Raw genomic sequence first — 144,179 nt, forward strand, 5'->3', positions numbered from 1 at the left:
GCATTAGGCCTACAAAATGGGTATCGGGTGGAGAGAGATGGTGTGTTACACTCCAAGGTGTTCCCCAGGTTTCCTTGCCATTGCTTCGGTCTTCCGACTCTCGTTCAGTAGTTGTAGAAAACTACACTGCATTAGGCCTACAAAATGGGTATGGGGTGGAGAGAGATGGTGTGTTCCACTCCAAGGTGTTCTCCAGGTTGCCTTTCCTGAGCTTCTATCTTCAGGCTCTCGTTAAATTGTGGTTAAATGGAACAACTGCATTTGGCGTACTAGTTGGTTTGGGGCCTACTAACAGTGTCTGCCGCTCCTTGCTGTTCTCCTGGTTTCCTGTCCTGAAATTCCGTTTTCAGGCGCTCATTAAGTAGTTGTTAATGTTAGACTGCATTTGGCCTACTAGTTGAGTTGGGGCCTACTATTGGTGTCTGCCACTCCTTGCTGTTCTCCTCCACTGAACAAAGCTGTGCCGCCTGTTTACTACGGTTGCCAATTTTGAACTGCATTTCGACTACTTACTGATTTGGGCCTACTCTCTGTGTCAGCCTCTCATTCCAGTTGTCCTCCACTGCAATGCCCCCTGGTTATTCCTGTGTTACCAATTTTGAACTGCATTTAGCCAACTTTATTCTTTGGGCCTATATCTGTGTTTCCTCCTCATCCTGCCCATTGCCCAGCCAGTGATAGATGAGTCTGCTGGTACATTGACCCATAACGCAACATTCCCCGTGCACGCTACACAACAACATTGTGACCCTGCTGAAAGTCAGGTTGCTCTTCCCGCATACCATACCACCTTACACGGGGACAAAGAGGAAGGTGCAGATGAAAGTGCAGGTTCCTTCATCAGGTGGGGGGAGGAATACTAGTTGGCGACGTCACTGGCACAGGGCCTCTCATAGTATGCAAAAGTGTTGCTGCCGGTGGGAGGCGCCCCCGCCATGCAAACACACCGCTGTACTTTGAGGGGCCCTGTGCCAGTGCCAATGCCAACGAGTGGGCCCCCCCTGCTTGCTCAGGTTCACAGCACTTGCAAAGTTGAAATACTTACCTCACCCTGCTCCACTGCCGTGACGTGGTCCAGATTTCCTAGGCCCACTAATTACTTGAACCAGCCCTACCCACCACAACTTTAGCCAAATGACCCCCAATTTCAAATGCCTTCCAATTATTATAAGGTAAATTACGCTTGACAAGCTTCATTAAGAAGAATGGATGGTTTTGACATTAAAATGGGCACTCTAGGTGTTTTCCTGGCCCCCACTCACTGCCGACTATGCTGCCCCATTGACTTGCATTGGGTTTCGTGTTTCGGTCGATCCCGACTTTACATCAAAATCGGCCGATTTCACTCGAGCCGACTTTTGAGATAGTCGGGTTTCGCGAAACCCGGCTCGACTCTAAAAAGGTCAAGGTCGCTCAACTCTACTCGTATGGCGTCAACTCTCTAAAGCTCATCATGATATTATATGTATACAGGAGACACATTTGTTAGAACATGATAATGTTAGAATGTACTCGGGTCTATACCCACATCACTTTTTTGCGAATGGCAAAACCAAAAAAACTGGGGTTGCTATTTTTTTAGTAAAGCGAACTCCTTTCAATTGATTAGTTCTGTAACTGATCCCATGGGTAGATTCCTTATAGTACTATGCTTAATCAATAATACCCCCTATACCATTGCCTCGGTTTATGCCCCAAATTTTGGCCAAATTAAGTTTTTGAATACCTTTTTGCAGACGCTAGGCAATCTCCAACATGGCTATAAACTGGTCGCAGGAGATTTCAACATTCCCGTGTCTAAAAATTTGGACTGCTCATCTTCTTCTTTGTCCAGGGGTGAAGCAGCTCAGCTTATTAACTCCTCAAATCTCCATGATATCTGGAGATATCTCCATTGCAATTAACGTGATTACACATTTTGGTCACCTAGACATGGTTCTTATAGTAGAATTGAATATATCCTGGTAGATGATGTGGCCCTCCCCCATTGCATCTCTGCGGATATAGGTAACATAACCTCATCTGACCACGCACCAGTATCTATTTCCCTGAGTGACCCGTTAGCAATTAGGCTTCCCTCACAATGGCGCCTCACTGATCCCCTCCTAACTGACCAATCGAATTCTCAACTAATAGAAGACTCCCTAAAGGTGTTTTTCTCTATCAATGATTCTGTGGAGGTACGCGATGACTCTCTCTGGTTTGCTCACAAGGCAGTAGTTCGAGGCCTCTTTATTAAAATGGCTGCGTCAGCTAAGCGGAAATACAATATGAACCTCCAATCTGCCTTTGGTATGGTAGCCCGACTCGAGGCCCAACATAAATTACTCCCCTCACCACAATTATTTTCTGACCTCTCTGCAGCACGCCTTCACCTTCGCCAGTTGCTCCTCCGCAAAGCAGAGAATGCACTTAGGAAATCCAAAGCTAAATTTTACTCAGTGGGTGATCGAGCAGGCGTGTTGCTTGCCAGGTGCGTTAAAAAAAAGAGGCCCAATCTAAAATTCATTACTTACTGAAATCAGATGGTTCACGCATTTACAACCCGATTCATATAGCAGAGGAATTTGCGTCATACTACTCCTCATTATACAACCTCGACTCTGACGCAAATACCCTTCAACCATTTCATGCCTCTATAGTCGCCTTTCTGGGTAAAGCAAATCTCCCCTCGGTTAATCCAGATCAGCTATCCTTCCTTAATGCCCCGATCGCAGTTTCTGAAATAACACAAATTATTAGAGAGAAAAAAAAAAAACGCTCCGCTCCGGGCCCTGATGGGTTTTCTTTTTCTTATTATTCTAAATTTCTTCCTACACTTTCCCCTTACCTTTTACGCCTATTTAACCACTGGCTATCTGTCGGTAATATCAGAAGTGAAGGTTTGGAAGCCTCTATTGCAACTCTCCCCAAATCGGGGAAACCTATGACCTTCCCGGGAAATTTTCGCCACATCGCTATTTTAAATTGCGACGTTAAAATTTATGCTAAAATCTGGGCTTATAGGTTACTGGCGATCCTCCCCTCACTCATTCACCCAGATCAAGTTGGGTTTGTTCCGGGTAGACAAACCAGGGATGGCACAAGACGTTTGATTGAACTTTTGGATGTGGTGGAGAGAGGGAGCCTACCCAGTGTGTTTCTTTCTCTCGACGCAGAGAAGGCATTTAACAGGGTGCACTGGGGTTACATTGATCTTACCCTCCAAAAATTCGGCATTACTGGCCAAATATCTAAAGCTATTATGGCCTTTTATTCTAACCCATGTGCCTCTGTCCGCTCGGCTGGATTTAAGTCCCGTACCTTCCCTATCTCTAATGGAACTCGCCAAGGCTGCCCTCTCTCCCCCATCATCTTTGCCCTGATCATGGAGCCTCTCGCTGCTGTTGTGAGACAGTGCCCTGACATAAGGGGGGTGATGGTGGGAGATCACGAACATAAAATTGGCCTGTATGCTGATGATGTTGTGTTGACCTGCTCCGCTCTTGACTCACTAAATGCGGTCTCCACTATCCTTGCTCAATTCGCTGAAGCCTCTTATTATAAACTAAACTTATCCAAATCTACAATTTTCCCTCTGTTTCTCCCAACCCCCCTTCAACGACAAATTCAAACTAAGTACCCTTTCATTTGGTCTCCCCTTGGGTTCAAATATCTAGGCATACAGATAACTCACCTAAAAGATATTGTCCGTATTAACTGTGACACAACCCTCTCTCAAAAAAGATATAGACCAATTTTCCAATTCCCACCTGTCCGGGATGGCAAACTTCTAAAATGCTAATTCTGCCTAAACTTATATATCTTTTTAGATGTCTCCCTCTTGTTGTTCCCTCTAGGTATATTTCAGTGTTCCAATCACTCATTGACCGATTCATTTTGAATAATAAGCCACATAGAATTAAACGTCAATTTATGTCACTTCCATACTGGAAGGGCGGTCTTGGTGCCCCTAAGGTCCAACTATATCATAGAGCTGCCCTCCTAGAACCCCTCAAAATTTGGTGGGAGGGAGATTCTCCTCTTCTATAATTTAATATTGAGTCACACTATGCCCCCAGAAGATCTCTCAGGACATTATTGGAACTTTGCTTGCTTCGCCCTACCTCATGTAGTTCTTCTCTTAGATCAATTCACTCTGCTTCCAAAATTTGGTCGGAATTATGCCCTACTCATTTCCCATTTCTATATCACTATGTATCTCTTCAGGCCTTGGAATGTGCTATCTATGGAATGTCTCTGTCTGCCTGGAGGGGATGTGGGGTGCTCCGAGTGAGTGATTTATACAATGCGGCTGGTTTGATTCCATTCTCAGATCTTGCTGACCGCTATACCTTACCTAGCAGAAGTTTTTTTCAATATTTTCAGCTACGTAGCCTTTTGAGGCCCTGTGGCCTGTTCGGGGCGTCCGCATCTCCTTCGGGAGAGGAGACTCCAGCTCAGAGATTCTTCAGACCAAATATCCTGATTCCTCATGATATTTCTATTATTTATAAAGCTCTTCTGTCTCATGGTACAGCAAATAGACTCCCTTTTATGTCTTCTTGGAAGGCTGCTCTCTCATTTTAAGCTCCCCTTGAAGACTGGTATTTCGCTATGATACACCCATCCAAATTCTCCTCATGCCTTGGTCACCTTGAGCAGATTTAAAAAATTCATCTTCAATGATACTTTACACCTACTAAATTATCTAAATTTTACCTCTCCTCTTCCCCCCTGTGTTGGAAAAATTGCAATCTTATTGGTTCGTTGGCTCATGTCTGGTGGGAATGCCCCCGTATCCAGATATTCTGGCATCAGGTTGAGTCCGTTCTAGCAGAGGTTACCCGTCTTCCCTTCGTATTAACCGGTCCTCTTGCAGTATTGGGTATCTCCCTTTTGAATTTCCCATCCCCTCTTCAGCCCATAATCTCTAACATCCTTGTTGCAGCAAGACACTGTATCACAAAACATTGGAAATCCCCTATTGTTCCCTCTAGATCTGAGCTAGTTGCTAGGGTTAATCTACATTATAGCTTCGAATCAATCACAGCTGATTGTCTCTCTAAAAAAATAAGGTTTTCACATGGTGGGACCCTTGGATCTTATCTTTTTTGTCATCGCCTGATTCTCTCCTCCCTTCTCCTCCTATTTGAGTAGGATGTCTAGTATTCATTCATGCCTCTGTGGTCGTTTTACTGTGGACCTTCTCTAAATGTTGATAACCTTCTCTTCTTCCGCCCTCCCCCTTTTTATGCTTGGTGTAATTTTTTATTCAATAAAAATTTGAATGGTTAAAAAAAAAAAATGTTTGCCAGTTTCAAGCGCATTTGCTGTGGTTTTATAGATCAAAACAGCATCAAATAGGAAGTGACATCATAGGCATCCCATCATGCCATCCCATGAGCATCCCATAATCCAGGAAGACAAGAATCCCAGATCATTCCCGTCTTCCTGCATGATGGCTGCTAACATGGACTGGTATGATCGCATGGCGCTGGATATCCCTTTAATGATCAGAGTGGTGTCTATGTGTTTGTCTCTGTGTTTGTGTGTGCCTATGTGTTTGTTTGTGTATGTGTTGTATTTGCGGTGTATGTGTGTAACTAGACATAGGCCCATGAGACTACTACTCCCATCAGCCTATGTCTGTTCCCTTTTAGTATACAAAGAAAAGACCTTGCACTCAACTTTAGATGCTCTGGTGAAATTTTAATGTAGTACTCATAAACGTTTCGGTCCAACAAAACAGGACCTTCATCAGTAACTACAAAAAGTGAAAACAAACTATAATAATACATAAATATAAAATAAAAAGGAAAACAAAAGTATATACAAGGATTTGTCAAAATAGGATATTTGAGAGCTAGTTCACAATATGGTCATGGTACAGGCAAAACTGGCGATTCGCAGAGAGATACTACTAGTACTAGGCACTGACGTGAGAAGTGCAAGGGGATAGAAAAAGAATAGTAACATACCGTACTGCAAAGAAAATAGGAGAGACAACCGTGTCTCTGAGCACACTCAACGCAGCGTCTGAGATATGGAAGAAAGAGTCACAAGTGCCCCGGCTGTAAAACTATACGTCATATTGTGCTCAAACAAAGAGAGAGCCCCGTGTAGTGGCATACCTTAGAAAACGTAGAACAACGTGAAACCGGGGACATAATCCCAACTAGGATGAGATAAATGTATAGCGTAAGCATACAAGGAATGACACACCAGTGTTCGTATGGTCCAAAGAAGGAGGACCGTGCTGGCGCTTTACCTGATGAGATGAGAGGAGATGTGTGCCGAGAAGCAGACGCGGAATCCTCCGCTCGTCTGCAGTGTGGGGAATAGCGTGCACTTTTGAAGAAGGAGGGCGTGCCCGGGTGAAGCATACTGACGAATCAGGGAGCGTGCACTGGAGGGCGGAAGTGACAAGAGCAGAAGGAGTCCGTGCGTGTCACCAGGGAGCAGAGTGTTCCCTTTTAGTGGCAGCAGGATCAGCTCGATGGGAGCAGTATTTCCCATCGAACTGTTCCTGCTGTAAAAAAAAAAAACACAATATACTTTTTTTTTTAGCCCCGACTCGATATTTTTTATTGCCCCCCCCTTCCTTATTTTCCAAAATATTTTCTTCCCTCTATTATTATAATTTTTAACCATGGCCCAATAGTATTAATTTAATCCCTTTTTTCATTTTTTTTGCCCATTATTCCTTTATTTTTACAGTTGTCCCCAAATAAAATTTTCATTGGTGGCCAGTGGTTCCCTGCGGAAATAGATTGTATATACCTGTCCCCGCCGATCGCCACAAAAAATAAAAGTAAAAAAAAAGCATATACTCACCTAGACACCTAATTCCCCGAAGCCCTCGTTCAAAGTAAAATAACAAACCACAAAAGATACCTACCCTCCGTAGAATCCATTTTAAACAGGTGTCTCACGATTATCTAAAGTTTAGAGCAGCCACATAACATGTGGCTACTCTAAACCACCGCTGCTGATACAATGAACACTGCCGTAAAACGATCCCATTGATTGTATAATGAGTTCACCCGAGTGCAGCCCGGGTGAACTTGTTGGGAGCCGAAGAAGTCAGTGGTACTCACTGCTGCTGCGCGGACTCCTCGGTTGACTGGAGGTTAACTCATGAGCATGGGAAAATTTCCCACGCTAATCAGTTCATCCCCGGTCAGCCGGGGAGCCTCTGATGAGATTATTTAATTCTTTCTGCAGTGTTTTACAGCGGGGCAGGTAGCATTAGCACCGGTCCCCTTTGTAAACTAGTTAACCCTTTGTGATGGATTACAGTGTGGGACCTGACTGCACTGTGGAGAGGTATGGATATTGTTTTTTTTTTCCAGAGGAAGGTTTTTTTTTTGGATCAGCACAATAAAAAATTTGGTCAAAAACGTGTTGTGATTATTTCATTAAAAGATTTTTAACCCTTTACTATTCTAGGGTTAATAATGGAGAGGGTGTATTATTGACACCTCTCCATTATTAACCTGACTTAATGCCACCTTTCAATAGCAAGCTTACATTAACCCCTTATTGCCCCATATGCCATCCCTACAGGGCATTAAGAAGAGAGAGGCTAAGTGCAAGATTTGGGGCATCTTACAGATGCGCCTTTTCTGGGGTGGCTGGGGGCAGATGTTTTTAGCCTGTGGGGCAAAAAACAATGGTCCCTCTCTAGGCTATTATTATCTTCTCTCACTCACTGGCTTTCCCTCTCTGGCGGAGAAAATTGCATTTTTTTCTACGATAGCCTTTACTTTAACCCCTAGAGTTCCAAATTTTTCCTAACACTAGCTAATAAATTTATTAAACACTTCCATCAAAAAATAGTTTTGATATGACAAGGTTTACTATATGCAAACCATGTGTCATATCTTGTCGGGTTCTGTAATCATTTTTGTGCTAGGGTTAGGGCTAGCGTTAGGGCCAGGGTTAGGGCTAGGACGAGGGTTAGGGTTAGGGCTACGGTTAGGGCTAGGGTTTGGATTAGGGTTAGGGGTGTGTTGGGGTTAGGATTGGAGTTAGAATTGGGGGGTTTCCACTGTTCAGGCACATCAGGGGCTCTGCAAATGCGACATGTCGTCTGATCTAAATTCCAGCCAATTCTGCGTAGAAAAAGTCAAACGGTGCTCCTTCCCTTCCAAGCTCTGCCATGTGACTGAACAGTGGTTTACCCCATCATATAGGGTATCAGCATACTCAGGACAATTGAACAACAACTTTTGGTGTCCAATTTCTCTCGTTACCCTTTGGAAACAAAAATTGGGGTCAAAAAGATAATTTTTCAACGGAAAAAAACCCTTGCATTGTGCTTTTTGTCCGGCCGTTATGTGTTGCTTATGTGTTTATCAGTGTCTCCGTTATGTGTCGAAAATGTCATCATGACTCTTACCGGAGATTCCCTTGAAAGAGCCATGTAGGGGGGGTTGTGTGTGTGCATGCGCACATTTACACGGATTCATACATATCTAAATCGGTTTTGCGTTTGTGTTTCAGTGTGGATATATATGTATATATGTGTGCAAATATATATACAGGTCCTTCTCAAAAAATTAGCATATAGTGTTAAATTTCATTATTTACCATAATGTAATGATTACAATTAAACTTTCATATATTATAGATTCATTATCCACCAACTGAAATTTGTCAGGTCTTTTATTGTTTTAATACTGATGATTTTGGCATACAACTCCTGATAACCCAAAAAACCTGTCTCAATAAATTAGCATATCAAGAAAAGGTTCTCTAAACGACCTATTACCCTAATCTTCTGAATCAACTAATTAACTCTAAACACATGCAAAAGATACCTGAGGCTTTTATAAACTCCCTGCCTGGTTCATTACTCAAAACCCCCATCATGGGTAAGACTAGCGACCTGACAGATGTCAAGAAGGCCATCATTGACACCCTCAAGCAAGAGGGTAAGACCCAGAAAGAAATTTCTCAACAAATAGGCTGTTCCCAGAGTGCTGTATCAAGGCACCTCAATGGTAAGTCTGTTGGAAGGAAACAATGTGGCAGAAAACGCTGTACAACGAGAAGAGGAGACCGGACCCTGAGGAAGATTGTGGAGAAGGACCGATTCCAGACCTTGGGGAACCTGAGGAAGCAGTGGACTGAGTCTGGTGTGGAAACATCCAGAGCCACCGTGCACAGGCGTGTGCAGGAAATGGGCTACAGGTGCCGCATTCCCCAGGTAAAGCCACTTTTGAGCTACAGAGAAGCAGCACTGGACTGTTGCTAAGTGGTCCCAAGTACTTTTTTCTGATGAAAGCAAATTTTGCATGTCATTCGGAAATCAAGGTGCCAGAGTCTGGAGGAAGACTGGGGAGAAGGAAATGCCAAAATGCCTGAAGTCCAGTGTCAAGTACCCACAGTCAGTGATGGTGTGGGGTGCCATGTCAGCTGCTGGTGTTGGTCCACTGTGTTTCATCAAGGGCAGGGTCAATGCAGCTAGCTATCAGGAGATTTTGGAGCACTTCATGCTTCCATCGGCTGAAATGCTTTATGGAGATGAAGATTTAATTTTTCAGCACGACCTGGCACCTGCTCACAGTGCCAAAACCACTGGTAAATGGTTTACTGACCATGGTATTACTGTGCTCAATTGGCCTGCCAACTCTCCTGACCTGAACCCCATAGAGAATCTGTGGGATATTGTGAAGAGAAAGTTGAGAGACGCAAGACCCAACACTCTGGATGAGCTTAAGGCCGCTATTGAAGCATCCTGGGCCTCCATAACATCTCAGCAGTGTCACAGGCTGATTGCCTCCATGCCACGCCGCATTGAAGCAGTCATTTCTGCCAAAGGATTCCCGACCAAGTATTGAGTGCATAACTGAACATTATTATTTGATGGTTTTTTTGTTTGTTATTAAAAAACACTTTTATTTGATTGGATGGGTGAAATATGCTAATTTATTGAGACAGGTTTTTTGGGTTATCAGGAGTTGTATGCCAAAATCATCAGTATTAAAACAATAAAAGACCTGACAAATTTCAGTTGGTGGATAATGAATCTATAATATATGAAAGTTTAATTGTAATCATTACATTATGGTAAATAATGAAATTTAACACTATATGCTAATTTTTTGAGAAGGACCTGTATATATAGATAGATATCATATTTTGAATTTTGAATCCACATTTTTTTTTAATAAATGTATTGACTTGTAATCTTAAACTTTGTAGATCAAGAAACATCCGGAGGTGTGGGACCATGTGGGAGACAAGTTAAATTAAAGTAAATTTTTATTAACCTTTTTTTTGTTTCAATAATTGTGCAAGAAAAATGGGCCTTGATCGCTTGTGGTTAGGCATCAGATCTTCTCTGCTGTTCAGGCTGGTTGGGGGGTTGGACTGGGAAGTAACCTCATAGGAGCCTTTTTATTTGTCCTAACTTTATTTATGCTAAAAAATGCTTAAAAAACGCTTTAAAAATGCTTGGAAGAAACCCTGAAAAACGTGTCAAAAACCCATCAAAAACACATTTAAATCCGCATGAGTTTTCCCTGGCAAGGGTGTGCGGTTTTGATAAGGAAAAATCTGCTTGTATTCTGCAACATGGGCACATAGCCTAAAGGTACCGTCACACTAAGCGACACTGCAGCGATACCGACAACGATCCGGATCGCTGCAGCGTCGCTGTTTGGTCGCTGGAGAGCTGTCACACAGACAGCTCTCCAGCGACCAACGATCCCGAGGTCCCCGGTAACCAGGATAAACATCGGGTTACTAAGCGCAGGGCCGCGCTTAGTAACCCGATGTTTACCCTGGTTACCATCGTTAAAGTAAAAAAAACAACCATTACATACTTAACTACCGCTGTCTGTCCCCGGCGCTGTGCTTCTCTGCTCTGGCTGTGAGCGCCGGGCAGCCGGAAAGCAGAGCGGTGACGTCACCGCTCTGCTTTCCGGCCGCTGTGCTCACAGCCAGAGCAGAGAAGCAGAGCGCCGGAGACAGACAGCGGTAGGTAAGTATGTACTGGTTGTTTTTTTACTTTAACGATGGTAACCAGGGTAAACATCGGGTTACTAAGCGCGGCCCTGCGCTTAGTAACCCGATGTTTACCCTGGTTACCAGCGAAGACATCGCTGAATCGGCGTCACACACGCCGATTCAGCGATGTCTGCGGGAGAGCCAGCGACAAAATAAATTTCTGGCCTTTCTGCCCCGACCAGCGATATCACAGCAGGGGCCTGATCGCTGCTGCCTGTCACACTGGACGATATCGCTAGCCAGGACGCTGCAACGTCACGGATCGCTAGCGATATCGTCCAGTGTGACGGTACCTTAACTCCCTATTCTGGTTCATAAAGAAGGCCTTAAGCTGTGGACCCCCTCTATCTTTATGCCCAAATGGTGTTTGGCTCATGGTTTGAAATGCCAAGAATGTAAATTGGATTAAATGTCCAATAAAACCTTCTGGTATTTTCTGCAGTCCTGTAATAGTTATAGACTGAGATTATTCTTGATAACCCTTGCACCTCTCCAGTCCATCCTTAGCTCTGCTACCTGACTAATTCATCTCTCTCCTCGCTACTCCTCTGCTTCTCCCCTCTGCAAATCTCTTCACTGGCTCCCATTCCCTCAGCACATCCAGTTCAAATTACTAATACTGACCTACAAAGCCATCCATAACCTGTCTTCTGCATATATTTCCAAACCAATCTCTCAATATCTTCCCTCACGTGATCTCCGGTCCTCCCAAGACCTCCTTCTCTCCTCCACACTTATTCGCTCCTCACCCAATCGCCTCCAAGACTTTTCCTGAATATCCCCCATTCTCTGGAATTCTCTGCCCTAACACGTCCGACTATCAACCACATTTGGATCCTTCAGACGGAACCTGAAAACCCACCTCTTCAGGAAAGCCTACAGCCTGCACTGACCCCGCTGCCTCCTCATCACTACTGAAGCTACTGCCTCACCAACACCGGAGCTCCTGCAACCCCCAACCTACTGTCTCCTTCCCCATAATCCTGTAGAATGTAAGCCTGCAAGGGCAGGGTCCTCTCCCCTCTGTACCAGTCTGTAATTGTTAGTTTGCTTACTGTAAGTGATATCTGTAATTTATATGTAACCCCTTCTCATGTAAAGCACCATGGAATCAATGGTGCTACTGAATATAAATAAATAATAATAATAATACATAATGATAATAATAATAATAATAATGTTATTTACATAGTGCCAACATATTCTGTAACAATTTACAATTAAGTGGGGACATGTACAGGTAATAAAGATATCACAAAGTAACATAGTTCAACAGTTACAGGAGGAGTGAGGACCCTGCTCACAATCTTACAATTCTTCAGCCAGCTCTGAATATTTTACACAATGCTACATAAATCATGAAAGGGCAGAGTAGTCAAGTACAGGTTTAAAGAGAAGACAGAAATACAGAATGATTTTATAAATAATTCATCCTCTTCTGGTTTAAGCATTTTTAAACAACTTTGTAAAAATAAAAAAAGCTGTTTATCGATGCAGTGAAACTCCATTGGGGATCTTGTCTGCCGTGTACTACTATATAAAAATAAATACTTATCTAATAGTCCTTCTTTCAACACTAGGGAATTTAAACCATTTTTCTCTTCAAATCATTGGGAGCAGAAGTATGGTTGGTTTAGTAGTACAGAAGGTAACTGTGCTGATATCCAGTTCCAGTGGAAAACATACATGGTCTAGTAACTCGGTCTGTTGCACCTCCTTTGTTTGACACTGGTATAGATTATATTTGTCACAAATAGGAAACTCAACGGAACAATTCTGAATATTGAACCTGTCACCTGTTTTTTTTGCTACCCCACCCCCCACCCCCATCTGAGAACAGCATGATTTAGGGGCAAAGACCCTGATTCCAGTAAAGTGTTCACATACTTGGCTACTTGCTACAGTTTTGATAAAATCACTGTTTTATTTGCTGCAGATCTGCCAGTTCTCTAATGCTGAGCTCTGTATAACCCGCTCACATCACTGATTGGCAAATTTCTATGTACACTGTGCATAAGCAGAAAGCTGATCTTAAATGGTGGGAGCGGGATAATACAAAGCTCATGACTATGGGAAACATTGCAGTAGGCTTCTTTGTCCATTTGTGACAATCTGCTGCAAGGTAAAACAGTGATTTTAACAAAACCACAGCAATATACCAGTAAGTGACACATCGCTGGAATCAGGGTTTATATCTGTACATTATGCTGCTCTCAGATTAGGTGGCAAAACTTGGTGACAGATTCCATTTAACGGCAACCTGTCAGGAGAATTGTGCTGAGTAACCTACAGACACTGTCAGGTTGGCGCCGTTATACTGATTAAAATGATACCTTGGTTGATGAAATCCGTCTTGTGGTTGTTGTGCAGTAGCAGCTATCGATGATCGCAGAAGGTGATTTTTTCTTCAATATATACATAATATTCATCATGTAAAATAGGAAACAGGTCACTGAGAGATCAGTGACCTGTCAGAAACCGTACAGATGAATACCTAATCAGAGCACAACATGAAGCCCCCACAGGCCCGCCCCGAAGCACGAGCATTTCATTAACTCAAAACTGAAAATAAACATTAAACAACAACCACAAGACGGATTTCATCAAGCAAGGTATCATTGTAATCAGTATAATGGCGCCGACCTGACACTGTGTGTAGATTACTGTGCACAATCCTACTGACAGGTTCCCTATAGCAGCAATGGAGGTGCCACTATTCCATGTGGAAGGCTAAATTTACTTCTTCTTGGACCTTGTCTACCCTCAGTTATAGAAAAAATGTATAACAATAAAAAAAGATTAATGCTATAATAGACTAGCTTTATTAAAGCTGTTCTTACCTTTGTAAATGTCATGGTTATATCAACCTTTTAACCAACAGGATAGCCAATTCTGCTATGAAAACACAACCTATTTCCTTCCTAGAGATCAGATGCTAAAAGAACAGTATTCTACAATATTGTATCCTGGAAGGTTTACATCTCTAAATAAGTTATATCAAACAAACATTACATTTCCATTCACTGACTAAAGACACTGCTTCCTGCAAACACCGGCATAGTGATTGAGACATGATATATTTGTGCCACATCCGAAACCTTGGCCATTTGTTCAGCTCACAGTTGACATTTCAGTACACTAAAAATGGAAGAAACATCACAGCATGAAGCTAGCACCGTGTTTAGTCTATCTCCGCCAAAGACAAAAAAATAATTAACTGCTGGAACAAAGCATCACAACAGGATGACGGAGAAATGTTCAACCACCATATACCATGATAAGCAAATCTCCAAGGTTCAGAGGTCTGGCATATTGCAATAATGTATCAGTGCAATTATTCTATATTTGACAAAAGGCCTAGCACATTTTCAGATACATTTTTTCTTGCAGGTGTCTGAAAAAAATGGAGAACCAGAGTTTAAAAGGGTTTTCTGGTTTTATTTAAATGAAGCTTAATTATCAAAATTAATTGCTTGCTGTCAGCTGGTTGAAGGGAATTTGTCACCATGAAAATGCAGTCCAATCTGTAGGCATCCTGTGATAGTGTGGGGGAGGAGGGGTTGAGCAGATTGATATATAGTTTTTTGAAAAATATTCAGTGCAAGGGCTCAAACCCACTTGCGATGAAATCGGACGAATGCAATCCAATAAAATATCGGATTGCATTCGGACCAATGTTATGCGATTTTTTTTCCCAGCTCGGATCGAATTTTCCCACGGTGCTCGCGCTGACATCATAAAGATGAAGTGAGTTCACTGACTGGAACTCCTACATTTGGGAGGTCCTTCCCTCATTCCATATTGTTAGCTAGATAGTAGGATACAAATTCCCCATCACTTTAGAATACCAGCTAAAACATGCCCATTTGAATTTTAGGCTTTGCCCGCCACCACCATGTCATTATGCGGCCCTCGCTGACAATTAGCAGAGGGCCACCAGGTGCCGTGAAACCTGAGTTTTGTGAGCTCCACAGTTCATTCTGGACACCGGATCCCAATGGAGCCACTGTCATAGAACGTGAAGCTGCTGTAAGGTGAAAATAATACAGGAGTTGGGGGAGCTGTATGATCAATGTCAGTAAATTGGATTCTACCAGACACCAAAATGATTAGAATTAAATTCTCAATACAGTATATGCAAGCGAGGGCTTGTATTGTGGTCAGTCTGTCAGACCTGAAATCCATGTCAGGAACATGTACAAGCCTCATTTTACTGGGAAGCAGCCTCCTCAAGGGAAAAAAGACAGGAGTGCCATTGACAAATCTGTACAAGCCTACGCACTTCTTCTGGAAACTACCCAACCAGGCAGATTGTATCTTTTGCATGATTTTGAGTAATTGCAGGATATGTCCCAGAGAGTGACGAGGTCTGTGGAGTGTATTACTCAGGTGACAGGCAGTGCTACAGAGCTCATGTAAAGGCCTTAGCATGGCAATGACCATGTTTCCATATGTGTAAGGCTGCGGCCTGAATAGGTCTGTGGAGCGTACAAACCCAGTCTCTTAGATGTGCTTGAAATGTACAAAAACTGGGCAATACCCCACCACCATTTTTTTAGGAGCCTGGAAAAGCCAGCATTGGTCTTTGTCCAGCACCGGACAATGCAATGTGGTAACGATTATGTATGCCCTATCTAACTAACAATTTGTGAACAGACATATATACCGACAAGGGACAACTGAACGCTGCACTGGAACAATGAACTGGACATGGTTGCTGACTATTGTGTCTGTGCAACTGCAGGTTGTGGGCAGGAGGTATCAGCACCTGCTTCCTGGACAGCAGATTGTGAAGGCCGTCACACAGGGGAAGGGCCAGTGGTTTCAACCTCAGACCCAGATTTTGTACAAAGGCTTTCCTACAACCTACTTTGGTGCTGCGTATGTGAGCAGTATATGGCTTATGCTAACAGAGGTATTATGTAGAATTTCCCTTTATAAAGGGATGTGTGGGTAAGATTTTCAAACTAGCAGAATATGAATGCATTTATGTTCCAAAATGTCCAAATGGACGTTAAGACAACTTAGAAAAAAAACATATGGGCTACATTTACATTACATTGCTGTCATCCGTAGGGCATACAAAGTTGGAAGAATTACAGCCCTTGTTCAATTTTAGGACAGTCAGCCTTTCTGTGTTTTCCATTGACAGCCATGTGCGCCTATCCGTTATGATTGCACGAGCCAAAAAATGCACTCAGACAACACATTTGTTGCAAGGCATGGTAGCACCTCCAATGTGTACAAGGCGAGGTTGGGCCAAGTGTGCAGTCTCCTGGCCATGGGTGCTCAAATGTTTAGGCATAACTGCACTCCACCTGCTCATGACCCTCTTTAATGGTGCATGTTGAGAGGTCTGACAAATTACAAAGAAAGTAAACAGTTCCTCAGAGTGGCCAGCATTGGGGTCATATGTCTCCTGGGATTCTTGATGGTGGGAGAAAGGAGGACCAGGTTGAGGATTCAGAGCCCAACCTCTTGGCTACGGAGACTGGACTGTGTCAAAGACTTCGTGGTGCTGCTTGTCAACACACTGGATCCTTATTCTGCCATTAAACCCACAACAGCCTCACACTTGTCTGGGTTAGTCAGTGGTGTAGTGCGCTGACCAAATTTGGAAAGGAAGCTAGAAAGAGATACAGTCACTTTCTGATCTGTCATATGGCCTTGGCAGGCACCACGACATCCACATCCCTCAACGTCACCCTTCCTCATATTGATTGCGTTATGTTTATGAAAAAAAAATATCCTAGCTTTATTTTTCACAAGTACCCTCACAGAGTTTTATATACAAATTCACTGTATCTAGCAATGTATGGATATTTTTTTCAGATATCAGCTTTAATACACACGACAACAGCAGACTCATGAAAATTACAGTAAGTCACGTTTGCGTATCTCAGCAGGCTAGATTAAGATACACTATTTTTTAAACCAATAGAAAATTAGTAATTTTATATCGCCTCGCTGACACACTGCAACAGCTGACTAATGAAAATTATTGCCACTGGTAAATTGTGACGTTTGCTTATTTTGCCCGAATTTCGCCAATTGCACAACTGCTAAAGATACGCTATTTATTAAACCAATAGAAAATTAGTATTTTTTATATTGCCTTGCTGACAACCTGCAACAGCGGACTAATGAAAATTATTGCCAATGGTAAATTGTGACGTTTGCTTATCTCTGCACGTATTGCGCCAGTCACACAACTGCTGCATAAAAATATGCTATTTATTAAATGCATTTTTTAGATCACCTTTATGAGACACACCAACAACAGACTCAGGGAAATTACTGGTAAATAGTGACGTTTCCATAGCACAGCAGGTTTTGCGCCAGTCACACAACTGCTAGATAAATATTAGCTATTTAAGCAATAGTGGGGGAATATTATTTAGCAATTAGCTTTTAAAAAGGATGTTACTATATGCTGGCACTGAGGAATATTATTTAGCTTTTAAAAAAGATAATTATATGCTGCTACACAGCTCCAAAAAAAATTGGTTTTGTATATGCTGGTACTACCTAATATTATTTGCCTCTAAAAAGAGCTGATTTGTATATTATGGTAGTGGATGAAAGCCTGCCTTCTCTCCCTAATCCTACAGTCAGTTCCTAATGCTAAAGTATACAACACCCAATGCAAAATAGCAGAAATCTCTGATAATACCCAGGTGCCTGCCTTTTTACTCTCCCTCCTACTAAATCTATCTATCCTATTAAATTGTCCTATATGCTCCTGTCACTCTCCCTACCCTAACACTATGTTCTCCCTATGCTGTTTCTGGCTGCACAGTGTGCAAGATTGAATATCCCCTGTGACGCTGTAAAGACAGCCAATCACAGCAATGCCACACCAAAGATGGTGCCAGGATTACTGTGATTGACAAGCCAGCCCAGCATTTTAATTTGTTGCAAATAAAGCAACAAACATGCTGGGCGGGTCACTTGAATATACCAAGGCAAATACCAAATCACTCGCTGAGTAATCTTTCAGATGCAAGTACAATTGAAGTTGGCATTTTCTTTTTTTATGGATTCACTTGAAGCTTTTATTGGGAACATTTTACATAACATTTTGGATCAGATTTATCTGGTGCTCAATTGTGAGCACTTATATTAGGGTTTCCTTCTAAATCTCTGAGTGATGAGATTCAATGAAACCCCTGAGGCATCTATTCACTATAATGAGGCAGCCGAGTCTGGCCTCTGTTCAGTGGTGTCCTTTCCAGAGGTGAACAAAACTGTGTCTGACAGTGCTTTTATACACGATTTATAAAGACAGACACAACTGGATCATAGGCCATACAGTGTCTACAATTTCTCAATCTGCCTTATTATAAGAAATCTATATGGGGGTTCTATCTGAATCATGTATTACTCTAGATTTACACCAGCATTGCAATGTATTACAGTTGTCTTTGTGACAGTAAGATAATGCCTTTTAGACCATGCTGCTGGCATGATCTAACAGGCCACCGTAGCTGTCAGACCTAGAGGTCATAATTTAATCTCGGGTTGCCATGGCAATGATCGGCAGCCTGCAATTATATCGCAAGGGTACCAACTGGAATGGAGACCACTCTTTCTCCCTGTTTTCTAAATGCTAACTCGTATTAATAGCAACAGGGTCGGGACAAGGGGTAGGCATGGTAGGCACCTGCCTAGGGCACTACCTCCTGCCTATCCATCACCTATAAGGTACCTGGATGTAAATGTTTACTTGTTGATACTGATTATGTCTCATCAGTAGTGAGGATCCTGTATGGTCCACAATATGATAATGACTCATAGCAACAACTCCCAGTATCTTCTTAATATTGATAAAGACATACTGGAAGTTGTAGGTTCATGTGATACAAAAGTATGTGGACCTGACTTGGCATTACAGTTGATTGCTGTACTAAGCTTGGTGATGTATTCATGTACTGATAGTGGTTCTGGTCATGTATTCATGTACCAATGATGGTGATGGTATTGTATTTATTTACTGACAGCAGTTCTCGTGATGTATTCATGTACTGATGGAGGTTCTAGTGAAGCATTTATCTACTAATGGTAGTTCTGGTGATGTATTCATGTACTGATGGTGGTTCTAGTGACCTATTAAATTACTTGTGATGGTTCTGGTGTCATATTTATCTACTCCTGACTGCACTGGTGATGTATTCATGTACTGATGATGATTTTGGTTTCATATACATGTTCTGATTATGGTTTTGGTGAGGAATACAGCACCAGAATCATCATCACTACATGAATACATCACCAGAGCCATCAATAGTACATAAATACAGTACCAGAACACCCATCACTACATGAAGATATCACCACAACACCATCAATACAAGAACACGACACCAGAACCACAACCAGTAAGTGAATACATCACCTTAACCACTATCTATACAAGAATATGGCACCAGAACCACCATTAGTATTGTTGCTAACTGTATTTGTTGCATGACGGACATAAAAAGCATCATCGTATCCCTTTATAAAGCTATCATATAAAGCTATTGTATAAGCTAGCGTATCCCTTTAAAGCTATACAGAGCTTTAGCTTCCATTGGGGTATCCACCGAATGCTGAACACTTTAATTGAAACCAAACAGCCCCCATTATAACTACTGTAACTTATATTAGTTTCCATGACTGTACTTGGGTTTGACATTTAAAATATAGGATGTCAGGGATGACTATCACAATTTTTCTCTTGTACAGTGTAAATGGTCTGCAAGCAATGAATGATTTCATATCTAACTATGAAAGCAAGCTCCCTGTTGAGCCTCACCGCTTAAGTACACCACTTTCTTTACTTTTGCTAGTGTTTTTTTTGGAAAACAGGTCACAATTCAAGTAAAAGTGGTGATCATCTGACCCATTGGATGGGGATGGGGGTGCATTAGGGGTCCTGTTATCTTTGTATCTGACCCATTCTTGTACATGGGAGCTGAGGGTTCGTGTATGGTGGGTGCCATCGGCTTCATCTGCCTGGGGCAGAAAAAAAGATGGGGGCTGTGTGGGCACCACCCCTGGCTTTGACAGCCTTCACTCAGCTATCACTTAAGCTGAACTCCAGACAGTGATCCCTTATGAGTGCAAGGACGTACCGGTATGTTCATTTACAGGGACACACTGCAAAATCCAATGTCAGCAAGGGGTTAAAGTCTAGCAGAACCACAGTTTTCTGCAAGATTGGTCGACAATTCAATATGTATTTGTTTTTTTTACTATTTCCATACACATGATAGTACATGAGAGCAAAGATGCAGCTGTTTAAATTTCAGTGGTAGATCCATTTGTTCAGCAGGGAAACAAGCCACTGCCAGATACTAGCAACGGGTCTCTCTAAGAGAACGCAGGAACCCTCATTCGAGCATAGTGTTACTGTGTATTTTAGAGTCAGCAGTAGTGTTGAGCGATACCGTCTGATACTTGAAAGTATCGGTATCGGATAGTACCGGCCGATACCCGAAAAATATCGGATATCGCCGATACCGATATCCGATACCAATACAAGTCAATGGGACATCAAGTATCGGAAGGTATTCTCATGGTTCCCAGGGTCTGAAGGAGAGGAAACTCTCCTTCAGGCCCTGGGATCCATAGGGATGTGTAAAATAAAGAATTAAAATAAAAAATATTGATATATTTACCTCTCCGGCGGCCCCTGAACTCAGCGCGGGTAACCGGCAGGCTTCTTTGTTCAAAATCAGCGCTTTTAGGACGTGAGAATCACGTCCCGGCTTCTGATTGGTCGCGGGCCGCCCATGTGACCGCCACGCGACCAATCACAAGCCGCGACGTCACCGCAAGCTATTAACGCGCTCATTTTTAAAAATGAGCGCGTTAATGGCTTTCAAAGACGTAGCGGCTTGTGATTGGTCGCGTGGCCGCGACCAATCACAAGCCGCGACGTCACCGCAAGCTATTAACGCGCTCATTTTTAAAAATGAGCGCATTAATGACTTTTAAAGACATAGCGGCTTGTGATTGGTCGCGTGGCCAACACTAGTCATAGGTGAGGATGTTACTTTTAGTAGCCATTCAAACCCATTTGTGTCAACTCCTGTATATGTTATCAGGCCCAAATCAGCAGGTCATGAGAAGTTTTGATCAGGGTCATTTGGGCCTTTTAGGTTTTCATTATGATTTGAAAAGAGAAAACACAATAGTTTGACAATAAATGGCTTCACCCTACCACTAACCATGAGTGGAGAAAAAGTTTTGGTGTTATCATTCATATTCTCTGAAAAAAGGCCAAGAAAGCAAAAATGCTGCCTGGGGTATGTAAACTTTTGAGCAAAACTGTATATATCTTACATGTATTATGTATATTACTGTCCCATATACACTGCCCTCTTGTCACGATCCATGTTTTTATTCGTGGCAGCTCTGGTTTCAATCTGTTTTATATATAGCTTTTTCCTTTCAGGACCAGGGGGGTTAATATCAGTTTTCTCCCCCAATGGCTATGAGCTGTAACTGCAGTGTGGCTAGGTCAGCTGATGTGGGTGGTGACCACTCCTGCCATCCTTTAAATGGTCACCTGATGCATCAGATGACTGTCGGTGATAGAGCAATCTACAGTGACCAAGCCTGGAGGAAGGAGCTCGCTGGCTACTGTGGTGTATCAGCTGGTTTCATGAAGTCGTGATCCTGGTGCCTATATTCTGCTTCGCAGCGGTGCTTTGCAGCAAAGGGAGATGAAGCTAAGTTGTGTTTTTTTATAATAGTAATCTTTATTTTTATATAGCGCTAACATATTCCGCAGCGCTTTACAGTTTTGCATACATTATCATCACTGTCCCGGTTGGGGCTCACAATCTAAATTCCCTATCACTATGTCTTTTTTGGAATGTGGGAGGAAACTGGAGTACCCAGAAGGAAACCCACGCAAACACAGGGAGAACATACAAACTCCTTGCAGTTGTTGTCCAAGGTTAGGATTAGAACCCAGGACTCCAGCGCTGCAGTCTTGCCCCGTCTGTTGTGAATTCTGTGGCAGAGCTCCCTCCTGTGGTCACAAGTGGTACTTCGGCTGGTAATCTCTGTGAGCTTCTTGGTGGAGGAGAGTGGTACTGCGGCTTCTGAGTTTCCTTCCTCAGGTGATGTGGTGAAGTCGTTAGGTGATGCTCTATTTAACTCCACCTAGTGCTTTGATCCTGGCCTCCAGTCAATGTTCTAGTATTGGACCTGTTTCCTCCTGGATCGTTCCTGTGGCCTGCTGCTCTGCATAGCTAAGTTCTGCTTTTGCTATTTTGTTTGCTGATTTTTTCTGTCCAGCTTGCTTTTTGTTTTTTCTTGCTTGCTGGAAGCTCTGGGACGCAGAGGGTGTACCTCCGTGCCGTTAGTTCGGTACGGAGGGTCTTTTTGCCCCCTTTGCGTGGTTGTTTGTAGGGTTTTGTGTTGACCGCAAAGATACCTTTCCTATCCTCGCTCTGTTCAGAAAGTCGGGCCTCACTTTGCTAAATCTATTTCATCTCTACGTTTGTCTTTTCATCTTAACTCACAGTCATTATATGTGGGGGCTGCCTTTTCCTTTGGGGTATTTCTCTGAGGCAAGGTAGGCTTATTTTCTATCTTCAGGCTAGCTAGTTTCTCAGGCTGTGCCGAGTTGCATAGGGAGCGTTAGGCGCAATCCACGGCTGCCTCTAGTGTGGTTGGAGAGGATTAGGGATTGCGGTCAGCAGAGTTCCCACGTCTCAGAGCTCGTTCTATGTTTTTGGGTTATAGTCAGGTCACTGTATGTGCTCTGACTTCTATGTCCATTGTGGTACTGAATTACCTTATCATAACACCCGTCCCTTTCGTATTTGTCACTCACTGTCCCCTTTGTGTTATTATCTGCAGTGGTTAGGCTAGTGCCCCTTGCCGGCCAGTGCACTAGCCAGGGCAGTATTAGATGACAGCGAGGGACGAGGTTCCTGATGACGGTGGGGGGGAAGGACCCATCTAGGATGGTAGAGGAATGCAGGGACACGCTCAGGTTTGAGTTCAAGTGGTGACCATCTCCCATTTCCCTATCAGTAGGGTCTTCCTCTCCCCATTTCATCCCAATGTGAGTGTGTTGCGCCGTCCGCTGACCAAACCCCTGTTGAGTCGTGTCACATCGTGACACCTGTTTTGTTATGTACAGCATCGTCTGTTACATATGGATTTATATAGCATCCCATTATTTATTACATACCGTCCTTTCTTGTTAGATAATATAATATAATGATGGCTGATGGAGCACTGGAAAGCCTCTTTTCTGATTGAGGAGCTGATAGACTGCTGGTCACCGGCTGGTCCACTCATAGTCATTTTATATGTTACAAGAGATGACTATGTAATAAAAGAGGGTGCTGTGAATAGCAAATATATCAAGAATACACTACGCAAGGGACAGTGCTATATATAACAAGACATAATACTATAACAATGGGATACATAACAGCAGAGGAAGCTATATAATAAGGGATAGCACTATATATAAATAGAGAGGATGGTACGTAATAAGGGACAGCATTATACATAATAAAAGAGGAAACTAATGATGGCACTGTACATAATAAGCAAGCACATGATATACTAAAGGATTGTGCTATACATAATAAGTGAGTACACTATATACTAAGAGACTGCTACACATAAGTGAGTGCACTATATACTTAGTGACTGTGCTATACATAAATGAGTATACTATATGCTGTGCTATACATTATAAGAAAGCACACTATATACCAAAAAACTGTGCTATACACAATAAGTGAGTACACTATATACTAAGGGATTGTGCTATGCATAATACGTGAGTGCACTATATACTAAGTGACTGTGCTATACATAATAAGGCTACGTTCCTATATCTGTGTCCAGTGTCGGTGTGCTGCCCAATTTAACAGACGCATTCAGCATTTCCTATTCTAATTCTCAAAATCAAATCAGAACAGGGTGTTCTCCGACCCTATCAGATCTCTGTCTCAGATCCATGATTTTCACAGATGAGTGAATGGATCCATAAAACTCTACGAGTCTGTCTGATAAAATAATTTGACATCACACAGATGTTGAGAAACGGGGTCAGTGGGTGCTCGCATCTGCTGGCCCGGCTGTCTTTAGCAAGACTGCATTGACCATGGCTCATACCACTGAACGCCCGCTCTATCTCCCGGTGGGCAATACACTACACAGACAACACAGGGTTAAGGTAAAACAGTGTGGCAATACTTTATGGAACCACAAAACACAATAGCAAACAGAACAATCTCAGCAATTACTCCAAGATAGTGCACATTACAGGGCCTCACCCTTCCGCTGACTTGCCAAGATAATAGTAGATGTTATATCAGAGCTCCCAGGGTCACTCTTCCACCTGTGAAATACACACAGAGAAGAGATATTGACAAGCGTAGGAAGATGACAGAACAGTCCATAGGGTCTGTACAAGGTCAAAAGCCAGTTGGCATGATGTCAGAGCTCCTAGGGTCGCTATTCCACCTGTAATACACACACAGAGAAGAGGTAATGACAAGCGTAGGGAGATGACCAAGAACTGTCCATACAAGGTCCAAAGCCAGTTGACATGAGAGTCACCACTTGGCTTATCTGACCATCTCCATGGAACCAGGTGACCAGCGGGTCCCAAACCTGGCTTTCTCCAAACATATCCATGGTTCAGAGATGGTCACTGGATCAGATCTGTGTCCTTCCAACCAGAGCCGAAAACCCCTAGGTTGTTTCCTATAGAATCATAGAACACTGTCCCTCGTGATGGTGCCATGATGAATTGGCTGCAGTCTTTTCTCTTGTCTGTTGGGTGGTTTGCAGAATGTCCGGCTGGTAGCTCTGTCTTACTTCAGTTTCCCATGATGTGATCTCTGAGTCTTTTTATACCCAAGGCATGTAAGCTATTTTTAGAATTACCCAGGGTCCTTCAGTCCAACATCAAGATAAGGTAAACAATGGTGATGGGATCAAGGTAGCACTATTAACATATCAGCACACATCAATAAACAAAGCTTAACACACCCTATGTACAGTCACTTTTACAGACTAAAGGTACCTTCACACATAACGATTTCGTTAACGATATCGTTGCTTTTTGTGACGTAGCAACGATATCGTTAACGAAATCGTTATGCGTGAGAGCGACCAACGATCCCTGCTGGGAGATCGTTGGTCGCTGGGAATGATCAGGACCTTTTTTTTGGTTGCTGATCACCCGCTGACATCGCTGAGTCAGCGTGTGTGACGCCGATCCAGCGATGTCTTCACTGGTAACCAGGGTAAACATCGGGTTACTAAGCGCAGGGCCGCGCTTAGTAACCCAATGTTTACCCTGGTTACCATTGTAAAAGTTAAAAAAAAACAAACAGTACATACTTACAATAGAAAAGAGAAAAAAAAAGGTGGAGCTGCACAACCGTGCTGTGTACTGGCCGTTATGCCTGCGTGGTGTGCTAGAGGTAACCTGTCTTCAGACCGGAGGTGCTTGCATGAAAAACAGTAATGAATCCATAACACCAATAGAAATTGCAGCAGCACTCACCGATCTTGTGTGGTCTCCACCCGTTGAAGCCCTGTTGTAGGCGCGAAACGGCTGTCGTCTTTATTCCCTGCTCACCTCCTCTCAGCTTCTGCTCCCTCGAGCCGTGAAGATGTCATTGTAATTGTTTCTAATAAAGGACTTGGACCACACAAGATCGGTGAGTGCTGCTGCAATTTCTATTGGTGTTATGAGTACATACTTACATTCTGGTGTCTGTCCCCCGGCATCAGCTTCCCTGCACTGTGTCACCGCCGGACGGCCGTAAAGCAGTCCCCCGGCATCAGCTTCCCTGCACTGTGTCAGCGCCGGCCGGCCGTAAGGCAGAGCACAGCAGTGACGTCACCGCTGTGCTCTGCTTTACGGCCGGCCGGCGCTGACACAGTGCAGGGAAGCTGATGCTGGGGGACAGACACCGGAATGTAAGTATGTACTGTTTTTTTTTTTTTTTACTTTTACAATGGTAACCAGGGTAAACATCGGATTACCAAGCGCGGCCCTGCGCTTAGTGACCCGATGTTTACCCTGGTTGCCCGGGGACTTCGGCATCATTGGTCGCTGGTCACACAGACAGCTCTCCAGCGGCCACACAACGACCTAACAGCGACGCTGCAGCGATCAGCATCGTTGTCTATATCGCTGCAGCATCGCTAAATGTGACGGTAGCTTTACACAGTATGTTAGATAGTATATTAGTTGGCAAGTCTGTCTACTTGACCCACCAGACATAAACACTTAAATTCACAAGCCAATATACAGATAAAAAGCCAGTTCTTTTGGTTTGCAAAAACATAGTTGTCTGGGAAATTAAGATACAATCTGGTTTCTTCACAACAGACATATCACCCAAATGTGAGAATGCAGTCTTAAGGTACCGTCACATTAAGTGATGCTGCAGGGATATAGACAACGAGCCGATCGCTGCAGCGTCGCTGTTTAGGTCGCTATAGAGACGTCAAACACGGCAACACCAGAACGATGCAGGAGCGATCCAGTGACGTACTTATCGTTCTCACTGGTTGTTAGCTCCATGTAAAAACATTGCTGGCATCGTTGCTTTTGCTGTCAAACATGACGAATCAAGCCGACCTGACGACCGAATAAAGTTCTGGACTTCTAACTCCGACCAGCGATGTCACAGCGGGATCCTGATCGCTGCTGCGTGTCAAACACAACGAGATCGCTATCCAGGACGCTGCAACGTCACGGATCGTTGTCGTTCTCGTTGTAAAGTTGCTCAGTATGAAGGTACGTTAAGGAATTGTACAGATAACATTATCACTCCAAATCACACTGTGCAGATACAGAATAATTTTTACATCAAGGAAATTGCCGCTGACGTCTCGTCTGATTATTGTCAGTTTCTTCTCCAACTGGTCAGACCTTCATGTCGACATCTCCCAGCCACAACTCGTCTTGTCACGATGATCATCGCAGCCCTGAAAATAGCAAGTCTGCCCCGCACTGCGCCCCTGACTTAGATATGTACCCCACCCCTAATATACTATTAGCTACGCACCAATCAAAATATAAAGTGATAAGTAGCACTGTGCCCCCCATTACCTATAATCACTGTTGCACAATAATATAAATTATTCAGTCTGTGAATCTCCTCAATTAACTGTAAGGCTATGTGCAGGCTTGTTACAGGAAAATATGCAGCATTTTACAGTACAAGCAAAGTGAATGAGATCCCTAAAGTCTGATGCACACGCTGTTTATTTATTGTTTTTAAAAATCTGCATAATGTCAATTCTTGCAGCGTATTTTACCCATACTAATGAGTGGGGGAAAATACGCAACAAAAACATGTAAAAAATGTAGCAAAAAAAAAAAATTTATGCAGCGCTCTTCCTGCCACCACAGTAAGACATGCAGCAGAATATTTTCCTGCAAATCCGGAACATATGCACATAGCCTTAGTCCCTGTCCTGTGTCCTCCCCCCCATTCATTATAAGTCCTTGATAGCATCATAATGATATTATCAGGTACTGGGCATCTTCTGCCACCTCCTAATTCATTATAAGTCCCTGATAGCTTCTTCTCCCACCTTTCAATCTAATATATAAAGCTGAAAATGTGTGTGTGTGTGTGTGTGTGTGTGTGTGTGTGTGTGTGTGTGTGTGTGTGTGTGTGTGTGTGTGTGTGTGTGTGTGTGTGTGTGTGTGTGTGTGTGTGTGTGTGTGTGTGTGTGTGTGTGTATGTCCGGGATTGGCATCTGCACCATCGCAGCTACAGCCACAAAAGTTTTCACACTCACACGTCTGGACCCCGAGAGCGTCATAGGCTATGATGTGAGGCGAAATATTAACCCCGCGCGTTCCAATTCACCAAACAATTTTGCCCCTATCTACATAATGGGGAATAAAGTGAAAGGAAAAGTGTTGGTGGCGTCACAACTACAGCCACAAAATTTTGCACAGTCACACGTCTGGACCCCGAGAGCGTCATAGGCTATGTTGTGAGGTGAAATTTTAACCCTGCGCTTTCCAATTCACAAAACAATTTTGCCCCTATCTACATAATGGTGAAAAGTGAAAGGAAAAGTGTTGGAGGCAAATTGACAGCTGCCAGATGGGAACAAGGGGGACTTAAAGAGTGAGAGCGGTGGCGCCAAAGAGTATATACCGTACAGTTGCTAAGGTGGGGTCCCGACATGGGATACTCACCACACACGGGGATATGAACACACACACAAAATGTGCCACACACTACCATGTGCTTGAACACATATTACCCTCAGCACACATTTCACCACACATACACCAACCTCGCCACATAAAAGTCAAAACACAAAAGTCGGCGTTCAAAACTTGCCACGCGCAAAACTCGCCACATGCAAAACTAAGCTCATGCAAAACTCGCCACAAGTGCAAAACTCACATCATGGAAAACTCGCCACAAAACTTGCACACGCGGAAAAATTGCCACATGCACAAAAGTTGCAACACATGCAAAAGTTGCCTCACACAAAACTTGCACATACTCAAAAGGCACCACACATAAAACTCACCACGCGCAAAACTCGCCATGCACAAAACTTGCTGCACACAACTTGCTGCACTTACCTGTCACATGCAACTCGACACACAAAAAGTTGCTACACGCATGTCGCCACACGCAACTCAACACACAACTTGACAAACGAAACTAGCCCTAAAACACACAAGAGTCTGGTATTATCCTTCAAAAATAAAAATCTGATTAATAAGCAGACAAACTACAAGAGCAACAAATGTACCATGTAGGAAATACGGCAGCTGTCAGTCACATGACCTGTCTATTATGTGTATGTGTGAGCTAATATATACTGCAAGGGGGAGGGCTTCCTGTTGGCTGGGGATTTATCATGCTGCCAATTTAGCTTACAAATACTGAGGTAAAAATACTGAGCAAATAACGTGTGAACGAGGTCTAATACAGGAGGAGATGACACACAGGTATATACTATATACAGGGGAGATGACACACAGATATATACTATATACAGGAGAGATGACACACAGGTATATACTATATAGAGGAGGAGATGACATACAGGTATATACTATATACAGGAGGAGATGACACACAGGTATATACTATATACAGGAGCAGATGACCTACAGGTATATAGTATATACAGGAGATGACATACAGGTATATGCTATATATAGAAGATGACATACAGGTATATACTATATACAGGGGAGATTACACACAGGTATATACTATATACAGGAGATGACATACAGGTATATACTATATACAGGAGATGACATACAGGTGTATACTATATATAAGGGAGATGACAAACATGTATATACTGAGGTGAAAATGAGAGGTGTGAGGTGAAAATGAAAAGGTGTGAGTGCAAAATGAGAGGAGTGAGGGAAAATAGTGGAGTGATCAGAAAATGACAGATGTGAGGTCGAAATGACAAGTGTTAGGGGGGAATGAGAGGAGTGAGGGAGAAAATGAGAGGTGTGAGGGAGAAAATGAGAGATGTGAGGGGGAAAAAGTGAGGTGCTATAACTAACCACAGATATTTACTATGCCCAGGCAACGCCGGGCTCTTCAGCTAGTTCATTATAAAGTGTCCTGTGCACCTTACCCCCTTTTCTCCCACTCCCTAACAAATTTTAAGTCCCTGATAGCATCACAATGAATTGTGAGCTGAAGGGGGATGCTATCAGGGACTTGGCACCCTCTTCCCCACCCAATTAATTTTACATCCATATCTAACATCCCCCCCGTTCATAAGTTCATTATAAGTCCCCTTTCCTCCATTCCCAATCCTCCACCCCCTCATTGCCCTTTCTGCCAACTACTTCATTGTCCTCTCGCCCACACCACTCATTGTCATCCACAACCTCCTAATTGTCCTCTCCACTATCCCATCATTGTCCTCACCCCACCTCCATCATTGTCCTCTCTTCCACCTCCATCATTGGCTTCTACCCCACCTCCATTATTGTCCTCTCCCCCATCTCCATCATTACCCTCTCCCCTGGGTGGGGGAAGAGAAGAAATAGAGGGCTGATTCAGGAGATGAGGCAAGGGTGGAGGTCTCGGCATTTTCAACTTCAGAAGTATCCTGGGGAATAAGGCGAGCTAGAGGGCTCCTGTTATGACCTGGTGGTCAGGACAATAATGGACCTGGTGGTTAAGAGCACACGGAATGACCTGATAGTTACTGATAATATAGGACGAGCTCTGAGACGTGGGAACTCTGCTGACCGCAATCCCTAAACCTATCACACACACTAGAAATAGCCGTGGAGCGCTCCTGACGCTCCCTAGGCGCCTCGTCACAGCCTAAGGAACTAGCTAGCCCTAAAGATAGAAAAATAAAGCCTACCTTGCCTCAGAGAAATTCCCCAAAGGAAAAGGCAGCCCCCACATATAATGACTGTGAGTAAAGATGAAAATTACAAACACAGAGATGAAATAGATTTAGCAAAGTGAGGCCCGACTTACTGAACAGACAGAGGATAGGAAAGGTAGCTTTGCGGTCAGCACAAAAAACTACAAAAAGACCACGCAGAGGGCGCAAAAAGACCCTCCGCACCGACTCACGGTGCGGAGGCGCTTCCCTCTGCGTCCCAGAGCTTCCAGCAAGCAAGACAACAATCAAAATAGCAAGCTGGACAGAAAAATAGCAAACCAGAGAAAAACAAGCAGGAACTTAGCTTCTGCTGGGAAGACAGGTCACAAGAACGATCCAGGAGTGAACTAGACCAATACTGGAACATTGCCAGGTGGCATGGAGCAATGATCTAGGTGGAGTTAAATAGAGCAGCCAGCTAACGAATTAACCTCGTCACCTGTGGAAGGAACCTCAGAAGCCGCAGCCACACTCACCACCACCAGAGGAAGCCCATTGACAGAACCAGCCGAAGTACCATTCATGACCACAGGAGGGTGCTTGATAACAGAATTCACAACAGTACCCCCCCTTGAGGAGGGGTCACCGAACCCTCACCAGAGCCCCCAGGCCGACTAGGACAAGCCAAATGAAAGGCATGAACCAGATCGGCAGCATGAACATCGGAGGCAAAGACCCAGGAATTATCTTCCTGACCATAACCCTTCCATTTGACCAGGTACTGGAGTTTCCGTCTCGAAATACGAGAATCCAAAATCTTCACCACATACTCCAACTCCCCCTCAACCAACACCGGGGCAGGAGGATCAACGGATGGAACCACAGGCGCCACGTATCTCCGCAACAAAGACCTATGGAATACATTATGGATGGCAAAAGAAGCTGGAAGGATCAAAAGAAACGACACAGGATTGAGAACCTCAGAAATCTTATACGGACCAATGAAACGAGGCTTAAACTTAGGAGAGGAAACCTTCATAGGAACATAACGAGACGATAACCAAACCAAATCCCCAACACGAAGTCGGGGACCCACACAGCGCCGGTGGTTAGCGAAACGTTGAGCCTTCTCCTGGGACAATGTCAAATTGTCCACCACATGAGTCCAAATCTGCTGCAACCTATCCACCACAGTATCTACACCAGGACAGTCCGAAGACTCAACCTGCCCTGAAGAGAAACGAGGATGGAAACCAGAATTGCAGAAAAACGGCGAAACCAAAGTAGCCGAGCTGGCCCGATTATTAAGGGCGAACTCAGCCAAAGGCAAAAAGGACACCCAATCATCCTGATCAGCAGAAACAAAGCATGTCAGATATGTTTCCAAAGTCTGATTAGTTCGTTCGGTTTGGCCATTTGTCTGAGGATGGAAAGCCGAGGAAAAAGACAAATCAATGCCCATCCTAGCACAAAAGGCTCGCCAAAACCTCGAAACAAACTGGGAACCTCTGTCCGAAACGATGTTCTCCGGAATGCCATGTAAACGAACCACATGCTGGAAAAACAATGGCACCAAATCAGAGGAGGAAGGCAATTTAGACAAGGGTACCAAATGGACCATCTTAGAGAAGCGATCACAAACCACCCAAATGACCGACATCTTTTGAGAGACAGGGAGATCCGAAATAAAATCCATAGAGATATGCGTCCAGGGCCTCTTCGGGACCGGCAAGGGCAAAAGCAACCCACTGGCACGAGAACAGCAGGGCTTAGCCCGAGCACAAGTCCCACAGGACTGCACAAAAGAACGCACATCCCGCGACAAAGACGGCCACCAAAAGGATCTAGCCACCAAATCTCTGGTACCAAAGATTCCCGGATGACCAGCCAACACCGAACAATGAACCTCAGAGATAACTCTACTAGTCCATTTATCAGGGACAAACAGTTTCTCTGCTGGGCAATGGTCAGGTCTATCAGCCTGAAATTTTTGCAGCACCCGCCGCAAATCAGGGGAGATGGCAGACAAAATTACCCCCTCTTTGAGAATACCCGCCGGCTCAGGAACACCCGGAGAGTCGGGCACAAAACTCCTTGACAGGGCATCAGCCTTCACATTCTTAGAGCCTGGAAGGTACGAAACCACAAAATCAAAGCGGGAGAAAAATAGCGACCAACGAGCCTGTCTAGGATTCAACCGTTTGGCAGACTCGAGATAAGTCAAATTTCTTGTGATCCGTCAAGACCACCACGCGATGCTTGGCTCCTTCAAGCCAATGACGCCACTCCTCGAATGCCCACTTCATGGCCAACAACTCTCGATTGCCAACATCATAATTGCGCTCAGCAGGCAAAAACTTTCTAGAAAAGAAGGCACATGGTTTCATCACCGAGCCATCAGAACTTCTTTGCGACAAAACAGCCCCTGCTCCAATCTCAGAAGCATCAACCTCGACCTGAAACGGAAGCGAAACATCTGGCTGGCACAACACAGGGGCAGAAGAAAAACGACGCTTCAACTCCTGAAAAGCTTCCACAGCCGCAGAAGACCAATTGACCACATCAGCACCCTTCTTGGTCAAATCAGTCAACGGTTTAGCAACACTAGAAAAATTACTGATGAAGCGACGATAAAAATTAGCAAAGCCCAGGAACTTTTGCAGGCTCTTCACAGATGTCGGCTGAGTCCAATCATAAATGGCCTGGACTTTAACAGGGTCCATCTCGATAGTAGAAGGGGAAAAGATGAAACCCAAAAATGAAACCTTCTGAACTCCAAAGAGACACTTTGACCCCTTCACAAACAAAGAATTCGCACAAAGGACCTGGAACACCATTCTGACCTGCTTCACGTGAGACTCCCAATCATCTGAGAAGACCAAAATATCATCCAAATATACAATCAGGAATTTATCCAGGTACTCTCGGAAGATGTCATGCATAAAGGACTGAAATACTGATGGAGCATTGGAAAGCCCAAATGGCATAACCAGGTACTCAAAATGGCTCTCGGGCGTATTAAATGCTGTTTTCCATTCAACGCCCTGTTTAATACGCACAAGATTATACGCACCACGAAGATCTATCTTGGTGAACCAACTAGCCCCCTTAATCCGAGCAAATAAATCAGACAGCAGCGGCAAAGGGTACTGAAATTTGACTGTGATCTTATTAAGAAGGCGGTAATCAATACAAGGTCTCAAAGAACCATCCTTCTTGGCCACAAAAATGAACCCTGCTCCCAATGGTGACGACGACAGGCGAATATGACCATTCTCCAAGGATTCCTTTACATAACTCCGCATAGCGGCGTGCTCTGGCACAGATAAATTGAACAGTCGGCCCTTAGGAAACTTACTACCAGGAATCAAATTGATAGCACAATCGCAATCCCTATGAGGAGGTAGGGCACTGGATTTGGGCTCATCAAATACATCTCGGTAATCCGACAAAAACTCCGGGACTCCAGAAGGGGTGGATGACGAAATAGACAAAAATGGAACATCACCATGTACTCCCTGACAACCCCAGCTGGACACAGACATAGATTTCCAATCCAATACTGGATTATGGACCTGTAGCCATGGCAACCCCAAAACGACCACATCATGCAGATTATGCAACACCAAAAAGCAAATATCCTCATGATGTGCAGGAGCCATGCACATGGTCAATTGGGTCCAGTACTGAGGCTTATTCTTGGCCAAAGGCGTAGCATCAATTCCTCTCAATGGAATAGGATACTGCAAGGGCTCCAAGAAAAAACCACAGCACCTAGCAAACTCCAAGTCCATCAAATTCAGGGCAGCGCCTGAATCCACAAATGCCATAACAGAATAGGATGACAAAGAGCAGATCAGAGTAACGGACAAAAGAAATTTCGACTGTACCGTACCAATGGTGGCAGACCTAGCGAAATGCTTAGTGCGCTTAGGACAATCGGAGATAGCATGAGTGGAATCACCACAGTAAAAACACAGCCCATTCCGACGTCTGTGTTCTTGCCGTTCAGCTCTGGTCAAAGTCCTATCACATTGCATAGGCTCTGGTCTATGCTCAGATAATACCGCCAAATGGTGCACAGCTTTACGCTCACGTAAGCGTCGATCGATCTGAATGGCCAAAGACATAGACTCATTCAGACCAGCAGGCATGGGAAATCCCACCATGACATCCTTAAGGGCTTCAGAGAGACCCTTTCTGAAAATTGCTGCCAGGGCACATTCATTCCACTGAGTGAGTACAGACCACTTCCTAAACTTCTGACAATATATCTCTACCTCATCCTGACCCTGACACAGAGCCAGCAAGATTTTCTCTGCCTGATCCACTGAATTAGGTTCATCATAAAGCAATCCGAGCGCCAGAAAAAAAGCATCAACATCACGCAATGCCGGATCTCCTGGCGCAAGGGAAAATGCCCAGTCTTGAGGGTCACCACGCAACAAAGAAATAATGATTTTCACTTGTTGAACAGGGTCACCTGAGGAGCGAGGTTTCAAAGCAAGAAACAATTTACAATTATTTTTGAAATTCAGAAACTTAGATCTATCCCCAAAAAACAAATCAGGAATAGGAATCCTAGGCTCTAACATTGGATTCTGAACCACAAAATCTTGAATGTTTTGTACCCTTGCAGTGAGATTATCCATACAAGAGGACAGACCTTGAATGTCCATATCTACACCTGTATCCTGAACCACCCAGAGGTAAAGGGGAAAAGAGAGACAAAACACACTGCAAAGAAAAAAAAATGGTCTCAGAACTTCTCTTATCCCTCTATTGAGATGCATTAGTACTTTGGGCCACCTGTACTGTTATGACCTGGTGGTCAGGACAATAATGAACCTGGTGGTTAAGAGCACACGGAATGACCTGATAGTTACTGATAATATAGGACAAGCTCTGAGACGTGGGAACTCTGCTGACCGCAATCCCTAAACCTATCACACACACTAGAAATAGCCGTGGAGCGCTCCTGACGCTCCCTAGGCGCCTCGTCACAGCCTAAGGAACTAGCTAGCCCTAAAGATAGAAAAATAAAGCCTACCTTGCCTCAGAGAAATTCCCCAAAGGAAAAGGCAGTCCCCACATATAATGACTGTGAGTAAAGATGAAAATTACAAACACAGAGATGAAATAGATTTAGCAAAGTGAGGCCCGACTTACTGAACAGACAGAGGATAGGAAAGGTAGCTTTGCGGTCAGCACAAAAAACTACAAAAAGACCACGCAGAGGGCGCAAAAAGACCCTCCGCACCGACTCACGGTGCGGAGGCGCTTCCCTCTGCGTCCCAGAGCTTCCAGCAAGCAAGACAACAATCAAAATAGCAAGCTGGACAGAAAAATAGCAAACCAGAGAAAAACAAACAGGAACTTAGCTTCTGCTGGGAAGACAGGTCACAAGAACGATCCAGGAGAGAACTAGACCAATACTGGAACATTGACAGGTGGCATGGAGCAATGATCTAAGTGGAGTTAAATAGAGCAGCCAGCTAACGAATTAACCTCGTCACCTGTGGAAGGAAACTCAGAAGCCGCAGCCCCACTCACCACCACCAGAGGAAGCCCATGGACAGAACCAGCCGAAGTACCATTCATGACCACAGGAGGGAGCTTGACAACAGAATTCACAACAGGCTCCCAAGAGTTAGGGACAGGGAAGGAGCCCCAGAAATGTGTCATCTTTAACTTTAGCCCTTTTAGAGATAATTTCCTCATCAACTTGCTTAACTGTTGACAATAACAGTAATTTTGACCAGTGGTGCCCAGACGTTTACATGCCACTGTACTTCGCCTGGTTTGAATGCTTTCTTTGCCATACAGCTTTTCTGGAAAACAAATCCAACAAAGGTGAAGGCCATTCAAATTAATTCTAGATCCGGATAAAGACAAGGCTTCCAAGTAATGGGTGCAAAACAATCAATTATTATTGTTATCAAGGATTGTTATCAAGTGTTTGATATACTTTAACAAAGCTGTACATATGCAGAACTGATGTGATATAATAGTTATACTGGAGAATTGCTTAAATATATGTGAACATGAAGTCAAGCTGAATATGGCCTTTTAAATTATTATTCTTGACCATGTTTTATTTTACAGTTATCTGCTTTGTATTGTGCGTTACAGTGTGCCCTCTTTTTGTCCGGCAACAATAGTCTCTGGGATGATAAATAAATGCATAGGACATTACATCAATGAAAACATGTTTGATGTTCTTCATAAAGCATGTTTGAGGGCACATTCATTTATACTTTTTAATAATACCTACTGGCATCAAATACAGGCCTTTTTCCTAAGGACATGTAATGAATAAAAGTTATTTTCTGTAATCCTCAGTTCTTTTACAGTAAAGATAAAATACATTTTAACAATAGAACATAGTATTACTGTAGAGAAACAAGCGTTAGATGCTGCATTGAAAAGAAAATGCTGAGAACGTTTGGCATTCAGATCATAGAGCATAAAAGGTGAACAGTTCATATCAGTTGAACAGTTCATATCAGTTCTCAAAGTGCAAAATGGGGGGTGTACTTGATTAATTGAAGCTTAATGTCTCAGTGAATTAAAATATTAATTTTTTTGTTTAGACATTTCTGTCTGCATGTTATACATAACCAGAGGCAGGGGCAGACACACCCTCGCTGCAGCCATTGCAGCTGCAATGGGGCCCGGAGGTGAAGGGGGGCCCTTGCAGGGCAGTTAATAAGGAGGGCAATCTGACCTGTTTCTTGGAGCCAAAGGCTCCATGGGGTGCAAGTCTAGATTGACCTCATGTGCAAAGGGCAGGGAGTGATCCTCTGCTTCCTGCCCAGCACTTTTTGTCTGACACAGGCGCGCAGCTGGGTGACATCAGCAAGACCAAGCAAAATTTGAGTGAGAACAGCTTGTGGGATTGCTATAGAGGCATATCAGAACCCATGCTTGACTACAAAATACCTTCAGAAAGATGTAGCAGAGTCTGGAGTTGTGGTACATTGTTCTACTGGTCAGAGAAACTTGCACAAATATGACCTTCATGGAAGAGTCATCAGAAGAAAACCTCTCCTATGTCCTCATCATAAAATTCAGCTTCAGAAGTATGCAAAAGAACATCTAAACAAGGCTGATGCATTTTGGAAACAAGTCCTGTGGACCAATTAAGTTAAAATAGAAATCTTTGGCCAAAATGATCAATGTATGTATGTGTGTAGAAAATTAAAGGGCACAGAATTTCAGGAAAAGAATATCTCACCAACCATTAACCCCTTCATCCCGAAGTATGTTTTCACCTTCCTGACCAGGCCGATTTTTTTCAGTTCTGACCATTGTCACTTTATGAGGTCATAACTATGGAACACTTCAATGGATCCTACTGATTCTCAGAAAAAAAGGAAAAAATAGACCCCAAAATTTGATGTGTAATTTCTCCTGAGTTCACTGATTCCCCTTATGTGGTCTAAAACTACTTTTGAGGCACAGTGCAAAGCTCAGAAGGGAAGGAGCGCCATATTACAGCGCAGATATTGCTGCACTGGTTGGAGTGTGCCATGTCACATTGGCAGAGCCCCTGAGGTGCCAGAGCAGCCGAACCCCCCATAAGTGACCCATTTTAAAAGCTAAACCTCTCAATTAATTAATCTAGGGGTGCAGTGATCATATTGACACCACAGGTGTGTCACAGAATTTTATACCATTGGGCAGTGAACAAAAAATAATTTACATTTTTACTACCAAGATTGTGTATTTACTACCAAGATTGCCCCAAATTTTTCATTTTCATACTGGAAAACCGGTACAAATAGCACCAAAACTTGTCCAACAATTTCTGCTGAATGAAGAAATACCCCATATGTGGCTGTATACTACTGCTTAGCCATATGGAGAGATTCGGGAGTGACAGAGCATTGGATGTTGCTGCGTGACCTGCACATTATGCCCAGCTCATGCACCCGTAAATTAGGTGAGCTCTGATCACTACAGAAATGCCAAACATGTGGACGCTATATGTGGTTTAGACACACTGGGGCTCAGATGGGAGAGGGGCATTTGGATTTGGGAGCACAGAATTTGCTGAATTTTTTTTGAGGGGCAAGTAGTCATTTTGTTTTCCAAAACCTTTGTGCTACTCGGAATGTGGAAGCCCCCTATATTGCCGTTAACAGATGACAGACCTAAGTGGGGACTTGCTTTATTTGCGGATTGAGTTGAAGCTTTTATTGGGAACATTTTACATAATGTTTAGGATCACATATTTCCTGCGCTCGACGCTGAGCACTTTGGGGTTTCCATCTAAATCTGCAAGTGACATGATTCAGATGAAACCCCCGAGGGATCCATCTAATATATAAAGCTGAATGTGTGTGTGTATGTGTGTATGTATGTCCGGGATTGGCATCTGCACCGTCGCAGCTACAGCCACAAAATTTTGCACAGTCACACGTCTGGACCCCAAGAGCGTCATAGGCTATGTTGTGAGGCGAAATTTTAACCACGCACGTTCCAATTCACCAAACAATTTTGCCCCTATCTACATAATGGGGAAAAAGTGAAAGGAAAAGTGTTGGAGGCAAATTGACAGCTGCCAGATGTGAACAAGGGGGACTTAGGCTAGGTTCACATTGCGCTAGGGGAGTCCGTCTAACAGACACATTTTTATGTAGTGAAAACGCAATGTAACAGACATTGTAACGCACCCATGGACTTGCATTGTATGACGCATCGTGACGCATGCCTAAATTGGCATGCGTTTGCCACATTACGTTTTTTTATGACAGACCTTCGAAACGTTTTTGGGTCCGGTCAAGATAACGCAAGACTAACGGAAGCGTCAATTCTGCCATTGAAGGCTATTGCAAACGCAGCCAGACGAAAATCATGCAAAATTTCCAAATAAAACCATACGTTTGAATTGCGTTAAAGAGGGTGGTCCATGTGGTCATGTGACAGGAAATATGATTTCAGCCATTTTTAGGAGGAGAGACTCTGTAACACATTGTCAACACGCCTGCAGCACAGTGTGAGTGTCTTGCAAGCGATCAGAGGCAATGTAAGTACAATTCTATGTATTATATTATGTATATCTGTATACATCATTTTAGTGTGTAGTGCCCGTCGGATGTGTGTGTACTAAAAATGTATTGTTTTGTTTACACACAGATGTCGGATAGTGAGGGAAGCAGCAGCAGCAGTGTGTCTGCGGTGTTCTCCTCCCAATCGGTAGGCTTTAACTTTAAAAAGCCACAATAATGTTGTGTGTCACTCCAGTGCATTGAGGTAATCACGTGTAATCATGTTTTTATTGCAAATAGGAATCTTCTGAGCCCGAACCTGCTAGGCCACCCCCCAAGAAACAGGCAAAAGTTATGAAGGTACATGCCACACATTTTGTGTATTTCACCCATAAATTTATTGATACAAGAATTCTAATTTTTTTTGTTTTTTTAACTACACCATAGGTTGTTGAACAGAGACACAAAAAAAAAACAGCCTCGCTGCCTGTCATCGCCTCACCTACCAGCGGTAAATATCACGCTATTAATGTTCCTTTTTGACCCAAAAAAACCAACAACAAAAAACGTTTAAAAAAAAACCTTTCGCTTTTTTTTTTTGTATTAAAAAAATCTAACCTACTAATCAAACATAATACAAGAAACATATATCTAAACAATGTCTAAAACCCTGGTTAAAAAACTACTTACATATCACAACATAAACAAAACCCTACAAGGACAAGCAACCAAATAAAACATTGCAAAATCATTTATGAAAAGTTAAAAGTTAAAAGTGGTTTAAAAAAAGGGAAAAATGTAGGATAAAATGAATAATAAAATATTTTTTCCGATGAGATACTATTTCTATACAACCCAAAATGAACGTATACATTGTAATATTACGTTTTGTGTTTACATAGTCCAAGCAGCCCGCCCCCAAAAAAAGGAACATTGTGGTTGACGAAGAGCCCTTGGACATACAGAACGAGACGCTGATCACTCTAGTGGAAGCCAATCCGTCCATATGGGACCAAAGTGACAGCTCCCACCACGATATAATTAAAACAGGAAGTTGTGGGATAAAATCATATGCCATTTTGACCGACGATATATGGAGAAGTAGGCATCCTCTAAGAAAAAAATTGGTAAATATTGATGAAATGAACTTGCGAAATGTAAAGATTGCAAGCTGTCAAAATTTTTTTAATTGTTTTATTTTTTTACTTGACAGCCGATACTGTCCATACCCGTTGGAGATCTATTAGAGATCGGTTTGTACGGGACTTCCGCAACAGCCAAAACACCCCCAGTGGATTTGGTGGCAAATGGGTCACCCCTTATGTGCATTATGAGCAATTGCTGTTTCTACAAAAAACTTTGTCACAGCGCTCGTAAGTAAAAAGCTTTAGGTGTGAGAGACAAACTAGTATAAATTAAAATAATTAAATTTACTTTTTTTTTGTTATAGAACGATATGCAGTACCGCTGCGCCTAGAGAGGCAGAGGAACCGGAGCCATCTCAACTGGAACCAAGCCAGCAGATGGGCCCTGAAGATGTGTCTGGCATGAGTGAGCCACGATCTATGGAGAGAAGTACTGTGGCTTCTGTTTTCAGTGCCCATTTGCAAGCACAGCGCGGACGCAAACAAGCATCCAAAAAAGATGAAGTTGATGCCATAATTGTAGATGGACTCCAACGGGTAGAGGATCTGTGTCGCAGTGAACACAGAGACCTGAGGCGGGAAATTACGGACTTGCAATGCCGTGAATCTGTATATGCAGCCAATGAGTGGAAGCTCCTGCTTTTGTCATATGTGCTTGTACTACAAAACATACCACCGCAAAGAAATATGATGTTTAGGCAAAGATTGCATGACCTAGTCAACAAATTTTTGGCCCCTCAAGAACCCAGTTCCTCGAGACCAAGAACCATGGACATGCCAGCCTACAACCCACAATACAGAGGCCAGGGTGAACCGAGTATGGAACAGCAAAGGCAATGTAGCAGTCCATCGTACAGTTGGGAAAACAATACGCCCGCGCAATATCACAGTCTATAATTACTGTTTACTTTCAACAGCCTGTTGCAATTACTGCGTTTACATTTTTTTGGTTAAATTTTAGGTCACCAAAGTTTTTTGTGTATGTTTTTGTTTATCCCTATGGGATATCATATGTTAAAATGTCTACCAACACTGAGGTTGGAATATTTTCTAAGATTTTTAGTAAACTGTTACCATAAAATTTAACCCCTTTACCCCCAAGGGTGGTTTGCACGTTATGGACCGGGCCAATTTTTACAATTCTGACCACTGTCCCTTTATGAGGTTATAACTCTGGAACGCTTCAACGGATCCCGGTGATTCTGACAATGTTTTCTCGTGACATATTGTACTTCATGATAGTGGTAAAATTTCTTTGATATTACTTGCGATTATTTGTGAAAAAAACGGAAATATGGCGAAAATTTTGAAAATTTTGCAATTTTCCAAATTTGAATTTTTATGCAATTAAATCACAGAGATATGTCACACAAAATACTTAATAAGTAACATTTCCCACATGTCTACTTTACATCAGCACAATTTTGGAACCAAAATTTTTTTTTGTTAGGGAGTTATAAGGGTTAAAAGTTGACCAGCAATTTCTCATTTTTACAACACCATTTTATTTTAGGGGCCACATCTCATTTGAAGTCATTTTGAGGGGTCTATATGATAGAAAATACCCAAGTGTGACACCATTCTAAAAACTGCACCCCTCAAGGTTCTCAAAACCACATTCAAGAAGTTTATTAACCCTTCAGGTGTTTCACAGGAATTTTTGGAATGTTTAAATAAAAATTAACATTTTACTTTTTTTCACAAAAAATTTACTTCAGCTCCAATTTGTTTTATTTTACCAAGAGTTACAGGAGAAAATGGACCCCAAACCTTGTTGTACAATTTGTCCTGAGTACGCTGATACCACATAAGTGGAATAAAACCACTGTTTGGGCGCATGACAGAGCTTGGAAGCGAAGGAGCGCCATTTGACTTTTTAATGCAAAATTGACTGGAATTGAGATGGGACGCCATGTTGCGTTTGGAGAGCCACTGATGTGCCTAAACATTGAAACCCCCCACAAGTGACACCATTTTGGAAAGTAGACCCCCTAAGGAACTTATCTAGAGGTGTGGTGAGCACTTTGACCCACCAAGTGCTTCACAGAAGTTTATAATGCAGAACCGTAAAATAAAAAATATTTTTTGTAAAAAAAATGATCTTTTCGCCCCTAATTTATTATTTTCCCAATGGTAAGAGAAGAATTTGGAACCAAAAAGTTGTTGAACAATTTGTCCTGAGTACTCTGACACCCCATATGTGGGGGTAAACCACTGTTTGGGCGCATGGGAGACCTCGGAAGGGAAGGAGTGCCGTTTGACCTTTCAATGCAAAATTGACAGGAATTGAGATGGGACGCCATGTTGCGTTTGAAGAGCCACTGATGTGCCTAAACATTGAAACCCCCCACAAGTGACACCATTTTGGAAAGTAGACCCCCTAAGGAACTTCTCTAGAGGTATGGTGAGCACTTTGACCCACCAAGTGCTTCACAGAAGTTTATAATGCAGAACCGTAAAAATAAAAAATCATTTTTTTTTCACAAAAATTATCTTTTCGCCCCCAATTTTTTATTTTCCCAATGGTAAGAGAAGAAATTGGAACCAAAAAGTTGTTGTACGATTTGTCCTCAGTACGCTGATACCCCATATGTGGGGGTAAACCACTGTTTGGGCGCATGGGAGAGCTCGGAAGGGAAGGAGCGCCGTTTGACTTTTCAATGCAAAATTCACAGGAATTGAGATGAGACGCCATGTTGCGTTTGGAGAGCCACTGATGTGCCTAAACATTGAAACCCCCCACAAGTGACACCATTTTGGAAAGTAGACCCCCTAAGGAACTTATCTAGATGTGTTGTGAGCACTTTGACCCACCAAGAGCTTCCAGAAGTTTATAATGCAGAGCCGTAAAAATAATACAATTTTTTTTCCCACAAATATTATTTTTTAGCCCCCAGTTTTGTATTTTCCCGAGGGGAACAGGAGAAATTGGACCCCAAAATTTGTTGTGCAATTTGTCCTGAGTGCGCTGGTACCCCATATGTGGGGGGGAACCACCGTTTGGGCGCATGGGAAGGCTCGGAAGGGAAGGAGCGCCATTTGAAATACAGACTTAGATGGAATGGTCTGCAGGCGTCACATTGCGTTTGCAGAGCCCCTAATGTACCTAAACAGTAGAAACCCCCAACAAGTGACCCCATATTGGAAACTAGACCCCCCAAGGAACTTATCTAGATGTGTTGTGAGAACTTTGAGCCCCCAAGTGTTTCACTACAGTTTCTAACGCAGAGCAGTGAAAATAAAAAGAAAAATTCCCCCCAAAATTATTTTTTAGCCCCCAGTTTTGTATTTTCTCGAGGGTAACAGGAGAAATTGGACCCCAAAATTTGTTGTCCAATTTGTCCTGAGTGCGCTGATGCCCCATATGTGGAGGGGAACCACCGTTTGGGCGCATGGGAGGGCTCGGAAGGGAAGGAGCGCCATTTGGAATGCAGACTTAGATGGAATGGTCTGCAGGCATCACATTGCGTTTGCAGAGCCCCTGATGTACCTAAACAGTAGAAACCCCCAACAAGTGACCCCATATTGGAAACTAGACCCCCCCATGAACTTATCTAGATGTGTTGTGAGAACTTTGAGCCCACACGTATTTCACTACAGTTTATAACGCAGAGCCGTGAAAATATAAAAAAAAATTTTTTCCCACAAAACTTATCTTTTAGCCCCCAGTTTTGTATTTTCCCAAGGGTAACAGGAGAACTTGGACCCTAAAAGTTGTTGTCCTATTTGTCCTGAGTACGCTGATACCCCATATATTGGGGTAAACTCCTGTTTGGGCACACGGGAGAGCTCGGAAGGGAAGGAGCACTGTTTTACTTTTTCAACGCAGAATTGGCTGGAATTGAGATCGGACGCCATGTTGCGTTTGGAGAGCCCCTGATGTGTCTAAACAGTGGAAACCCCCCAATTATAACTGAAACCCTAATCCAAACACACCCCTAACTCTAATTCCAACGGTAACCCTAACCACACCTCTAACCCTGACACACCCCTAACCCTAATCCCATCCCTATTCCCAACCGCAAATGTAATCCAAACCCTAACCCTAACTTTAGCCCCAACCCTAACTGTAGCCTTAACCCTAACTGTAGCCTTAACCCTAACTGTAGCCTTAACCCTAGCCCTAACCATAACCCTAGCCCTAACCCTAGCCCTAACCCTAGCCCTAACCCTAACCCTAGCCCTAACCTCAGCCCTAACCCTAGCCCTAACCCTAGCCCTAACCCTAACCCTAGCCCTAGCTCTAACCCTAACCCTAGCCCTAGCCCTAACCCTAATGGGAAAATGGAAATAAATACATTTTTTAATTTTTTTTTACTTTTCCCTAACTAAGGGGGTAATGAAGGGGGGTTTGATTTACTTTTATAGCAGATTTTTTAGCGGATTTTTATGATTGGCAGCCGTCACTCACTGAAAGACGCTTTCTATTGCAAAAAATATTTTTTGCGTTACCACATTTTGAGAGCTATAATTTTTCCATATTTGAGTCCACAGAGTCATGTGAGGTCTTGTTTTTTGCGGGACGAGTTGACGTTTTTATTGGTAACACTTTCTGGCACGTGACATTTTTTGATCGCCTTTTATTCCGATTTTTGTGAGGCAGAATTACCAAAAACCAGCTATTCATGAATTTCTTTTGGGGGAGGCGTTTATACCGTTCCGCGTTTGGTAAAATTGATAAAGCCGTTTTGTTCTTCTGGTCAGTACGATTACAGCGACACCTCATTTATATCATTTTTTTATGTTTTGGCGCTTTTATACGATAAAAACTATTTTATAGAAAAAATAATTATTTTTGCATCGCTTTATTCTGAGGACTATAACTTTTTTATTTTTTTGCTGATGTTCCTGTATGGTGGCTCATTTTTTGCGGGACAAGATTACGCTTTCAGCGGTACCCTGGTTATTTATATCTGTCTTTTTGATCGCGTGTTATTCCACTTTTTGTTTGGCGGTATGATAATAAAGCGTTGTTTTTTGCCTCGTTTTTTTTTTTTTTTTCTTACGGTGTTTACTGAAGGGGTTAACTAGTGGGCCAGTTTTATAGGTCGGGTCGTTACGGATGCGGCGATACTAAATATGTGTACTTTTATTGTTTTTTTTTTTATTTAGATAAAGAAATGTATTTATGGGAATAATATATATATTTTTTTTTCATTATTTAGGATTTTTTTTTTTTTTTTTTACACAATTGTAAAAATTTTTTTTTAACTTTTTTACTTTGTCCCAGGGGGGGACAATACAGATCGGTGATCTGTCAGTTTGCACAGCACTCTGACAGATCACCGATCTGTCTCAGAGCGCTGCAGCGTTACCAAGTGCCTGCTCTGAGCAGGCACTTGGTAAGCCACCTCCCTCCCTGCAGGACCCGGATCCGCGGCCATATTGGATCCGGGACTTGATGCAGGGAGGGAGGTAGGAGACCCCCGGAGCAACGCGATCACATCGCGTTGCTGCGGGGGTCTCAGGGAAGCCCGCAGGGAGCCCCCTCCCTGCGCGATGCTTCCCTGCACCGCCGGCACATCGCGATCATGTTTGATCGCGGTGTGCCGGGGGTTAATGTGTCGGGGGCGGTCCGTGACCGCTCCTGGCACATAGTGCCAGATGTCAGCTGTGATAAGCAGCTGACACCCGGCCGCGATCGGCCGCGCTCCCCCCGTGAGCGCGGCCGATCGGCTATGACGTACTATTCCGTCCTTGGGAAGTAAAGCCCACCCCACATGGACGGAATAGTACGTCTAATGGCAGAAAGGGGTTAATATTCTTGTATGACTTGAACTTTTTACACTAGATAAGGTTATATAAACTCAAACAAATAAAAATTGCCCCACACATTTCACCAATATCAACAGGCTTCAACATTTTCACACGTGTATGTCTTGCCATGGAACAAGGCCTTCATGTGTGAAGTAATTTGCAAATTGATCACGAATCCTCATTGTTTCAACTGTAGACCGAACAGCAGTCGAATCTATGCTGATGAGGTTCGAATCACAGTCATCGGGGTCAACCACCTGGGATTCTTGCCTGGAAACAAAATTGTGCAAACAGATGCATGCCTTCACTACACGGTCCACATTTTCAGGTTGCAGTTGCATGCAAGTTAGTAATATACGCCATTTCAAGGTCAAAATACCAATGGCACACTCCACATAACGTCTTGCCCGGCTCAAGCAATAATAAAAAATGCGTCTTGTGGAGTTTAGACTACGGCTTGAGTATGGCTTTAGGAGATTGCGTCCGAGTTGGAACGCCTCATCCCCAACTAAAACATAGGGCAAGCTTGGGCCTTCGGTCCCCGGAAGAGGTCGTGCTGAGGGTATGTTGAAGTTGTTGTTGTACAAACATTTCCCCATGTTGGAGTCTCTGAAGACTCTGGAATCGTTCGTCCGTCCAAATGCACCAATATCCACAGCAACAAAACGGTGTCTAGCATCCACAATAGCCATCAATACAATAGAAAAGTATTTTTTGTAGTTATAGTATAGGGATCCACTATGCGCTGGTTTCTGAAAACGAATGTGCTTGCTTTCCACGGCACCAATGCAATTGGGGAAATTAGCCACATCCTCGAAATGTTTGGAAATCGCTAGCCACATTTCCGTTGTCGGGGTTGGTAGCACAAGTGGTTGCAAGTTGTTCCAAATGGCATCACAAGTTTCACGAACCAGTTGGCAAATGGTTGACTTCCCAAGTCTAATTTGAAAATGCAGTGATGCAAATGATTCTCCGGTAGCCAGATATCTGTCGGCAATCACAAAGAAAAAAAATAACACAGGGGAACAATTTGAAAAAAAATTTCTGTTGAGTTAGGTTTTTGAGCTGATTTATACTAAAATTGGCATGCTGATTCCAAAAATGTAGTCAGTTTTTTTCTAGCACGTCAAGTTTTTCCTACACAACTTACCTGCCAGAGAAGCACAATTGCACTGATATCCGTAATACGACTTGTTATCTGATTACAATTCGACTCATATTGAGCTACGTGGCAACTTGTAAGAGTAGTCACAACTTTGTCATGCCTATTTCTTATATATGTCATTTTTTGTTCATATTTGTACTATTTTTTTAAAAAACACACTTTTTAGGTACAGTAGTTTACATAGTTTTGAGAAGACAAAAATCCTATAGTTCAAAAACTTGACGTGATAGAGAAAAACTGAGATCATTTCTGGATTCAGCATCCAAAAATTAATTAAGAACAGTTGTCTGACCTAACTCTTAAAAAATTGTGTTCCCCAGTGTTTATTGTTAGGATTTTAAAGGACAACTAACAAAAAGGCAAGTTAAAATAGAATGCTACAATTGCCTAAATGTACATAATTATGCCCCACGATAAATTACATCTTGTCTTTGTCAATAGAAGAAAGTTCAAAAAAAGGATAATTACCTCAGAGTCACCACTAAACGTTGCTCCGCACAAATGCTTTCACGGAAAGTGCTGCGCTGATGATGTATCTCATCCTTCACATGCGAGAGCAGAACATCAAAGGTCTCAATGGACATCCGAAGATAATGTTGAAATTTAAATGGATGATCCCGAAGCTGAACATACAAGGTGTGAAAGGCACCATATGTGTTCCGTAATAAATTCACTTCATGGATCCAATATCTCCTTTGAGAAATACGCTTTCTCTGCCGAAGTCGCAACTGCATCAAGCGAAATCTAACGAGCTCAGACACAAACATCTTGCTAGCAGAAGTTCACTCAATGCTTTCAAAATGGAGAATGTGTATGCACCTTGTTGTGAATTCTGTTGTCGAGCTCCCTCCTGTGGTCATGAATGGTACTTCGGCTGGTTCTGTCCATGGGCTTCCTCTGGTGGTTGTGAGTGGGGCTGCGGCTTCTGAGTTTCCTTCCACAGGTGACGAGGTTAATTCGTTAGCTGGCTGCTCTATTTAACTCCACTTAGATCTTTGCTCCATGCCACCTGTCAATGTTCCAGTATTGGTCTGTTCGCTTCTGGATCGTTCTTGTGACCTGTCTTCTTCAGCAGAAGCTAAGTTCCTGCTTGTTTTTCTCTTGTTTGCTATTTTTCTGTCCAGCTTGCTATTTTGATTTTTGTCTTGCTTACTGGAAGCTCTGGGACGCAGAGGGAGCGCCTCCACACCGTGAGTCGGTGCGGAGGGTCTTTTGCGCCCTCTGCGTGGTTTTTTTGTAGTTTTTGTGCTGACCGCAAAGTCACCTTTCCTATCCTCTGTCTGTTCAGTAAGTCGGGCCTCTCTTTGCTAAATCTATTTCATCTCTGTGTTTGTGATTTTCATCTTAACTCACAGTCATTATATGTGGGGGGCTGCCTTTTCCTTTGGGGAATATCTCTGAGGCAAGGTAGGCTTATTTTTCTATCTTTAGGGCTAGCTAGTTCCTTAGGCTGTGACGAGTTGCATAGGGAGCGTTAGGAGCAATCCACGGCTATTTCTAGTGTGTGTGATAGGATTAGGGATTGCGGTCAGCAGAGTTCCCACGTCCCAGAGCTTGTCCTGTATTATTATTAACTATCAGGTCTTTCCGTGTGCTCTTTACCACCTGGTCCATTATTGTCCTAACCACCAGGTCATAACAGCACCTACACCCGACGCTGACAAAAGGACAAAAAAAAACAACTTTATTGACAGTGCCTGACGGCAGACAAACGGATGCTTCACGAACGGACATCAGAATTACATAAACGCAATCTCGTGCGTTAACGCAAGTGTTAGCGTGAAGCCAAATTTTTAACAAATTTGGCTCATTTCTGTTCATGCGTTTAACGGATCCGTTTAACGTTATGTACTTAACGCAGAGTGAACCTACCCTTAAAGTGTGAGAGCGATGGTGCCAAAGAGTATATACCGTACAGTTGCTAAGATGGGGCCCCGACATGGGATACTCACCACACACGGTGATATGAACACACACACAAAATGCGCCACACACTACCACGTGCTTGAACACATATACCACCCTCAGCACATATTTCACCACACATACACCAACCTCACCACATAAAAGTCGAAACACAAAAGTCGCTGCTCAAAACTCGCCACGCGCAAAACTCGCCACATGCAAATCTAGGCTCATGCAAAACTCACCACACGTGCAAAACTCACCTCATGGAAAACTTGTCATACGCAAAACTTGCACATGCAGAAAAATTGCCACATGCACAAAAGTTGCAACACATGCAAAGGTTGCCTCACACAAAACTTGCACATACTCAAAACGCACCACACATAAAACTCGCCATGCGCAAAACTCGCTGCACACAAGTTGCTACACTAACCTGTCACATGTGTTGTGAATTCTGCTCCTGGGCCATTCATAATGTTTTCCATAGATCTTTGTTACGGAGATATGTGGTGCCCGTTGTTCCCTCGGTTGACCCTCCTGCCCCAGTGTTGGTTGAGGGGGAGTTGGAATATGAGGTTGAGAAGATTTTGGATTCTCATTTTTCGAGGCGGAGGCTTCAGTATCTTGTCAAGTGGAAGGGGTATGGCCAGGAGGATAATTCTTGGATTGTTGCCTCCGATGTCCATGCCGCCGATTTGGTTCGTACTTTTCATTTGACTCGTCCTGATCGGCCTAGGGGCTCTGGTGAGGGTTCGGTGACCCCTCCTCAAGGGGGGGTACTGTTGTGAATTCTGCTCCTGGGCTCCCTCCGGTGGTTGTAAGTGGCACTTTTGTGAGTTCTGCTCTTGGGCTCCCTCTTGTGGTTTCAAGTGGTATGGCTGCTCCTTGGAAATGAAATGGATCCTGTTAAGGTCCAAGCTATTCATGACTGGATCAAACCCACATCTGTGAAGGGCCTTCAAAAATTTTTGGGCTTTGCTAATTTCTGTCGCCGTTTCATTGCCAATTTTTCCAGTGTGGTTAAGCCCCTTACTGATTTGATGAAGAAGGGCGGTGATGTAACGAATTGGTCCTCAGAGGCTGATGAGGCCTTTCAGGAGCTTAAACGCCGATTTACTTCTGCCCTGTGTTGCGTCAGCCGGATGTTTCTCTTCCTTTTCAGGTTGAGGTCGACGCTTCTGAGATTGGGGCAGGGGCTGTTTTGTCTCAGAGGGAATCTGATGGTTCTTTGATGAAACCGTGTGCTTTTTTTTCCAGAAAGTTTTCGCCTGCGGAACGCAATTATGATGTCGGCAATCGGGAGTTGTTGGCTATGAAGTGGGCGTTTGAGGAGTGGCGACATTGGCTTGAGGGTGCTAAACACCGCGTTGTGGTCCTGACCAATCATAAGAATCTGATTTACCTCGAGTCGGCCAAGCGGCTGAATCCTAGACAGGCTCGATGGTCCCTGTTTTTCTCTTGTTTTGATTTTGTGGTCTCGTATCTTCCGGGATCTAAGAATGTTAAGGCTGATGCCCTCTCTAGGAGTTTTTCACCTGATTCTCCTGGAGTCCTTGAGCCGGTTGGCATTCTTAAGGAGGGGGTGATTCTTTCTGCTATCTCCCCTGATTTGCGGCGGGTGCTTCAGGAATGTCAGGGTGATAGGCCTGACCGCTGTCCAGTGGGGAAGCTGTTCGTTCCTGATAGATGGACAAGTAAGGTTATTTCTGAGGTTCATTGTTCAGTGTTGGCTGGTCATCCTGGGATTTTTGGTACCAGAGATTTGGTTGCTAGGTCCTTTTGGTGGCCTTCCTTGTCGCGCGATGTGCGTGCTTTTGTGCAGTCCTGTGGGACTTGCGCCCGGGCCAAGCCTTGCTGTTCCCGCGCTAGTGGGTTGCTTTTGCCTTTGCCGGTCCCTGAGAGGCCCTGGTCGCATATTTCCATGGATTTTATTTCGGATCTTCCTGTTTCCCAGAAGATGTCTGTTATCTGGGTTGTTTGTGACCGGTTTTCTAAAATGGTCCATCTGGTACCTTTGCCTAAGTTGCCTTCCTCCTCGGATCTGGTTCCATTATTTTTTCAGCATGTGGTTCGTTTGCATGGCATTCCGGAGAATATTGTCTCTGACAGAGGTTCTCAGTTTGTCTCTAGATTTTGGCGGGCCTTTTGTGCTAGGATGGGCATTGATTTGTCTTTTTCTTCGTCGTTTCATCCTCAGACTAATGGCCAAACTGAGCGAACTAATCAGACCTTGGAAACCTATTTGAGATGCTTTGTGTCTGCTGATCAGGATGACTGGGTGGCTTTCTTGCCATTGGCCGAGTTTGCCCTTAATAATCGGGCTAGTTCGGCTACTTTGGTTTCACCTTTCTTTTGTAATTCTGGTTTTCATCCTCGTTTTTCTTCTGGGCAGGTTGAGCCTTCTGATTGTCCTGGTGTTGATTCTGTGGTGGACAGGCTGCAGCAGATTTGGACTCATGTGGTGGATAGGGTTGAGCGAAACGGGTCGTTCATTTTCAAAAGTCGCCGACTTTTGGCAAAGTCGGGTTTCATGAAACCCGATCCGACCCCTATGCGGGGTCGGCCATGCGGTACGCGACTTTCGCGCCAAAGTCGCGTTTCAATGACGCGAAAAGCGCCATTTCTCAGCCAATGAAGGTAAACGCAGAGTGTGGGCAGCGTGATGACATAGGTCCTGGTCCCCACCATCTTAGAGAAGGGCATTGCAGTGATTGGCTTGCTGTCTGCGGCGTCACAGGGGCTATAAAGGGGCGTTCCCGCCGACCGCCATGTTACTGCTGCTGATCTGAGCTTAGGGAGAGGTTGCTGCCGCTTCGTCAGAAGCAGGGATAGCGTTAGGCAGGGTCCATTAACCACCAAACCGCTTGTGCTGTAGCGATTTCCACTGCCCAACACCACCTTCGGTGTGCAGGGACAGTGGAAGCTACATTTTTTTTTTTTTTCCCCTAGAAGGCTCCCTGATAGCTGCATTGCTGTGTGTACGCCGCTGTGCAAACCAACTGCTTTTTTCAAAGCACAAATCCTCTTGTTCCTTCCTTTCTGCACAGCTATCTTTTTGGTTTGTACACACTTTTTATTTAATTTGTTCATCAGTCCACTCCTTATTGCTGCCTGCCATACCTGGCTGAGATTACTGCAGGGAGATAGTAATTGAAGGACACTCCCTGTTTTTTTTTTTTTTTTTTGTGGGAGATTAAGATTGACATTTCTGCTAGAGTGCCATCCCTGTCTGTGTCATCTCTCACTCAGTGGGCCATAGAAAGCCTATTTATTTTTTTGCTTGATTTGGGTTATAAAATCTACCTGAAAAAATCACTACATCAATGAGTGGGAGAAAAATATTGGCCTCAGGGCTTGTGTGCCACTCTTGACTCCTGTGTGCATCATCACTCTCTCAGTGGGCCATAGAAAGCCTATTTATTTTTTTGCTTGATTTTGGTTCTAAAATCTACCTGAAAAAATCACTACATCAATCAGTGGGAGAAAAATATTGGCCTCAGGGCTTGTGTGCCACTCCTGACTCCTGTGTGCATCATCACTCACTCAGTGGGCCATAGAAAGCCCTTTTTTTTTTTTTTTTTGCTTTATTTGGGTTCTAAATTCTACCTGAAAAAAATCAATAAATCAATCAGTGGGAGATTAATATTGGCCTTTGGGCTTGTGTGCCAGTCCTAAGCGTGCCATCTCTCTCTCTCAGATAGTGGGCCATAGAAAGCCTATTTATTTTTTTTTTTTTTATTGGGTTTATAAATTTTCCCTGGAAAAAAAAAAAAGTGGGAGATTAATATTGGCCTCTGGGCTTGTGTGCCAGTCCTGAGCGTGCCATCTCTCTCACAAATAATGGGCCATAGAAAGCCTATTTATTTATTTTTTTTTGGTTTTATAAATTCTCCCTTAAAAAAAAAGGGAGATTAATATTGGCCTTTGGGCTTGTGTGCCAGTCCTAAGCGTGCCATCTCTCTCTCTCAGATAGTGGGCCATAGAAAGCCTATTTATTTTTTTTTTTTTTTAATGGGTTTATAAATTTTCCCTGGAAAAAAAAAAAAAAGTGGGAGATTAATATTGGCCTCTGGGCTTGTGTGCCAGTCCTGAGCGTGCCATCTCTCTCACAAATAGTGGGCCATAGAAAGCCTATTTATTTTTTTTTTTTTGGTTTTATAAATTCTCCCTTAAAAAAAAGGGAGATTAATATTGGCCTTTGGGCTTGTGTGCCAGTCCTAAGCGTGCCATCTCTCTCTGTCTCTCAGATAGTGGGCCATAGAAAGCCTATTTATTATTTTTTTTATTGGGTTTATAAATTTTCCCTGGAACAAAAAAAAAAAAGTGGGAGATAAATATTGGCCTCTGGGCTTGTGTGCCACTCCTGACTCCTGTGTGCGTCATCTCTCACTCAGTGGGCCATAGAAAGCCTTTTTTTGTTTTATTTGTTTTCTAAATTCTCCCTGAAAAAATCATTTTATTTTCTTTGTTTTCTAAATTCTTCCTGAAAAAATCATTTTATTCTATTTTTTTTTTCCTAAAGTCTCCCTGAAAAAAAACAAAAAAAAAAACAAATCAGTGGGAGATTAATATTGCCCTTTCTGCTTGTGTGCCAGTCTTGACTCCTGGGTGTGCCATCTCTCTCTCTCTCTCCAATTGTGGGCCATAGAAAGCCTATTTTTTTTTTAGCTTGATTTGAGTTCCAAAATCTACCTGAAAAAATCACTACATCAATCAGTGGGAGATAAATATTGGCCTCTGGGCTTGTGTGCCACTCCTGACTCCTGTGTGCGTCATCTCTCACTCAGTGGGCCATAGAAAGCCTTTTTTTGTTTTATTTGTTTTCTAAATTCTCCCTGAAAAAATCATATTATTTTATTTGGTTTCTAAATTCTTCCTGAAAAAATCATTTTATTCTATTTTTTTTTTCCTAAAGTCTCCCTGAAAAAAAAAAAAAAAAAAAAAAAATCAGTGGGAGATTAATATTGCCCTTTCTGCTTGTGTGCCAGTCTTGACTCCTGAGTGTGCCATCTCTCTCTCTCTCTCCAATTGTGGGCCATAGAAAGCCTATTATTTTTTTTAGCTTGATTTGGGTTCCAAAATCTACCTAAAAAAATCACTACATCAATCAGTGGGAGATAAATATTGGCCTCTGGGCTTGTGTGCCACTCCTGACTCCTGTGTGCGTCATCTCTCACTCAGTGGGCCATAGAAAGCCTTTTTTTGTTTTATTTATTTTCTAAATTCTCCCTGAAAAAATCATTTTATTTTATTTGGTTTCTAAATTCTTCCTCAAAAAATCATTTTATTCTATTTTTTTTTTCCTAAAGTCTCCCTGAAAAAAAAAAAAAAACAAATCAGTGGGAGATTAATATTGCCCTTTCTGCTTGTGTGCCAGTCTTGACTCCTGGGTGTGCCATCTCTCTCTCTCTCTCCAATTGTGGGCCATAGAAAGCCTATTATTTTTTTTAGCTTGATTTGGGTTCCAAAATCTACCTGAAAAAATCACTACATCAATCAGTGGGAGATAAATATTGGCCTCTGGGCTTGTGTGCCACTCCTGACTCCTGTGTGCGTCATCTCTCACTCAGTGGGCCATAGAAAGCCTTTTTTTGTTTTATTTGTTTTCTAAATTCTCCCTGAAAAAATCATTTTATTTTATTTGGTTTCTAAATTCTTCCTGAAAAAATCATTTTATTCTATTATTTTTTTTTCCTAAAGTCTCCCTTAAAAAAAAAAAAAAAATCAAATCAGTGGGAGATTAATATTTACATTTGTGCTTCAGTGACAGTCCTGCGTGTGTGGCATCTCTCTCATTTGTTGCCACCAACAACAGAGTGTGTAACATTGTGCCTGATTTTCGTTGTGGTCTCACTCACCTGTAAAGGGGTAGCTAAATCATACTGAAGTTATAGCTCACCGTGTAATTTGTGTGACAGCAACAAATACCGTTAGTTTGTTTACGTTTTTAAAACAATGAGGAAGTATGGTGGAAGAGGTCGTGGCCGGGGGCGTTCATTGTCAGCTGGTAATGAGGGTAGTGGTAGTGGTGGAGCATCAGCTGGTCGTGGGAAAAAAAATATTGCACCTAAGTCTGGAGCTGTGGAGCCAGGTTCGTCGTCTGGCTACACAAGGCCTCGACCGCTCCCTTTTCTGGGAGTAGGAAAACCGCTTTTAAAGCCGGAGCAGCAAGAGCAAGTTTTGGCTTATCTTGCTGACTCAGCCTCTAGCTCTTTTGCCTCCTCTCGTGAAACTGGTAAATGTCAAAGCAGCGCGTCGTTAGTGGATGTTCACGGTCAGGGACAAGTCGCTTCCTTGTCCTCTTCAGCAAAAACAACAACAGAGAAGAATGCAGCAGGCGACACAACGGGTTACTCCATGGAGCTCTTTACACATATCGTCCCTGGCTTAGAAAGTGAAGCAGTTAACAGTCCATGCCCATTACAAGTTGAATCTGACATGGAGTGCACTGATGCACAGCCACAGCCAGACTACTATGCTGGTCCTTTGACTCAGACCACAACATTGCCCTCGCAGGGTGCTGATCAAGAATCAGACCCTGATGAGACTATGTTGCCCCATCACGAACGCTATACCACCGACCGACACGGTGACACAGACGAAGTTGCACACGAGCTACAAGAAGAGGTAATAGATGACCCAGTTCTTGACCCCGATTGGCAGCCATTGGGGGAACAGGGTGCAGGCGGCAGCAGTTCTGAAGCGGAGGAGGAGGGGCCGCAGCAGGCATCAACATCGCAACAGGTTCCATCTGCCGGGCCCGTATCTTGCCCAAAACGCGTGGCAAAGCCAAAACCTGTTGGAGGACAGCGTGGCCATCCGGTTAAAGCTCAGTCTGCAATGCCTGAAAAGGTATCCGATGCTAGAAAGAGTGCAGTCTGGCATTTTTTTAAACAACATCCAATTGATCAGCGCAAAGTCATCTGTCAAAAATGTTCAACTACCTTAAGCAGAGGACAGAATCTGAAAAGTCTCAATACAAGTTGCATGCATAGACATTTAACCACCATGCATTTGCAAGCCTGGACTAACTACCAAACGTCCCTTAAGGTTGTAGCACCCTCGGCCAATGAAGCTAGTCAGCAACGCAACATCCCTTCCGGCAGTGTAGGGCCACCATTTTCCGCACCACCTGCAGTATCTGTGCAGGTTTCTTTACCAGGCCAAAGCAGTCAGGGTCAGGGAATCACCAGTTTCGTAGTAGGAAACACTGCATCTAGGGCACCGGCGGCAACAATACCATCTCCCACCGTCTCTCAGTCTGCCATGTCCACCGGCACCCCCGCTAGTTCCATGATCTCCAGCTCTCCAGTCCAGCTCACCCTACATTAGACTATGGTTAGAAAAAGGAAGTACTTAGCCTCGCATCCGCGTACACAGGGTTTGAACGCACACATAGCTAGACTAATCTCGTTAGAGATGATGCCCTACCGGTTAGTTGAAAGCGAAGCTTTCAAAGCCCTGATGGACTACGCTGTACCATGCTACGAGCTACCCAGTCGACACTTTTTTTCCAGAAAAGCCATCCCAGCCCTCCACCAGCATGTTAAAGAGCGCATCGTCCATGCACTCAGGCAATCTGTGAGCACAAAGGTGCACCTGACAACAGATGCATGGACCAGTAGGCATGGCCAGGGACGTTACGTGTCCATCACGGCACACTGGGTAAATGTGGTGGATGCAGGGTCCACAGGGGACAGCAAGTTTGGGACAGTTCTGCCTAGCCCACGGTCTAGCAAACAATTGGCTGTAGCCGTTCGCACCCCCTCCTCCTCCTCTTCGTCCTCCTGCAGAAGCGAGAGCTCGTCCACAGACCGCAGTCGCACAACCACTCCATCCGCAGCTGCCACTGTTGCACACCAGGTCTCCCATTATGGGGCAGCTACTGGCAAACGTCAGCAGGCTGTATTGGCTATGAAGTGTTTGGGCGACAACAGACACACCGCGGAAGTTCTGTCCGAGTTCTTGCAGAAAGAAACGCAGTCGTGGCTGGGCACTGTAGATCTTGAGGCAGGCAAGGTAGTGAGTGATAACGGAAGGAATTTCATGGCTGCCATCTCCCTTTCCCAACTGAAACACATTCCTTGCCTGGCTCACACCTTAAACCTGGTGGTGCAGTGCTTCCTGAAAAGTTATCCGGGGTTATCCGACCTGCTCCTCAAAGTGCGTGGACTTTGCTCACATATCCGCCGTTCGCCCGTACACTCCAGCCGTATGCAGACCTATCAGCGTTCTTTGAACCTTCCCCAGCATCGCCTAATCATAGACGTTGCAACAAGGTGGAACTCAACACTGCACATGCTTCAGAGACTGTGTGAACAGAGGCGGGCTGTTATGTTTTTGTGGGAGGATACACATACACGGGCAGGCAGTAGAATGGCAGACATGGAGTTGTCAGGTGTGCAGTGGTCGAAGATTCAAGACATGTGCCAAGTCCTTCAGTGTTTTGAGGAATGCACACGGCTGGTTAGTGCAGACAACGCCATAATAAGCATGAGCATCCCCCTAATGCGTCTGCTGATGCAAAGTTTGACGCACATAAAGGATCAGGCGTCTGCAGCTGAGGAAGAGGAAAGCCTTGATGACAGTCAGCCATTGTCTGGCCAGGGCAGTGTACAGGACGAGGTAGCGGGCGAAGAGGAGGAGGAGGACGAGGAGGATGATGGGGATGATTATATTTTTAATGAGGAAGCTTTTCCGGGGCCACTGGAAATTGGTGGCGTGGCAAGGCCGGGTTCTGGTTTTTTGAGGGACACAAGTGACGTGGATTTGCCTGAAACTGCCTCTCAACCAAGCACAACCGCAGATTTGAGAACTGGAACTTTGGCCCACATGGCGGATTATGCCTTACGTATCCTCAAAAGGGACACTCGCATAACTAAAATGATGAATGATGACGATTACTGGTTGGCCTGCCTCCTTGATCCTCGCTATAAAGGCAAATTGCAAAATATAATGCCACATGAGAACTTGGAACTAATATTAGCAACCAAACAATCAACTCTTGTTGACCGTTTGCTTCTGGCATTCCCTGCACACAGCGCCCGTGATCGTTCTCACACGAGCTGCAGGGGCCAGCAGACCAGAGGAGTTAGAGGGGCAGAAATCAGAAGTGGCGTTGGCCAGAGGGGTTTTCTGACCAGGTTGTGGAGTGATTTTGCTATGACCGCAGACAGGACAGGTACTGCAGCATCAATTCAAAGTGACAGGAGACAACATTTGTCCAGTATGGTTACAAACTATTTTTCATCCCTTATCGATGTTCTCCCTCAACCGTCATTCCCATTTGATTACTGGGCATCAAAATTAGACACCTGGCCAGAATTGGCAGAATATGCATTGCAGGAGCTTGCTTGCCCGGCAGCTAGTGTCCTATCAGAAAGAGTATTCAGTGCTGCAGGTTCAATACTAACAGAAAAAAGGACTCGTCTGGCTACCCAAAATGTAGATGATCTAACCTTCATTAAAATGAACCACAACTGGATTTCGAAATCTTTTGCCCCACCTTGCCCGGCTGACACCTAGCTTTCCTATGAAAAGGTCTTGCCTGTGGACTATTCTGAATGCCTTTTCCAATCTCGTAATTTTCTGCACCTGATTGTCCAGCATACGACATGTTTACCTCACTAAATGGCCAAACTCCCCACACGGGGCCGTGGTATCGACACTTGGCGACAGCACCCGTGAGAGTGTAGTTTGTCTGAAGAGGTGGGTGAGCCCGCTTTTGGTCGACGGCACTGCCACTGGGTCCCTCCTAGTACAATAAAGTGTCTCTGGCGGTGGTGGTGCGCACCCAACGTCAGACACACCGTTGTAATATGAGGGGCCCTGGGCCTGTACCGCCGGCCACAAGACAGTTTCCCCCCACCCCAGCTCAAACAGTGCTCTACCACTTGCAAAATTATCTCACAGCTCCACCAATGTTTAGTCTATGCGCTGACATCCTTCAATGCCTGCCACTGACAATACCATTGTATTGACATTTTTGTTATGTTAGGCCTTCGATGCCTGTCTGTGGTCACTCCTTCCACTAGGCCTCCACTGACCACACCACTGCTGCCCGTGTACCCCTGGAACCAATTTAAAATTGCCTACAGCCATGTGTTATTATTTTAGGCCTTCGATGCCTGCCTGCGGTCACTCCTTCCACTAGGCCTCCACTGACCACACCACTGCTGCCCGTGTACCCCTGGAACCAATTTAAAATTGCCTACAGCCATGTGTTATTATTTTAGGCCTTCGATGCCTGTCTGCGGTCACTCCTTCCACTAGGCCTCCACTGACCACACCACTGCTGCCCGTGTACCCCTGGAACCAATTTAAAATTGCCTACAGCCATGTGTTATTATTTTAGGCCTTCGATGCCTGTCTGCGGTGACTCCTTCCACTAGGCCTCCACTGACCACACCACTGCTGCCCGTGTACCCCTGGAACCAATTTAAAATTGCCTACAGCCATGTGTTATTATTTTAGGCCTTCGATGCCTGTCTGTGGTCACTCCTTCCACTAGGCCTCCACTGACCACACCACTGCTGCCCGTGTACACCTGGAACCAATTTAAAATTGCCTACAGCCATGTGTTATTATTTTAGGCCTTCGATGCCTGTCTGCGGTCACTCCTTCCACTAGGCCTCCACTGACCACACCACTGCTGCCCGTGTACCCCTGGAACCAATTTAAAATTGCCTACAGCCATGTGTTATTATTTTAGGCCTTCGATGCCTGTCTGCGGTGACTCCTTCCACTAGGCCTCCACTGACCACACCACTGCTGCCCGTGTACCCCTGGAACCAATTTAAAATTGCCTACAGCCATGTGTTATTATTTTAGGCCTTCGATGCCTGTCTGCGGTCACTCCTTCCACTAGGCCTCCACTGACCACACCACTGCTGCCCGTGTACCCCTGGAACCAATTTAAAATTGCCTACAGCCATGTGTTATTATTTTAGGCCTTCGATGCCTGTCTGCGGTGACTCCTTCCACTAGGCCTCCACTGACCACACCACTGCTGCCCGTGTACCCCTGGAACCAATTTAAAATTGCCTACAGCCATGTGTTATTATTTTAGGCCTTCGATGCCTGTCTGCGGTCACTCCTTCCACTAGGCCTCCACTGACCACACCACTGCTGCCCGTGTACCCCTGTAACCAATTTAAAATTGCCTACAGCCATGTGTTATTATTTTAGGCCTTCGATGCCTGTCTGCGGTCACTCCTTCCACTAGGCCTCCACTGACCACACCACTGCTGCCCGTGTACCCCTGGAACCAATTTAAAATTGCCTACAGCCATGTGTTATTATTTTAGGCCTTCGATGCCTGTCTGCGGTCACTCCTTCCACTAGGCCTCCACTGACCACACCACTGCTGCCCGTGTACCCCTGGAACCAATTTAAAATTGCCTACAGCCATGTGTTATTATTTTAGGCCTTCGATGCCTGTCTGCGGTCACTCCTTCCACTAGGCCTCCACTGACCACACCACTGCTGCCCGTGTACCCCTGGAACCAATTTAAAATTGCCTACAGCCATGTGTTATTATTTTAGGCCTTCGATGCCTGTCTGCGGTCACTCCTTCCACTAGGCCTCCACTGACCACACCACTGCTGCCCGTGTACCCCTGGAACCAATTTAAAATTGCCTACAGCCATGTGTTATTATTTTAGGCCTTCGATGCCTGTCTGCGGTCACTCCTTCCACTAGGCCTCCACTGACCACACCACTGCTGCCCGTGTGCCCCTGGAACCAATTTAAAATTGCCTACAGCCATGTGTTATTATTTTAGGCCTTCGATGCCTGTCTGCGGTGACTCCTTCCACTAGGCCTCCACTGACCACACCACTGCTGCCCGTGTACCCCTGGAACCAATTTAAAATTGCCTACAGCCATGTGTTATTATTTTAGGCCTTCGATGCCTGTCTGCGGTCACTCCTTCCACTAGGCCTCCACTGACCACACCACTGCTGCCCGTGTACCCCTGGAACCAACATCAGAAAATATAAAAATAAGTATTTTGCTTATAAAAAAAGAAAATACTGGAGAGATATCAAATGCAGACATTTTAACATTAAAAACAAACACATACAACAAAAATCTGGTACAGTACTAAAAATGGCCACCAGCTACAATAACTTTCTCCTGCAAGTAGTTAACTGAAAGGTTTTTTCAATTTTAAACACAGATATGGCATCCACCGAGTGTTGTCCTGTCGCGTCTTCTTTATATTATTGCCAAGAAGATGCAAAACAATGAAAATAATAAAATCATTATTTACCAAAAAAATAGAGTAAGTCAAAACCACATTGCAAATAAACATTCATTACAAATAAAGAAGCAGGGCGCGTCCGAGGGTGAGTATATACCTAATAAGAATATAATCACCCTCGGACGCGCCCTGCTTCTTTCCGACAGCCTTCCTTCCTAAGAATCAGCCCTTCCGTGGTGTAGAGAGAGGGTTTGTTACACTCCAAGGTGTTCCCCAGGTTGCCTTTCCTGAGCTTCGATCTTCCGGCTCTCGTTTAGTAGTTGTTGGAAACTACGCTGCATTAGGCCTACAAATTGGGTATGGGGTGTAGAGAGATGGTGTGTTACACTCCAAGGTGTTCCCCAGGTTTCCTCTCCATTGCTTCGATCTTCCGGCTCTCGTTTAGTAGTTGTTGGAAACTACGCTGCATTAGGCCTACAAATTGGGTATGGGGTGTAGAGAGATGGTGTGTTACACTCCAAGGTGTTCCCCAGGTTTCCTCTCCATTGCTTCGATCTTCCGGCTCTCGTTTAGCAGTTGTTGGAAACTACGCTGCATTAGGCCTACAAATTGGGTATGGGGTGTAGAGAGATGGTGTGTTCCACTGTAGAGAGATGGTGTGTTCCACTCCAAGGTGTTCCCCAGGTTTCCTCGCCAATGCTTCGATCATCATGCTCTCGTTTAGTAGTTGTTGGAAACTACGCTGCATTAGGCCTACAAATTGGGTATGGGGTGTAGAGAGATGGTGTGTTACACTCCAAGGTGTTCCCCAGGTTTCCTCTCCATTGCTTCGATCTTCCGGCTCTCGTTTAGTAGTTGTTGGAAACTACGCTGCATTAGGCCTACAAATTGGGTATGGGGTGTAGAGAGATGGTGTGTTACACTCCAAGGTGTTCCCCAGGTTTCCTCTCCATTGCTTCGATCTTCCGGCTCTCGTTTAGTAGTTGTTGGAAACTACGCTGCATTAGGCCTACAAATTGGGTATGGGGTGTAGAGAGATGGTGTGTTACACTCCAAGGTGTTCCCCAGGTTTCCTCTCCATTGCTTCGATCTTCCGGCTCTCGTTTAGTAGTTGTTGGAAACTACGCTGCATTAGGCCTACAAATTGGGTATGGGGTGTAGAGAGATGGTGTGTTACACTCCAAGGTGTTCCCCAGGTTTCCTCTCCATTGCTTCGATCTTCCGGCTCTCGTTTAGTAGTTGTTGGAAACTACGCTGCATTAGGCCTACAAATTGGGTATGGGGTGTAGAGAGATGGTGTGTTCCACTGTAGAGAGATGGTGTGTTCCACTCCAAGGTGTTCCCCAGGTTTCCTCGCCAATGCTTCGATCATCATGCTCTCGTTTAGTAGTTGTTGGAAACTACGCTGCATTAGACCTACAAATTGGGTATGGGGTGTAGAGAGATGGTGTGTTCCACTCCAAGGTGTTCTCCAGGTTGCCTTTCCTGAACTTCTATCTTCAGGCTCTCATTAAATTGTGGTTAAACGGAACAACTGCATTTGGCGTACTAGTTGGTTTGGGGCCTACTATCGGTGTCTGCCGCTCCTTGCTGTTCTCCTGGTTTCCTGTCCTGAAATTCCGTTTTCAGGCGCTCGTTAAGTAGTTGTTAATGTTAGACTGCATTTGGCCTACTAGTTGGGTTGGGGCCTACTATCGGTGTCTGCCACTCCTTGCTGTTCTCCTCCACTGAACAAAGCTGTGCCGCCTGTTTACTACTGTTGCCAATTTTGAACTGCATTTCGACTACTTACTGATTTGGGCCTACTCTCTGTGTCAGCCTCTCATTCCAGTTGTCCTCCACTGCAATGCCCCCTGATTAGTCCTGTGTTACCAATTTTGAACTGCATTTAGCCCACTTTATTCTTTGGGCCTATATCTGTGTTTCCTCCTCATCCTGCCCATTGCCCAGCCAGTGATAGATGAGTCTGCTGGTACATTGACCCATAACGCAACATTTCCCGTGCACGCTACACTGCAAGATTGTGACCCTGCTGAAAGTCAGGTCCCCCTTCCCGCATACCATACCACCTTACACGGGGACAAACAGGAAGGTGCAGATGAAAGTGCAGGTTCCTTCATCAGGTGGGGGGAGGAATACTAGTTGGCGACGTCACTGGCACAGGGCCTCTCATGGTACGCAAAAGTGTTGCTGCCGGTGGGAGGCGCCCCCGCCGTGCAAACACACCGCTGTACTTTGAGGGGCCCTGTGCCAGTGCCAATGCCAACGAGTGGGCCTCCCCTGCTTGCTCAGGTTCACAGCACTTGCAAAGTTGAAATACTTACCTCTCCCTGCTCCACTGCCGTGACGTGGTCCAGATTTCCTGGGCCCACTAATTACTTGAACCAGCCCTACCCACCACAACTTTAGCCAAATGACCCCCAATTTCAAATGCCTTCCAATTATTATAAGGTAAATTACGCTTGACAAGCTTCATTAAGAAGAATGGATGGTTTTGACATTAAAATGGGCACTCTAGGTGTTTTCCTGGCCCCCACTCACTGCCGACTATGCTGCCCCATTGACTTGCATTGGGTTTCGTGTTTCGGTCGATCCCGACTTTACGTCATAATCGGCCGATTTCACTCGACCCGACTTTTGAGATAGTCGGGTTTCGCGAAACCCGGCTCGACTCTAAAAAGGTCAAGGTCGCTCAACTCTAGTGGTGGACAATTTGACATTGTCTCAGGAAAGGGCTCAACGTTTTGCTAACCGCCGTCGGTGTGTTGGTCCCCGGCTTCGTGTGGGGGATTTGGTTTGGTTGTCTTCTCGTCATGTTCCTATGAAGGTTTCTTCTCCTAAGTATAAGCCTCGGTTTATTGGTCCTTATAAAATTTCTGAAATTATTAATCCGGTGTCTTTTCGTTTGGCTCTTCCAGCCTCTTTTGCCATTCATAATGTTTTCCATAGATCTTTGTTACGGAGATATGTGGTGCCCGTTGTTCCCTAGGTTGACCCTCCTGCCCCGGTGTTGGTTGAGGGGGAGTTGGAATATGAGGTTGAGAAGATTTTGGATTCTCACTTTTCGAGGCGGAGGCTTCAGTATCTTGTCAAGCGGAAGGGGTATGGCCAGGAGGATAATTCTTGGGTTGTTGCCTCCTATGTCCATGCCGCCGATTTGGTTCGTACTTTTCATTTGACTCGTCCTGATCAGCCTGGGGGCTCTGGTGAGGGTTCGGTGACCCCTCCTCAAGGGGGGGTACTGTTGTGAATTCTGCTCCTGGGCTCCCTCCGGTGGTTGTAAGTGGCACTTTTGTGAGTTCTGCTCTTGGGCTCCCTCTTGTGGTTTCAAGTGGTATGGCTGCTCCTTGTAGTTAGCTGTTGACAGCTGCCTTCACTTATCTCCTCTCTCGCCTATTTAAGCCTGGCTGTTCCTTCAGCTAGTGCCACTTGTAAATGGTTCCTGGTTGGATTCACATCTCTTTGGAGTTCCCTGTTTTCCTGACCAGTTCTGCTAAGCTAAGTTTTTGCTTACTTTTTCTGTCCATAGTTTGTGGACTTATCCATTCTGTGCTTCCTTGGTTTGTCCAGCATTATCAGTTTGAAGTATTTTTCTGTCTTGCTGGAAGCTCTGGGAAGCAGAGTGACCCTCCACACCTTTAGTCAGGTGTGGAGATTTTTTGTTTACTCTGCGTGGATTTTTGTAGTGTTTTATACTGACCGCACAGTGTTCCATCCTGTCCTATCTATTAAGCTAGACTGGCCTCCTGTGCTCATCCTGTTTCTTTCTGTGTATGTCTTTTTGCTCTCCACTCACAGTCATTATTTGTGGGGGGCTAATCTATCCTTTGGGCATTTTCTCTGAGGCAAGATAGTTTTCCTGCTACTGTCTTCAGGGGTAGTTAGCTCTTAGGCTGTGACGAGATGCCTAGGGAGAGTTAGGAGCATTCCACGGCTGCTTCTAGTGTTGTGTTGAGCTTAGGGACTGCGGTCAGTACAGTTACCACTTCCCTCAGAGCTCGTTCCATGTTGCTCCTAGACCACCGCATCATAACACACATACAACTCGACACACAAAAAGTTGCTACACGCATATTGCCACACAAAACTCATCTCACATAAGTTGCTACATGCATGTAGCCACATGCAACTCAGCACACACAACTTGACACATGAAACTCGCGATAAAACACACACAAGTCTGGTATTATCCTTCAAAAATAAAAATCTGATTAATAAGCAGACAAACTACAAGAGCAACAAATGAACCATATATGAAATACGGCAGCTGTCAGTCACATGACCTGTCTTTTATGTGTATGTGTAAGCTAATATATACTGCCAGATGGGAGGGCTTCCTGTTGGCTGGAGATTTATCAGGCTGCCAATTTAGCTTACAAATACTGAGGTAAAAATTCTGACCAAATAACATGTGAACGCGGTCTAATACCCCTCCGTCACATACAACTGATCTGACAGGCGCTTCTCTTTTACTTTCATTTCTCCTTCCTCACCAGATTGTGAGGAAACCCCCTCCCTCCAGGCAGTCTCCTGTCTCTTGAAGGTCTGTGAAACCTGATATCACAGTTGGATTTCAGAGCTTCAGGGGAGAGGATATAGCTGCACAGATCTCTCAGGCTCATTGTATGTGAATACGTCACATTCAGTAAGGTTGGTATTTTATGTTTTTATTCATCACAATAGTTTATTTAGCTTGTTTTATGAATGTATAGCACAAAATGTGAGGATATTTCATAGAAATAAGGGAGATTTTATAAAAGAAAGTGTGCTGCTCAGGCATATACAGTAGTTCCCTAACATATTCCTTCTCTTGCTTCAGATTATCTGCTGAAATGGAGAGGAAAATGTACAATTTATCCAAACAACTTGATGTTGAGGAAGTAACAAACATGCTGTTAGATGATAGAGACCTCACACTGAATGAGGATTTAGGAGAGGAAAGTGAGATTGATTCTCATGATGAGGTGGAAGAATGTGTCCTGGATTCTGAAACAGAGCAAGATGGTGACAGTGGTGAGGATGAAGAAGTTGGATCATATTATATTGGAAAAGATAAAAATACTAAATGGAACAAGAAGCCATTCCAGAAAAAACGTAGGGAACCTTTAAACATTATTACTCACCTTCCTGCAGTAATAGGAACTGCACGTAATGCAAAAACTGCAGTTGAATGCTGGAACAGTATATTTACTGATGACATTCTGGACTCTATTGTCACATATACCAACCAATATATAGACATTATAAAGGACAAGTACATCTGCAACAGAACCATCAAGCCCACAGATGAAATAGAACTGCATGCTTTTTTTGGATTACTGTACCTTGCAGGAGCTTATAGGGCAAATAGACAAAGTTTGGAGGAACTTTGGGGTAAAGATGGGGATGGAGTTGAAAAATTTTGCCTTGTTATGTCCATAAACAGATTCAAGATTCTAATTCTTTGCCTTCGGTTTGACGACAGAACTACCCGAACCGAACGCAAAACACATGACCGACTTGCTCCAATTCGTGATATATTTCAAAGATTTGTTGTAAACTGTAAGCAAAGTTATTACCCTGGAGAGAATCTCACTATTGACGAAATGCTCCCTGGTTTTCGTGGTAGATGTGCTTTTCGTCAATATGTTCCATCAAAGCCAAACAAATATGGAATAAAAATTTATGCCCTTGTTGATGCCAGTAAGACCTACACTTACAACCTGGAAGTTTCTGCAGGAAAACAACCAGAAGGTCCTTACTGTGTGAGCAACAAACCCATTGATGTTGTAAAAAGACTGGCTGAACCCTTATTTGGATCGGGTCACAATATTACAGCTGACAATTGGTTTACAAGTTGTGATCTGATTGATTATCTGAAAATTCAGAAGCTGTCATATGTGGGAACTGTAAGAAAAAACAAAAGGGAATTGCCGCCACAGTTTGTAAGTGTAAAAGAGAGACAACAGTACAGCAGTATGTTTGCATTCCATAATGGAAAGGCTTTCCTATGTACCACATGCCAAAAAAATCGTACTTCTTCTATCAACACTTCATGATGATGCTGCCATCGATCCCGGGACTGGGGCAGAAAAAAAACCGGAGATAATTACATTTTACAATGCCACCAAAGGGGGTGTGGATACAGCAGATCAGATGTGCTCCACTTTCAACGTCAGCAGAAACATCAAACGCTGGCCAATGGTCATATTTTTTGCTATGTTGAATTTGGGTGGTATAAATTCACAAGTAATTTATCTTGAAAACAAGCTTGAACCACTCCGTAGACGATTGTATCTGAAAAAATTGGCCCATGAACTAGTACTTGGAGAACTACGCAGGAGAAGCGTGAAAACAATCGGTATCCCCTCTCGCCTTCAAGTTCAGCTCAAAAGGTTCCGCCCAGAAGATGATGGTGAAAAGTCACCATCTGCACCACCTCACAAAAGAAGGAGATGCACCACCTGCCAAACGGAAAGCGGAACCAGAAGGCTTTCAAATTATGAATGTCTCAAATGTCATAAAGCAATTTGCCTGACACATGCAAAAATGGTGTGTAATTCTTGCTATTTGCTCTGCAAGTGTGACTTTTCTGGGGAAACCTCAGCTTCTACTTCTGATTGAATATGTTTTTAATAGTACTTAAGGTACCTTAAAATTAAGTTTGTGTTCAAAAATTTTCTTTGTACATTTTTTTGAGAGAGTCGAACTGGAGACTATTTGGCGGGAGTTTTGAAAAGTTTGTATTTCATAGTTATTAGTTTTATGTTAAGTAAATGTTTTTTTTTGCAACTGATTATGTGTAGTCTCTTTTATTACATCCCTATGAAGGTCACTGATCACTTTTAGAGCACTGAAATTGCAAACATTAGATATTATAGGTATTTTTCCAGCAGGCGCCTGACAGGCACATTGTATGTGAACTCGTTAGTCCGAATATTGTATGTGATGGAGGTATACAGGAGGAGATGACATACAGATATATGCTATATACAGGAGGAGATGACACACGGGTATATACTATATACAGGGGAGATGACATACAGGTATATACTATATACAGAGGAGATGACACACAGGTATATACTATATACAGGAGGAGATGACACACATATATACTATATACAGGGGAGATGACACACAGGTATATACTATATACAGGAGGAGATGACACACTGGTATACACTATATACAGGGGGATGACATACAGGTACATACTATATACAGGAGGAGATGACACACAGGTATATATTATATACAGGAGGAGATGACACACAGATATATACTATACACAGGAGGAGAACACACACATATCTATATATATAATTGCCTAAGGGTTTTTCCGTCTGTCTGTCTTTCTGTCTGTCTTTCTGTCTGTCTGTCTGTCCTGGAAATACCGCCTCTCTGATTGGTCGAGGCCGCCAGGCCTCGACCAATCAGCGACGGGCACAGCATCGACGTAGAAATCCCGCGTCTCTGACTGGTCGAGGCCGCCAGGCCTCGACCAATCAGCGACGAGCACAGCGACGATGATGTCATAAAGGACGTAGACATCCCGTGTCTCTGATTCGTCGAGGTCGCCAGGCCTCGACCAATCAGCAACGGGCACAGCGACGATGATGTCATAATGGTTGCCATGGCGACGATGATGTCATAAAGGTTGCCTCGACCAATCAGCGACGGGCACAGTCTGCCGCGAATTCTGGAATCATCATTGTCCATATACTACGGGGACATGCATATTCTAGAATACCCGATGCGATAGAATCGGGCCACAATCTAGTATTCTATATACAGGGGAAATGACACACAGGTATATACTATATACAGGAGGAGATGACACATTGGTATATACTATATACAGGGGAGATGACATACAGGTACATACTATATACAGGGGAGATGACACACAGGTATATACTATATACAGGGGAGATGACACACAGGTTTATACTATATATAGGGGAGTTGACACACAGGTATATACTATATACAGGAGGAGATGACACACACATATATACTATATACAGGGGAGATGACACACAGGTATACTATATACAGGAGGAGATGACACATACATATATACTATATACAGGGGAGATGACACACATGTATATGCTATATACAGGAGGAGATGACACATTGGTGTATACTATATACAGGGGAGATGACATACAGGTATATAATATATACAGGGGAGATGACACACAGGTACAGCATATACTATATACAGGGGAGATGACACACAGGTATATACTATATACAGGGGAGATGACACACAGGTATGTACTATATACAGGAGGAGATGACACACATATATACTATATACAGGGGAGATGACACACAGGTATATACTATATACAGGAGGAGATGACACACAGGTATATACTATATACAGGAGGAGATGACACACACATATATACTATATACAGGGGAGATGACACACAGGTATACACTATATACAGGAGAGATGACACAGGTATATATTATATACAAGAGGAGATGACACACAGCTATATAATATATACAGGAGGAGATGACACACACATATATACTATATACAGAGGGGAGATGACACATGTATATACTATATACAGGAGGAGATAACACATTGGTATATACTATATACAGGGGAGATGACATTTAGGTACATACTATAGACAGGGGAGATGACACACAGGTACTGTATATGCTATATACAGGGGAGATGACACACAGGTATATACTATATACAGGGGAGATGACACACAGGGATATACTATATACAGGAGGAGATGACACACAGGGATATACTATATACAGGAGGAGATGACATACAGGTACATACTATATACAGGAGGAGATGACACACAGGTATATACTATATACAGGAGCAGATGACACACAGGTATATACTATATACAGGAGGAGATGACTTACAGGTATATACTATATGCAGGAGGAGATGACACACGTATATACTATATACAGGAGGAGATGACATACAGGTATATACTATATAAAAGAGTAGATGACACATAGGTATATAGAGGAGGAGATTACATACAACAGGTATATACTACATACAGGGGAGATGACATACAGGTATATACTATATACAGGAGATGACATACAGGTATATACTATATAGGAGGAGATGACATACAGGTATATAGTATATACAGAAGAGATGACATACAGGTATATACTATATACAGGAGGAGATAACACATATGTATATACAATATACAGGAGGAGATTACATACAGCAGGTATATACTATTTACAGGGGAGATGATACACAGGTATATACTATATACAGGAGATGACATACAGGTGTATACTATATATAAGGGAGATGACAAACATGCATATACTGAGGGTAAAATGAGAGTTGTGAGGTGAAAATGAGGGGTGTGAGGTGAAAATGAAAAGGTGTGAGTGCAAAATGAGAGGAGTGAGGGAAAATAGTGGAGTGATCGGAAAATGACAGATGTGAGGTCGAAATGACAAGTGTTAGGGGGGAATGAGGAGTGAGGGGGAAAATAAGAGGAGTGAGGGGGAAAATGAGAGGCGTGATGGGAAAATAAGAGACGTGAGGTGCCATAACTAACCACAGTTATTTACTATGCCCAGGAAACGCCGGGCTCTTTAGCTAGTTCTCTATAATGAGGCAGCAGAGTTACTCTGGACTCCATCTGGCCTCTGTTCAGCGTTGTCCTACATTTTAGAAGTGCACAAAACTGTGGCGGACCGCACTTTTATGCATGCCTAAAATGACCGACACCACCACAGGTTGTACAGTGGGGCAAAAAAGTATTTAGTCAGTCAGCAATAGTGAAAGTTCCACCACTTAAAAAGATGAGAGGCGTCTGTAATTTACATCATAGGTAGACCTCAACTATGGGAGACAAACTGAGAAAAAAAAATCCAGAAAATCACATTGTCTGTTTTTTTAACATTTTATTTGCATATTATGGTGGAAAATAAGTATTTGGTCAGAAACAAAATTTCATCTCAATACTTTATAATATATCCTTTGTTGGCAATGACAGAGGTCAAACGTTTTCTGTAAGTCTTCACAAGTGATGTTTTTGGCTTTTCGCTTGGCAACACGGACTTTCAACTCCCTCCAAAGGTTTTCTATAGGGTTGAGATCTGGAGACTGGCTAGGCCACTCCAGGACCTTGAAATGCTTCTTACGAAGCCACTTCTTCGTTGCCCTGGCGGTGTGCTTTGGATCATTGTCATGTTGAAAGACCCATCCACGTTTCATCTTCAATGCCCTTGCTGATGGAAGGAGGTTTGCACTCAAAATCTCACGATACATGGCCCCATTCATTCTTTCATGTACCCGGATCAGTCGTCCTGGACCCTTTGCAGAGAAACAGCCCCAAAGCATGATGTTTCCACCACCATGCTTTACAGTGGGTATGGTGTTTGATGGATGCAACTCAGTATTCTTTTTCCTCCAAACACGACAAGTTGTGTTTCTACCAAACAGTTCCAGTTTGGTTTCATCAGACCATAGGACATTCTTCCAAAACTCCTCTGGATCATCCAAATGCTCTCTAGAAAACTTCAGACGGGCCCGGACATGTACTGGCTTAAGCAGTGGGACACGTCTGGCACTGCAGGATCTGAGTCCATGGTGGCGTAGTGTGTTACTTATGGTAGGCCTTGTTACATTGGTCCCAGCTCTCTGCAGTTCATTCACTAGGTCCCCCCGCGTGGTTCTGGGATTTTTGCTCACCGTTCTTGTGATCATTCTGACCCCACGGGGTGGGATTTTGCGTGGAGCCCCAGATCGAGGGAGATTATCAGTGGTCTTGTATGTCTTCCATTTTCTAATTATTGCTCCCACTGTTGATTTCTTCACTCCAAGCTGATTGGCTATTGCAGATTCAGTCTTCCCAGCCTGGTGCAGGGCTACAATTTTGTTTCTGGTGTCCTTTGACAGCTCTTTGGTCTTCACCATAGTGGAGTTTGGAGTCAGACTGTTTGAGGGTGTGCACAGGTGTCTTTTTATACTGATAACAAGTTTAAACAGGTGCCATTACTACAGGTAATGAGTGGAGGAAAGAGGAGACTCTTAAAGAAGAAGTTACAGGTCTGTGAGAGCCAGAAATCTTGATTGTTTGTTTCTGACCAAATACTTATTTTCCACCATAATATGCAAAAAAAAATGATAAAAAAACAGACAATGTGATTTTCTGGATTTTTTTTTCTCAGTTTGTCTCCCATAGTTGAGGTCTACCTATGATGTAAATTACAGACGCCTCTCATCTTTTTAAGTGGTGGAACTTGCACTATTGCTGACTGACTAAATACTTTTTTGCCCCACTGTATGTCATCCACAGTGCCTCCATCTTCCTCATTATAGGGAATCTTTCGCCTGGGGTTCCATCTGAATCGCGTATTTCAGAAATCTACATGGAAACCTCATTGTAAGTGCTCAGTGCAGAGAGCAGCATAACTGTGGGCTGAGCTTTAGGCTATGTGCACACGTTGCGGATTATGCTTAGGAATTCCTGGTGTGGATTCTGCCTCTCCTGGCAGAAAATGCACCTGCGGATTTGTTGCATTTTTTGTGCGGTTCCACAGCGGTTTTGTGCGTTTTTGCTGCGGTTTTCTTGCGGATTTGCTGCGTTTTTACCCCTGCGGTTTTCTATAATGGAATGGGTACAAAAATGCTGCAGATTCACAAAAAAGAAGTGACATGCCACTTCTTTTAATCTGCAGCGTTTCCACAGCGGATTTTCCGCAAAGTGTGCACAGCATTTTTTTTTTCTCATTGATTTACATTGTACTGTAAATCAATTGCGGATCTGCAGCGTTTCTGCACTGCAAAAAACGCTGCGGATCTGCAGAGAATCCGCAACGTGTGCACATACCCTTACTGCGATCTTTGAGAGGCAGAATGGAAAAAATCAGCAGAAGAATTGGTTTTATTTATTTTTTCCTCGTGTGGTATAAGTGATTAGATGACTTTATTTTTTGGGTCGGTCCGATTACAGCGTTACTAGGTTTAAGTCAGGTTTTATGTTTGGCTGCTGTCACACACTAAAAGACGCTTTTTAATGCGAAAACTAGTTTTTGCATCCCCATATTTTTAGAGCTGCAATTTTTCGATATTTCAGCCGACAAAGTTATGCGATCGCTTGTATTTTGCGGGACAAGCTGATGTTTTTAATGGTACCATTTTTGGCACATCACATAATTTTTTAATCGCTTTCTACTCCAATTTTTGGCAGGTAGAATGAACATAAGCCAGCAATTCAGGAATTGTTTTTTTTTTTTGGGGGGGGTTGTTTTATGCCGTTCCGTGTGTGGTAAAATTGATAAGTATTAGAATAAACACAGCACTCTGTGATGATGTAGATGTTGGTGCTCAAGTAGGGTATCCAGCCCGAACTATAATATCGAAGAATAACTTGGCACTCAATAGTTCATGAAATGAAAATTATTGAATTTATATTGTGTCCAGACACAGAACCAGTAATTGTTGAACGTTTTCGGTCCAAAATGGACCTTCCTCAGAAAAGTTCAATTTATCTAATACAAAGATATTTACAAAAAATAAAGACAAGAAAAATCTTAGTGCCAGTCTGGTATCACATATTTAAGCTATGTAAGCATTATATTTATGAACTCATTATGGTCTATGTATGTAAAAAAAAAGTAAAATAAAATACTATATAAACAGCTATTTCAGCATTAAACATGACCAAGGTGCAAGCAATACTATGATCATTGTACAACCTGAAAATACGATTCAAGAAGTCACCATAAACAGAACATAATGAAAGGGAAGCCGTAATAGAAAAAGGATATACGTGCTCCTTAAGGAAAGTGGTGAAGCTTCCTTGTAGACCTAAATTCGAAGTTGTGGACGATTTCTTCCTTGTAATCTAGATATAGTAGTGCATAGTTTAACGCGCCTAAGGAGACAAATACAATTATGGTATATGAATGTGCTGAATTGAGTCCCTGCAGTTGGGAGATAAAGTATGGCTACAATGCAGTGATGACTGTAAGAGAAAGGGTGATACAGCATACATAGTGAAGAGACCGTGTGTCCAGGCTAATGAATTTTACCATGTAATTTTAAGTCTAAACAATTAAATTGGGGTACTGTTATTATGTTCACCTGGAGTGCTGGGTTGGCCTGTATAATCAGATCGGAGGTCCCTCTGATATTTTAAGTTATCACTGTAGCTATTGCTGAAATATTTAAACAGGCAGAATGACAATGAGATTTAATCAAAATGGTGGAGAAGCAACCACATGAATGCATCTATTCCGCTTACCGATACACAGGTTTGGAGCTGTTGGTGTACTATGCCGCTTAGGAAAATGGTAACCCACACTGTATATTCTAAATAAAGCAGACGGTGTGTGAGTGAAATGTCCCCCGACTGGGGGAGGCAGACGTGGACATAAGCGGTCCGCTTACCGGTGCAGATAACTCAAGCGATGGTGGCGTTCTATGTCGCTAGTGAAGATGCGCTGTGTTCCCAGAGTGTACTTCCGGGTTTATGCATCCGGGAGTGTGTGTCATGTGGTACCGCGCGTCATCACTGTCACGTGTATGGGGGAATGCGTACTGCTGAAATGGCGCTATGTGTGGACATGGGAAGTCCTGGCAGCCTTCCCTTAAGGAATAGTGTGTATGGTGGGTTGCAAACGTCAACGTAAATGTTTCTCTCAGTGGTGTTTTACACTCAGTCTCTATATGTGGTGGAATGTATATAATCTGCCTGGTCCATTTGAAAAAATAGACATGTTTATAAAACAGGGGTACCGGCTGGTGATTAGAATGGAGATAAAGAATCATATGAGACATAGAGTGCACTACAGACTGCGCTATACTATATATACTATACCGTAAATAGCACGGGGTGCCCAGTGAGAGCTAGAGAAGAGGATTAACGATTCTATAGGGAAAAACAAAAGAAACATGGATTAATAATGGCCCTCTGTCACATATAGGTAGTATCAACATCTCAATAATGAATGTCCATATAGAGTCCAAGACAACGATTTTAAAGGAAACTAGATATATCATAGTCCCTATTGAGTCCTTTCGATTCCAAGGTCTGGAAAGTGAAGATCCATTATGCTTCACACTTTTTCAGTAGTTTTATCCTGTTTTGTCCCCTTCTGCCTTGATCAATATGTTCCAAAACCTGGAATCGCAGCTGGGAAATACTGTGTCCCATGCTCCGAAAGTGATGTGGGAGGGGAAGTTGGTTCCTGTTGCACCATATGTTTGATTTATGTTGCGATATCCTATCGCGTATGGCCTGAGTTGTTTCCCCTATGTAGGCCAAGCCGCAGGGACACTTGATCATATAGATCACATAGGAAGATTCGCAGGTGAAGAAGCCTTTGATGGGGATACCCTTTCCAGTGAGAGGGTGGAAAATATGGTATCCTTTTTGGATATTGGATATTACATTGAAGACAATTGAGACACGGGAAGGTTCCCTGTTTGTGTATGCGTAGAAATACCTGCCTAGGTACCCTGGTGCTTGATCCTACGTCCGCTCTTACCAACCTATCCTTAATGTTGGTGGGGCGACGGTAACTGGAGAGGAAACGCTGCTGAAATTCGGGAACATTAGGATAACTTTTACTCAAAATATTCCAGTGTTTATGGAGTGAGGCCTGAACCAGCCAGGAAAAAGGGATGATAAGTGTTCACAAATGGTATACATGACACAGTGTTTTTGGCTTGGGTTAAAAGTTTCTTTGGGTAACCCGTGTTGGAGAGTTTTTCTTCCATCTCGTTTAATCTCTGATTTTTCATGTCATCATCAGTTACTATCATAGTAATATAGAAACATAGTTAGTAAGACCGAAAAAAGACATTTGTCCATCCAGTTCAGCCTATAATCCGTTTAACCCTCTGAAATTGTGATAGATTTCTTTATGGCCGTAGGGTGAAAACTAGTATATTGTAAAAGACTATTTCTGTCAGTGGTCTTGGTATGGAGATCAATGGAAAGTATACCATCAATATTTTTATATATCCTCGTGTCCAGGAAGCTAATGTTATCCATGCTATGTTGTAAAGTGAATTTTAATTCAAGCCAAATATTGTTAATATGGGAATCAAAAAGAAGAAGTGTTTCAACTGGCCCGTCCCAGACACAGAATATATCATCTATGAATCTTCACCATGTTTTGGAATGCAGCTTGAACAACGAATGATTAAATACAAAGTCTTCCTCAAAAGCCGCGATGTAGGCCACTGCGTAAGGTGGCGCTACGTTGGAGCCCATCGCGATCCCCTGTCGTTGGACGTAGAATATGTCCTGGAACATAAAATGGTTCTCCGTGAGGACAAGGCCCAGTATATCAGAACAAAACCGTCAGATCTTGGGATCAATATTTGCTTCTGCCAATAGTCGGTCAGTGGCCTCCATCCCCTTGGTGTGTGTGTGATGGACGTATGTAGGCTACTCACATCCCAAGTAGGAAGCATGGCAGATGTGGGTAGTGGACCCAAGGCTTTAATCAATTTCAAAAAATCATTTGTGTCGAGCAAGAATGATTTAGTATTTTTGGTTAATGGTGTCAAGACTTTTTCCAACGTGATGGCTAGATGGTAAAATTGATAAAGCAGCCTAAATCTTCAGGTCAGTACAATTACAGAGATACCCCATTTATATTGTTTTTTATGCTTCCGCACTTTTACACAATAAAAACTATTTTATAGAAAAAATCACTTTATTCTAAGAGCTATAACTTTTTTATTTTCCTGCTGATGGAGCTGTATGGCAGCTTGTTTTTTGTGTGACCAGATGACATTTTCAGCTGTACCATTTTTATTTACATTCGTCTTTTTGATTGCATTTTATTGCACTTTTTGGTCGGCAGCATTGTTTTTTGCCTTTTTGTATAGTTTTTTTATGGTGTTCACTGAAGGGGTTAACTATTGGGACAGATTTATAGAGCAGATCATTCTGGACATGGCAATATGAAATCAGTGTACTTTTTTTTACATAAACAATGTATTTACAGCCCGTAGTCACCAAACAGCCACTTGAATTGGTCGCTCTGAATCATGTAAAGCTAACTCCCAGCCGGTCAGGCTATGTCTATGCTCTGACCATTGTGGACCATTACTCCAGATTCCTGGTAGTCGTGCCTGTCACGGACCAGACAGCGAAGACGGCAGCCAAAGCATTCCAACAACACTTTTGTCGACCACACGGATACTCTGAGAAGGTACTTACCGACCAAGGCCCAGCCTTTGAAGCGGAAGTATTCCAGGAGTTCTGCAACCTGTACGGATGCAAAACGATGAGAACAAACCGTACCACCCACAAACAAACGGTATGTGGAAAAAGATGAACCAGGTGGTAATGGATCTGTTAAAAACTTTGCCTTTGCATGAAAGAAACTTATGGCCAGAGAAGTTGCCAGACTTTGTAGATTTTACAATCACATCCCAATGAATTCCACCAACTGCACTCCAGCATACCTGATGAGAGGAATAACTAGCAAATTTCCTGTTGATCTTGATATGGGAGTCCTTACACCAGAAGCAACATCACTAGATGCAGATTAGGATACTGAACGACAACAGAAATACCGTCAAGTACAAAAGTGTGTAGAACGAAGCTTGACTCAGGCAAGACAAAAACAAGAGAGAAACTACAATCAGCGTGCCCCTGCAAATCCCTTGTCACCAGGTGAACAAGTGCTAAAGCATAAAAGGAGAATGCATAAACTTGAAGACCAGTGGGAAGCTACCATATACCATCATGCCATCAAACTTTAACAATGCTAAAGTGTGTCTTATAAGAGGAGAAACTTCGAATGTGGTATCAAGTGATCATCTTAAAGTATGCACTGACAAATTGAGAGACAAAGAAAAAGATTCAAGTACTTCTCAACCTATGGAAGAAGAGGAAAAGAGAATCCATACTGTTCTTGGAGATTTTCCCCAGTCTTGGACTCAAGTACATCAGGTCATAGTGGTACCTGTTTTGACTTTTCCTCAGATGGAAATGCCAGAGGAAAATGTGATTCAAAACTAGCCTGGACCAGAAGAGACTCTACAACAACGGGCTCAATCAACAGACGTCATACCAGCAGTGGAACCAGAGAATCCACCCCCTGCTATCGGTGAATCTGTCATGCCCACAGTGAGTAGAAGTAGTCCCAGGAGGTCTAGTATACCTGTGTTCAGTAGACTCACCAGAACAAGAAGAGAGTGCACTACACCAGTGGTAGCAAGACTAGTGAACCCCTTTAGGTCACTATCAATCCCTGTACTGCGTAAGTCAACCCGTAGTACCAGAGGTCAAATACCAGCTCGATACAGGGACTAAAAATGTGAAATGTAAATAATTGCTGTTACCAATAGTATCTAAAAATATTTGACTATGTTTATTACAGGTTTAAAAATGGACAATGAACAGTGAATTACCCAAAAATTGTCTCTGTACATAGTTGGCACCCTCAAGGTGCAACCTGATTCTACCTACTTTGCCGGCGTGGGTAGGGCCTTGTTTCTTCACGGACCTGAAGCTAAAACCGTCTAGCGTCGTGATTCTGAGACTATTTTCTTGTGACATATTGTACTTCATATTAGTGGTAAAATTTCTTCGATATGGCTTGCGTTTGTTTGTGAAAAAAAATGGAAATTTGGCAAAAATCTTGAAAATTTTGCTATTTTCAAACTTTTAATTTTTTAATTTCCCACATGTCTACTTTACATCAGCACAATTTTGGAACCACATTTTTTTTTGTTAGGAAGTTATAAGGGTTAAAAGTTGACCAGCGATTTTTCATTTTTTCAACAAATTTTACCAAACCATTTTGTTTTAGGGATCACCTCACATTTGAAGTCACTTTGAGGGGTATATATGGAAGAAAATACCAAAAGTGACACTATTCTAAAAACTGCACCCCTCAAGGTGTGTGAAACCACATTAAAGAAGTTTATTTACCCTCCAGGTGCTTCACAGGAATGAATGGAATGAGGAAGGAAAAAATAAACATTTACTTTTCTTTCACAAAAATTTTCCTTTAGACCGAATTTTTTTTTACTTTCGCAAGGGTAACAGGACAAAATGGACTATACATTTTGCAATGGAAAAAAAGATCACTGCGCTGCAATGATCATATGAGAACTAGTGGAGTCACTGGGGTGCATAAGTAGTGGCCGAGAGACTTACTTGACTAGGCTTGATGTAAGCGCTGGTGTGCTGCGCCGGAGGCTCGATAGGTGGGCGCGCAAAGAGGCCAAGGGGTGGGGAGCGTCCTCCCATGGTGGCAACTCTCGCAGGCCCAGAGAAAGAAGTGTGCGTGTACCAGGTTAGAGAGTAGCGGCGGGCTCCGGCCGGAAGCTCCGCCGCAGTGAAGCAAGTTTGCCAGTTACTGAGGAAATGTGACGTCATGTGTGGCAAGGATGGATCTGTGGAGAGGCCAACAGTCATCCAATGCGTTTCAAAGGACAGCAGTCCTTCTTCATCAGGGTAACCTGACGTCACGTTTCCTCGGTAACAGGTGCAGGCTGAGCCTAACAAGCCACTGTAGCTAGCAGACCCAGAGGTCATCACATGACCTCTGGCTGCTGGGACAACATGAGATCCCCCGTGAGGTGACCAGAACTCATCACGGGGGGCTTTGGAGAGGTGAGTATAGCAGGAGTCTCCGTCTGCTATCTTCTAAATGCCGAGATCGCAGCATCTAGAAGATAGCAAAGGGTTAACATCATTGGGACCTGATCTAATCAGGTCCCGATGATGTCACCTGTCAGAGCAACTGTTCTGCACAGAAATTGCAGCACTTGCAGGACCCTGGGGGTCCTGAGCGCTGCTAGACCATCCACCATTGATAAATGTCGGCGCTGCACAAAGCCCGGAAAATACTGATGTATATCTTCCATGGGCAGTCATGAAGAGGTTAATGACTATAGTAACATAGTAGCACAGTTATTAAGGTTGAAGGAAGACTTTAACTCCATCTAGTTCAACCCACAGCCTAACCTAACATGCCCTTACATGTTTTAGGTCCACAATTTTGTGCTGATAAGAGGGAAGATGTTTTTCTGACTTACTTATGCAATTTTGTAGCGCTGAACAGAAATTGTCATGACACATATCCTTGTCACCATTTTGGGCTCAGAATCAAACATGCATAGGGACTAGTTTGGTAGGGAGGCAATTATCATATTATAAAATTTTGAGTGTAGGAATAAAACAAAGTACCACAAGAAATGTCACACAATCACACAGAAGAGCATACAACCTCTATGTATGTGTTGGCCTTAAAGGGAATCTGTCACCCCAATTTTGCCCTATAAGCTAAGGCCACCGCTATCAGGGGCTTATTTAAAGCATTCTGTAATGCTGTAGATAAGCCCCTGATGTAACCTGCAAGATAAGATAAACAAGTTAGATTATACTCACCCAGGGGTGGTCCCGGTTCGGTCCGGTCCGATGGGCATCGCGATCTGGGTCCGGCGCCTCCCATCTTCATACGATGACGTCCTCTTCTTTGCTTCCTGCCGCGGCTCCTGCACAGGTGTACTTTATCTGCCGTGTTGAGGGCAGCGTAAAGTACTGGAGTGCACAGGTGCCGGGAAGGTCAGAGAGGCCCGGCGCCTGCGCACATTAGTACTTTGCTCTGCCCTCAAAAGGGCAGATAAAGTACGCCTGTGCAAGAGCCGCGGCAGGAAGCAAAGAAGAGGATGTCATCGTATGAAGATGGGAGGCACCGGACCCATGCTGTACATAAGCCCCTGATGGCGGTGGCCTTAGCTTATAGGGCAAAATTGGGGTGACAGATTCCCTTTAAAAGGTTCTCCAAGAATGTAATAAAATGGCCCTCATCATGTAATTCAAACTGCAGCCCATCCTAGTCATGTATCAGGATGGGCTGATGAAATACTGCTTCTGAAATCTGTGTCTCAACTGACAGAGGCACTGTATGGTAAGCACATGTACCTCTGTGAGCTGAAAAACAGGGCTGTGACATCAGAAGAAATGAATTTTCTCCTCAGCTGACTGAGCACAAAGGATCTTTTCTCCAACCTCAGTCAGCCGAGAAAATGTATTTCTTCTGATATCAAAACTTATATTCTCAGGTCACGGAGGTATGTGGGCTTACTATACAGCTCCTCTGCTCTGCCCTCTGGCTCTTTAAGAGGACCATGAAGCACTTGTGTGCTAAAAAGCCATCCTGGATGCTGTGAACACCCTGTCCATGCAATTATGGACTTTGGAGGTGTCAGAAATCAAGTAGCAACAACAGTATGCGTTATCCGCCGTTACACAAGTTCTACTCCACCCCACTCTCCTGAGCCTAAAGTAAATATACCAGATTGTTTTGATGGGGACCAAAGTGAGTTTTCCATCTTTCTTCACATAAGTTGTATTTTCTTCTTTGTCCTGCCTCATCCAGAAGAGAGAGTCACTGCATGGGTAATGTTCAGTTGTTGAACCGTGGAGATCCTCAGGCTTGGGCATTTTCTCTGCCTGAGGATTATCAAGATTCAAGATTCAAAGAAGCTTTATTGGCAGGACCAAATACACATCAGTTTTGCCAAAGCAAGTGTATAGAGGCAATAGGGATAGGGACTGTGGGGATGTTGGGTAGGAGCTGTGGGGGAGGTGGATGGGGCAGATCCAGGTTGGGGGCTATAGTCCATGGCATAGGGGAGGTGGATGGGGCAGATCCAGGTTGGGGGCTATAGTCCATGGCATAGGGGAGGTGGATGGGGCAGGTTCAGGTTGGGGGCTATAGTCCATGGCATTATCTAGTGTTTTCCTCAGTTGATGCTTTTTTTACTCTGCTCTGGGGCTCATTTATGACGTCCTTGATAAAGTTGCTGTTTTAATCCTCCACTTTATGATGGTCAGCACAGTGGCTCTGTGATTAGCACTGTTGCTTTGCAGCACTGAGGTCATGGGCTCAAATCCCAACATGGACAGCATCTGCAAGGAATTTGTATATTCTCCCCATGTTTTAGCAGGGTTTTTTCCGGGTACCCTGGTTTCCCCCCACACTTCAAAGACATACTGATAGGGAATTTAAATTGTGAGCCCCATTGGGGACAGCGATGATAATGTATGCAAATTACTGTGGAATATGACAGCGCAACATAAGCAAAGGATAGGTTGGTTAGGTTGAACAATTATTAAAATGTTCACTTCAGTTGCCTACTCCTGGCCTAATGGGTATTGATCAGATGTACACTAAAGAAATAACATATGACACACACAGTCAGATGCAAATTCTCCTTGATCAATCTATGGCTCAGCTCCAAAGGGCTTTATTCAGTCAGGACACAAGTTTATATATCCCCTGTAAGGGGGGCTCAGTTAGCTTTAAAATAGGAGTGATCGGATGCATTCCATTGGTTAGTGGGTTGGGCAATGAGTAAGTCCATGGGTGGATCCATGAGGTCATCAAGTTTGGTTGGTCCATGAGGTCATCAAGGTGGGCGTCACTGTGGGTGGATCCATGAGGTCATCATGGTGGGCGTTATCTTGGGTATCAGCACATGGTCTGCTGATACAGGAAATGGCAGCCATCTTTAGTGTCTCACTTTGATCTAAGAAAGCTTATGTAAGGTTAAACAATACACGTTATGGGTTGCTTCTCTCAATCCCTTATGTCTTGAGGTTAATTAAGTATTTGATCTTATGGCTCTCCTGAACAGGATAACACATAAATAAATGTATTATAATAAGTAATTTCCACAGGTTGGTTCAGGGAAATCGTAAACTGGAGGACTACTGCTCTCAGTTCAGAGGTTGGGCAGTGGAAACCTCCTAGAATTATCCATCTCTCTACGTTCAATTCTGACAGGGTCTTTTTAGCCAGATAAGAGATATGATGGTTTATACTCTCTCCCCATTGTCCCTGGAAAAAGCCTTATCATTGGTAGTGTGTTTGGACAGAAATACAGAAATCTAAGGGATAAGAACACATTGTAGGGTGCTTCAGTTACTTCTCCCTCATATCCTATTGAGGCAGGAGAACTGATGCCAATTGGAGCCTGTAGAGAGTACAAGGAGGGAATTGAACTTAGAACATCTTGTTACGCACGCAGGTGTGGAATGTGATTCATGGACCCACTGCGCGACGGAGCCGTGCTTACCTAGGAGAGAGGTGTAGCTAAGTGGCTACCTGGTATTCACCGGAGGTCCAGATGGTGGAGTCAGTCTTGAACTGCAGGTAGCTGCCAAGTACAAACTCCTAGGCAGTCTTCGTGCAGACACTGATAGGATTCGAGCTCCGTTTAGACTACTAGGTTCAGGAGCCTCTGCAGAATGGTTACTCACATAGACTCAGTCTCTATTCAGACTACTAGGTTCAGGATCCATGGGTAGAATGGTTACTGACAGAGTCTCAGACAGGGCTGATTCGGAGACTGTTAGGACAGTCTGGATACATGGAATACTCGCATAGTGATTCAGGGACTGGTTGGACACGGACTGGGGGACAAAGTTCAGGAACTGTACAATTTAGGACCTGCGACTATAGGTTCAGGAATGGTCGCACAAGAACTAGGGACTTCAGTTTCAGGACACTGGCCACACCAGGACCAGGGGACCGTACAACTCACTAGTAGACTACCATACTACCCAATTCAGCACCTCCCTATTGGGGACATTGCCTATTAAACAAGATGCCTCCCAGCTATTAGCTTGGAGCCATCTTGCAGGTGTACTTTTATACTAAATGTCTCCCAGCGATTGGCTGAGTCATTTAACTATGCACACGCGCTGCCTCTTTAAGAGCAGGGGCGCGTGCATGCGCCGCTGGAAAGTACAGCATGCACAAAACATGAAGACAGGGAGCATGTCTAGGACCTCAGCCGGGGTGGTGAGTATGCCGGCATCCCTGCATGGAGGGAGAAGGGGAATCATGTATGGGTGCTGGCAAGTGGCATTACATACCTGCTCATTTCTGTGTATACTGGTGATGAACAGGTCATGTAGTGGTTCAGTGTTTCAGATGCAATAATTAAGTTCTTAAAGGTAAAGGGAAAGAAAAAAAATGATCAATATATAAGGACACTGGTTTTAAAGGTTTGACATTATCTCTCATGCATATTACTGGTTGTTTTTACAAGTGTCTTGGTACCAAATTTGAAGTTATAGTTACCTCAGCTGTTGTTGACTCAGGTTCCGCCTTAGAACTCCTTGACAGTGATTTTGCTATCGAGTGTAGGCACACAGTTCATTCTAGGTCATTCTATTCAAATATCTGCAATGGATAATTCTTCCCTTACCCAAAACATGTTACTTCTAAGGATGAGAATGTGCATGAGAGTGGGAGTGTTACACACAGAATCTATGGGATCCAAGAAATATAGTTTTTCCTTGCTGAGAGTGACATGTTAAGCATGTCGAGGTGAGGATACTTAAAGCCGCAATGCTCCTCTGGGAAATATGCAAATTTTCTCTTCAGAGAGGAAGAGGACTAGAACTCTAGTGCCACCTAACCAGGGATTCAAGCTTGAGGAGGCTAATTTGCATATTCCAGGTGCCTTCTGGGAAAAGCGAAGAGTCTCCCTAAACTAGAAGATCGTTGGTAACAGCCGGGACCAGCTGCTTGGAAAGCATCACCAAACCAGGGATTCAAGCTTGAGGAGGCTAATTTGCATATTCCAGGTGCCTTCTGGGAAAAGCGAAGAGTCTCCCTAAGCTAGAAGATCGTTGGGTACAGCCGGGACCAGCTGCTTGGAAAGCATCACCAAACCAGGGATTCAAGCTTGAGGAGGCTAATTTGCATATTCCAGGTGCCTTCTGGGAAAAGCGAAGAGTCTCCCTAAACTAGAAGATCGTTGGGTACAGCCGGGACCAGCTGCTTGGAAAGCATCACCAAATTTTTGCCTGTAGGACATTATTGCAAGAGAGCTTGGCTGAGTAGATTACACAAGAAGGAAAACACACAGCAAGTCAGCAGGATCTAGGAGCAACATGGCAGATGTGACAACCTACATGGTGAGCTGCAGCATGTGCTACATGTTCACAGATCGACCAGAAGAAGAATCAAATTTCACCTGTTAGAAGTGTAGACTAGTGGCCCTTTTAAAAGAAAAGGTGTGGGGTCTGGAAGAAAGAATAGCAACTTTGAAACTCATCAAAGAGAATGAAGACTTTCTAGACAGAACAGAAGCATCTCTACTGGTCACAGAAGGTGAAAAAAGTGTCAGAAAACCTCCAAAGGCAGATGAGTGGAAGCATGTGACCAAAAGAAGCAAGAAGACCATGGAGAAATCACCAACCACACAACTGAAGAACCGATATAAAATCTTTGTAGAGGATGAAGATGGCACACCTAAGGATGAAGCAATACCAGCAAGCAAAAAAGAAAAGGGCACACAGCAACAAGTGACAGCAAAAAGTACAGCCAAGAAGCAACGAAGAGTGGTGGTGGTGGGAGACTCACTACTGAGAGGCACAGAAGCAGCCATCTGCAGACCGGACATAACCGCAAGAGAAGTATGCTGCCTTCCAGGTGCGATGATCAAGGATGTGACCGATAGGATACCAAAGCTCTTCAGCTCCAAGGACGTCCACCCATTTCTTCTGATACATGTTGGCACCAATGACACGGCAAGGAAGGACCTACCGACAATCTGCAAAGACTTTGAAGAGTTGGGGAAGAAAGTAAAGGAACTGGATGCACAGGTAGTTTTTTCTTCTATCCTTCCAGTAGACGGGCATGGCACCAGGAGATGGAACAGGATCCTTGATGCAAACAACTGGCTAAGACGATGGTGCAGACAACAAGGATTCGGATTCCTGGACCACGGTGTGAACTACTTGTACGATGGACTCCTCGCCAGAGACGGACTACACCTCAACAAACCTGGGAAACACACATTCGCCAGAAGACTCGATACACTCATCAGGAGGGCGTTAAACTAGAAGAAGAGGGGGCGGGAAGAAAAACATTAGACTTGAACAAAGAAGACCCAGGAAAACATACTGAGAAGGGAGGTAAGAACATTTCTAAAACAATCCACAGCGAGGAGATTGGAACAAAACAAAATCCTCTAAACTGCATGCTCGCAAACGCCAGAAGCCTGACAAACAAGATGGAAGAACTAGAAGCAGAAATATCTACAGGTAACTTTGACATAGTGGGAATAACCGAGACATGGTTAGATGAAAGCTATGACTGGGCAGTTAACTTACAGGGTTACAGTCTGTTTAGAAAGGATCGTAAAAATCGGAGAGGAGGAGGGGTTTGTCTCTATGTAAAGTCTTGTCTAAAGTCCACTTTAAGGGAGGATATTAGCGAAGGAAATGAGGATGTCGAGTCCATATGGGTCGAAATTCATGGAGGGAAAAATGGTAACAAAATTCTCATTGGGGTCTGTTACAAACCCCCAAATATAACAGAAACCATGGAAAGTCTACTTCTAAAGCAGATAGATGAAGCTGCAACCCATAATGAGGTCCTGGTTATGGGGGACTTTAACTATCCGGATATTAACTGGGAAACAGAAACCTGTGAAACCCATAAAGGCAACAAGTTTCTGCTAATAACCAAGAAAAATTATCTTTCACAATTGGTGCAGAATCCAACCAGAGGAGCAGCACTTTTAGACCTAATACTATCTAATAGACCTGACAGAATAACAAATCTGCAGGTGGTCGGGCATCTAGGAAATAGCGACCACAATATTGTACAGTTTCACCTGTCTTTCACTAGGGGGACTTGTCAGGGAGTCACAAAAACACTGAACTTTAGGAAGGCAAAGTTTGACCAGCTTAGAGATGCCCTTAATCTGGTAGACTGGGACAATATCCTCAGAAATAAGAATACAGATAATAAATGGGAAATGTTTAAGAACATCCTAAATAGGCAGTGTAAGCGGTTTATACCTTGTGGGAATAAAAGGACTAGAAATAGGAAAAACCCAATGTGGCTAAACAAAGAAGTAAGACAGGCAATTAACAGTAAAAAGAAAGCATTTGCACTACTAAAGCAGGATGGCACCATTGAAGCTCTAAAAAACTATAGGGAGAAAAATACTTTATCTAAAAAACTAATTAAAGCTGCCAAAAAGGAAACAGAGAAGCACATTGCTAAGGAGAGTAAAACTAATCCCAAACTGTTCTTCAACTATATCAATAGTAAAAGAATAAAAACTGAAAATGTAGGCCCCTTAAAAAATAGTGAGGAAAGAATGGTTGTAGATGACGAGGAAAAAGCTAACATATTAAACACCTTCTTCTCCACGGTATTCACGGTGGAAAATGAAATGCTAGGTGAAATCCCAAGAAACAATGAAAACCCTATATTAAGGGTCACCAATCTAACCCAAGAAAGGTGCGAAACCGGCTAAATAAGATTAAAATAGATAAATCTCCGGGTCCGGATGGCATACACCCACGAGTACTAAGAGAACTAAGTAATGTAATAGATAAACCATTATTTCCTATTTTTAGGGACTCTATAGCGACAGGGTCTGTTCCGCAGGACTGGTGCATAGCAAATGTGGTGCCAATATTCAAAAAGGGCTCTAAAAGTGAACCTGGAAATTATAGGCCAGTAAGTCTAACCTCTATTGTTGGTAAAATATTTGATGGGTTTCTGAGGGATGTTATTCTGGATTATCTCAATGAGAATAACTGTTTAACTCCATATCAGCATGGGTTTATGAGAAATCGCTCCTGTCAAACCAATCTAATCAGTTTTTATGAAGAGGTAAGCTATAGGCTGGACCACGGTGAGTCATTGGGCGTGGTCTATTTCGATTTTTCCAAAGCGTTTGATACCGTGCCGCACAACAGGTTGGTACATAAAATGAGAATGCTTGGTCTGGGGGAAAATGTGTGTAAATGGGTTAGTAACTGGCTTAGTGATAGAAAGCAGAGGGTGGTTATAAATGGTATAGTCTCTAACTGGGTCGCTGTGACCAGTGGGGTACCGCAAGGGTCAGTATTGGGACCTGTTCTCTTCAACATATTCATTAATGATCTGGTAGAAGGTTTACACAGTAAAATATTGATATTTGCAGATGATACAAAACTATGTAAATCAGTTAATACAAGAGAAGATAGTATTCTGCTACAGATGGATCTGGATAAGTTGGAAACTTGGGCTGAAAGGTGGCAGATGAGGTTTAACAATGATAAATGTAAGGTTATACACATGGGAAGAAGGAATCAATATCACCATTACACACTGAATGGGAAACCACTGGGTAAATCTGACAGGGAGAAGGACTTGGGGATCCTAGTTAATGATAAACTTACCTGGAGCAGCCAGTGCCAGGCAGCAGCTGCCAAGGCAAACAGGATCATGGGGTGCATTAAAAGAGGTCTGGATACACATGATGAGAGCATTATACTGCCTCTGTACAAATCCCTAGTTAGACCGCACATGGAGTACTGTGTCCAGTTTTGAGCACCGGTGCTCAGGAAGGATATAATGGAACTAGAGAGAGTACAAAGGAGGGCAACAAAATTAATAAAGGGGATGGGAGAACTACAATACCCAGATAGATTAGCGAAATTAGGATTATTTAGTCTAGAAAAAAGACGACTGAGGGGCGATCTAATAACCATGTATAAGTATATAAGGGGACAATACAAATATCTCGCTGAGGATCTGTTTATGCCAAGGAAGGTGACGGGCACAAGGGGGCATTCTTTGCGTCTGGAGGAGAAAAGGTTTTTCCACCAACATAGAAGAGGATTCTTTACTGTTAGGGCAGTGAGAATCTGGAATTGCTTGCCTGAGGAGGTGGTGATGGCGAACTCAGTCGAGGGGTTCAAGAGAGGCCTGGATGTCTTCCTGGAGCAGAACAATATTGTATCATACAATTATTAGGTTCTGTAGAAGGACGTAGATCTGGGGATTTATTATGATGGAATATAGGCTGAACTGGATGGACAAATGTCTTTTTTCGGCCTTACTAACTATGTTACTATGTTACTATGTTACGTATTGGAAGTAGCAATCCTAACAGTCAATGTCGACCCTTTAATGAACCTTGTCACATGACTTAGGATAAAAGCCATACTAGAATCTCAATTTGCAGACACTGTGTTTCGGGACTGTCCCTCGTTAGTGCAAAGTGGAGATCTGGTTTGGCTAATTGAGAGGTGTCTGACTGGGATCCAAGAAGTATTGTTTCTCCTTGCGGAAAGTGACATGTTAAGCATGTTGAGGTGAGGAGACTTAAAGCCACAATTCTCCTTGAAAATTTGGTGATGCCATTTAGTTTGAACAATGCTCCAAAAGTGTTTAAGAACTTCATAAGGTATATTTTTCTTCTTTGGTGGGTAGATTTGTGGTAATATACTTGGATGATATTTTGATTTACTTAGGCTCTCGTGAGGAGCATCGGGAGAATGTTCAACAGGTGCTTCAGGTTCTTCATGACAATCATCTGTTTTTCAAGCTAGAGAAGTGTAAATTTGAGGTGCAGCAGATTTTTGGGTCATTTGTTCTCTGCTAAAGGTTTTCAGATGGACCCCGATAAGGTACAGGCCTTCCTTGATTATGTACAACCTACAAATCTTAGAGCTTTACAGAGGTTCTTAGGTTTTGCTAATTGTTATTGTAAGTTCATTAAGAACTTCGGAGTCATAGTCAAACCTTTTACTGATATGACCAAGAAGGATACTGACTGTACAGGCTGTTGATGCTTTTGCTAATTGTCTTTTCTACAGCTCCTGTCCTCAGTCAACCCGAGGTTGATTTGCCTTTTGTGGTTGAGGTAAACACCTCTTTTCTGTGTGGATGAGAGCTGTTCTTTCACAGAAGAAGGCTGGTTACATTCATGCTTATGTTTTTTTTTATTCTCACAAGCAGAGTCCAAATATAATATATTAGATCAGGAAGTCTTGGTTGTCAAGAGAGTTTTAGAGGAATGGAGGCATTGGTTGGAGGGGCTAGGCTTAGATTACCATTTTTTACTGATAACAAAAATGTACTGTATGGTGATGCTGCTAAGAGCTTGAATTCTAGACAGGCCCAGTGGGCCCTCTATTTCACTTGGTTTGATTTCTCTGTGACGTATCTCCCTGGTCGTAAGACTGTTAAGGCTGATGCTTTATAACGTAGCTTTGTTACGGAGTTGAAAATCCAGTCAAATTTCTTAGTGAAGGTATGGTGGTGGGTGCTTTGGGGATTGATCTCAGACAGTGCCTTGCGGAATCTCAGATTGGTGCACTGGAGTTCTTGCCACCTGGCAAGTTTTTTGTGCCGTCCTCGCTTCTCACTGATCTTGTTAATGAATTGCATGACTCTGTGATGGCCAGTCATCCTAGTTTCCCTGCCACCTGGAGAGTGGTTAAGTATGTTCATAAGTGCAAAATATGAACCAGTTCTAATGCCTCTCACGAGGCCCTGACAGGAATTTCTTTTGCCTATTGAAGGTCCATCTCAACCTTTCACTGATTTGTCCATGAATTTCGTCACGGATTTGCTTGATTCTGGTGGTAATACTGTAGTATGGGGGTGGTGGACTGTTTCAACAAGATGGTTCACTTGGTTCCTCTAATAATATTGCATACGGCTAAGAGTTTAACTACATTGTTTACAGTGGTATGTCAAAGTTTGCGCACCATGGATCAAAATTACTGTTATTGTGAATAGTTAAGTGTGACGCCCAGGAGACCGGGATACCCAGCACCGGACCAATGGAGTCTGTCTCTTGAGGGGGATGTCACGGGTGGCTTGACCCGGTGCTGTGGCCTCAGGCAATGCACAGTGTAAGGGGTATCATGAGGGGACAGGCACTTACTTGATCAGCAGCAGGTTCTCCCAGCGGTGACGATCCCGATCCTGGATAGATGGCTATTGTCCAAATGAAAGACTGAGGCACTGAAACGTTTAACCAGTTTACTTTAACATAAAAGGATTTACAACCAGTCCTGTCACCGGAGTCTGTATGGGAACTCTGAGTTACTTTGACCCTGCCGGGGTCTTCGCCTCTTATTGTGCGCAATTTCTGTGTGGCCCTGCTGCTGTATGTGAACTGGCTGCCGGCCCAATCTGTCCCCTCCGGGTCCTGGTTCGATGGGCAACCCGAGTCCTTTTATCGGTTCACCCCCTCTGGGAGTACCGCTGAACTCTGTGTCTGTTGCTGCGTCCGGCCCTAGTGAAGCTGATATCACCTCACGTTTTTCCGGTTGCTGTATTATATATAATGAATACAGCCACGGATCCGGTATCCGTCTTTGCGCCTGTTCTGGGTAGTGATTAATGCTACCCGGTTCTCACAATGTCCTTTTTCTCTATCCCTCTTCTCCTCAGGCCGGTGATTTAGGCCTGGTAACAGTCACAGGGCTGTTAGAGATTCAACTGTATGACCTCTCACTTTCAGCTCCTTAGCCCAACTGCCATTTCTTCTCTCAGACCAGAATGGATCAAGGGGAGTCTCTGGAGCTCCCCCTTCTGGCCGGAGGTGGTAGTGCAGTCTTGCTATTTTAGTATTTGTACTTACTGTCAGTAACTATTTTTGTGGCAAATACCCCTAGGGGTGCCACATTCCCCCTCAGTTAAGAACAGTACTCCGGGACTGTGGGACAATAACATTTTGAAATAACAATTAATATGTACAGAGTCTTAAAAATGAAAAGTTACAAAAACCACTCAAGGTAACAAAAATAGAGTTCTGTAAAAAGTCACTTCAAATAGCGTCCATTAATACAGTTCTATCCTTGAAGGTATTAGGAAAGGCACTGTACTTAGTGTCCAGGAATTTAGTTCCATTTTTCCAACGGAGTTATCAATATAAAGTCTAAAGAAAGTTCAAAAAGAGCAAAAAGCAAATTTCAAAAAGCAGTCTTTCCGGAGCTTTGATTTAGTGCCTCCGGGCTGATAAAAAGTTCAAGAATATGCAATAAGTTCATACAGACAAGTCTCTGTAGGCACTGGGCTTAAACGTTGCAGACTGATAACAATGACTATACTACATTTTCTGTTTAACTATATATGGCATAACATATATACAATTCACATTATGAGCTTTATAGTTGGTAATCTGCATACCTGGCCGGTAATTGGCCCTGGGTACTACGCTGTGATCTACGTAATAGCGGTATCTCTTCATGTGGTGTACTACTGTCTACTGCGGATGTAGTATCTGCCCGCTCTGCTAAAGATAATTCCATGACTATGGAGTTGGCAAGTCCACCGTGAATGAGATTACTCTGATCAGGAATCTGTTCTTCCTGGCCTGGAACCTCCTGTAGTACGGGGTCAGCCTCTTCCTGTCTTGGGACTTCTGGTATTGGGTTCGGTGTTGGGTAAAAGGCCACCATGGGAACCACTACTGCACCATGGTATGTTAGTAGGGTTTTGGGAAAGTCTCCTATACAGGTGTGATACATTTCCTCTTCTTTTTCCTTTACTGGTTGAACCTGTATGGGTTGAATAACTTCTGGTTCTGGCTGGACAACTTCTGGCTCTTTCAATGCTTCCGGACACAATTTAAGATTGTCTCTTGACACTAGTACAGATGTTAAGCCTCCGTTTTTGCTAATGAGACACATTTTAGGATTATCCATTCTTGTTGGTAAAACTGTGTAGGGTACGGCTTCCCACTGATTGTCTAGTTTATTGGTTCGACGATTTCTCTTGAGCACTTGGTCACCCGGTCTTAATGGGGTCGCTAGAGCATTCTGGTTGAAAGTTCGCTCTTGTCTTTCTCTAGTTTGCTGAAGGCTTCTTTCCACACTCTCTTGCACTTGGCGATACTGCTTTTGCCGTATGATATCCCAATTGGAGTCTTGAACTTCTGCGTCTGGTTTCAGAATTCCCATTTCTAGATCGATTGGTAATTGGCCGGGTCTTGCACGCATAAGGTAAGCTGGGGTGCAGTTGGTGGAGCTCACCGGGACATGATTATACAGATCCACCAAGTCAGGCAATTTCTCTGGCCATTGATTCCTATCTGTCTCAGGTAAAGTCTTTAGTAGGTCTATTACAATATGGTTCATCTTCTCGCATAAGCCGTTTGTTTGTGGATGATAGGCCGTCGTCCGGATCTTTTTGCAACCATACATATTACAGAATTCTCTGAAGATCTCTGATTCAAAGGCTGTACCTTGGTCGGTGAGAACCTGTTCCGGATATCCATGGGGTCTACAAAAGTACGTTTGGAACGCTTTGGCTGCTGTTTTTGCTGTCAGATCTTTTACGGGTACTACTACCAAGAAACGTGAATAATGGTCCACGATGGTCAAGGCATAGACATAGCCGGACCGGCTTGGTGTCAACTTCACGTGGTCCATGGCTACAAGTTCAAGTGGTTGTTTGGTGATTATGGGCTGCAGTGGTGCTCTTTGGTTCTTTTGATCGTTTCTTCTGAGGTTGCACGGGCCACAATTTCTGCACCACTGTTCGATTGATTTTCTCATCCCGACCCAATAAAATCTTTCTCTTAGAAGTACTTCTAACTTTTTCCAACCGAAGTGACCAGCACCATTATGGTAAGCTTCGAGGACCATCTTCACATCTTGTTTAGGCACAATAATCTGCCAAACCAATTCATGTGTTTTCGGATTGGTGTATCTTCTACAGAGCTTCCCTTGATACAGGAACATTTTGCCTCTCTCTTTCCAGAGTTGATGCGTCTCTTCTACGGCATCCTCATCGGGATATGCACTTTGCTCAGTCAACAGTTCCTTCACCAACTTCACAGCCGGATTGCTGTCTTGGGTGTCAGCCCATCTATGGTGTGCTAACGGATTAAAATTCACCTCTTGTTGTTTCTGATAGGTACTTGACTGATGATGTTTTCCCTTGGGACGATGGAAGGCTTTGTAGTTCAATTTCTTCAAGCTCCCCCGTTTCCTCTTCTACATCACTCAAGTGTGGCATCCGGGATAGGGCATCGGCATTTCCATTCTTGCGACCTGCTCGATACTTGATTATGAAGTTGTAATTAGATAACCGGGCTATCCATCGCTGTTCTAACGCACCTAATTTGGCTGTGTCCAGGTGGGTCAACGGATTGTTGTCAGTATAGACAATAAATTCTGCAGCGGCCAGATAGTGTTTGAAACGCTCCGTCACAGCCCAAACTACTGCCAGTAGTTCCAATTTGAAGGAGCTGTAATTTTCTGAATTTCTTTCAGTAGGCCGGAGCTTTCTACTTGCAAAGGCGATGACTTTCTCCCGACCTTCTTGCTTTTGTGACAGCACCGCTCCTAGCCCCACATTACTGGCATCGGTGTAGAGGATGAAAGGTTGATGGTAATCTGGGTATGCCAGAACCTCTTCTCCGGTTAGTGCCTTCTTTAGTTGTTCAAAGGAGTCTTCCCTTTCGTCGTTCCACTGAAAAGGAGGGTTTCGGTTTGAAGGTTTCTTCGTCTGCCCTACCAAGGTGTCTTGCAAGGGTGCTGCCAACTTGGTAAATCCTTTTATAAATCTGCGATAGTAACCCACCAATCCCAGGAATTGTCTCACTTCTTTTGCGCTGGTAGGTCTTGGCCAATCCCTTATGGCGCTTATTTTCTCGGGATCTGGTGCTACTCCCTCCGAACTCACGATGTGTCCCAGGTACTGTACCTTTGGCTTGAGAAGGTGACATTTGGATGGCTTGACTTTCATGCCATACCTGGATAAGGCTTCGAACACTTCTGCCAGGTCTATTAAGTGTTGTTCGTAAGTCTTCGAGTAGACGATCACATCATCTAGGTACAGGAGGACGGTCTCGAAGTTCTCGTGTCCGAGGCAGCATTCCATCAGCCGCTGGAAGGTACCGGATGCGTTGCAAAGTCCGAACGGCATGCGATTAAATTCACATAGACCCATTGGTGTGGTGAATGCCGTCTTTTCCTTATCTCTCTCAGCCACAGGGACTTGCCAATACCCGCTTGTTAAGTCTAAGGTGGAAAAATAATTAGCAGATTTCAAAGCAGTTAAGGACTCTTCTATCCTAGGCAAGGGGTAGGCGTCTTTATGGGTGATGTTATTAATCTTCCGGTAGTCTACGCACATTCTCATGGTTCCGTCCTTTTTTTTGACAATCACTAGAGGGGCCGCCCAGGGGCTACAGCTGTCTCTTATTACCCCGGCCTGTTTCATTTCCCTCAGCATATCTTTTGCACATTGATAGTGAGCGGGCGGTATGGGTCTATATCTTTCTTTTGTTGGGGGATGGTCACCTGTGGGGATTGTGTGTTCTACCCCTTCTATCCGTCCGAAGTCCAATGGGTGTTTACTGAAGACTTGTTCATATTCCGTCACTAGCCTATACACCCCTTGTTTTTGATGGGTAGGTGTTGAATTTATGCCCACGTGTAGCTGTTGGCACCAATCCTCCATTTCTCCATCTGAGCCATTGCCTTCCACCTGACAGGTTGGTTCTAAGGGCTCAATGGTTGTGATGGCATTGTTGTCAACAGTATATAGCTTTGCCATTGTAGCATACCTTGGCAAAGTGACCTCTTCCTCTCCACAGTTCAAAAGTCGTACCGGCACTCGTCCCCGGTGTACCTCGACTATCCCTCGTGCTGTGAGTATAGTGGGCCTGCTGTCGGTGTACACTGGTTCTATTAAGGCTTGATAATCTCGTCCCTTAGTACCAATGGCTGCTCTACACCATAGCAGCATTTCTGTTTTTGGTGGGATTACAATAGACGTTGGATCACTTACCCTCACACTGCCGATTTCTCCACCTGCAACTTCTACCTGTTGCCTTAACATAAATACTTTTATTTCCCTCCGGAGAACTCTCTGCTGGCAGGATTGGGCAGTTTCAGCAATTTGCTGTAAGACAGAAATGACTTCGGAAAAGCAGTTCTCTAACACATTCATTCCTATCAATACAGTTGGTTCACAGTTCCGCCGGTCAACATCAACAACAATTATACCCTGTTTCTTCAGTTCTACTTTACCAATCTTTATGGTCATCTCCCTGAATCCTAGTTTCGGTACCAACTTACCATTACTGGCCCATATATCTAGTTCAACATCAGAGGGCCCTTTATCAATATCTGCATCAGCCCAGTACCTCTTATAAAGGATATACGGTATAGATGAAATCTGGGAACCTGTGTCCAGCAAAGCGTTGAGGGGAATTCCGTCCAGCACGATAGGGATAATGGGTCGTCCTCCGATGTACCTGTCGTGCCAGGGTGTTGGGCCTTGAAAGTTCATTCCTGCGAAGCGGCCCGCATTCCCAGGGGATTCCCGTTTAAATCACAATCTCGTGCAAAGTGGACCGGCTGCTGGCAACGGCGGCAAATGGGCTGTCCATCCGGTTGGTAGCGGTCGCGGGGTCGTCCTCTCCATGTCGGGTATCTCCGGGGTCTCATCCATGGAACATCCTCTCTACAGTTTGCCAACTCCATCTTGTGTCCTCTCATCTCCTGCATGGTTTTAGCCATTGAAGCAACAACATCAGCTAAAGAGTCAAGCTTTTGTTGAAGAGCCTCATTAGTACTGGGCCCCAGGGGCTTAGCAATGGCCCCAGACATAGCTGATGTCACTGGCACTCCCTGTTGTTGAGGTGCCTCTGCCATGGGTTGCGCAGGATCCTGATCCCGAGGTGCCTCTGCCAGCTGGAGACGTATAGCGCTCTCCTTTAATTGGGCAAATGTCAATTCAGGGTTCTTAAAAACAAGCATGCTCACATGCCCCCGGTGAGAAGGGGTGTAGAGTCCCTCAATAAATTGATCTCTTAGTAGTTTATCCGCTCCGGTGTTAAAAATGGGTTCAGCCAGTGTAAGTGATTTAAGGGCTTCCTGCAGGTTTAAGGCAAAGTCTCTCACGCCCTCATTAGCTTTTTGTTTGCAATTAAAGAATCGTATTTTAGCTTTGCTGCTGGCTGTGGTTTCAAATGTAGCTTTTAATCCAGCAAATATGCGTTCAACAGTGCCTTTTAGATCAGCTGCCCATGCTGTGACTTCTCGCTTAGCATGGCCACTTAACTGCATCATCAGGAGACTAACACGCTGAACTTCACCCACAGGGAACATGTCAAAATGGGCCAGCATCTTTTCTCTGAAATCGTCAAGGGTATTAGGCTCACGTTCATACATTGGAAGCCATGGGCCACCCGGGGTATATGGCATCAGCACCGGCATGATGGGCGCCACTCCTTGCACCGCTGTGCTACCGGACTCTCTATTGACACTCTGTCTTTCAGCTGCATTAGCGTTGCCGGGTGCTGCGGCGTCTCCGTGCTGCGACATACTGTGCCCCCTTAGTTAATCCGGACCCTTCCGGTCCTCCGCTTCCATCGGGATAGTGTAGATTCGTTCCGCTGTGCAGCAGGATCGATTTTCCCCTTGCTCTGATGTCAGAGCGCTCAGCTTGGTGCTGCCCACAATGACACGCCCCCTGCTGCTCCCGCCCGCCGCGCGCTCAGTAATGGCGGATTCTGAAGTTTTTCAGTTAGACTGGGGCTCAGGTAATGGCGTAGCTCAATTAACAGTCTCGTGCCTAACGGTTATGAAGTGATTACCTCAGGGGATGGCGGCCATCTTTACTCCATTATAACCAATGGGGAAAAGTCACTTTCAATAGTTTTCAATGGGGAATGGATTTTTCTTTAATAAAGTCAATTTTCAAGATTTTTCATCCCAGTTTTCACAGTTTTGGGCTCCAATCACGGCACACAATACCCGGTATACGGGCTGGCTAGATCCTGTTCGTGACGCCAATTGTGACGCCCAGGAGACCGGGATACCCAGCACCGGACCAATGGAGTCTGTCTCTTGAGGGGGATGTCACGGGTGGCTTGACCCGGTGCTGTGGCCTCAGGCAATGCACAGTGTAAGGGGTATCATGAGGGGACAGGCACTTACTTGATCAGCAGCAGGTTCTCCCAGCGGTGACGATCCCGATCCTGGATAGATGGCTATTGTCCAAATGAAAGACTGAGGCACTGAAACGTTTAACCAGTTTACTTTAACATAAAAGGATTTACAACCAGTCCTGTCACCGGAGTCTGTATGGGAACTCTGAGTTACTTTGACCCTGCCGGGGTCTTCGCCTCTTATTGTGCGCAATTTCTGTGTGGCCCTGCTGCTGTATGTGAACTGGCTGCCGGCCCAATCTGTCCCCTCCGGGTCCTGGTTCGACGGGCAACCCGAGTCCTTTTATCGGTTTACCCCCTCTGGGAGTACCGCTGAACTCTGTGTCTGTTGCTGCGTCCGGCCCTAGTGAAGCTGATATCACCTCACGTTTTTCCGGTTGCTGTATTATATATAATGAATACAGCCACGGATCCGGTATCCGTCTTTGCGCCTGTTCTGGGTAGTGATTAATGCTACCCGGTTCTCACAATGTCCTTTTTCTCTATCCCTCTTCTCCTCAGGCTGGTGATTTAGGCCTGGTAACAGTCACAGGGCTGTTAGAGATTCAACTGTATGACCTCTCACTTTCAGCTCCTTAGCCCAACTGCCATTTCTTCTCTCAGACCAGAATGGATCAAGGGGAGTCTCTGGAGCTCCCCCTTCTGGCCGGAGGTGATAGTGCAGTCTTGCTATTTTAGTATTTGTACTTACTGTCAGTAACTATTTTTGTGGCAAATACCCCTAGGGGTGCCACATAAGCAAGTTGAAGATCAAATGATCCCTAAAGGCCTAAAGTTAAAGATGATACATTTCCTTTGTATTGCAGGCAAACAAAAAATATATTGTAATTTTTTACATTTTAAAAATTATAAAAAGGAAAACAGGCGGCTGAAAAATTTGGGAACCCTTGGAGATTTGTGTGCTCAGATAACTTTACCAAGGTTTCATCCTTAGGAAAGGCCATGTGATGCAAATTTCCCAGATTTATAAAAAAAACAGCCTCCTGTTATTTTGTGCTAAAAAAGAGCAGCCATGAGTTCTTCTAAGCAGCTGCCTAGCACTCTAAAAATGAAAATGGTAGAAACAGGGCAGGAAAAGGCTACAAGAAGAAAGCAAATCATTTTAAAATTGTCCTTTTCTCAGTTCGAAATGTAATTAGAAAATGGCTGTTAATAGGAATAGTGGAGGTTAAGATAAAGTCATGAAGACCAAGCAAAATTTCAGAGAGAGCTGTTCGTTGGATTGCTAGAGAGGCAAATCAGAACCCCCGCTTCAATGCAAAAGACCTTCAGAAAGATTTAGCACACTCTGGAGTTTTGGTACATCGTACAACTGTTCAGAGTCCCCTGCACAAATATGACCTCCATGAAAGAGTCATCAGAAGAAAATCTCACCTGCATCTTCACCATAAAATTCAGTGTCAGAAGTATGGAAAAGAACATCTAAACAAGCCTGATGCATTTTTGGAAAAAGGTCCTGTAAACCAATGAAGTTAAAATAGAACTGTTTGGCCACAATGATCAAAGATATGTATGTAGAGAAAAGGGTACAGAATTTCAGGAAAAGAACATCTCACCAACCATTAAGCATGGGGGGTAGATCAGTCATACTTTGGGGTTGTGTTGCAGTTAATGGCAAGGGGAACATTTCACGGGTAGAGGAAACAATGGATTCAATTAAATTTCAACAAATTCTTGATGCAAACATAACACCATTTGTAAAAAAGCTGAAGTTGAAATGCGCATGGCTTTTACAGATGGATAATGATTAGCGATGAGCGAGTGTGCTCGTTACTCAAGATTTCTGAGCATGCTCAGGTGGTCTCCTAGTATTTTGGGTATGCTTGTAGATTATGCTTGTGTCATTGTATCTGCATGATTTGCGCCTGAATACATGTGGGGATTCCCTAACAAACAGGCAATCCCTGCATGTGTTCAGGTTGTCTAACAGCCGCAAATCATGCAGCAGATGTGGCGACACAAACATAATCTACGAGCACGCTCAAAATACTCGGAGAACACCCGAGCATGCTCGGAAATCTCGAGTAACGAGCACACTCTCTCATCACTAATAACGATCCTAAACACAAGTCAAAATGCACAATAGACTACCTTAAAAGGCGCAAGCTGAAGGTTTTACAATAGCACTACAAATCCCTGATCAAAACATCATTGACAATCTGTGGCTAGACCACAAAATAGGAGTGCATGGTAGACAATCCAAGAATCTCACAGAACTGGAAGAATTTTCCAAGTAAAAATGGATTGCAATCTCTCAAGGAAGAATGGAAAGACTCTTGGCTGGCTACATACAGCATTTACAAAATGTGATACTTGCAAAAGGGGGTGCTATTAGGTACTAACCATGCAGGGTGCCCAAGCTTTTGCATTAGCTTATTAGTCCATTTTTAGAACTTGTAAAATATAACAGATTAAAATAGATATATTTTTTTATCCAAAATACAAAGGAAATGTGTTATCTTTAACTTTAGCCCTTTTAGACATCATTTCATCTTCAACTTGCTTAACTGTTCACAATAACAGTAATTTTGACCAGGGTTACCCAACCTTTTACATGGAACTGTGTCACCTACGTCGTTAAGTTACATGGTGTTCCTAAAAACGTTATTTCCGAGAGAAGGGGTTCAGTTTTTGGCTAGCTTTTGGCGTAACATTTTAATAAGATTAAGAATTAAGCTTTTGTTCTCCTCAGGTTATCATCCTGAGACAAATGGTCAGATGTAGAAAATGAACCAAGAATTAGAACATTATTTAAGATGTTCTGTTTCATCTAATCAAGAGGAATGGGTGGATTTTCTTCCTCTGGCTGAGTTTGCACTAGATAACAGCACCTCTACTGCTACCGATACCTCCCCTTTTTATTTGTTGTGGAGGTTTTCATCCAGTTTTAAAAAAAATTTCTCATTTGCAGTCTGCGGTCCCAGAGGATGAAAGATATTCTTCTCATTTGATTAAGGTCTGGAGAGAAGTTGAAAAAGGTCTTTTTATAACTTGCGATTGGACCAAGAGAATAACGAACTGCAGAAGTAGGCATGCCACTGTTTTCAAGATTGGAGACTTTGTTTGGCTATCCTCAAAAAAATCTCCATCTTAAAATTCAATCAAGGAAATGTGCTCCTAAATTTGTTGGTCCGTATAAGGTAATTAAGATCATTAATTCTGTGAAGGTCAAGCTTCAACTCCCAGTTCCATGGACGATTAATAATTCTTACCATTCCCATCTTCTTAAAAAGTTTGAGGGGATGCCGGGTTCTCAGGACATCAGTGAGGTTGACTTGGAGGAGGACAAGTAGTATGAGGTGGAACGAGTTTTGGGTCCCAGATGTGTCAGACATCGACTGTAATATCTCGTTAAATGGAAAAGTTTCATTCCGGAGGATAATTCCTGTGTTGATGTGGAAGATTTCCATGCAGATCGCCTAATGAGAGAGTTCTGTTACAAGCGTTGGGCATCTCAGTGATATCAGTGGCCCTCATTGAAGGGGGTTCTGTAATGAATCTAGGTGCGAACCCTTGAGCCTGTGCCTTGTGGCCAGCTTCTCTGTCTGCCGAGCCACAGCAGATATGCCTTTTCTCCAGGTGTTAAGTTTCTGCTATCCATGCTTCAGCCTTTTTAGGGTTACGGGGTACAGCTTTATCTACTTTCCACCTGCTGTTATTTCCTGCTGGTGATAGTCTCATTTGGATGTCCAGCCATACTGCTGTAGTTTAACTCACGCAGTGAAAGACCAGCTAGGGTTTATCTCTCTGCTGTTTATCTTCTTTACTCTACACCTATCTTCTGTTTCTTTTTGGAAGAAGGGGACACAGTACACACTTAAACCTTTATTTTGTATTTCGTGGATTGTTTTATTCACGATGGGATCTCTTCTTATTTGAGCAAATAGTCCATATTGCAGGTAATTTTCTCTCAGCTCTGCCCTCCGGTTCTTTAGGAAGAGCATGAAGCGCTCAAAGGCCTTTCAGGAAGCATAGATCCAAGTTGCCATTGTCTAGTCTGGGGTTATGGATATCTCAGCTCATGCAGGAATCACTAGGGACAGCAGGGTCAGGATCTCTAGCCTGTACAGGACGCAGCAAGAGTCAGTTGCAGTTTTCGGTGTGTTACCTATTTTCCTTAGTGAGTTGCGACACTATCATAACACATGTATGCTACTAAAAATATTGTCTCACTGACTTCAAAAATGAATGATATGATATATATGACTTAAACCATGTAAAGTCTTATACTATTGTATCGAAATAAAAAGTATTCTTGACTTATTCTACAAATGTCAAAATGGTATTACTCTATAGACATCAGCTTCAGAAATACTTTCCATAAGTTTAAATAAAAAAAGACACCAAAAAAATGGTGTGAAAGGCTTTTGGGAATTTCCAGTGACAGAGAGAAGATATATTCTTTCTTGCATACTCTTGACAGGTGCTGCTTACAATAGCAGTTCAGTCAGTATTGTATTTATGTCCCTTGTTAAAGAAATGAACAATTCCTACCTTAATGTTGTTAGAGAATGAATAATGTACATAAACAGCAGTGAGAACTTCAGGGAGCCACTGCAAAGATATAATCATAGAGATGTCTATAGAGAAAAAGGAGCTAAGAAATAGAATTTTACACTTTGTTCAGATATACAGTATGTCAGGTGCTTATCACCTTTTTGGAATAAGCAAGAAAGAAAGGGAGGAAGAATGAAAAAAAAATAAAGAAGGGGAAGGAAAGAAAGAAAGTAAGATTGATAGAGACAGGGACGTATATATAGTGAATGCAGTTGATGCAGTTACATAGTTACATAGTTATTAAGGTTGAAGGAAGACTATATGTCCATCTAGTTCAACCCATAGCCTAACCTAACATGCCCTAACATGTTGATCCAGAGGAAGGCAAAAAAAAAAGTTGATGCAGTCTCACAGATTTGCTGGATCTTATGGTATTGCAAGAAGATGGAATTTGTGCACGTTTCCCCTATTTGATATGTATTGTGATGCACAACAATGTTTTTTTATTTGATAGAGTTGTGTTCTGCCCAGTAAAAAGGTAGGTATGGATAGAGTTACGAGTTGGGATTAGCCCAGAGAGGAAGGGGATATGCAGCAAGATTATTATTATTATTTATTATTATAGCGCCATTTATTCCATGGCGCTTTACATGTGAGGAGGAGTATACATAATAAAACAAGTACAATAATCTTGAACAATACAAGTCACAACTGGTACAGGAGGAGAGAGGACCCTGCCCACGAGGGCTCACAATCTACAAGGGATGGGTGAGGATACAGTAGGTAGGGTAGAGCTGGCCGTGCAGCGGTTTGGTCGATCGGTGGTTACTGCAGGTTGTAGGCTTGTCAGAAGAGGTGGGTCTTCAGGTTCTTTTTGAAGGTTTCGATGGTAGGCGAGAGTCTGATATGTTGTGGTAGAGAATTCCAGAGTAGGGGGGATGCACGAGAGAAATCTTGTATGCGATTGTGGGAAGAGGAGATAATAGGGGAGTAGAGAAGGAGATCTTGTGAGGATCGGAGGTTGCGTGCAGGAGAGTACCGGGAGACGAGGTCGCAGATGTATGGAGGAGACAGGTTGTGGATGGCTTTGTATGTCATGGTTAGGCTTTTGTACTGGAGTCTCTGGGTGATGGGGAGCCAGTGCAGGGATTGACAGAGGGGAGAGGCCAGGGAATAGCGGGGGGACAGGTGGATTAGTCGGGCAGCAGAGTTTAGAATAGATTGGAGGGGTGCAAGAGTGTTAGAGGGGAGGCCACAGAGCAGGAGGTTACAGTAGTCAAGGCGGGAGATGATGAGGGCATGGACTAGGGTCTTTGCGGATTCTTGGTTTAGGAATGTGCGGACCCGTGAAATATTTTTGAGTTGGAGGCGGCAGGAAGTGGAAAGGGTTTGGATATGTGGTTTAAAAGAGAGATCAGTGTCAAGGATTACCCCAAGACAGCGGGCTTGTGGGACTGGGGAGAGTGGGCAGCCGTTTACTGTAATGGATAGGTTCGTTGCGGAGGTCGTGTGAGATGGGGGAAAGATGATGAATTCTGTTTTGTCCATGTTAAGTTTTAGAAATCTAGTGGAGAAGAAGGATGAAATACCAGACAGACATTGAGGGATTCTGGTTAGTAGGGTGGTAATATCTGGTCCAGAGATGTAGATCTGTGTGTCGTCAGCATAGAGATGATACTGAAAGCCGTGAGATTCTATGAGCTGTCCCAGGCCAAAGGTGTAAATGGAGAAGAGCAGGGGTCCTAGAACTGAACCTTGAGGGACTCCGACAGATAGGGGGCGAGGTGAGGAGGTGGTGTGTGAGTGGGAGACGCTGAATGTACGGTCAGTTAGGTATGACGAGATCCAGGATAGGGCCAAGTCTGTGATTCCAATGGATGAGAGGGTCTGCAGCAGCAGGGAATGGTCCACTGTGTCAAAGGCAGAGGACAGTTCCAGGAGGAGGAGGATAGAGTAGTGTCGCTTGCTCTTGGCGGTTAATAGGTCATTGGTGACCTTAGTTAGGGCAGTTTCAGTGGAGTGGTGTGACCGGAAGCCTGATTGAAAGCGGTCGAAGAAGGAGCAGGAAGATAGATGGGAGGACAGTTCAAGATGGACATGTTCCAGTAGTTTTGAGGCAAAGGGGAGAAGTGATATAGGGCGATAGCTAGATACAGAGGATGGGTCAAGAGAGGGCTTTTTGAGGATAGGTGTTATTGAGGCATGTTTAAAGCTTGAGGGGAAAATGCCAGTTGTTAGTGATAGGTTGAAGAGATGGGTTAGGGTTGGGATGAAGAATGTGGTGAGGTTTGGGATGAAGTGGGATGGGAGTGGGTCAAGTGCACAGGTGGTGAGATGCGATCTTGAGAGTAGAGTGGAGAGTCCGTCTTCTGTAATGGTGGAGAAGTTAGTTTTGGAGGTGGAGGGCTGGGTAGTTGTGAGGAAGGGCTCGGGGGGTTGTCGACTAAAACTGTCTCTGATGTTCTCAATCTTCTGCTTGAAAAATGAGGCAAAGTCTTCAGCTGAGATGAGTGGGGAGGGAGGAGGTGCTGGGGGACGGAGGAGAGAGTTGAAGGTGTTGAATAACTGTTTGGGGTTGTGAGACAGGGAGGATATGAGAGATGAGAAGTAGGTTTGTTTAGCTGTGGCGAGTGTGGTCTTGAAAGTAGTGAGGGACTGTTTTAATGCGATGAAGTGCTCGTTGGAGTGGGATCTTTTCCATCTGGGATGACTTCCTGGTAGTGAATCAGACAGGGCCTAGCTAGAACAGACCTTTGGGCTGAGTACTCAGCAGAGCCACATCAGTTGGGTGTCCCCAAAGTGAGTGGAGGCCGAGGAAGAGGATAGCATGATCTTGAGAAAAGAAAGGAAAAGAGATAGAAGCACAGGATGATTTACCGGAGACAGGTCCTGAGACAGGACATCTAGCAGTACGACCCTGAGTCCGCAATAGAGAGAGGTAATGGGCCAGGACGGAACAGGGAATGTGAGACAAAGAGTACCCTGAGCAGTAGTTCCAAGAGGCACTTGGGGACAGAAACATGTAAGCCTGGAAGAGGTAGAGAGACCATGTGTGAAGATGCTCCATGTTGTAAATGAAATGTTAGTGAAGTTATGCACCCGCTATCTATTTTTACATAATTCCCACCAAATTGATGTTCAGTAAAATACTGTTTAAATTTGGTTGGTGGTCTCTTTCATTGAACGTTACACCATCTGGTACTGGCCAGCCGAGGTCACCAGCATCATGTGGACTGAAAAGGAGTAGCGCCCCCATAGATAAAGCCCACACACAGCCCTGGGCCAAGTTACAGTATCCCAAAAGCTCCCTTTGGCTCATATGAAAAGGAATAAGAAAGAAAGAATTAACGAAAGGGAGTGAAGGAGGGAGGTAAGAAGGGAGATAGGGAGGGAGATGAAGAGGGAGGTAGGGAGGGAAGATGCACAAACTCTGACTGTGAACAAAATGAATTACCGTATATACTCGAGTATAAGCCGACCCGAGTATAAGCCGACCCCCCTAATTTTGCCACAAAAAACTGGGAAAACTTATTGACTCGAGTATAAGCCTAGGGTGGAAAATGCAGCAGCTACCGGTGAATTTAAAAAAAAAAAATAGATGCTCCATACCGTTCATTATGGCCCCATAGCTGTGCCATATAGTGCTCTGCACCATTCATTATTGCCCCATAGCTGTGCCATATAGTGCTTTGCACAGTTCATTATTGCCCCATAGCTGTGCCATATAGTGCTCTGCACCGTTCATTCTTGCCCCATAGCTGTGCCATATAGTGCTCTGCACCGTTCATTTTTGCCCCATAGCTGTGCCATATAGTGCTTTGCACCGTTCATTCTTGCCCCATAGCTGTGCCATATAGTGCTCTGCACCGTTCATTATTGGCCCATAGCTGTGCCATATAGTGCCCTGCACCATTAATTCTTGCCACATAACTGTGCCATATAGTGCTCTGCACCGTTCATTATTGTCCCATAGCTGTGCCATGTTGTGCTCTGCACCGTTCATTTTTGCCCCATAGATGCTCCATATAAAGCTGTGCCATTGCTGCTGCTGCTGCAATAATAAAAAAAAAATGCCATACTCACCTTTCTTGCTTGCAGGTCCCGGTATCTCGTCCCGGCGTCTCTCCGCACTGACTGTTCAGGCAGAGGGCGCCGCGCACACTGTATGCGTCATCGCGCCCTCTGACCTGCACAGTCAGAGCGGAGAGACGCCGGGAAGATGGAGCGGCGCCAGGAAGATGGAGCGACGCCCGGCGTGTGGAACGCGGACAGGTGAATATAAAATACTCACCTCGTCCCGGCGCTCCTGACGCTGCCCCTGCCTGTCACACTGTCTTCGGGTGCCGCAGCTCTTCATGTCAGCGGTCACTGGCACCGCTCAGAGGAATGAATATGTGGCTCCACGTCTATGGGAGTGGAGTCCATATTCATTTCTTTAATGAGCGGTCCCACGTGATAGCTGAACAGGGGAAGAGCTGGGGCACCCGGTGACCGTGTGACAGGCAAGGGGAGCGTCAGGAGTGCCGGGACTAGGTAAGTATGCCTCAGCGCCCTCTCCCCCTCACCCTCCGACCCTGCCGCCCACCGTGACTCTAGTATAAGCCAAGAGGGGCACTTTCAGCCCAAAAATTTGGGCTGAAAATCTCGGCTTATACTTGAGTATATATGGTATTTTTGCGGGTAAAAGATAGGGAAGAAAACATGGTTATAGAAAGAAGGAAAGGAATAAGAAGGGAAAGGGGGAAAGGAAGCAGGTTAGGGTATAAGACAGGAAAGGGAAGAAGGATGGAAGGAATGAAAGAATGAGTGAAGATAGGAAACCAAACTAACTTACATGACCTTCAAGAACAAGGGTATAAATAGGTCTGTTTGCTTCATAAAGTTCCCAAGAATTACATTTTTTTATTACATTTGTGTTAGCGAAAAGAAAAATACCTATTTAAAAGATTGTTTATAGTATTTTTTAAGTGCTTTTTCATTTTTGTCTTGTGATACTGTATTATTGCAGTTTTTTAACCTTTGTGCTCCTTTTAGAGGACAAATTTGCATGGTCCTTTAAAATGTTGCATGCTGGTTTTCAGCTGTGCAGAAATAAACTTTAAGATATTATATACTCAGGAGCGAGGTGGGCCGGGAGCATATGCCCACCGGCCCGATACATCAGCAGCTATTTAGGGCCACTCGGCCACCAGTTGCTTTATAGCTTCTGAGAGGCAATGTACCTTTAAATTCTGCAGCTTGTGTGTGGACACGTCCTATCAGGCAGTGCGACTGGTGAGAAGGATTCCCAGACTTCTTCCTTGCTGTTAGGACCTGTGTGGGGCCACTGCTGGCTCGGCCCACTGCTTGTCTCTGTGCTGCCTTCAGGGCTTCTCTCCTCCTGCTGCACATAGCAGCTACTGGCCGAGAAATAATGGTGAGATGCAAAAAACATCTAAGGGACACAAGGAGGTGTCCATAAATATGAATGTTTGCCTTCCTTGTAATGCTATTGTAAATAATTCATGTTGTGCATAATGTCTTTGCATTTCTCTTGCCCGTCCCAGTACTGTATGTTATAAGGTATATTTATGCTTAATGTTATGTTTTACCTTTGACTACTGCTATTATTATATGTTTCATAATGTACATATTTATTTCTGCTGCTATGTATAAGATGTGCATAGTTTATGATAGGGAAAGTGTAGTACCCTGTTTGGCCCACTAGATGGAGATATAGAGATGCTCAGAGTGTAAATAGTTATGTGGGAGGAGTTAACAGCCATTAACCTGAGAAACATCTAGAATTTGAATAAGTTAGGCAGGAGCACTCTGTCCTGACAGGGCAGTTAGCTCCGTAACGATTTAAAAGGAGCCCAGCCATCCTTAGGCTAGGTTCACATTGCGTTAATGGGTTAACGCTAACGGACTGCATTGCACAGCGAAAATGTCGGAATTAACGCCGTGCAACAGGTCCGTTAGCGCACCCATTGACAGCAATGTGATTTGTGCCTGTAGCGCATTGCTAGCGCATGCCATTTTCAGCACGCGCTAGCGATGTGCCGTTCTGTTGTGACGGACCTCGGACGCTGCTTGCAGCGTCCGAGGTGCATCCGAGGTCCGTCCCTCGCTAACGCAGATCGGGGATCTGCGCTAGCGGGGACGCCGAACGCGGACCCTAAACAAACATTGCATTAGCGCCATGCGCTTAACGGATTGCCCTAACGCAATGTGAACCTAGCCTTAGCCACAGGCCAGGACAACAACAGTATAGAGCTACAGTGGGAAACAGAAGTGTGATGCAGAAGCTGAAGGAAAGGCCAGGAGAGTACAGGGACACAGGAGACTCCATGATGTGGTGACTTGTCTCATGGGCTGGTGCTGCATTACCGTTAAAGGCGGTAGGTCCCCGTAATGTACTGGAGACCATAGGAAGTACCACAGGAAAAGCTATGGCTGTACAGAAGGGCAGGTCACTCGCCATGTGGCAACTGACTTCGGGTACATATGATCTGACATCTGGGGCAAAACAGACAGAAGAGTGTCTAACCGTGGCAGAGGCAAACAAGGAGAATGCTGAGGGACCGTCTGTGTAGCCATGAGAAGTGCAGGGAAAGATGAAGATAACTGTATTGTGCAACCTGTGCTAAAAGCTGTGAAGTAGAAGGATGAGCTGTGTAAAGGAACCAGTAAAGATGTTATTGTTAAAGTTGCAATGGACTGTGCCTCAGTTTGTGTGATATCGTCTGGAGAGAGTCCCCTGCAGAAGAGAGGACACAGGTACACTTACTAATGGACACTATGTTTATGAAGGGAGGCCAGGGTGTGATGGAGCAGAATTCCTCAGCCACAACTACCGCCCTGGCCCACCCTTACATGTACAGTGAGGGAAGCTGGTGTGTGTTACTGTGTGGTCACAGGTGTCAGGGCATGCATTATTATGTACTGTGGTGGGCTGCATGGAAGGCTGTAAAAAGAGTCTACTAACATGTGCATTATGAGGTGGTCGGTGTATGTTTCCATGTATGTTATGAGGGGCTGGGGGTCTACTACAATTTACACTGTATGTGTGGAGGAATGTTACGGTGTACTGTGATGGCTTTAAGAAATACTACACTGTACTGTGTGCTGCGCTGTATACTTTGTGGTGCTGATGGGTGTTATAACGTGCGTACATGGGGAAGAATGTAATATTTTCTTCTGAGTGACTATGGTGTGATGGGCTGGGGGTGTTAGGTTGGAGTTGAGAGCTATGTGATAAAACATTGCATACCACTTGACCCAATGTTATTCTATAGGCAGCTCAGCTATGCGATCATTTTCTCATGCAGATTCAGCATGAGTGTACAATCAGAGCATGCAGCGACACTCGGCTCAGACACAATCATACAAGTCTATGGTTGAGAGTGAAACATCGGACTGCACTCGGATGTCATCCCAGTGCAGTCCGATATACAGCGAGTCAGGCCATGGTGGAGATGTGAATTTTTCTAAATGTATTCACTTGGCTGATGCTATGATTGTAAAGTGCGACTTCCAAGCCACAAATTTATGTTTCTTATAGCCAAATCTGTTCTTGTATCTGTGTAATAATCTGTTCTCTAGTGAGCTTAGTAAATACTGTGCTTTCCTTGGCAGTGTTTCCATACTGTAGTAAGCTTGGTCCTCTTCCCGTTTTTATGTAGTAGGCTCAGTTTTCTTCCCGTATTTATGTAGTAAGCTCAGTTCTCTTCCAGTATTTGTGTAGTAAGCTCGGTTATCTTCCCGTATTTATGTAGTAAGCTCAGTTCTCTTCCTGTATTTATGTAGTAAGCTCAGTTCTCTTCCAGTATTTGTGTAGTAGTAAGCTCAGTTCTCTACCCATATTTAAGTAGTAAACTTAGTTCTCTTCCTACATCTTTGTGGTAAGATCAGTTCTCTTCCCGTATTTATGTAGTAAGCTCAGTTCTCTTCCTGTATTTATGTAGTAAACTCAGTTCTCTTCCTACATCTTTGTGGTAAGATCAGTTCTCTTCCCATATTTATGTAGCAAGCTCAGTTCTCTTCCCGTATTTATGTAGTAAGCTCGGTTATGTAGCAAGCTAGGTTTGGCTCTCGTATCTATGTAGTAAGCCTGGTTCTGTTCCCGTATACATGTCCTAAACTTAGTTTTGTTCCCATATCCATGTACTAAGCTCAGTTCTCGCATAACTATGTAGAAAGCTAGGTTTTGCTCTCATATCTAGAGGTGCTTCTCACAAAATTTGAATATCATCAGAAAGTTAATTTATTTCAGTTCTTCAATATAAAAACTGAAATTCATATCTTGCATAGAGTGATTACAAACAGAGTGATCTATTTCACGTGTTTATTTCTGTTACTGTTGATGATTACGGCCTGTATTTAGTAATCTTGGTTGCTGTTTTATGCAGCAGCCTGAGGTAATTAGGTTAAAATAGGGCTGCCGAAACTTGTGGGCCCCTGCCAGCCAGCCCCTGTCTATACTTCAGTAGAGTGCTGTAGTATATTTGTGTCAAATTTTTTAAACATTTCTAAACAATTACAAATGAAACTAAGTGAAATTAAAACATTAAGTTAAAAAAGGCACAAACTGAATTATGAATAATGTGCAAACATAAATGTCAGCATTAGAAAATTTTTTACTCCATGAAAAAAAGCTAAAAAGAAAGATGAATCCAGGCTTTAGTTCTTCAGAAGACAAATAGGGCCTGTTTCATTTTTGCTGTCTTTTATTTTTAAGTAATTTTTCTTTTTTTGTCTTATGATCTTTCTTGACATTTTTTGCAGCAAATTCTTCAAAATGGTACATATGAGTTTTGCGCAAAATCAAAACTATTCTTACTTTTTTGATTTGACCTGCAACTCTTTAGGGCAAAAAGCCACACATTTTTCAAAATGGTGCACATTTTGTGCCAAATTATATGGCATACATAAAATTTCTCCAGGGGAGGACTTGAGTACATTTACACCAAATGTTGTCACTTATTAAAAGTTGCAAATGATGAATCCCTTGAAAAAATTTGGAAACCCCCAAACCTCATCCACAATAGTGAATTTAAAATAAAGAAAACAAGTGAATGTGTATAAATTAAACTTTAAAAATGTGACAATTAACCCCTTAGCGACCGCCGATACGCCTTTTAACGGCGGCCGCTAAGGGTACTTAAACCACAGCGCCGTTAATTAACGGCGCTGTGGAAAAAGTAAATAGCGCCCCCCACAGGCCGATTTTCTCTGGGGTCTCGGCTGCTGGGGGTAGCCGAGACCCCAGAGAACATGATTCGGGGGGTTTTTAACCCACCCCGCATTTGCGATCGCCGGTAATTAACCGTTTACCGGCGATCGCAAACAAAAAAAAAAAAAAAGCGATCTCTTTTTAATTTCTCTGTCCTCCGATGTGATCGCACATCGGAGGACAGAGAAAAGGGGTCCCAGGTGGCCCCCCAATACTCACCTAGCTCCCCCGATGCTCCTCGTGTCTCCCGGTGGGCACCGCCATCTTTAAAATGGCGGGCGCATGCGCAGTGCGCCCGCCGGCCGGCACTGGGAGAATCTTTGGGGTCTCGGCTGCCGGGGGTAGCCGAGACCTCAAAGAGCATGATCGGGGTCGGTTTTACCGACCCCTGTTTTGCGATCGCCGGTAATTAACTGTTTACCGGCGACCGCAAAAAAAAAAAAAAAAAGTAAAGTGTAATTCTCTGTCCTCTGATGTGATCGCACATCAGAGGACAGAGAAATAGGGGGATTCGGGGACCCTACAATACTCACCTGTGTCCCTGGATCCTCTTGCTGCTCCTCCTGGCCGCCGGCAGAAGAACATGGCGGATGCATGCCCAGTGCGCCCGCCATCTGTCTCCATCTGCCGGCTGGCAGGAGAACAGCAGTTGGGGCTAAAATTAGGGTTAGGGGTAGGGTTAGGGTTAGGGGTAGGGTTAGGGTTAGGGGTAGGGGTAGGGTTAGGGGTAGGGTTAGGGGTAGGGTTAGGTTAGGGTTAGGGGTAGGGTTAGGGTTAGGGGTAAGGTTAGGTTAGGGTTAGGGGTAGGGTTAGTGGTAGGGTTAGGGGTAGGGTTAGGTTAGGGTTAGGGGTAGGGTTAGGTTAGGGGTAGGGTTAGGGGTAGGGGTAGGGTTAGGGGTAGGGTTAGGTTAGGGTTAGGGGTAGGGTTAGGGCTAGGGTTAGGGCTAGGGTTGGGACTAAATATAGGGTTTGGGTTGGGGCTAAATTTAGGGTTAGGGTTGGGGCTAAATTTAGGGTTAGGCTTCTTTCACACTTACGTCGGTACGGGGCCGTCGCAATGCGTCGGCCCGACATACCGATGCACGTTGTGAAAATTGTGCACAACGTGGGCAGCAGCTGTAGTTTTTCAACGCATCCGCTGCCCAATCTATGTCCTGGGGAGGAGGGGGCGGAGTTACGGCCACGCATGCGCGGTCAGAAATGGCGGATGCGACGTACAAAAAAACGTTTCATTGAACTTTTTTTGTGCCGACGCTCCGCCAAAACACAACTGATCCAATGCACGACGGACGCGACGTGTGGCCATCCGTCACGATCCGTCGGCAATACAAGTCTATGGGCAAAAAACGCATCCTGCGGGCACATTTGCAGGATCCGTTTCTTGTCCAAAACGACGGATTGCGACGGAATGCCAAACGACGCAAGTGTGAAAGTAGCCTTAGGGCTAGGGTTAGGGTTGGGGCTAAAGTTAGGGCTAGGGTTGGGGCTAAAGTTAGGGTTAGAGCTGGGATTAGGGTTAGGGTTTGGATTAGGGTTGGTATTAGGGTTAGGGTTGGCATTAGGGTTACGCTTGGGATTAGGGTTAGGTTTGGGATTAGGGTTAAGGTTAGGGTTGTGATTAGGGGTGTTTTGGGATTAGGGTTAGGTTTGAGGTTAGGGTTGAGATTAGGATTAGGGGTGTGTTGGATTTAGGGTTTTGATTAGGGTTATGGTTAGGGTTGACATTAGGGTTGTTTTGGGGTAAGGGTTGTGATTATGGTTAGGGTTAGTGATTAGGATTATGGATCAGGTTGGGATTAGGGTTAGGGGTGTGTTGGGGTTAAGGTTGGAGCTAGAATTGGGGGGTTTCCATTGTTTAGGTACATCAGGGGGTCTCCAAACACGACAGCCAATTTTGCGCTCAAAAAGTCAAATGGTGCTCCCTCCCTTCTGAGCTCTGCCGTGCGCCCAAACAGTGGGTTACCCCCACATATGGGGCATCAGCGTACTCGGGATAAATTGGACAACAACTTCTGGGGTCCAATTTCTCTTGTTACCCTTGTGAAAATAAAAACTTGGGGGCTACAATATCTTTTTTGTGAAAAAAAAAATATTTTTTATTTTCACGACTCTGCATTCTAAACTTCTGTGACGCACTTGGGCATTCAAAGTTCTCACCACACATCTAGATAATTTCCTTGGGGGGTCTAGTTTCCAAAATGGGGTCACTTGTGGGGGGTTACTACAGTTTAGGTATATCAGGGGCTCTGCAATCGCAACATAATGCCCACAGACCATTCTATCAAAGTCTGCATTCCAAAAAGGCGCTCCTTCCCTTCCGAGCTCTGCCGTGCGCCCAAACAGTGGTTTACCCCCACATATGGTGCATCAGCGTACTCGGGATAAATTGGACAACTATTGCAGTCCAATTTCTCCTGTTACCCTTGTGAAAATAAAAACTTGGGGGCTACAATATCTTTTTTGTGGAAAAAAAAATATTTTTTATTTTCACGACTCTGCATTCTAAACTTCTGTGAAGAACTTGGGCATTCAAAGTTCTCACCACACATCTAGATAAGTTCCTTGGGGGGTCTAGTTTCCAAAATGGGGTCACTTGTGGGGGGTTACTACAGTTTAGGTACATCAGGGGCTCTGCAATCGCAACATAATGCCCACAGACCATTCTATCAAAGTCTGCATTCCAAAAAGGCGCTCCTTCCCTTCCGAGCTCTGCCGTGCGCCCAAACAGTGGTTTACCCCCACATATGGGGTACCAGCATACTCAGGACAAATTGGACAACAACTTTTGGGGTCCAATTTCTCTTGTTACCCTTGTGAAAATAAAAACTTGGGGGCTACAATATCTTTTTTGTGGAAAAAAAAATATTTTTTATTTTCACGGCTCTGCATTATAAACTTCTGTGAAGCACTTGGGCATTCAAAGTTCTCACCACACATCTAGATAAGTTCCATGGGGGGTCTAGTTTCCAAAATGGGGTCACTTGAGGGGGATTTCTACTGTTTAGGCACATCAGGGGCTCTCCAAACGCGACATGGCGTCCGATCTCAATTCCAGCCAATTCTACATTGAAAAAGTAAAACGGCACTCTTTCTCTTCCAAGCTCTGCGGTGCGCCCAAACAGTGGTTTACCCCCACATATTGGGTATCGACGTACTCAGGAGAAATTGCACAACAACTTTAGTGGTCTAATTTCTCCTGTTACCCTTGTGAAAATAAAAATTTGTGGGCAAAAAGATCATTTTTGTAGAAAAAATGCAATTTTTTTTTTCACGGCTCTACGTTATAAACTTCTGTGAAGCACATGGGGGTTCAAAGTGCTCGCCACACATCTAGATAAGTTCCTTAAGGGGTCTAGTTTCCAAAATGGTGCACTTGTGGGGGGTTTCCACTGTTTAGGCACATCAGGGGCTCTCCAAACGCGACATGGCGTCCAATCTCAATTCCAGCCAATTCTACATTGAAAAAGTAAAACGGCACTCCTTCTCTTCCAAGCTCTGCGGTGCACCCTAACAGTGGTTTACCCCCACATATTGGGTATCAGCGTACTCAGGAGAAATTGCACAACAACTTTTGTGGTCTAATTTCTCCTGTTACCCTTGTGAAAATAAAAAAATTTGTGGGCGAAAAGATCATTTTTGTGTAAACAAAAGCGATTTTTTATTCTCACGGCTCTACGTTATAAACTTCTGTGAAGCACTTGGGGGTTCAAAGTGCTCACCACACATCTAGATAAGTTCCTTAAGGGGTCTAGTTTCCAAAATGGTGTCACTTGTGGGGAGTTTCCACTGTTTAGGCACATCAGGGGCTCTCCAAACGCGACATGGCGTCCGATCTCAATTCCAGCCAATTCTGCATTGAAAAAGTCAAACGGCGCTCCTTCACTTCTAAGTTCTGCGGTGCGCCCAAAAAGTGGTTTACCCCCACATATGGGGTATTGGCGTATTCAGGAGAAATTGCGTAACAAAATTTATGGTTTAAATTTCTGTTTTTACACTTGTGAAAATTAAAAATATGGTTCTGAATTAAGAGGTTTGCAAAAAAAAGTTAAATGTTCATTTTTTCCTTTCACATTGTTTCAGTTCCTGTGAAGCACGTAAAGGGTTAATAAACTTCTTGAATGTGGTTTTGAGAACCTTGAGGGGTGTAGTTTTTAGAATGGTGTCACACTTCATTATTTTCTATCATATAGACCCCTCAAAATGACTTCAAATGTGATGTGGTCCCTAAAAAAAAATGGTGTTGTAAAAATGAGAAATTGCTGGTCAACTTTTAACCCTTATAACTCCCTAACAAAAAAAAATGTTGTTTCCAAAATTGTGCTGATGTAAAGTAGACATGTGGGAAATGTTATTTATTAACTATTTTTTTGTGACATATCTCTCTGATTTAAGGGCATAAAAATACAAAGTTTGAAAATTGCAAAATTTTAAAAATTTTCGCCATATTTCCATTTTTTTCATAAATAATCGCAAGTAATATCGAAGAAATGTTACCACTAACATGAAGTACAATATGTCACGAAAAAACAGTCTCAGAATCAGCGGGATCCGTTGAAGCGTTCCAGAGTTATAACCTCATAAAGTGACAGTGGTCAGAATTGCAAAAATTGGCCTGGTCATTAAGTACCAAATTGGCTCTGTCACTAAGGGGTTAAAAGAAGAATTAGGAGCAGGTGAAATGGCATCGAAAAACACCAAAAACAAGACAAAAGGCAAAAATCAGGACCATAATCTATTACTGCATACCAGTCAGACACACACACACACAAAATCATCTCACACAAGTGATGTAAAATAAATCTGTGTGAAGAGAAAAGTTAATTTCTTGGGCAGCCTGCTGTTTGCAAGGGATTTCAGACTCTTCTATGTGCTGTTGCTGAATATAGAACACTCCTCTCGCTGTGCTGTACACAGCTGGTAGTGCAGACTGAGGTCATACACACAGCTACAATGCCGTTTGAAGAATTGGAGATAGGAAACATAAATAAACTTAATTTTACTTCTTGTTATGTTACAAGGTGCCTTTTAAAACTGGGTTTTATTGTAGTCAATCTGCAACAACATGACAAAACACATCAGATTTCGTAGCACGGCTTGTCTAGCGCTTGCTAGCAAGACTGCTTCAGAAATGGCGATGTGATTCTAAAATCTGTACACGAGTAAAAACTGTATAAAACCCCACAGATTAGGAAACAATCCCTGCACAATTACATCACGGCTCCTGTATTGCATATTCTCTCAGCACAGACAGATCAATGACCAATATGTGATGGAGTCAGAAGATCCAGTATAGACGGTGAGTCACAAACTTACTTGTCTTTTTGTTTAGGGCTTATTCAGACGAGAGGATCATATGGACACGGACGTATGCTGGCAGCATACTGACCAATGTAATTCAATAAAGCTGTTCAGATGGCAGGTTTTTTTTAACAAAGACCTAAGGTCTATGCAAAAAAAAGTACCATTACAAATTTTGAATGCGTCTTGACTATGCAAGTCTATGGGTGCACAAACAATAGTTAGAATTGGAAGGGACCTCCAGGGTCATCACCCTGCTTAATACAGTATTCACTAAACCGTCTCAGACAGATATCTATCCAGTCTCTGTTTGAAGACTTCCATTGAAGGAGAAGTCACCATCTCTTGTGGCAGCTTGTTCCACTCACTGATCACCCTCACTGTCAAAAAGTTTTTCTAATATGTATCTTCTCCCTTTCATTTTTGATGTCTTTAAAATCAACCCAGGTGGGACAATCTCCACCTCCAGAGGACACACTATCCATTAGGCCACTGGGCCTTTGCGTATCATCTGTTTAGCATCTGATTTTTACAGATACACTGTCATTAGTAACAGAGAAACTGATATCACACAGATAACCAGGCTTGCATGAAGTTAAAAAGTGGGACACTGGAGTTATTACTGGTAGGCCCTTGCAATCCCAGTCCGACACCGCAGATAACATTTGGATAGAGTATGGATAACAATACAGATGACTTTTCTTACGCAAATCTCAGCTCAATGTATAATTGCAGCTGCTGACAATTGCTGAGCTCCTACATCTGAAGACTCATTTAAGGGTTGATATTGACCCAATAGGTGGCACTAGTGTTCAAGCTCTCTTAATCTCTGCAGATGTCACTCACAAACCTAAATTCCCATGCATGGCCTATACATTTCTGACACCAGATTTGCACTATCCACAAGACGAAAAGTTCCCCCTATGATCACCTTTCAGAGTCCTTTTGCCTAGCTAGATGAAATATTATTCTGCTTTGTCCAGATGAAGAGCAAACACTGTGAAACATATTCCTACAAATCGATTGTCTGATTTAGCTTCTTATACTAAGTTATGTGGCAAGGCTCGTTAAAGGATCCATATTGACTTTTAAAAATATTACCCCCAATAGGTGGCACAAGAGTTCAAGTTATCTTCCTCTCTGAAGAGGCTATGAACATATTTGCAAACTTTAGCTATGCTGCCATGTTCTTTTTACAAAGAAGATGCATTCTCATGGCAATGGTTCCAAACAAATGCTCCATACCAGCCAACTACCAAAAGGTATGTTATTCTAGAGGTGGTCACATTTGCCAATGAAAAATTAATCAAATTCATTTGATTAGTAGCACTTGGCTGCTACATACACTCTTAATTCCTACAGAAGCAGTAAGGGTGCTTTCACATTAAGTTCTGTTTCCTCATCGGGGCATACGTGTGAAATCCCCCTCAAAATGGCATATTTTTTCAGTAGTATACACCTACAGGAGGTGGACACTCAGAGGAAGTCTACTATGTCTTAAGGTACCTTCACACATAGCGATATCGTTAACGATATCGTTGTTTTTTGTGACGTAGCAACGATATCGTTAAGGAAATCGTTATGTGTGACAGCGACCAATGATCAGGCCCCTGCTGGGAGATCGTTGGTCGCTGAACAAAGTCCAGAACTTTATTTCGTCGCTGGATCTCCCGTGGACATCGCTGGATCGGCGTGTGTGACACCGATCCAGCGATGTCTTCACTGGTAACCAGGGTAAACATCGGGTAACTAAGCGCAGGGCCGCGCTTAGTAACCTGATGTTTACCCTGGTTACCAGTGTAAAAGTAAAAAAAAACAAACACTACATACTTACCTACCGCTGTCTGTCCCCGGCGCTCTGCTTCTCTGCACTCCTCCTGTACTGGCTGTGAGCGTCGGTCAGCTGGAAAGCAGAGCGGTGACGTCACCGCTCTGCTTTCCGGCCGCTGTGCTCACAGCCAGTACAGGAGGAGTGCAGAGAAGCACAGCGCCGGGGACAGACAGCGGTAGGTAAGTATGTAGTGTTTGTTTGTTTTTACTTTTACGCTGGTAACCAGGGTAAACATCGGGTTACTAAGCGCGGCCCTGCGCTTAGTAACCCGATGTTTACCCTGGTTACCCGGGGACTTCGGGATCGTTGGTCGCTGGAGAGCTGTCTGTGTGACAGCTCTCCAGCGACCAAACAGCGACGCTGCAGCGATCCGGATCGTTGTCGGTATCGCTGCAGCGTCGCTTAATGTGAAGGGACCTTTAGTGTCCACTTCCTCTAGGTGTAATTTCCTAACAAAAGCTACAGTACATAAATAATACTACACCAGCGAAAAAAGGGGGAGTATCGACACCAAAATTCAGTAGAGAAAATATGCAAAATTTTATTAGTAGATAAATACAAAAGAAATAACATATACATAAAAAAGCATGATAGACTATGAAAAGATTCCACCATACGGAGAGGAGGAAAACCAGCCGGTACACTAATGGTAAAGATGGAAATACGACCTGGGTAGATATCAGAAAGATTAAAGTGATCCCGGATGTAAAAGTATCTACAGTGAGGGATTATCCCCCCGGTGCCACAAAGGCCCCATATAGTAGTTAGAAACCATATAATCCTGGATATACACGTATCACTAGAGTACTATACACTTACCCATCATAAGTCTGCATCAGCGTGGCCTTCCCACTACCTCTGACGCGCGTTTCGCGTTTGAAGCTTTATCCCCTTTGAAAAAGTCTATGGGGAAAAAACGCATCCTGCAAGCACTTTTGCAGGATGTGTTTTTTCTGCAAAACGACGCATTGTGACGGATTGCAGAAAACGCTAGTGTGAAAGTAGCCTCAGTTCCCATTCTGTACAGCCTACTGTTAGGATACCGTCACACAGTGGCACTTTTGTCGCTACGACGGTACGATTCGTGACGTTCCAGCAATATCCATACGATATCGCTGTGTCTGACACGCAGCAGCGATCAGGGATCCTGCTGAGAATCGTACGTCGTAGCAGATCGTTTGGAACATTCTTTCGTCGCTGGATCTCCCGCTGTCATCGCTAGATCGGTGTGTGTGACACCGATCCAGCGATGCGTTCGCTTGTAACCAGGGTAAACATCGGGTTACTAAGCGCAGGGCCGCGCTTAGTAACCCGATGTTTACCCTGGTTACCAGCGTAAATGTAAAAAAAAAAAAACAGTACATACTTACATTCTGGTGTCCGTCAGGTCCCTTGCCGTCTGCTTCCCGCACTGACTGACTGCCGGCTGTAAAGTGAAAGCAGAGCACAGCGGTGACGTCACCGCTGTGCTGTGCTTTCACTTTACGGCCGGCAGTCAGTGAGTGCGGGAAGCAGACGGCAAGGGACAGACACCGGAATGTAAGTATGTACTGTTTTTTTTTTTTTACGCTGGTAACCAGGGTAAACATCGGGTTACTAAGCGCGGTCCTGCGCTTAGTAACCCGATGTTTACCCTGGTTACCCGGGGACCTCGGCATCGTTGGTCGCTGGAGAGCTGTCTGTGTGACAGCTCTCCAGCGACCACACTATGACTTACCAACGATCACGGCCAGGTCGTATCGCTGGTCGTGATCGTTGGTAAATCGTATAGTGTGACGGTACCCTTACTCTTACTAATGCCTATATCTTTAAATCATGTCAATACGTCTTCTGCAGCATTTTATTACTGCAGTTTGTTGCATTATCTCTTGCAATTGGAAATCCTTTGATTCCTTGTAAACAACATAATGCGAGGAGTTAATGGCAACAGATTACAATGATTTGTTTTTTAATGCTTGGCTAAGTAAGTTCGTCCTTGTTTTGAGATCTGCCACAATTTCAGACATGGTTGACAATGCCATAGTAGGTATCATGGAAATATATGACACTCATATGTGGGTGTGTGGAAATACCTCTGTCTCCTTCTTCCCATTCCCCTCTACCTTTTCATTTTTACTCTTCTTTTATATTTCTTTACTATTTTCTACAGGATAATATGTGTTTTTCTGTTAGGAATTGTGTAAGTTTCTACTTACTATTAGGAAATATTGCTACAATACATTAATTAATGTGTGAAAGGTATAAGGCCAGCACGGTGGCTCAGTGGACAGCATTGCAGCGCTGGAGTCCTGGGTTCTAATCCCACCTTGGACAACATCGGCAAGGAGTTTGTATGTTCTCCCCGTGTTTGTGTGGGTTTCCTCCAGGTACTCCGGTTTCCTTCCAAAGACATACTAATAGGGAATTTAGATTGTGAGCCCCATTGGGGACAGCGATGTTAATGTGTGCAAACTGTAAAGTGCTGCGGAATATGTTAGCGCTATATAAAAATAAAGATTATTATTATTATTATTATTATTATAAAGCTTACACTTTAAGATGACTTTATATGTTTGTCTGGTACACTGAACTTTTGTCTACTATTTTGTCACCAACGGCAAACAATGATCTGTGTTGCTTTGTCATAATATGTACATGTACATGCATCTTTATAACTATATTTATTTGCCTATGTGCAGTATGTTTCCTAATAAAACTTGATTCAAGCATAAAAATGACAAAGTTAATTATTTTGAAATAATTTGTTTTACTTGCTTCTCTTTACCTACTTTTAGGATTTGACCAAAGTCACACTAACGTACAATACGGCTGAGGGCTATCCGATAAAACATAGCACTCGGTCCAATGTTACTCTATAGGGCAATCCAGATCAGCATAGTTTTTCTCTGCCATATTCGGTGTGCGTGTGAAATCCCAGCATGCTGTGTTTGGCACCGAGACTCAGCCGAATCTCGGCTCACTCGCACCCATATAAGTCTATGGGTGCGAGTGACAACACAGAGCACTCGGATATCATCCTCCGACCCTGGCTGCGGAGGAGATGGAGAAATTAATTTCTCTGCCTCCTCCGCAGCTGTGCTCCAATCGTCTCTGCGCAAGAGGCTTGAAGCACAGGCGCATGACACTCGGCTCAAGTTTTCAGCAGAGCAGGAGCCGAGGGTCATTAGCATATTGCATCCAACGCTTTCACATCGGATGTCATACGCTAGTGTGTCCCCTGCCTTTGTATGAAAATATGAACAAGTTATAGGTCAAATTTACAGTAGATATATGGGAAATTCTGAGAGGTTAACACACTTTCATACACCACTGTAAGTAGAGCTAAGCAGGATCCTATCTGTTCCCCAGTACATGTGAGGTCTTGAGTCATGAGATTTAGGGTTCATTTATGAAGCACATCTTGTTAGTACACCGCATTTTTATGTTGTAGCGATAGTAGAATTCATGCATTTATTAATTGCAGTGTGCACATGCATTTTTGTACTACATATGCTTGTACATTGGCAAAGCTGATATAAATTAACAACCACACAGAAGCCTAAAAAGACACTTCAGCAAAAGCGCCACCAGTATTTTCCTGAAGCATTTTCTACTTCCAAAAAATGTTGTGTTAGAAGGTGCGACATAAAAAACAAGAATCTCCAGCGTTGTGCGGCATTTGTGTAAGAAGACTGACACCTACTGTCCAAATAAGACTCTGTGAAACCAACCAGAGGAAGAAGAGTTTGAATGGAGCACCAGGTCACGAGAACGTAATGACACAGTTCCCCGATATAAAAGGCGAGCACGCCAAAACGGGAGGAGATTTGGCTCCAATTGAAGGAATGGGCAGGACAATGTATCAATGAAGATGCTGAGGCCGAGGTGACAGACTGCAGCAGAATGATCAAGGCAGTGGGCTGTGGCATGCCTGTAAACAGAATATGGGCGGCGCCAAGCGAGTTCCAAAATCCAGGTGACACCGGTAAAGATCCGAAGACCCGATCCACACCAAGCAAGTTACAGAATCGAGATGACACCAATCAAGTTCAGAAAACTTCACTTGCACTGGTAATGACCTGGAGTTCAGACTACGCTCGTCAGAGCCAAGGCTAAGCCCTCATCTCACCAGGTACAAGAGACATCCGCCATTGGTCAAGCCCCAAAGATCCAGGAGAAGACTCCACTCAGGGGTGGATGCCTGCAATGATGAACAGAAGGCACGAGTGAGCCAGGACATTGCTTCCAGCAATGAGATATGGCACAGAAGTTGGTCTGGGATAGTACCACACACAGGGAGGGGGACTATTGAAGAAAAGACGCCACAGCGAGCCTTGTTCGACTTCATCAGGAGGACTTGCAGACTAGCTGAAAGAACTGGAGACCCCCGCTAGGGCCTGGGTTAGAAGAAGTGATAATACAAGACTTTCTCTTGTACCTGTATCATCCCCTTTGTCAGAAGTTATAAGAATGTATAACTAGAGACTGCTATAGTAGTTACAATGAACCTGAGGATTCTTTGCACATTTGTTATTGTATATTTCATTCTGTAATTATCCTGATTATCATTAATTGCTGTTGCTATAGTTATCTCTATTCCCGCCATATCAGAAAAATAAATAGTTTGAGTGGTTATTTCCGCCTTGTGCTTTTTCTGTGCGTTGCAATCGGTCACCTGCTTGCCCAGATAAACTGAAGGAAATCAGCAATCCACATGTGATTAAAAATATTGCAAAATATTTAAATAGAAAAAAAGGAATAATTAGTTTCAACATTTTCTAGAGCTATGTTGAACAAAAGAATATAATAAATCTATTACATTTTAACAAAGAGTCCTCAAAGTTCCTGTTTTTATGTAAAACTCACAAAAACCCTGTTTGTATGCAGTGGAAAGAAGTGATAGAGACCTACAGACTAATAATGTATGAGTTGAGTCTATAAACAAAGGGACCCCACCTCTTCCATACAGGTTCAGCAGCATGGTGTCTTTCTGCCTGTCAGACCCTATTATTGGCCTCATAAAAGAGTTATAGCTTTTTATGTGCTTTACTACCTCTGCTGTTTTGTTCTCTTTATATTTCCATCATAAATATTTAACACAAAGATTTGTGAAACCATTGAACAAGAGGGACATCACAATGTGCAATTCTCACTTGTTTATCATGACAGCTAGGGATTATCATAATTACAGTTTTATGTAATGTTATTGTCTCCAGCTGGTCTGTGAAGTAAAGGGAAAATATACTGAAAATGAATAACATTAATAAAAAAATGTGTAAATTAAGATTCCAAAATGATCCCATCTTTCGCAAAATGGATTACAATGTAACTTTACATACCAAACATGATTTTTGATAAATCTCTTAACACAATATCATATTAATGTGCATCATTATGGGGGTGTTCTTGTGTAAAGAGGGCTCAGAAGCTGTAGATGTTGGCTATATTAAACAGCTGACGTTTATATCTAAGAGAAAGAAGTGGAGCTGAGCTGCGATCGCTGACGTTAACCACTTATATAATTGCAAGTACAATTACAGCAGCATTTAAATGTCGCTGTTCCTGGTGCTTGCACGAACCAGCTCCCACGACTCCCTGTGATGTAAATTATCATGGCAGCCAGAGCTCCGTTAAAGTTCCCTGTTGCTGCCATGTTGGTTCTATTGCAAAGCTCAGCCACAAGCTGAGCTTCATAGGTGAGGGCAATTTTCACTATATACTACATTACTGATGCATAGTACATAGTGTAATCGATTTGAACAAGAGGAGTAAAAATAACATAAAAATAGAAAGAAAGAAAAAAGATTTTCAAAATAAAAAAAATAAAACGAAAATCCAAATCACCTCCTCAATGGCAATAAAAGCATTAAAAAGAGTACAAGTAGTAAAAAAATACATATTTGGTTTTGCTAGATCCATAAAAGTTTGGTCTATCAAAACATAAAATTAAATAACTCATATGGTAGACATAGTAAAAAGAAAATGAATCAAAATGCCAATCACTTTGGATTTCGGATGATATCGTTAATCATCTTTCCCAAACCAGTGTACATTTGCTTCTTCAGGTTTAAGCTCTTCACAACCTTGGAGTTTTCCTTTTTTGTGAGTCCGTTTTATGCTCCCCTTCTTCCCAGAGTCATAACGTTTCATTTTTCTAGCAATATGGCTGTGTAAGAACTTGCTTTTTGCAGGACGAGTTGTACTTTTGAGTGACACCATTGGTTTCATCATATTGTGGACTGGAAAATGGGAAATTGCAAAGAAAGTACAATTCCACAATTGTTTTTTGCTTTTTTTTTACCATGCTCACTAATTGTTAAAACTGACCTGCTATAATGATTCTCCAGGTCATTATGAGTTCACATAGACTGAAGAACCTGGCACTCAACTTAATGCTTGTGAAAGATTTATTTGTAGTACCAACAAACGTTTTGGTCCCAAATTCGGGACCATCATCAGTTACATACTAATGGACGTTTAGGGAAGAAAGAACCAATGGTAATAGACTGCGTCAGTTAAAATTTAGGGCCATCAGGTGAATAGGCTTGAGCAGCGTGTGTTCCTGGCCGAGAAGCGGCATCCACCGCTCGAGGTGGCCCTAACTTTTAACTGACGCAGTCTATTACCATTGGTTCTTTCTTCCCTAAACGTCCATTGGTACGTAACTGATGAAGGTCCCGAATTTGGGACCGAATCGTTTGTTGGTACTACAAATAAATCTTTCACAAGCATTAAGTTGAGTGCCAGGTTCTTCAGTCTATTATCACATGGTGTGGGAACCTACTTGAGCACCATCATTAGTGGTGCCCACATACTCACCTTATATATTATGAGTTCACAAACACCAAATATGTATAGGTTATTTTTTATTTAAATGGTGAAAAAAAATCCAAAGCTTGCAAAAAAAATAAATAAATGGCACCATGTTCCGAGGCTTGTAGCGTCTCCATTTTTCAGTATCTGAGGCTGGTTAAGGTCTTATTTTTTGCGTGCCAAGCTGACGTTTTAATTGATACAATTTTGGTGTAGATACAATGTTTTGATCACTGATTACATTTTATTGCAATGTTGTGGCCACCAAAAAAAATACAATGCTGGCTCTTTGATTTTTTTCTCATTACGCTATCTCTCAGATAACTCTCTTCTCGACCCTCTTCAATCTGGCTTCCGCTCTTTACACTCTACTGAAACTGCCCTCACTAAAGTCTCTAATGACCTACTAACAGCTAAATCTAATGGTCACTACTCCATGCTAATTCTCTTGGATCTCTCTGCAGCATTCGACACTGTGGATCATCAGCTCCTCCTCACTATGCTCCGCTCCATCGGCCTCAAGGACACCGTTCTCTCCTGGTTCTCCTCCTATCTCTCTGACCGATCCTTCACTGTATGTTTTGCTGGTTCCTCCTCCTCTCACCTTCCCCTTACTGTTGGGGTTCCTCAAGGATCAGTCCTAGGCCCCCTACTCTTCTCGTTGTATACTGCCCCTATTGGACAAACAATCAGTACATTTGGTTTCCAGTACCATCTCTATGCTGACGACACCCAATTATACACTTCTGCTCCTGATATCACACCGACCTTTTTAGAAAACACCAGTGATTGTCTTACCGCTGTCTCTAACATCATGTCCTCCCTCTATCTGAAACTAAACCTGTCAAAAACTGAACTCCTCGTGTTCTCTCCCTCTACTAACCTACCTTTGCCTGACATTGCCATCTCCGTGTGCGGTTCCACCATTACTCCAAAGCAACATGCCCGCTGCCTTGGGGTCATCCTTGATTCTGAACTTTCATTCACCCCCTACATCCGATCACTGGCTCGCTCTTCTTACCTGCATCTCAAAAACATTTCTAGAATTCGCCCTTTTCTTACTTTCGACTCTGCAAAAACTCTGACTGTTTCACTTATTCATTCTCGTCTGGACTATTGTAACTCTCTACTAATCGGCCTCCCTCTTGCAAAACTCTCCCCGCTCCAATCTGTCCTGAATGCTGCAGCCAGGATCATATTCCTCACCAACCGTTACACCGATGCCTCTACCCTGTGCCAGTCATTACACTGGCTACCCATCCACTCCAGAATCCAGTACAAAACTACTACCCTCATCCACAAAGCACTCCATGGCTCAGCACCACCCTACATCTCCTCCCTGGTATCAGTCTACCACCCTACCCGTGCCCTCCGCTCCGCTAATGACCTCAGGTTAGCATCCTCAATAATCAGAACCTCCCACTCCCGTCTCCAAGACTTTACACGTGCTGCGCCGATTCTTTGGAATGCACTACCTAGGTTAATACGATTAATCCCCAATCCCCACAGTTTTAAGCGTGCCCTAAAAACTCATTTGTTCAGACTGGCCTACCGCCTCAATGCATTAACCTAACGATCCCTGTGTGGCCTATTTATAATAAAAAAAAAAAAAAAAAAAGGTTCCTCGCATCATGTTCTCATACACTTTATGCAGTATTAGCCCTCTATGTCTGTACTGCTACATACTTAGGCAGTTAACTGGTTCATGCGGCTTTACATGAACACCTGAGCCTTACACTATAGCTGGTCCGAATAACTAAAGCAATTGTTACCATCCACCTCTTGTGTCTCCCCTTTTCCCCATAGTTTGTAAGCTTGCGAGCAGGGCCCTCACTCCTCCTGGTATCTGTTTTGAACTGTATTTCTGTTATGCTGTAATGTCTATTGTCTGTACAAGTCCCCTCTATAATTTGTAAAGCGCTGCGGAATATGTTGGCGCTATATAAATAAAAATTATTATTATTATTATTATTACGCCTTTTTTTTTTTTTTTTTTACTTTTTGTGCTACGCATTGCAGGGCTTCAGCCCTGCCATGTGTAGCTAAAATGATCATCTGCTATGAACACTGGCCACAGGGCAGCACTCAAAGCAGATCGGCAATGACAACCACAGGGGTCTCCTGCAGACCCCAGGTTTTCTTGCCACCCAGTAGCGCCCTGCGTTTGTGTGACATGGGCGCTGAGGGGCAAGAATAGTGATGCGCTTCTAGCTCGGCCATGTTAAATGCTTCTGTCCGAGATTGACAGTGGAATTTAACATGTTAACAGCTGTGGGTGGATCGCGATTCCACCCACGGCTGTTAGGGGCACATGTCAGCTGATGAAGTCAGCTTACATGTGATGGAAACATGTGGGCTCAATGCCAAAACCCACATGGAGTGCAGATACACGACCTATGACATATGTATATGTTATAGGTTCTGAAGGGGTTAATGAGGATCTCTCATGTCTGTGAAAACAAGATAACTGTCAGTACAAGACTTTAAAATATAGTGAGAGTCTCTTCTCTGGGAGGTGCTAACTCATGTTGGATTCTGACTACAAAACAAAGGTTTTGTAACCAGCTCAGTAATGTGGTTCAAAATACTGAGAACACAGAAATCCATTGTGAAAACTGTGATTTCCAGGGTGTCCTCAACAACTAGAGAACTAGGCAAGTTATAATCTACAGCACAAAATTTAGAAATAATATCGGAGTGTTTACTATTAGTGATGAGCGAATATACTCGTTACTCGAGATTTCCAGAGCACGCTCGGGTGTCCTCCGAGTATTTTTTAGTGCTCGGAGTTTTAGTTTTTAGCGCCGCAGCTGAATGATTTACATCTGTTAGCCAGCATAAGTACATGTGGGGATTCCCCAGCAACCAGGCAACCCCCAGATGTACTTATGCTGGCTATCAGATGTAAATCATTCAGCTGCGGCGCTAAAAACTAAAACTCCGAGCACAAAAAAATACTCGGAGGACACCCGAGCGTGCTCGGGAAATCCCGAGTAACGAGTATATTCGCTCATCACTATTTAATATTAAAAGCTAAGTTGGGTTAAGTCTTCCAAATACAATACTCGTTTGCTGCATTCCCATCTTTTATCACTTGTGCCAGTAATTAATGATCTCATATTACTTTAGAGTCATAAGTTGTTTCATCAACATATTGAAGTGAAGGTTCTGTAGTAGCCATCTCAGTCTCCTGACCTCAATATCATTGAGCCACTCTGGGGAGATCTCAAGTGTGCAGTTCATGCTAGACAGCCCAGGAATTTACAGGAACTGAAGGCATTTTGCCAAGAAGAGTGGGCAGCTTTACCATCAGAGAAAATAAAGAACCTCATCCACAACTACCACAAAAGACAAAAAGGGATATTGGAACTTTTGATCAGGGTCATTTGGATGTTTTGGGTTGTCATTATGATTTAAAAAGAGAAAACACAGTACAGGGTGGGCTATTTATATGGATGAATATAAATAAAATGGGAATGGTTGGTGATATCAACTTCCTGTTTGTGGCACATTAGTATGTGGAAGGGGGAAAACTTTTCAAGATTGGTGGTGACCATGACAGCCATTTTGAAGTTGGCCATTTTGGATCCAACTTTCTTTTCTTCAATGGGAAAAGGGTCATGTGACACATCAAACTAATTGAGAATTTCACAAGAAAAACAACGGTGGGCTTGGTTTCAACTTAACTTTATTCTTTCATGAGTTATTTACAAGTTTCTCTTTGTTTACAGCCATTGACATGTCACAGAGGTTAACACGTGAGGAGCGGATAGAAATTGTGTTGATGTCTGGTGAACGCAGTACCTGGGTCATTGCAGCAGATTTCAATCCAAGACTCCCTACGAGACCACCCATCTTCCATGCTACAGTTAGAAAACTGCTTGCCAAATTTCATGATACAGGTTCAATGTTGGATTTGCCAAAATGTGGACTCGAGAAAATTGTCACTAATGAAGAAACATTAGCGGCTGTCCTAGCTTCATTCAGCAAGAGCCCACAGTGTAGCACTCACCGCAAGTCACTGGAGAGTGGCATCAGTCGAACATTCCTTCGGCGGATATTAGCTACTCACAAATGGTACCCTTACAAAATCCAGCTGCTGCAGCATCTCAACAAAGATGACCCAGATCGGCGCGCTGAATTTGCAGAATTATAATTCACCACACACTCTGTATTTTTGTGGTGATGTAAAAAAATAATATTTATTTGCAGTTTGTGGGAACGTTGGTAACTGACGGCACTCCCGCACCTGGCGACACCAGCAGCAGGAGGCCAGACAAGGTGCGGGAGCACCATCAGTAATGTGTTTTAACGCTCACTTTGCACACTACCCTGATAAGGGAAGTAGTCCCATACAAACTGCATCTATCTCCATGACTAAGGAATTACCAATGACATATTGAATAAAACCTGGAAAAGCTTGAAACGTCACTCAAATATATTCACTTTAGAATTTTCTCCTGCATTTTTCTATTTCTATTTTCTATTTCTATTTTTTCTGTTCCCACGAGCTGCAAACAAATATTTTTTTACATCACCACAAAAAAACAGTGTGCAGTGAATTTTCATTGGCTGGACTAAGGGCCATTTGGCCCGTTATATCAGCACCTCGCCTTTTGACAGAGTGCAGGCCAATACCTTTACTACGGAATTTGCAGAATGGGCAAAACAAAAATTGGAACAGGTCCCTCAGCTTACACAATTGTCAATTGTCTATGCTGTGAAGATACGAGATGTGCAGCAACTGAAACAACAGATACTGGAAGCCTGTGCTAGCATTTCTTCTGCGGTGTTGCTATCAGTGTGTCAACAGCGGGAGAAGAGGGTTGCATTGACAATCCAACATAATGGGCAGCACTTTTGAACACATTTTATAAGTGGTCATAAACTTGTAAATAACTCATGAAAGAATCAAATAAAGTTACGTTAAAACGAAGCACACCATTGTTTTTCTTGTGAAATTCTCAATAAGTTTGATGTGTCACATGACCCTCTTCAAATTGGAAAAAATAAAGTTGGATCCAAAATGGCCAACTTCAAAATGGTCACCGTGGTCACCACCCATCTTGAAAAGTTTTCCCTCTCCCATATACTAATGTGCACAATCAGGAAGTTGATATAACCAACCATTCCCATTTTATTTAAGTGTATCCATATAAATGGCCCACCCTGTAGTTTGACAATAAATGGCTTCACCCAACCAATAACCATGAGTGGAGAAAAAGTTTTGGTGTTATCATTCATATTCTATGTAAAAAGGCCAAGAAAGCAAAAATTCAGCCTGGGTATGTAAACTTTTGAGCACAACTGTATATTTTACTTATTTTGCCTAAACTGGCTAAGTCAGAGTCATTATGTATTAATATATGTTCAACACGCGAACATACAAAGTAACATCTTAACCCCTTTCTGACCTCGGAGGGGATAGTACGTCCGAGGTCAGATCCCCTGCTTTGATGCGGGCTTCCGCGGTGAGCCCGCATCAAAGCCGGGACATGCCAGCTCTTTTGAACAGCTGACATGTGCCCGTAATAGGCGCGAGCAGAATCGCGATCTGCCCGCGCCTATTAACTAGTTAAATGCCGCTGTCAAGCGCAGACAGCGGCATTTAACTACCGCTTCTGGCCGGGCGGCCGGAAATGACGTCATCGCCGACCTCCGTCACATGATCGGGGGTCGGCGATGCTTCAGAATTGTAACCATAGAGGTCCTTGAGACCTCTATGGTTACTGATCGTCGGCAGCTGTGAGCGCCACCCTGTGGTCGGTGCTCACAGCACACCTGATTGTCAGCTACATAGCAGCGAACAGCAGATCGCTGCTATGTAGCAGAGGCGATCGTGCTGTGCCTGCTTCTAGCCTCCCATGGAGGCTATTGAAGCATGGCAAAAGTAAAAAAAAAAAGTTAAAAAAAAATGTGAAAAAAATAAAAAAAATATAAAAGTTTAAATCACCCCCCTTTCGCCCCAATCAAAATAAATCAATAAAAAAAATCAAATCTACGCATATTTGGTATCACCGCGCTCAGAATCGCCCGATCTATCTAACTATGGAAACTCCAGAATTACGTTTTTTTGGTCACCGCGACATTGCATTAAAATGCAATAACGGGAGATCAAAAGAACGTATCTGCACCAAAATGCTATCATTAAAAACCTCATCTTGCCACGCAAAAAATAAGCCCTCAACCGACCCCAGATCATGAAAAATGGAGACGCTACGGGTATCGGAAAATGGCGCAATTTTTTTTTTTTAACAAAGTTTGGAATTTTTTTTCACCACTTAGGTAAAAAATAACCTAGTCATGTTTGGTGTCTATGAACTCGTAATGACCTGGAGAATCATAATGGTAGGTCAGTTTTAGCATTTAGTGAACCTAGCAAAAAAGCCAAACAAAAAACAAGTGTGGGATTGCACTTTTTTTGCAATTTCACCGCACTTGGAATTTTTTTTCCCGTTTTCTAGTACATGACATGCTAAAACCAATGATGTCGTTCAAAAGTACAACTCGTCCCGCAAAAAATAAGCCCTCACATGGCCAAATTGACGGAAAAATAAAAAAGTTATGGCTCTGGGAAGGAGAGGAGTGAAAAACGAACATGGAAAAATGAAAAATCCCAAGGTCATGAAGGGGTTAATTTGATGAATGGCAACTTGCAATAAATGGGTTTCGGGTTTCAGGTTTCAGCACACATTCACATTTCTACACATATCAATTAAAAATGGCTCATCCTTTTCTTTTATTTGCTTGGCATCTTAAAAACTTTGAAACTTAATTGAAAGGGATTAACCATCTTAAGGCCTTAGGTTAGAATGAGATGGCATAATGGCTCCTGTAGATTTAATGTGTAGGTGTCCACATAACTTAGTACAGTGATGCACAGATTTCTCAGCAGTTACATTAAATACAGAAGTCGATACAGTTTTTTTAAAAGATCCACTAAAGAAAATGTAAAGGAGGAGTCACGTACAGTAAAGGTGAGCCGGGGTCACCTCTTATGTTCTCAAACTAAAAGATTCCCATTGTGACATTTAAAACCTGTCTGCATATATGTTATTCTACTCACAGCCGTACAATGAGAAAATGTTTTCCACGTCTAAACATAAGAGAAATACTGCTTCAAAAATGGCTTTGGTATGGGTGCAGGAAGTATAGTCTACCAGACAATGTTTGCTGGATCCTCTCAGTACCATTGGCAAAAAAAAACCCTTAAGAAATGGGCAATAATTAATCACCATCTACATTTTATTGTCTTTACCATTTGCTCTTATCTTAATGAACTGATTTGACACTTTGATATTGTTTGTATTAAATGTACAGTATATAACATACGGTATGTATTAATAATGTCCTTAGAAATTACAAAATGAGCCAATACTATTTGTTTTGTTATTTTACTGTATGTCATCATTTTGGCGTTTCTGTGTCTATATATTATGGAACAGATATATTAAGCATTTTTTATGCCAGTCTGAAAAAAAAATATTGTAGAAGTAAATTGTGCCAAATTGATTAAAAGGCACATTTCTCTACATAAATCTGGCACAATGTGGACTATCCTATGCTCAGAGAATTTAATCTCTGCTTGCTATGAGAAACTCCAAATTTGTATCACAATTCAAGCCACTTTTCCTCTTTTGACTTTATAAATCCAAAAGTTGCTCCTTATGGTTTTGCCAGGAAGCCAGGTCCAATTTTGGGGGAATATGGTGCAAAAAGGGAAAAGATGGAAAAATCTGAAAATATTTGCAAATTTAGTATTTAGAAACTCAGCATTTGATATGATGTGTCTGCTTACTACATTCAGTCCTGCTCGCTATATAGATGAGTGTCAGTTAATATCCCGATATCAATACAATTAACCCATAATTCTTGGTGTCACCAGAAAAAGTACAATCTCTCCTCATTTTATTCAGGTAAAAAACTTTAAGGGGTAATATTGCAGCTATTAAAAATAAAGTTACAAGTTTATTCAATGCAAGTCAGAGCATTGTGACTCCATAAAACAGTCAACGACTGATGGAATTTTATTACGGTAGTTGTTTTAAAAAAAACATATTTAATAAATTTAACAGCAACACCAACCATACTCCCAACAGATATCTGTCAGAAAGGGGTCTGTCTCAATGTCTGAAAAACAAACAAACTGGAAAGAGTTAATAAAAAAATTATCAATAAGTGGTTTTCCACAATGGTGAAAAAGAACAACTTATTCTGCAAAAACAAGCTCTTGTACATTTAACATACATAAAAATAAAGTTAGTGTACCGCCGACATCTCTGCATGCTGCCCCTCTTCCCAGGCAGAGATGCCGACTTACTCACCGCTGCAGCCCCCATCCCACACTTCCTCCATATCTGCTGCTGCCCAGGGTACATGCACGGCACGCAGATCCCCAGGCATTGTGCTTGGGGCGCAAGCTCTCTTTTTCTTAAAGGGGCTGCATGCGCCATTCTAAAGTGTCCTCAGCCAATAGCTGGGGGACACCTACTATTTAAGGTACCTCCTCCAGCAATGTGACTAGTTAGCCTATATCACACTTGCTAGTTATCTGGTCCCCAAGTACCCACCAGCCAGTATTATAGTTCAGTACCTCTCTATCTGTACTTGATTGTCTGCCTACATTTCAGCCAGTCCAGCCCTCACCTGCCAGTGCTCATCTGCATACTAGCTGGTCCAGCCTGCTCCTCATCCATATGTCAGCTGATCCAGTTTGCACCTGCCAATCCTCATCTGCATGTCAGCCAGTCCAGTTCGCACCTGCCAGGGCTTATTTGAATATCAGCTGGTCCAGTACACACCTGCCAGTACTCATCTGTATTTAAGCTGGTCCAGCCTCCACCTGCCATGGCTCATCTGTTTGTCAGCCGGTCCAGTCCGCTTATGCTAGTCCTCATCTGCTTACCAGCCAGTCCAATCTCCACCTGCCAGTGCTCTTCTGTGTACCAGCTGGACCAGCCTGCACCTGTCAGTGCCAGACAATCAGCCAGACCTATCTGTATCCATGGCTCCTGTGTTCCTTCAGTGCCTGCCTGCATCTGTGGTCCATCCCTCTGGGCCATTCCAGCTTTCCTTGTGGGTCAGCTGCCATGCATCAATGGTCTGTCCTGGAGTACCACCTGGTGTTCATCGGGAGCCAAGCCTAACCCCACCATCAGGGGCTCTGGTGAAGAGTCAGGTGCTCACCTAGTTACAACCCTCCAGGCTCTCCTTGGACCATAGCACAGTGGTTCCAGCACTCCAGTTATAGCTACGGTTCTCAGAAAGGAGGGATAATAAAATAACTAAAAAATTACTAAAAAAAATAACTTTGTCCTAAATCTGGAAGTAAAGAAAAAAAACTGCACCACATTATACATGGCCTGGTAGAATAAACTCTTAATGCTTCCATCCTAGAGATGATAAAATCTTTTGAAATTCAAATTCGCTAGCTTCGACAATTTTCTTTTAAAATTCTATTTGTGGCAAATTCACCTCAAATTGAAGCTACTGCAAAACATGCAATTGGCTTAAACAGACAAGTATAACACTTTGATGTCTCATTAGATTGTATCCAGTTTCAAGCTCTTTAACCCCTTCCCGACCTTTGACGCATACGCTGCGTCATGAAAGTCGGTGCCATTCCGACCCATGACGCAGCATATGCGTCATGGAAAGATCGCGTCCCTGCAGGCCGGGTGAAAGGGTTAACTCCCATTTCACCCGATCTGCAGGGACAGGGGGAGTGGTAGTTTAGCCCAGGGGGGGTGGCTTCACCCCCTCGTGGCTACGATCGCTCTGATTGGCTGTTGAAAGTGAAACTGCCAATCAGAGCGATTTGTAATATTTCACCTAAAAAACTGGTGAAATATTACAATCCAGCCATGGCCGATGCTGCAATATCATCGGCCATGGCTGGAAACACTTATGTGCACCCACCCCACCCCTCCGATCGCCCCCCCAGCCCCCCGATCTGTGGTCCGCTCCCCTCCGTCCTGTGCTCCGCTCCCCCGTCCTCCTGTCCGCTTCCCCGTGCACCAATCACACCCCCTGTGCTGCAATCAAACCCCCCCGCACTCCGATCCCCCCCCCCGCACACAGCGACCCCCCCCCCGTGCTCCGATCCACCCCCCCCACACAGCGATCCCTCACCCCGTGCTCCAATCCTTCCCCGTGCTCCAATCCTCCCTCCCGTGTTCCGATCCACCCCCCCCATGATCCGATCCACCCCCCCGTGCTCCGACGCCCCCCCCGTGCCCTGATCTCCCCCCCCCTTATACTTACCTGGCCGCCCGAGGTCCGTCCGTCTTCTTTCCTGGGCGCCGCCATCTTCCAAAATGGCGGGCGCATGTGCAGTGCGCCCGCCGAATCTGCCGGCCGGCAGATTCGTTCCAGAGTGAATTTTGATCACTGAGATATATCCTATCTCAGTGATCAAAATAAAAAAAATAGTAAATGACCCCCCCCTTTGTCACCCCCATAGATAGGGACAATAAAAAAAATAAAGAATTTTTTTTTTTTTCACTAAGGTTGGGGTAAGAACTAGGGTTAGGGTTAGGGGTAGGGTTAGGGGTAGGGTTAGGGTTAGGGGTAGGGTTAGGGGTAGGGGTAGGGTTAGGGCTAGGGTTAGGGGTAGGGGTAGGGTTAGGGCTAGGGTTAGGGTTTCGGTATGTGCACACGTATTCTGGTCCTATGCGGATTTTTCCGCAGCGGATTTGAAAAATCCACAGTGCTAAACCGCTGCCGATTTATCGTGGATTTACCGCGGTTTTTCTGCGCATTTCACTGCGGTTTTACAACTGCGATTTTCTATTGGAGCAGTTCTAAAACCGCTGCGGAATCCGCAGAAAGAAGTGACATGCTGCGGAATGTAAACCGCTGCGTTTCCGTGCAGTTTTTCCGCAGCATGTGTACAGCGATTTTTGGTTCCCATAGGTTCACATTGAACTGTAAACTCATGGGAAACTGCTGCGGATCCGCAGCGTTTTCCGCAGCGTGTGCACATACCTTTAGAATTAGGCTATGTGCACACGGTGCGGATTGGCCGCTGCGGATCCGCAGCAGTGTTCCATCAGGTTTACAGTACCATGTAAACATATGGAAAACCAAATCCGCTGTGCCCATGGTGCAGAAAATACCGCGCGGGAACGCTGCGTTGTATTTTCCGCAGCATGCCAATTCTTTGTGCGGATTCCGCAGCGTTTTACACCTGTTCCTCAATAGGAATCCACAGGTGAAATCCGCACAAAAAACACTGGAAATCCACGGTAAATCCACAGGTAAAACGCAGTGCCTTTTACCCGCGGATTTTTCAAAAATGATGCTGAAAAATCTCATACGAATCCGCAACGTTGGCACATAGCCTTAGAGTTGGGTTGGAATTAGGGTTGTGGTTAGGGTTAGGGGTGTGTTGCGGTTAGGGTTGTGGTTAGGGGTGTGTTGGGGTTAGGGTTGTGATTAGGGTTACGGCTACAGTTGGGATAAGGGTTAGGGGTGTGTTGGAGGTAGAATTGAGGGGTTTCCACTGTTTAGGCACTTCAGGGGGTCTCCAAACGCAACATGGCGCCACCATTGATTCCAGCCAATCTTGTATTCAAAAATTCAAATGGTGCTCCCTCACTTCCGAACCCCGACGTGTGCCCAAACAGTGGTTTACCCCCACATATGGGGTACCAGCATACTCAGGACAAACTGCGCAAAAATTACTGGGGTCCAATTTCTCCTGTTACCCTTGAGAAAATAAAAAATTGCTTGCTAAAACATCATTTTTGAGGAAAGAAAAATGATTTTTTATTTTCACGGCTCTGCGTTGTAAACGTCTGTGAAGCACTTGGGGGTTCAAAGTGCTCACCACATATCTAGATAAGTTCCTTGGGGGGTCTAGTTTCCAAAATGGGGTCACTTGTGGGGGGTTTCTACTGTTTAGGCACACCAGGGGCTCTGCAAACGCAACGTGACGCCCGCAGACCATTCCATCAAAGTCTGCATTTCAAAAGTCACTACTTCCCTTCTGAGCCCCCACGTGTGCCCAAACAGTGGTTTACCCCCACACATGGGGCATCAGCGTACTCAGGAGAAACTGGACAACAACTTTTGTGGTCCAATTTCTCCTGTAACCCTTGGGAAAATAAAAAATTCTGGGCTAAAAAATTATTTTTGAGGAAAGAAAACGTATTTATTATTTTCACGGCTCTGCGTTATAAACTTCTGTAAAGCACTTGGGGGTTGAAAGTGCTCACCACACATCTAGATAAGTTCCTTTGGGGGTCTAGTTTCCAAAATGGGGTCACTTGTGGGGGGTTTCTACTGTTTAGGCACACCAGGGGCTCTGCAAACGCAATGTGACGCCCGCAGACCATTCCATCAAAGTCTGCATTTCAAAAGTCACTACTTCCCTTCTGAGCCCCCACGTGTGCCCAAACAGTGGTTTACCCCCACACATGGGGTATCAGCATACTCAGGAGAAACTGGACAACAACTTTTGTGGTCCAATTTCTCCTGTAACCCTTGGGAAAATAAAAAATTCTGGGCTAAAAAATTATTTTTGAGGAAAGAAAACGTATTTATTATTTTCACGGCTCTGCGTTATAAACTTCTGTAAAGCACTTGGGGGTTGAAAGTGCTCACCACACATCTAGATAAGTTCCTTTGGGGGTCTAGTTTCCAAAATGGGGTCACTTGTGGGGGGTTTCTACTGTTTAGGCACACCAGGGGCTCTGCAAACGCAATGTGACGCCCGCAGACCATTCCATCAAAGTCTGCATTTCAAAAGTCACTACTTCCCTTCTGAGCCCCCACGTGTGCCCAAACAGTGGTTTACCCCCACACATGGGGTATCAGCGTACTCAGGAGAAACTGGACAACAAATTTTGTGGTCCAATTTCTCCTGTAACCCTTGGGAAAATAAAAAATTCTGGGCTAAAAAATTATTTTTGAGGAAAGAAAACGTATTTATTATTTTCACTGCTCTGTGTTATGAACTTCTGTGAAGCACTTGGGGGTTCAAAGTGCTCACCTCACATCTAGATAAGTTCCTTTCGGGGTCTAGTTTCCAAAATGGGGTCACTTGTGGGGGGTTTCTACTGTTTAGCCACATCAGGGGCTCTGCAAACGCAACGTGACGCCCGCAGAGCATTCCATCAAAGTCTGCATTTCAAAACGTCACTACTTCACTTCCGAGCCCCAGCATGTGCCTAAACAGTGGTTTACCCCCACATATGGGGTATCAGCGTACTCAGGAGAAACTGGACAACAACTTTTGGGGTCAAATTTCTCCTGTTACCCTTGGGAAAATAAAAAATTGCGGGCTAAAATTCATTTTTGAGAAAATAATTTTTTTTTTTTATTTTCATGGCTCTGCGTTATAAACTTCTGTGAAGCACTTGAGGGTTCAAAGTGCTCACTACACATCTAGATTAGTTCCTTTGGGGGTCTAGTTTCCAAAATGGGGTAATTTGTGGGGGATCTCCAATGTTTAGGCACACAGGGGCTCTCCAAACGCGACATGGTGTCCGCTAATGATTGGAGATAATTTTCCATTTAAAAAGCCAAATGGCGTGCCTTCCCTTCTGAGCCCTGCCGTGCGCCCAAACAGTGGTTTACCCCCACATATGGGGTATCTGCATACTCAGGACAAACTGGACAACAACATTTGTGGTCCAATTTCTCCTATTACCATTGGCAAAATAGGAAATTCCAGGCTAAAAAATCATTTTTGAGAAAAGAAAAATTATTTTTTATTTTCATGGCTCTGCATTATAAACTTCTGTGAAGCACCTGGGGGTTTAAAGTGCTCAGTATGCATCTAGATAAGTTCCTTGGGGGGTCTAGTTTCCAAAATGGGGTCACTTGTGGGGGAGCTCCATTGCATAGGCACACAGGGGCTCTCCAAATGCGACATGGTGTCCGCTAACAATTGGAGCTAATTTTCCATTCAAAAAGTTAAAAGGCGCGCCTTCCCTTCCGAGCCCTGCCGTGTGCCCAAACAGTGGTTTACCCCCACATATGAGGTATCGGCGTACTCGGGAGAAATTGCTCAACAAATTTTAGGATCCATTTTATCCTATTGCCTATGTGAAAATGAAAAAATTGAGGCGAAAATAAATTTTTTGTGAAAAAAAAGTACTTTTTCATTTTTACGGATCAATTTGTGAAGCACCTGAGGGTTTAAAGTGCTCACTAGGCATCTAGATAAGTTCCTTGGGGGGTCCAGTTTCCAAAATGGGGTCACTTGTGGGGGAGCTCCAATGTTTAAGCACACAGGGTCTCTCCAAACGCGACATGGTGTCCGCTATCGATGGAGATAATTTTTCATTCAAAAAGTCAAATGGCGCTCCTTCCCTTCCGAGCCTTACCATGTGCCCAAACAGTGGTTTACCCCCACATGTGAAGTATCGGTGTACTCAGGAGAAATTGCCAAACAAATTTTAGGATCCATTTTATCCTGTTGTCCATGTGAAAATGAAAAAATTGAGGCTAAAAGAATTTTTTTGTGAAAAAAAAGTACTTTTTCATTTTTACGGATCAATTTGTGAAGCACCTGGGGGTTTAAAGGGCTCACTATGCATCTAGATAAGTTCCTTGGGGCGTCTAGTTTCCAAAATGGGGTCACTTGTGGGGGAGCTCCAATTTTTAGGCACACGGGGGCTCTCCAAATGTGACATGGTGTCCGCTAAAGAGTGCAGCCAATTTTTCATTCAAAAAGTCAAATGGCGCTCCTTCCCTTCCAAGCCCTGCCGTGCGCCCAAACAGTGGTTTACCCCCACATATGAGGTATCAGCGTACTCAGGACAAATTGGACAACAACGTACGTGGTTCAGTTTCTCCTTTTACCATTGGGAAAATAAAAAAATTGTTGCTGAAAAATCATTTTTGTGACTAAAAAGTTAAATGTTCATTTTTTCCTTCCATGTTGCTTCTGCTGCTGTGAAGCACCTGAAGGGTTAATAAACTTCTTGAATGTGGTTTTGTGCACCTTGAGGGGTGCAGTTTTTAGAATGGTGTCAATTTTGGGTATTTTCAGCCATATAGACCCCTCAAACTGACTTCAAATGTGAGGTGGTCCCTAAAAAAAATGGTTTTGTAAATTTCGTTGTAAAAATGAGAAATCGCTGGTCAAATTTTAACCCTTATAACTTCCTAGCAAAAAAAATTTTGTTTCCAAAATTGTGCTGATGTAAAGTAGACGTGTGGGAAATGTTATTTATTAACTATTTTGTGTCACATAACTCTCTGGTTTAACAGAATGAAAATTCAAAATGTGAAAATTGCGAAATTTTCAAAATTTTCGCCAAATTTCCGTTTTTATCACAAATAAACACAGAATTTATTGACCTAAATTTACCACTAACATGAAGCCCAATATGTCACGAAAAAACAATCTCAGAACCGCTAGGATCCATTGAAGCGTTCCTGAGTTATTACCTCATGAAGGGACACTGGTCAGAATTGCAAAAAACGGCAAGGTCTTTAAGGTCAAAATAGGCTGGGTCATGAAGGGGTTAATGTAAATACAGCCTTAATAATGTTAAAATGACCTCTATATAAATATGGCTAAGTGTAAATGAATGGCAACAATTCTTCACTGCTGTGCTGTACATTATCTGTACAGTTTATGCAGTATATTGTATTGGAGCTGGGACATCCTTCACTATCCAGAGTCACCACAACATGGCAGCTACATTTCTTGTTCCAGCTTTCATACAGGCCATTATAGTCCCTCTTGATAGACTGTGCTAATTCATTTTCAGGTGATAGTTGCAAGGCATTATGGGCTTCCCTGACTGGTTATGCCAGGGGTCATGTGATTCTTTTCTGGCTGGTGACTACTTCTGCAATTTAAAAATTGGCAAGTGGGGGGTTGTAAATTGGTTCTAAAAGAAAAGCAAATTGTTCACATTTGCTGGGTTCAATGAATTCATAAAAAGTCACTAAAAATTCTATTCACTTGGTATCAATTTGCTGATCTCTAACCCTTACATATTAAATATAGTAATTCAGTGGGACCTGAAGACCATAAAATCTATATGGAAGCCTCCAGAAAGTCCCCTACAGATGATATTTTTGTGTAGACGAGAGAATAAGGCATATTGAATTTAGACACCTTATCCTTTTGGTCTTACTTGTTATAGCCTACTGTCATGGGCAAATTACTGTAAATTACTCTACTTCCTTCATATAGAACACATACAATCTCAGCTAAGCTGAGTATATATGTTAGTTGGGAGTTAGGAGAGATGTGTGGCAGCTCTGGTTCCTCTATAAATTAAATGCAGCTTCTTTCCTTTTCAGGCAAGCGGGGGTTAATGTCAGTTTCCCTCGCTGTAACTGCAGAGTTGCTAGGTCAGCTGATGTGGGTGGTGACCACACCCACCATCCTTTAAATGGTCATCTGATGCATGAGCTGACTTTTGGTGATAGAGTTTCTCTACCGAGACAAGCCGTGCAGTTGCAGCTCTCTGGTGTCATCTTCTTCTGGAGTTTGGAGTCCTGTTTCTTTGTCATCTGCAGTGTGAAGCTTGGCAGCGGAGTCTGGATGCTAAGTGTTGTGTTTATTCCTTGCCCCTCTCGTGTTTGTCCCTGTGTTTGTACCATCTGCAGTGGTGAGGCTAGCAACCTTGCCGGCCAGTGCATTAGCTAGGGCAGTATGAGGTGACAGAGGGGAATGAGGTTCCTAATGGCGGTGAGGGGAAGGACCCACTTAGGGCATTAAAGGAGTGCAGGGAGAGGCTGAGGTTTGAGCTCACGGGGTGTCCATCCCTCATTTCCCTATCGGTAGGGCCTTCCTCGCCCCTTTTCCATCCCGTTTTGTGTTTGTTGTGCCATTCACTGAACGACCTTCCATTGGGTCATTGTATTTCGTGACAGATAGCTGTTTGAAGAACTAATGTTTGACTAAAGGCCCCTATACACATCAGGTGGATGTAAATCAAACAATGCTACTCTCTATGAGAATGCACAGTAGCTTTGCAACACTGGAGTCCTGGATGCAAATCCCATCAAAGACAAATTCTGCAAATAGTTTATACATTCTCCCTGTGTTTGAGTGGATTTCGTTAGGGTACTTCAATTTCCTCCCTCACTCTAAAATGACATACTGATAGGAATTTTAGATTGTGAGCCTCAATTGGACAGTAATGATCATAGATGATGTCTGTAAAGCATTGCAGAATATGATGGTGCTATAAAAGCACCTGTTATGCACCTGGACCTGTTATCTTTCAGCTGTTCCTCCACAGAGTATCTGACCTCCTGATGTTCCTTCATTATGGGGAAACGCTTCGAGGCATAAGTGGTGAACGTTAAGTATTCTCATTTAATCATTATCATTATGAGGAATTTTGATCTGGTTCTCTACAGTCTAGCTTTCTGTTGTTACCTATTTTTGATCACCTATCCGTGATTCCTTCTCGAGAGTTTTCTTATCTGGCAGAGATCTACAGGGTTATCTAGGGAGAGCCACCATTGAGTGAGGGCACCGTCTCCCTTTTTTTTCTTTTTTTTAGGCTACCAACCTCCGCGGCTAGGCAGTATCAGTATATAGAACCTACAGTGTCCCTACTGTCAACTGGCGAAACAGTGGACCAATTTATCTAAGAGTCCCTGATTCTACCTTATTAAAAACTTTGTTTTTTGTTCTGCTTTTTTGTTGTTTTTTCATGGATGTTCAATAAATTGATATGTTTTAGGGACATTACATGTTCTATGTTCTTGATGTCCCTTGAAAATCATTAAAAAAAATAAAAGACGCAGGTAGACATCTCTGCTGGGGACTTCTCTCCGGGAGAAAAAGTGGTCAGCATTCTGAAATTACACATACCCAATTGACATTGTGGATCATGCTTGAATACAATGGCCAAATTACTTCCAAGTTCCTCCCTCAGATTCTGCAATAACCGATATTAGTTTCCTGTTACAATGACTGCTTGCTAGAATAGAACAAGTTCTTCTTCTTGTCACTCAATATTTATTCTGCATTTATTCCTTCCTAGTATGGCAGTAGAGAAAATCTTAACACAGCAAATGTAATTATTTCATAAATTATACTTGTTTTATTTTTTATGCAGCCTTGGTTAATAGTAGTTGTACTTGCTTCATTAATTAGATTGTCAGATGGCAATAAATACAGCTAAGGTGGTCCCGGAATTCTAAAGCTCCATTGGGTGGACCATCTGCCAGAGCTTGTCCTTTTGTAAATTTAGAGGAAACTCCAGTCAACTGCAATGTTTCTAGAAAATGTGCTTGTTTCACACTAACAAACCAGGAGTATAGTACGGAGAATATTTTAGCAATGCAACGTCTGACATAGTTTCTGGAGTCACAGA

This window comes from Ranitomeya imitator, chromosome 1, assembly GCF_032444005.1.
Source record: "Ranitomeya imitator isolate aRanImi1 chromosome 1, aRanImi1.pri, whole genome shotgun sequence".
NCBI classification, from domain to species: domain Eukaryota; kingdom Metazoa; phylum Chordata; class Amphibia; order Anura; family Dendrobatidae; genus Ranitomeya; species Ranitomeya imitator.